Here is a 120607-nt window from a genome sequence, read left to right on the forward strand (position 1 = left end):
GTTGGAAACTAACTGGATAAACGGGGAGAGCGGCGCAGGACAGGAGGAATCGCGCATGACTTCTACCATAGGGGTGACTGGGCGGGTAATTCACTGAAATAAGGAAGTTAGCAGGAGGAACAGGTTTGGACATGCTGATCACTAGAGCTGCCACATCCAGGCGGTAACGAACACCTGGATTTGCAGCTCCAGAGAAGGGCCTGGGTTACATGTCCCTGAAGCCTTAGGGTGACGGAAAGGCAAGAGAGAGTGGGTTGAGATTCCAAGTGCAATCCACTACGGCTCCTCGCTCGCCCTCCAGGTGGCACCACAGCCCTGCGCTTCCGAAATCGGTTTTCTGAGCCAGACACTCCACGCTCTGGGTATCTCGGTTATCTCTTCCCACGCGCCGACCCTAGGTCGCGCACTTCCTGCCTGGCAGAATTTGGCCGAGGATCCAAACCCGGAGCAGCCTCCAGAGAGCGTGTCGTCCACGCGGCCAGCATATGCTCAGAGACCTCAGAGGCTCAGAGACCTTAGGGCTGGTGGTGTGGTCGGTGTGACCATTTGTCCCTCGGATCGGCTCCAGGAACCAACCTGGGGAATGTGTGTAGGGGAAGGACGGGATAGGCAGCGCCCGGGGCAGGGAGGCACTGAAAGACAGGACCAAGCAGCCCGGCCACGAGACCCGCTCTGGGAACGGAATTTTCTGGCCCCCAGGGCCACACTCGCGTGGGAAGCATGTCGCGGACCCTTTAAGGCTCCATCTCCCTGTCTCTCCGCCCCCGCCTGGGACAGGCTGGGACGCCCGGGACCTGACATTTGGAGGCTCCCAATGTGGGAGCTAAAAATAGCCGCCCCGGGTTACTTTGGGGCATTGCTCCTCTCTCAACCCGCAAGCCGGCTCGCGAGCCGTCTCAGGCCGCTGGAGTTTCCCCGGGGCAAGTACACCTGGCCTGTCCTCTCCTCTCCGACCCCGCAGTCCAGACCCGCAGAGTTTAAGAAGCTTCTGCAGCCCGGCATCCTAGCTGGTGGGCGGAGTCCTAACACGTGGGTGGGCGGGGCCTTTTGTTCCGGGGACTCTTCTCAAAACTTCTCAGTCGGATGTTGGCGGGAACCCGAGAGGCGTGACTCTCCAGCCACGCGGAGGGGCGTGGCCTTACTGGCCGGCCCCACCAACTCCAGCCAAACTTTAAACCCCAGGCGGAGGGGGCGTGGCCTTCTGGGGTGTGCGGGCTCCTGGCCAATGGGTGCTGTGAAGGGCGTGGCCCGCGGGGGCAGAAGCGAGGTGGAGGGGGCTCCTCGCGTCTTTTTTCCCAGCCCGGCTCGGTCAGATCCGCGGGAGCCCCACTGCTCTCTGACACCTTGGCTTGTGGCTGTGGGTCCCATTGGGCCCGCCCGCGCTCGTCACTCCGGGACCCCCACGGCCCCCGCAGCTTCTGCGCGCCAGGCCGGGGCCAGAGACTCCCGGATCTGTTCTTTCATCTTCGCCGCCCCTACGCGTCCAGCTCTTCTAAGACGAGATGCCGTCGGGCTTCCAACAGATAGGCTCTGAAGTAGGATTCATCATGAGGGGCGGGGCGGGGGGCAGGGGTAGCGCTTTTCTTGGGCTGGGGGTCGCGGTTGGGGTCAGCTGGGGGTGGTTCATGCGCAGGCGCAGGGGGTGAAGGTGGGGGGCTGGCTATTTATACCCGGCCTGGACAACCCGTGACTGTGAGATTCCAATCCTACCAAGAGGCAGAGTGGGTCTGGAGGGCCTTTCGGGGCACAGGCAGCAAGTGGATTCTGCGAGCCAGGGTTCACCCCCTTGCCTAATAGGCGGCGCGGCGCTCCGGAATTGGGGACACTCTGCCCTCGTTCCGACTCGGGAAAGCAGATCCAGGCGGGTCTTGCCCTCCGGGAGCTGTCCGTCCGTCTCCGCTCGCGGGCAGTGTTTCGAGGACTGGAGGCTCTCCGTGGGCCCCCACCCCCACTCCTGGCCGCCCTCCAAGACGCTGAACTTTCCCTTGGCCCCACGGTTGGTGGAGGGGCAGAGGGGACTGTCAGCCCCCCCTCCCCCAGCTCAGGTTTCTGCTTGGAGACAGTCTGTGCCGCCAGCGAGCGGCCACCACTGCCACCGCCCCTCACACCACCTTCCTGCCCTCCTCCCCTGGGCATGGCTCTCCCAGGCAGAACTCCTGGACGGCCCTCCCTGCACGTAGTTTACAGGGGGAGGGCAGGCTGCGACACAGATAGAGAAGGCCACCCCTAGATGACCGGGATGTCCTTTCTGGAGCAGCACTTCTTGGTCCTATTGGGGTCCTCCTGGAGCTGGCTGACAGAACCCCCAGAGGGGAGGGAAGAGGACAGTGGCTGATGATAATAATGTAAATAATGCACTTGTCAATTTATGAAACCAGCACTGTCACGGATACTGTTAACATGTGATGTTGATTTTCACAACACTCTCACAGATAGGTAGGCAAGGCAGGAAACATCACCCACATCTCACAGAGGACACTCAGGTTCCGGGCAGGGAAGTGACTTGGCCAAGGTCACACAAATCTGAGCTCTTAAGGCCAAGCCTGTCCCAAGGTCACAGAAGAATTTTGAGACAAATTCTCAAACATTTCTCTGCCTTATGGACTCAAACATCCAGTTTCTCCTTTATGCCCAGGTTGAAGTTGAGCTCCTGTTTACATTGAGATCTTTGTGCAATTCCTAATATGGCCCAGTTTCCCTCACCCAACATGTTGGATGGAGCCCAGTATCTTCAGGCTCCAGCTGGGCCCGGGCCGCTAGCGAAGGAAAAAAAATCATGGTTCCATGTGACATGCTGTGTCTTTGTGTCTGCCTGTCCAGGATGGGGAACCCCCGCAGCAGCGAGTGACTGGGACCCTGGTCCTTGCTGTGTTCTCTGCTGTGCTTGGCTCCCTGCAGTTTGGCTACAACATTGGAGTCATCAATGCCCCTCAGAAGGTGAGGGCCTGCTGCTGGCAGGGTGGGGGTACCCAAACGAGGAGGACAGGTGTCTCAGGGGTGGTGGAAAGGTGAGGGTCTGCAGTAAATCTGTCCTCTGCTGTCTCCCAGGTGATTGAACAGAGCTACAATGAGACGTGGCTGGGGAGGCAGGGGCCTGAGGGACCCAGCTCCATCCCGCCAGGCACACTCACCACCCTTTGGGCCCTCTCTGTGGCCATCTTTTCCGTGGGCGGCATGATTTCCTCCTTCCTCATTGGTATCATCTCTCAGTGGCTTGGAAGGTTCGGAGCTGGAGGGCAGGGGTGGGGGAAACAGGAAGGGAGCCACCGCTGGGTGCCCTCACCCTCACAGCCTCACTCTGTCTGCCTGCCAGGAAAAGGGCCATGCTGGTCAACAATGTCCTGGCGGTGCTGGGGGGCAGCCTCATGGGCCTGGCCAATGCTGCTGCCTCCTATGAAATGCTCATCCTTGGACGGTTCCTCATTGGTGCCTACTCAGGTACTCACGGGCACCACAGCCCTGCCTAGCGCCCTGCTGTCTTTCGCCACACCTGTGCTTTCAGATGGGAGTGGACACCTGCCCTCAGCCCTCTCTTCTTCCCTCGCCTAGGGCTGACATCAGGACTGGTGCCCATGTACGTAGGGGAGATTGCTCCCACTCACCTGCGGGGTGCCCTGGGGACGCTCAACCAACTGGCCATCGTCACTGGCATTCTGATCGCCCAGGTAACCGGGACGGGCCTCATGGGCGCCTGGGCAGTGGTTGGGGTGGAGCTGTGGAGAATACGGTGTGCTTCTGAGGTAAGGCGGGAGGGCTGAGTGACCTGCCTTCTTTCCCAACCTTCTCCCACAGGTGCTGGGGTTGGAGTCCCTGCTGGGCACTGCCAGCCTGTGGCCACTGCTCTTGGGCCTCACAGTGCTACCTGCCCTCCTGCAGCTGGTCCTGCTCCCCTTCTGTCCCGAGAGCCCCCGCTACCTCTATATCATCCGGAATCTCGAGGGACCTGCCAGAAAGAGTAAGCTCTCCTGCTGCAGCCTGACCCAGGCCCATGCCTCCACTTTGTCTTGCTAGCACCTGGCTTCCTCTCAGGTCCCTTCAGGCCTGACCCTCCCTCCTCCAGGTCTGAAGCGCCTGACGGGCTGGGCTGATGTTTCTGGAGTGCTGGCTGAGCTAAAGGATGAGAAGCGGAAGCTGGAGCGTGAGCGGCCATTGTCCCTGCTCCAGCTCCTGGGCAGTCATACCCACCGGCAGCCCCTGATCATTGCGGTCGTGCTGCAGCTGAGCCAGCAGCTCTCTGGCATCAATGCTGTATGTGTGGAGCAGCCTCCAGGCAGGGCACAGCCCAGGGAGGGGAGACAGGAGTTGGGAGCAAACCCCCTCCACCAACACTCAGCCTGTCGTGGCTGGAGTAGAGGAAGGGACATCCCTGCCATCACTTCTTCTTCTCCCCCACCTCTAGGTTTTCTATTATTCGACCAGCATCTTCGAGACAGCAGGGGTAGGCCAGCCTGCCTATGCCACCATAGGAGCGGGTGTGGTCAACACAGTCTTCACCTTGGTCTCGGTAACTGCTCACCTCTGGAATGGCCCGAGTCACTGGCTTCACATCCCTGGGTGTCCCGGAGGTCCTGCTCTTGGTTGCCCTCACCCACGCAGCCCCTCCTACGTCCCGTGCCTGAAAGGCTCCGGTCAAGCTCTGACTCTCCCCACAGGTGTTGTTGGTGGAGCGGGCAGGGCGCCGGACACTCCATCTTCTGGGCCTGGCGGGCATGTGTGGCTGTGCCATCCTGATGACTGTGGCTCTGCTCCTGCTGGTAAGGCCTGGAGGCTAGGAGGGGCTAGCAGCCCAGCCCATGGGAATGGTCCTGAGAGTCTCTGTGACCAGCCAGGTCCCCTTCTTAACACACACACTTTCAATCCTGGCACCAGCTCTGGACCAGGACTGTGGGTGACTGGCTCCAGAATCTGCTGGGACTGTGGTCTGCTTCTGCGGGATTTAGGCTGCACTGGGAGGCAGCTGTGGCACAACTCTGGCAGCCAGGAGGGAGAGCCCCTGTCAAGCCTCAGGAACCATCATTCCTAAAGACCCAGCTTTAGAGCCCAGGGAGAGCTGACAGTCATAAGAACTGAGAGGCCGTAACATTTCCTCTGCCTTGAACACACTTGGGATAGCCAGCAGAATGCCAGTGCTCAGAAAGGCTCAAGGGCCTGCTCTAACCCGGGATGGCAGCCCCCCAAGCTGCTGGGGAGGGGGATAGATTTCACTTCTCTGGGTTGAGGGCAAGGGAGGATCCAGAAAGGCCTCAACTGGATTCTCCACCCTCCCTCTCTGGCTCCTAGGAGCGAGTTCCAGCCATGAGCTACGTCTCCATTGTGGCCATCTTTGGCTTTGTGGCATTTTTTGAGATTGGTCCTGGCCCCATTCCTTGGTTCATCGTGGCCGAGCTCTTCAGCCAGGGACCCCGCCCGGCAGCCATGGCTGTGGCTAGTTTCTCCAACTGGACGAGCAACTTCATCATTGGCATGGGTTTCCAGTATGTTGCGGTAGGTCCTTCCACCCCAGCCTCCCACACTGTAGGCCAGAGGTGGGCATCACACAGCTAGCCCACCTGCTTCCCAGTCAGGGACTCCTCTAGCCACAGACCATGGGTCTTTGGGTCACTTTGGTGGACCACCTGCTACACAGAATAAAGCAAGGAAGGGAGCTGACCCAGACTGGATAGCAACTGAGATGTCCGAAACGCACCAGTGACATAACTTACCTTAGTCCAAGAATAAAATGATATGCTTTGCATGAATGCTACAAACAGCTGGGACTCTCCTCTGAGTGCAGTAACTGAGGATGGTGAAGGGGGCGAAAACTAAAAGAGTGTTTGGGGTTCAGAGAATCCTCTTTTCCGTGTAAATTCTTATTCCTGATCATTTTCCTTGTCCCTGGAGGAGGCAGCTGATGTCTGTCGTCTCCCCAGCTCCCTATGAAGGCCTTTAGCTCCTGGTTGCCTGAAACCACCCCTTCCCTCCCCACCTCACTCTGTCAACACCTCTTTCTCCACCTGTCCCAGGAGGCTATGGGGCCCTACGTCTTCCTTCTATTTGCGGTCCTCCTGCTGGGCTTCTTCATCTTCACCTTCTTAAGAGTACCTGAAACTCGAGGCCGGACGTTTGACCAGATCTCAGCTGCCTTCCACCGGACACCCTCTCTTTTAGAGCAGGAGGTGAAACCCAGCACAGAACTTGAGTACTTAGGGCCAGATGAGAACGACTGAGGGGCCAGGCAGGGCGGGGAGAGCCAGCTCTCTCCACCCACCCCAGAGGCCCCTTCCTTTCCTCTGCAGCACTTCAACCCTCTCTTCCCTATTACTTCCCGGTGGAAAAGCAGCCCTGCAGCCTGGGAGAATTGGGAAGCTGGGGGAAGGGTGGTCTGAGCACCCCCTCATTCCCCTCGTGTGACTCTTTTGGATTACTTATGTGTTGTGGTTAGGCCGTGGCCATCAGGGTGGGCCACTCTCCCCTCCCTCTTCTTTCCCCCTTCCCCTTTCCTCCCCACCCCCGCAGGCTCAGCTCCAGAATCCCTTCTTCCCTGCTAGAGAAGGGGGATTGGAGGGAGGACAGGTCTAGACTTTCTCAGTGGGACAAACCAGAGCAGAGAGCAGGACGGGGGACAAGAAATCCAGTTTCCCACCACCTTGGACTCCTCCCATAACCTGGGACTTTCACTGACTTCTTCCCACACAGACTCTGGGCGAAGGGGGTTCTCTCTTGACCCCTCCGGGGAAAAGGACTCGCCTCCCTCACTGCAGGCCCAGCCTTCCAGGGCGAGAGGGAACAGGAGAGTGTGTGCCCATGTGTGGCAGGACGGAAGGACAGCGGGCTCCCGCCTCTAGGCTTGGGGCTCTGCCCCGATTGTTCCCCAAGGCTGCCAAGAAGGAGCCCTAGCTAGCTTTCCTCCTCTCCCTTCCTGGAAGGGTGCTGCACCAACAGGCTTTTGACCAACTAAGGCAAAGAGGGGATTTGAAAAGCTGCCTGGAAACACTGGGCTGGGAGGAGCCTTTGGATATTTTTATATACGTTTGAAAAGGGGGTTGAGAGAAGAAACCAAAGGTCGGTTGTACTAAATGTATATATATAGATACTTCTATAAAGTGACTGCTGAAGACAAGCATCCTGTCGTGGAGGCACTTGAGGACGGGCTGAGACAGGGACCATAACTCTTCACCCCTCTTCCTCCCTCTATCCTGCCTCAGCTCAAGGCCTCAGAATCTTCTGGATGCCATTGCTCATGCCCCTACTCACATTTCTACTCATTGCTTTATTAATAGTAAATGCTCAATAAATTGTAGCTGCCAGTGCCGGGCACTGCTCTTGGCATCTGCAGAATACTCACTCTGTGAGGAGGTGTCAGCCCATGTCACAGGGGCAGTGAATCCCCCTGATGAGGGCACTCTTCACTAGGGGCACAGCTGGAGACACGGGAGCAAGGATGCCAGGCCCTGCCCACGGCCCCACATCCCCTCCTCCCCACCTTCAACAGTGAGTTACTAGCGATTCTCCAAAACAGAAGAAACAGAGACCAAGACCACAGGAAAGCCTGTTTTTGTTTTTACTGGAGGCTCAGGTGGCAAATGACAGGTCATAAAATGGCTTCAGAGGTAGGGGGCCGGGGGAAAACAAAAATAAACTTGGGGGGTGAGGCGGGAAGAAAAATAACCAGGAGGCGGTAAGAGCTGGCTGGTCCCTTCTCAGCCTGAGTTACAGGAGGGAGTTGGTATCTCTGAACAGTAAGGATGGCTCCCTTCCTTCAACCCTTGATAAAGGGAGGGAAGAAAAAAGAAAAAGAAAAAGGCTGTTGCTTTGGCCCTCCTGAGTCTCAAGGAAAAGGTGAAAAGCTGGTGTTTTGATGCCATGAATTATGGGAAAGGGGGAGCAGGGTACTGGGTAGGGTACAGGTCAGTTGGAAAAACTGGCAGATACCTGAGAGAGAAAAGGAAATGGACAGATTGTGAACAACAGCGACTTATTGCCACCCAGTCCTCCGCCTTCCTGGCCACCTGCCCAACTGCACCAGCCACTCACCAGATGGCAGCTCTGGGTGTCCTTTGAGTTGGAATCACTCCAGGATGGTGGTGCTGGGGTCCCCACTGTTGACAGGGGCTGAGGTCTAAAGAACAGCGGTGGCCAATTGAGACTTTTTTTTTTTTTTTTTTTGAGACAGAGTCTCACTCCAGGTTGGATGGAGTGCAGTGGCGCGAGCTTGGCTCACTGCAACCTCCCCCTCCCGGTTCAAGCGATTCTCCTGCCTCAGCCTCCCAAGTAGCTGGGATTACAGGCACGCGCTACCATGCCGGGCTAATTTTTGTATCTTTAGTAGAGCCGGGGTTTCTCCATGTTGGTCAGGCTGGTTTCGAACTTCCGACCTCCAGTGATCGCCTGTCTCTGCCTCCCAAAGTGCTGGGATTACAGGCGTCAGCTATCACGCTGGGCTGAGACTTGTTCTTCAGAGCCCCGAACTTCAACCCTCTTTCACTTTTTCCCCTCCCATTAATACCCTCAATCACACCCCTCAGTTCACATCCACAAGCTGGTGCGATGGCTCCAGGAAGCACTGGGGGCGGGTGGAGGGGGTGGGGGCATGACATGGGCGTGATTGCCTCTGCTGGGGCTTCCTGGTGGGAGGGGACACCTGCCAGGGGTGGACCCAGCAGGCTGCATGGAAGAGGGTGGTGGGAGGGCCAGGGCAGGCGAGGGAAGGAACCAAGGGATGGAGTAGGAAAGAAAAAGAAAAAAGGAGGGGGTGGGGTGGAGCTGGTCTCAGCCTTTTCTTTCATCCCACATCTGAAGTCCTCACCTCAGGGGCTGCGGGCTGCCGGGGGCCAGGGGCCTGCTGCCGTCTCCGCTGGAAGTAGGGGCGGTTTCGTGGGCGCTGGGGCTCAGGCCGGGAACCATCAGTGGGACCTTGGCTGGGCTTGGTCTCACCGTCCCCACCTTCTGTGGTAGGCTGCTGGGGTGGCCTGGGGCGGAAAGGCCTAGGGAAAGGAGCAGGGCTCTGAGGGGACCAGGGAACACCCTGGACAGACCACTGCCTCCCCAGGGCTCACCCAGCTGCCCCACCCCACCTCCAGGAGCCAGGCTTCCAGCCCATGAGCACCGCCTCCCCGCAAGGCACCTCTCACCAGAAGCCCAGGCTCTGCCTAGAGCTTCGCCCTTCCATCCTCCTGTCCCTTTCCCCAAGGAGCCAACACTGGAAGGGGAGGACCAAGCCCTAGCAGGGAAGTCTTACCTTCGGTACCTGGGCCGGAATCTGGGTGGGGGGACCCGCTCATCTCCCTGCTGTTGGTGCCCCTCCAATGGGGCTGTCTCTTTGGGTTCTACCCCGTCAGTGCTCTGGGAACATGCAAAGGCCCCGGTGAGCTGTGGGGACAGCAGCTGCTCCGGAGTCAGGTTATCCATAGCTCTGCCCAACCCTCAGTTCCTCCTCCTTTGGGGACCCATGGTCTCTATCCTAATTCCCACTCTTCTCCTGAACTTGAGGAAGTGGCTCCCATATTCCAGCTTCCCCTCACCTCTATAGGCTGCTGCTGGTTGGGGGGCCGGGGGCCTCGCACAAACCGCCGTCGGTAGAAGAAGGGTGGGGGGCGCCGTCGTCTGGGCCGCTGCCCAGAGTCTTCAGCCCGCTCCCCTTCGCTGCCAGGTCCTGTCCCCCCGGAGGGGATCTCTGCCACCATGGGTGGTGGGACAACTGAGGGAGGCCGGGGGATGAATCGGCGGAACCTACGTCGGTTGGGGGCATAACGGCTGCCCTTCACGGGCACCCCCCCGGGCCCAGTTACATTAGCAGCTTCTGCGCCCTGGGAAGGTGGTGAGGGAATAGTCAGAATCCGCTCCAACAGCCAACGTGCATTTCCCAACTTGCTTCCCCTTCTTCCAGGGGAAGACCCCTCTCCAGCTTTCCTTTAGCTCCTCTAACTTCTTTCTACCCACCCTGGAGTGGCAGTGGAGTGCATCTGCACCCATCTGGGAAGGAGCAACGTGTCCTTTTGAAATAATTGCTACTGCACCCTCCTGAGTATACGACTGGGTGGAGAAAGGCCTGGCAGCCAGCATCCACCTTTTTACTACAGAGGCGGACTTGGAAAGTCTAGAACAGGGCCCCACGTGGAGAACGGACGTCGAAGTGCTTGGTGAACTACAGAGAAGAAACCCAGACACTGCCAACCGGTAACAGGGACATATTTAGGACATCCCTTAGCCTGAGCATTAAGGAAGAGGACATCAGGGTGAGAGAACACAGTCCCATTCCTGCAGAATGGGTCAGAGCTGGCCCCAGGAGAGTCTTAGCCTGCGATGACTTCCAGGCCACCCTCCCATACGCCTAGTCAACTCTATACCCCATAGCAGTCCCCAAACCTTCTCTCCTTCCACGACATCAAATTCCACAGTCTCCCCATCTCCAACGCTGCGCAGAAACTTCCTGGGGTTGTTTCTTTTAATAGCTGTCTGATTGGGGAAAAGGCCATGTGAAAAGTGAGACAGCAAGATAGGAGTCTCTGCCACCCCTGCTGGGGCCACCACCCAATTTCATTCAACATTTGACTTGGGGTCTAGAGCTGGAGGGTGGAGCAAGGAGGTGGTCAAAGTTTAGCAGGGGAAAAGTCCTGAACTCAGGGCCTCAGCAATGACTGTGCAGTTACCACCATCCCCAGGACACACTCTTCCCCCTCCCCCGCCCCCGCTTTACCCCTTGGGATTTCAAAAAGGGAGGCAAGAAATATGAACTCCAAAGCAAAAGGCAGGGACAGTCTTCAGTTGCAAAGTGGGTAAAATGCACTGTGCTTCTTACCTCAGTCCCAATGAGAGCTCTTTCCACCAAGCAGTGGTTCTCAAGCTGTAGCGTGCATCAGAATCACCTGGAGAGCTCGTTAAACCGATTGCGGAGCCCCAGCCCCAGCTCTGATTCACCAGGTCTGGGCTGGGGCCTGAGAATTTGGATGTCAGGTGATGCTGCTGCCGCTGGTGCAGAGGCCACGCTTTGAGAACCACTGCACCCAAGTACCTTCTCCCTCTGAAAATTGCCTCAGTGCTTCCTGGAGTGTTAACAGGTCCCAGGAGGTAGTAAGCGTGCCATGCCCAGGGGCGACATGCTCAATTCTGACAGGCGTTTAGTAACCCAACACAAGTGCGGCTAATGGTGGTTGACACAGGCACCCGAGGCAGATGGGGGGGAGCTATTCCCTGGCAGACGGGCCGTTGTGAAGAAGAGCCGGAGAAACATGGTGGAGCGCACTGCTAAGGATTACGGCAAAGGCCTTCAAACAGGGCCGGTTCTTCCCCTCAGAAAGCCAACCTAGCTCTTACCTGGTGAACAAAGACATCTTCCTTGGTGTCATTCCTGCAGAACAGGATGGGTCGTTAAGGAGGGGACTTTAACAAAGCCCTCAGCTCCTCACTGAGGCCCCCCTAGCTGCCCAGTCTAAGCTCAGTAGGCCTGTCCTCTCCAGCATTCCACAGTTAGGGGTAGACAGGGCCCAGGGAGTAGGAGGGAGAGCCAGCAGGACCTCCAGAAGCTGGTGTAGAGAGAGGTATACTTAAAACCTCAGTGCCAAATCTGGACTTCACAAGGAAAGGGCAGGCTGGGGAGGCAAAGGCACCTTGAGGGACCTGAGATGGCTCTGCCCTTGCCTGGGCTCCACCTTCCACCCCAGGCTAGCCTTACAACCTGCCAGCGCTGGGTGCAACTGTCCCTGGCCAACACCCCTCCCCCAACCCCCATCAGGCTTGGAAAATTCCAGTCTTCTTCCTTCTATAGTCAAGGAGGCAGAAAGTGCAGAGGGGGCCAGAGGTGCAGAACAAGTTTGAGAAGGGAACAACGTGTCAGGAACTTGCTCCAAACAGCCACCAAAATTTATTCTCATCCTCAGCCTGGACGTGAATCCCAGGGTCAGGCCCACTCTCAACAAGCGTGGGTGCAAGGGTGAGAGACAAGAAAACATTCACCCATTCTCTATCACAAGAACCCCAGTGGGTGGGGGGAGGGGAAAGGAAAAGTTTTCCTGGAGGTGCTCTGCCCCCCACCCAGTCTGCCATTTCCAGAATCAGACAGAGACCATTCCCCAGAACAAACGTTTTAGCTTTAAAGCACATGGATCTGCACAAAGGTCAGCATGCTAAGAGTGAACTAGGGCCTCCCAGGAGGGCCAGGCCGGGCAGGATGCCTGGGCTGGGGAAGGGCCCACTGGGGGAGACCCGGCTCTGCTCAGAATCCACCGCCACAGCCTCTCCCAGTGCTGAGGGGTGGGGCTGCCTACTGAAGGAAAGCAGCAGCCTCTGGCTCCTTCCTCCTGCCCCCCACTGTCAGCCTCAGTCCCAACAGGTGGGGGGCTCGAATGAGCCAGAGCTCTTTAAGGGAGATGAGTTGTGAGTGCTGCCATAACAGCAAATCAGTGAGGATTCCCGCCGGGGGCCCTGAGGCACAGAGAACCCTATAATACATTCTGCCCCAAAGGCATGTCAGAGTAAAAGTAATGAAGCAATTCCAGAAGGTGAGATGAGAAGCTGCCAGGGTCAGAGCCAGGTTTGCCAAGTTCCTGAATCATTAATCCTCCGCTGCCCTTGAAGATGTGGAGGAGCCTTCCTCTTGTCACTAAGCACACATTTGTGCTGCGGTTAAAGGCTTTCAACCAGCATCAGCTGGACATTGCAACCACGTGCCTCCGCAGGGGTCGAGATGAGGTTGGGCGGGTGTCCAGTCCCACAGGCCAGTTCGGAAGACACCCATTCCACCCCCGCCCTGGGTTCCTTGGATACCTGTTGATGAATCCGTAACCATTCCGGACGTTGAACCATTTGACAGTGCCCAGGACTCGGATTGCTGCCAGGCAGAGATGCAGTGGGGACAGTGAGACGGGGGGAAGAGATGGAGTTGAACTCAGTTTTGAGACACTCCAAAAAAAAAAAAAAAAAAAAAATCTAGCCTACTGCCTTATAACCTATTAAGCTTGCCTTCAAGCCAATCAGGTTTCACTAGTAGCTTCAAGGTATTCTTACCCTATTCCATCAAATGAAATCACCCACACAGGGGATTCAGGCTTTCAAAAAGCCTTCCAACTCTAAGGCATGTTCCCCACATCCTACAAATCCAGACCCTTCACCTAGAACTGGGTACTCACCTGGTCTGCAAAGTGCCGCCCCCAGGTCATAACTGAGGGTTTTTCTAGCCCTCCCAATGCAAGGGTCCCCAGTGCACCTGCTTGCCGGGCTCAGAGGTTTGCCTAGTTCTAACCCAGTCAACTAGGCACTGTGTCCCGCCCGGGGGCGTGGCCGGACCCTGGGGCTTTATTCTCCACCCCAAGACCTTAGCTGAACCTGCCGGCCCCGCCCTCCCGCCCAGGAAGGCACGGCAGGATTTCCCACCAGGGGAATCCACTTTGTTTGGTGCGCAGCTCCCAGCCCAGTTAGCGCTCTGGGCCTCCGGGCCAGGCCGCCTTTGGTTTTCCGGATCCTGCCGGGCTCCACACTGCCCCTCCCCCAGCCCGCCGACCCCTCAGAGCCTCCCTGTGCGCGCCCCCCCCTCACCCAGCACCGGCTTGTCCGCCTGACTCCGGGCCGGGGGGGCGGGGGTTCCCGAGGCCGCCGTCGCCGGGTTGCCAGGGGTGCGGGGGCCCGGCGCCAAGGGGGTCCCAGCAGCGGGGCCCGAGGCGGCTCCGCCCCCGCCGCCCGCCCCGCCGCCTGCTTTCTGCGGCTCCCCTGCGGGCACCGGTACCACCACCGCTACCACCCCTGCCGCCGTCGCGGGCACCGTCGCCGCGGGGACCGCTGTAGCCACCGCTGCCGCCTCCACCTCGCTCATCCCGCCGGGTCCAGTACCGGCCCCCGCCGCTACCGCCTCCTCCGCCGCCGCCGCCGCCACCGCCCCGGCCCCTCCCCCCGGCTCGCGAACCCGCCGCCCTGCTCGGTCCTCGCGCCCCGAGCCTCGCCCGCACGCCGGCAGCGGGCACAGAGCCGAGGCCAATCGCAGCCCGCTGCCGCCGCTCGCGCAGACCCCGCCTCCCGACCACGGGCCAATCCCAGCCCAGCAGCCCCCAGCCCGCACGCCGACCCCGCCTCCCGGACTTCGCACCGCGGCCCCGGCCCCCGCCGGCTGCCCAGTAAGTACACCTGGGCCCCGCCCCCTGGCCGCCACGTGACCACCCCCGGCCCGACCCATTGGCCGGCGGCCCCTTTCCCCTCCCCCCTCCGCCCCTTTCCACCGGCCGCGGGAAATCAAACGGGCCGGTCGCGCCCCAACTGCCACCTGGCCTCTGCGCGAAGGGCGGGGCCGTGGCCGCGGCGCCAAGGTTGCCCGTGACAACCTGAGCGAGGGGCGGGAGTCTGCAGCCTCGGTTCTGGCAGTGAGTAGCACTGATCGCCTCCACCCTCGAGACCGACCTTGCCCGTATGCTGCCAGGGGCAGACGCCTTCCGGCCACCGCTGCCCTTGGCACCCTCTCCCCACAAGACGGCCCTGCACACCCTGGGGCTGCGGGGTCCGCCGCCGGATAGGCTGGAAAGCGCAGCAGAATGGATTTCCCGGCTCACACTTGCTCCCATAAGCCAGGACCCCCCACTCTTTTCTTTCTTTCTTTTTTTTTTTTTTTTTTTTTTTTTGAGACAGGGTCTCGCTCTGTCGCCCAGACTAGAGTGCAGTGGCGCGATCTCAGCTCTCTACAACCTCCGTCTCCCGGATTCAAGCGATTCTCCTGCCTTGAGCCACCTCAAAGTGGCTCCTGGCCTGCCTCTACCTATGTCTGTATTGGAAACAAAGTTTACAAGTAGTACAATGTGCAACTCTTCGCTGAGTTGGGTGTGTTTCTTTCTTTGTTTTGACACAAAGTCTCCCTCTGTCGCCCAGGCTGGAGCGCAGTGCGTGATCTGGGCTCACTGCAGCCTCCGCCTCCCGGATTCAAGCGATTCTCCCTCCTCAGCCTCCTGAGTACCTGGAATGACAGGAGTGCGCCACCACAGCCCGGCGAATTTTTGTATTTTTAGTAGAGATGGGGTTTCACCATATTGGTCAAGCTGGTCTCGAATTCCTGACCGGTGACCCACCCGCCTCAGCCTCCCAAAGTGTTGGGATGACAGGCGTGAGTCACTGTGCCCAGACTTCCTGAGTTTTGATCAATGTGTCCACCTATGTGGCCCATGCCGACTGCTGCAGCTCTGATGTCTACCGCCCTAGACTGGCTTTGGGGTCTCTCACATCTGCCTGCCGGGGGCTGTGGTCTCCGGTCAGGCGTCAAGCTCCAGCGGACTCGAGGCCTTTTGCACATGCAGTTTCCTCTGCCGAGAACACGCCTTCGTGTCCCAGGGTGGCTCTCTTCAAGTAGCAGCTTACATACGACTCTTCGCGATCGCACCATTCCTTCTTTTTCTGATGGCATTTTTGAAAATATGACACGATCCTGACCATTTGCTTATTTTATTTCCCTGCACACGGTGGGCTGTAAACTCCACAGCAGTAAGAGCCTTGTAGTTAAGCCGGACGCCTGCAGCAGTGCCTGGTACAACGTACACGTTCAATATTTATCGAATACATGAACAGCCCCCATTCCACAGATGAGAGGACTGAGGGGCAGTGAGAGGCTTGTACCAGGTTTCTCGGGAGCCTGGGAAGATTAAGAAAATGGGCCGGGCGCGGTGGCTCACGCCTGTAATCCCAGAAAAACGAGGCTCCAGCAGTATCTCCTCCCTAGGGCCGCCTCCCCCACCAGGGAGGACGCGGATGCGCGATGTATTTTTAGCCAGGGCAGCGCGCCCCGGGGCAGCACACGTGCCCCCAGGCGCTGCTGGGCCAGCCCCAAGTGCGCTTCCCAAGGGCTGGCGTCCTCCGCGTCCCCTTCGGGGCCAGCGGCCCACAGCAGCTGCAGTCGCCTCTCCCGGTCCCGGCGCGCCCTCTGCCGGCCGCTCCCGGAGGCCGCCGGATTCCGCTTCCTCGCTGACCCTCCACTTGCTATGTCGCTTGCTGCACCCCTCCCGCCCTTTCAGAGTTGAAGATTCTGATTTCCGGGGCATCGGGCTCAGTGGACAGAAAAAGAGAAGAGACGAGAAAACAATTAAGTCGCAAGATGAGGCCGTGAAGCATACAAGAATGACCACTGGCCTTAGACTGTTAAGGACCGACTTACCCGTCCCTAGCTCTGAGCTCAAGGAATTGGAGAAGCCTAAGACCAAGGCTGGGGAAGGCAAGCAAGAAACCTCAGTAGTGACCGCTGCAGCAAAAGAATCCCATGGAAGGCACAGATGGAGCTCAGGAGCCGGCCAGTTAGCTATAGGCTGGAGGGTGAGAAGAGAGGACATAGGAAGGGAAGCTGAACTCTTTTTGGAGTAAGATTAAGAAAATGGACAGGGCGCGGTGGTTCACGCCTGTAATCCCAGCACTCTGGAATGAGGAGGCTGGTGTGTCACCTGTGGTCAGGACTTCAAAATAGGCCTGGCCAACATGGTGAAATCCCCATATCTACTAAAAAACCAAAAACTGGCTAGGCGCGGTGGCTCACGCCTGTAATCCCAGCACTTTGGGAGGCTGAAGCGAGTGGATCACAACGTCAGGAGTTCGAGACCAGTCTGGGTAATATGGTGAAACCCCATCTCTACTGAAAAATACAAAAAATTGGCCAGGTGCGGTGGCTCACGCCTGTAATCCCAGCACTTTGGGAGGCCGAGACGGGCGGATCACGAGGTCAGGAGATCGAGACCAGCCTGACTAACACGGTGAAACCCTGTCTTTACTAAAAACAAACAAACAAACAAACAAACAAACAAAAAACCCAAAAAATTAGCCTGGTGTTGTGGCGGGTGACTGTAGTCCCAGCTACTTGGGAGGCTGAGGCAGGAGAATGGCGTGAACCCGGGAGGTGGAGCTTGCAGTGAGCCGAGATCCCGCCACTGCACTCCAGCCTGGGTGACAGAGGGAGACTGTGTCAAAAACAACAACAACAACAACAACAAAAACCCAGCATGGTGGTGTGCGCCTGTAATCCCAGCTACTCGGGAGGCTGAGGCAGGAGAATCTCTTGAGCCCGGGAGGCAAAGGTTGCAGTGATTTCAGTGATCTGAGATCACGCCACTGCACTCCACCAGGCTGGGCGACAGAGTGAGACTCTGTCAAAAAAAAAAAAAAAAAAAGTGGCCGGGCGCGGTGGCTCACGCCTGTAATCCCAGCACTTTCAGAGGCCGAGGTGTGTGACTCACCAGGTCAGGAGGTCGAGGCCATCCTGACTAACATGGTGAATCTCCGTGTCTACTAAAAATACAAAAAATTAGCCAGGCTTAGTGGCAGGTGCCTGGAGTCCCAGCTACTCAGGAGGCTGAGGCAGGAGAATGGCGTGAACCCGGGAGGCGGAGCTTGCAGTGAGCCGAGATCACACCACTGCACTCCAGCCTGAGCAACAAGGTGAGACTCCGTCTGAAAAAAAAAGAAAGAAAGAAAAAGAAAAGAAAAGAAAATGTGAGGATGTGAGAAGACCAGAGGTGGGAGCGTTGCAGGGAAATGTACTCCTGGCTGTAACAACAGCTACACTGGCAACAGCTCAACAGCTGTGTGCTCTCCATCCCCATGAAGGAGAATTCGCAGATACCACGGAGAGATGCAGCTCATTGTCCTCTTCAGTTGAAGGATTTGTGCATGTAATTTTCTTTTTCTTTTCTTTTCTTTTTTTTTTTTTTTTTTTGAGATGGCGTCTCGCCCTGTTGCCCAGGCTGGAATGCAATGGCACGATCTCATCTCACTGCAAGCTCCGACTCCCGAGTTCACGCCATTCTCCTGCCTCAACCTCCCGAGTAGCTGGGACTACAGGCGCCCACTGCCACCATGCCCAGCTAATTTTTTGTATTTTTAGTAGAGACAGGGTTTCACCGTGCTAGACAGGACGGTCTCGATCTCCTGACGTGTGATCTGCCTGCCTCGGCCTCCCAAAGTGCTGGGATTACAGGCGTGAGCCACCGCACCTAGCCTTTTTCTTCTTTGAGACAGGGTCTCACTCTGTCACCCAGGCTGGAGTGCAGTGGCACCATCTCAGTTCATTACAGCCTCCACCTTGAAAGCTCAAGTGATCCTCCCATCTCAACCTCCCCCCTATAGTTAACTGGCCCACTCCTGAGCTGGAACTACAGGCATGTGCCACCACGCCCAGATAATTTTTTTGGACTTTTTTTTTTTTTTTTTTTTTTTTTGAGACGGAGTCTCGCTCTGTCACCCAGGCTGGAGTGCAGTGGCCGGATCTCAGCTCACTGCAAGCTCCGCCTCCTGGGTTTACGCCCTTCTCCGGCCTCAGCCTCCCGAGTAGCTGGGACTACAGGCGCCCGCCACCTCGCCCGGCTAGTTTTTTGTATTTCTTAATAGAGACGGGGTTTCACCGTGTTAGCCAGGATGGTCTCGATCTCCTGACCTCGTGATCCGCCCGTCTCGGCCTCCCAAAGTGCTGGGATTACAGGCTTGAGCCACCGCGCCTGGCCTTTTTTGGACTTTTTATAGAGAGGGGGTTTCACCCTGGGTGAACTCCTGGGCTCAAGCCATTGCCCACCTTGGCCTTCCAAAGTGCTTGGATTGCAGGCGAGAGCCACCAAGCCTGGCCATAATTTTCTGGTTATTTAAATATTTTTAAGTACTATAGATAACAAGGACTCCAGGCATTCTAGTGAAAAGGCTTCCTTCTTTTTCTGTCACTTCCTTTCCATTAGTTGCTGCTCACCTGAAGTGTCCTCTACCTGTTTTATTCATTACTTAAAAACAAAAACAGGCTGGGTGCAGTGGCTCATGTTTTTAATCCCAGCACTTTGGGAGGCCAAGGCAGGAGAGTTGCTTGAGCTCATGAGCTCAAGACCAACCTGGGCAACATAATGAGACCCCGTCTCTACAAAAAATACAAAAATTAACCAAAGTTCATGACACACACCTGTAGCCCCAGCTACCTGGGAGGCTGAGGTGGGAGGATTGCTTGAGCCTAGGAGGTCAGGGCTGCAGTGAGTGGTGACTGTGCCCCTGCAGTTTAGCTGAGTGACAGAGTGAGACCCTATCTCAAAAAGTAAAACAAAATGTAAAACAGGCTGGGCATGGTGGCTCACACCTGTAATCCCAGCATTTTGGGAGGCCAAGGTGGGAGGATCACTTGAGGTCAGGAGTTCAAAACCAGCCTGACCAACATGGTGAAACCCTGTCTCTAATAAAAATACACAAATGTAGCTGGGCATGGTGACACATGCCTGTAATCCCAGCTACTCCAGAGGCTGAGGCAGGAGAATTGCTTGAACCCGGGAGGCAGAGGTTGCAGTGAGCCGAGATCGTGCCATTGCACTAGCCTGGGTAATGAGAGCGAAATTGCGTCTCAAAAAGCAAAACAAAACAAACTCCTGCTTTCTCGACTATTGCCCTGTACATCTCCATTATTTGAACACCAAATTTCCTGAAACCAGTCTTTGCTGTGTTTACTTCAACTTTCTTTCACACCCCACCAACCCAAACCTGGTTTCTGCCCCATCACTGCACTGCAACAGCTTCAGCAGTGACCCGCTGTCCCTTTTCAGTTGAGACATGCAGTGGATGGCTCTGGTTCCCTTTGGACACCGTCAAATGAAGTATTCCTGCCACAGCTTCCACAACCCAACCTTCCCTGTCTCCTCACACCTCTCCTGTTATGCTTGTTTTCTCCTTCTCCAACCCCAGTGTTTCCTAGGCTGTGTTTTCCTGTCATCTCCTTCTTCTTCTTTTTTTTTTTTTTTTTTTTTTTTTTTTTTGAGATGGAGTCTCATTCTGTCACCCAGGCTGGAGTGCAGTAGCATGATCTCAGCCCACTGCAACCTCTGCCTCCCGGGTTCAAGTGAATTTGAGTAGAGTAGAGTAGCTGGGATTTCAGGCACGTCCAACTAGTTTTTGTATTTTTAGTAGAGATAGAGTTTCACTATGATGGCCAGGGTGGTCTCGAACTCCTGACCTCAAGTGATCACTTACTTCGGCCTCCCAAAGTGCTGGGATTACAGACGTGAGCCACTGCGCCCGGACAGCCCTTCTTTAGGTTGTTCTATCCATTTCCCTGGCTTCAGTGACCACTTTCTGATGGCTCTCAAACTTGTGTCTCCACTCCTGAGTCCCTCCCACCTGCTACCAGACCCCCACGTCAGGTAGTCTCTAGCCAACAGCTCCTAAGGCTTCTGGAAACTTGAGTCCAAGTCTAAGCTCCTCTTTTTCCTCCCTGCATTCTCCCACCTCACTGAGTTTAGGTCATCACCACTTATCCACAGTCGTTTTGTGTAGAACAGTCTTCCTGGAGGCCCAGGTTTAGCACAATAAAGGTGAAGATTTGTGTGATCAAATTGAGATAATATTTGAACGATTGAAAAAATGGTGTCAGCTGAGCGTGGTGGCTCATGCCTGTAATCCCAAGACTTTTGGAGGCCCAGGTGGGAGGAATGCGTGAGCCCAGGAGTTTGAGATTAGCCTGGGCAACATAGCAAGACCCTGTCTTTACAAAAACTTAAAAAAAAAAAAATTAGCTGGACATGGTGGTGCACTCTAGCTACTCAGGAGGCTGAGTTAGGAGGATCACTTGAGCCTGGGAAGTCCAAGCTGTGGTGGGCCGTGTTCACACCACTGCACTGTAGTCTGGGCAACAGAGTGAGACCCTGGCTCAAAAAAAAAAGAAAAGAAAAGATGATGTCACCTCTAGCCCCTGGTGCCATCTACTCCCAGAAACTTTTCACTCCAACTTTTTTGTTGCAGCCCAATCAGAGTTTACCTCTTCTCTCTCCTAATAACTGCTCTCTTATTTCCCAACAGCTACAGTGTTTCATACCCACAGTGTCCATCTTATCCTCTCCCATTGACTGATTGAGACAGAGTTTTGCTCTTGTTGCCCAGGCTGCAGTACAGTGGCACATCTTGGCTCACTGCAACCTCTGCCTCCTGGGTTCAAGCAATTCTCTTGCCTCAGCCTCGCAAGTAGCTGGGACTACAGGCGTGAGCCACTGCGCCTGGCCACACGTTTATTCCTTTTTTTTTTTTTTTTTTTTTTTTTTTGAGACGGAGTCTCGCTCTGTCGCCCAGGCTGGAGTGCAGTGGCGCGATCTCGGCTCACTGCAAGCTCCGCCTCCCGGGTTCACGCCATTCTCCTGCCTCAGCCTCCCGAGTAGCTGGGACTACAGGCGCCCACAACCGCGCCCGGCTAATTTTTTGTATTTTTAGTAGAGATGGGGTTTCACCGTGGTCTCGATCTCCTGACCTTGTGATCCGCCCGCCTCGGCCTCCCAAAGTGCTGGGATTACAGGCGTGAGCCACCGCGCCCGGCCCACATGTTTATTCTTTGTTTTGTTTTTTTTTTTTTTTTTTTTTTTTGAGACGGAGTCTTGCTCTGTCACCCAGGCTGGAGTGCAGTGGCCAGATCTCAGCTCACTGCAAGCTCCGCCTCCCGGGTTCACGCCATTCTCCTGCCTCAGCCTTCCGAGTAGCTGGGACTACAGGCGCCCGCCACCTCGCCCGGCTAGTTTTTTGTATTTTTTAGTAGAGACAGGGTTTCACCGTGTTAACCAGGATGGTCTCGATCTCCCGACCTCGTGATCCGCCCGTCTCGGCCTCCCAAAGTGCTGGGATTACAGGCTTGAGCCACCGCGCCCGGCCTACACGTTTATTCTTTAGCTGCTCTTTCCACTGTCATTCTCTCTTTGCAGGCTCAGCTAGCACTCTGTCAAAGCCTTTACATTTTCTCTAGCCTCTACCTCCTTGTCTTATCTGCTGTATCTTTTTGTGTGCATTTTCAGTTTCTCTAAATAACATCTTGCTATAGATTTTGTTCTGATCTTATTTGCAATTAGTACTGTGTTGTTAAAATCCACCCGTGCTCTATGACGATCAAAGCTATTGCTGCACCATGCTCTGCAGTATGAGTTGTGCCACATTTTACCTGCTCACATTTCCACTGAGGAGCACCCATGGCACCTCCAGTTCTCAACCACAACAAATCATATAGCAGTGAACTTTTTTTTTTTTTTCCCCAGACATGGTCTTGCTCTGTCATCCCAGCTGGGGTGCAGTGGCATGACCACAGGTCACTCCAGTCTTGACCTCCTGTACTCAAGTGATCCTCCCACCTCAGCCTCCTGACCTCAAGTGATCCGACTACAGGTGCATGCCACCACGCCTGACTAATTTTTAATTTTTTGTTTGAAATGGAGTCTTGCACTGTTGTTCAGATTGGAGTGAAGTGGCACGATCTTGGCTCACTGCAACCTCCGCCTCCCAGGTTCAAGCAATTCTCATGCCTTAGCCTCCTGAGTAGCTAGGATTGCAGGTGCATGCCACCACGCCTGGCTAATTTTTGTATTTTTAGTAGAGACAGGGTTTCACCATGTCGGCCAGGCTGGTCTCAAACTCCTGACCTCAAGCAATCCACCTGTCTCGGCTTCCCAAAGTGCTGGGATTACAGGCGTAAGCCACTGCACCCGGCTAACTTTTTAATTTTTTTTTTTTTTTTTTTTTTGAGACAGCGTTTCGCTCTGTCACCCAGGCTGGAGTGCAGTGGCGCTATCTCGGCTCACTGCAAGCTCCGCCTCCCGGGTTCATTGAGACAGAGTTTTGCTCTTGTTGCCCAGGCTGGAGTACAGTGGCACATCTTGGCTACTGCAACTTCTGCCTCCTGGGTTCAAGCGATTCTCTTGCCTCAGCCTCCCGAGTAGCTGGGACTACAGGTGTCCACCACCACACCCGGCTAATTTTTTGTGTTTTTAGTAGAGACGGGGTTTCACTGTGTTAGCCAGGATGGTCTCAATCTCCTGACCTCATGATCCGTCCGCCTCACCTTCCCAAAGTGCTGGGATTACAGGTGTGAACCAACGTGGCCAGCCTAATTTTTTAATTTTTTATTTGCAGAGACACGATCTTGCTATGTTGCCCAGGCTGGGCTCAAGTGATCCTCCTATCTCAACCTCCCAAGCAACTGGGATTACAGGCACATGCCACTGAGCCCAGCTATTACTTGATATTTTCTTGTTTGTATTTTCTTGTTTATAATTTGTAAGCTTGGAATCTTATCTGTCTTGTTCACTGCTATATTATCAGCTCCTGAAACAGTACCTGGCACCTAGTAAGTGACCAGTGAATATATGGCTGAATGAATGAAGGCAGAAAGGTTTGTCTAAAATGCATTTCTTTTTCTAGCAATACTTCCTCACGTTAAATATTTACATTCCCTATGATCAGGCAATTCATCCTCTGGGCACGTGACCTGAAGAGATTCTTTTACAGAAGACATACATGAGGCTGGGTGCAGTGGCTCATGCCTGTAATCCCTGTACTTTGGGAGGCCGAGGTGGGCGGATCACCTGAGGTCAGGAGTTCAAGACCAGCATGGCCAACATGGTGAAACCCCGTCTCTACTAAAAATACAAAAAAATTAGCAGGACGTGGTGGCAGGCGCCTATAATCCCGGCTACTGGGGAGGCTGAGGGAGGAGAATCGCTTGAACTCGGAAGGTGGAGGTTGCGGGGAGCCAAGATCATCCCACTGCACTCCAACCTGGGCAATGGAGCGAGACTCTGTCTCAAAAAAAAAAGACCTCCATGAGAATGAAGCTGGGAAGTTAGAGGCGACCTGGGCATCCATCTCTGAGAGTGTGAGGGTGAAATGTGGGTATATACTGTGGAGTGTCATGCAGCAATCAGAAGTACCAGGTTAGGTGTACACATGACACCATGGATGGATTTTTTTTTTTTTTTTTCTTAAGACAGAGTCTTGCTCTTGTTGCCCAGGCTGGAGTGCAATGACGTGATCTCGGCTCACTGCAACCTCCACCTCCCGGGTTCAAGTGATTCTCCTGCCTCAGCCTCCTGAGTAGCTGGGATTACAGGCACCCACCACCACGCCTGGCTAATTTTTTTGTGTGTTTTTAGTAGAGATGGGGTTTCACCGTGTTGGGTAGGCTGGTCTTGAATTCCTGACCTCGTGATCCACCCGCCTTTGCCTCCCAAAATGCTGGGATTACAGGCGTGAGCCAGTGCGCCTAGCCGCCAGGATGCATCCTAAAAACACATTGCTTAGAGAAAAAGGGTGAGAAATAAGATGAAACATATACAACAGGTGGGGGGCGGTGGCTCACGCCTATAATCCCAGCACTTTGAGAGGCTGAGGTGGGATGATTGTTTGCAGCCAGGAGTTTGAGACCAGCCTGGGCCACATAGGGAAACTCCATCTCAACAAATAATTTTAAAAATTAGCCAGGCATGGTGGCACACACCTGCAGTCCCAGCTACTTGGGAGGGGCTAAGGTGGGAAGATTGCTTGGGCCTAGGAGGTAAAGGCTACAGTGAGCTATGATCCTGCCACTGCACTCCAGCCTGGGTGACACAGCGAGACCCTGTCTCAATAAAAAGTAAAAAAAAAAAAAAAAATATATATATATATATATATATATATATATACACACACACACACACACAATGACATGACACACATAAAAAGAATCATTCCCACAAACAACAAACCATGTCTCTCAGAGTATATCAAAAACAAAACGTATGCAACATTGTAATTGCTTGCGGAGGAGCAGGGAAGTAAATGGGGTTGGGGGTGTTATAAAAGAAAAAAAATCAAGCCAATGGAGGAATGAATGAAATGTTCTGTCCTGCTTAAAACTCTCCAGTGACTTCTCATTGAAAACTCATAGGTAGGCCGGGCGCGGTGGCTCAAGCCTGTAATCCCAGCACTTTGGGAGGCCGAGACGGGCGGATCACAAGGTCAGGAGATCGAGACCATCCTGGCTAACACGGCGAAACCCCGTCTCTACTAAAAACACAAAAAATTAGCCGGGCGAGGTGGCGGCGCCTGTGGTCCCAGCTACTCGGGAGGCTGAGGCAGGAGAATGGCGGGAACCCGGGAGGCGGAGCTTGCAGTGAGCTGAGATCCGGCCACTGCACTCCAGCCTGGGCGACAGAGCGAGACTCCATCTCAAAAAAAAAAAAAAAAAAAAGAAAACTCATAGGTAAAGCTCAAGCCCTTTAGCTTAATTCTAAAGGCCCAAGATCTAATCCACTACCACCCTGCCCACCCAGGTCTCAAGCACGGCCTCCTGACCAGTCTTCCTGACATTGCTACAAGTGGCTATTTCAGTTTAACTAAAATAAGACTTAAAATTCAGTTCCTAAGTCTCACCAGCCACATTTCGCAAGCTCAATAGCCATATGAGGCTCATGGATACCGTATTAGCACGGATAGAGAACACGTCCACCCTCAGAGAAAGGCCTAGCAGACAGCACTGCTGTTCAACCAACTCTATTTTTTACTTTTATTTTTTTGAGACAGGGTCTCATTCTGTCGCCCAGGCTGGAGTGCAGTGGCACAATCACGGCTCACTGCAGCCCTGACCTTCCCAGGCTCACACGATCCTCTCGCCTCAGCCTCTGGAGTAGCTGGGACTACAGGTTCACATCACCACCCCCGGTTAATTTTTGTAGTTTTGGTAGAGACAGATTTCGCCATGTTGCCCAGGCTGGTGTCTAGCTCTCGGGCTCAACTGATGCCCTCACCCTTGGCCTCCCAAAATGTTAGGATTATAGGCATGAGCCATCATGCCTGGCTTCAACCATCTCTGTGAATCTCAGTACTCAGGATACTAAATCTTCTGTTCTAAAAGTTTCGGAGATAGTTTCCTATTTGAATTAATTTCACTGAGATTTCTTGAGTGCTTTCCTCTGACCATCTGGACTGGGAGACAAGTGCACCAGTAACTATCATATCTCAGCGCTGGTTAGCAACTCTGTGGGTTACCTTCTAAAAATATTTCACATAGTTTACAATAAAATATGCATATTCCTTTATTTCTTCAACAAACATTTATTGAGCACCTATTGTGTGCCAGGTGCTAAAATGTGTTAAGGTACAGTAGTGAATTAGACATACAAGATCCCTGTGGCAGGCTGGGAGCACTGACTCACGCCTGTAATCCCAGCATTTTGGGAGGCCGAGGCAGGTGGATCATCTGAGGTCAGGAGTTTGAGACCAGCCTAACTAACATGTTGAAACCCTGTCACTACTAAAAATACAAAAATTAGCTGGGCTTGGTGGCATGCACCTGTAAATCCCAGCTACTCAGAAGGCTGAGGCAGGAGAATCATTTGAACCTGGGAGGCGGAGGTTGCAAGTGAGCCGAGATTGCACCACTGCACTCCAGCCTGGGTAACAGAGCAAAAGTCCTGTTGCCAGGCTGGTCTTGAATTTATGGCCTGAAGCAATCCTCCTGCCTCAGCCTCCAGAGTAGCTGAGATTATAGGCATGCGCAACTACACCTGGCAGTTTTCAAGAATATCTGAATTCTAATCATGGTGAGTGGGTGTAACCACAAGGAAGTAGGAAATAAATGTGTATGTCATTAAGACAAGCTAGAACCCAAACAATTGTATTTGAATCTTTTCTTCTTTCCTTCTCTCTTTCTCTTTCTTTCTTTCTTTCTTTCTTTTTTTTGATGGAGTTTCGCTCTTGTTGCCCAGGTTGGAGTGCAATCTTGGCTCACCGCAACTTCCACCTACCAGGTTGATTCTCCTGCCTCAGCCTCCCAAGTAGTTGGGATTACAGGCATGCACCACCATGCCCAGCTAATTTTGTATTTCTAGTAGAGACGGGGTTTCTCCATGTTGGCCAGGCTGGTTTCAAACTTCTGACCTCAGGTGATCCGCCTGCCTCAGCCTCCCAAAGTGCTGGGATTATAGGAGTGAGCCACAGCACCAGGCCATTTCTTTCTTTCTTTCTTTTCTTTTTTTTTTTTTTGTGTGTGTGTGTGTGTGAGACAGAGTTTCTCTCTTGTTACCCAGTCTGGAGTGCAATGGCACAATCTCAGCTTACTGCAACCTCCACCTCCTCGGTTCAAGCAATTCTCCTGCCTCAGCTTCCTGAGTAGCTGGGATTACAGGCATGTGCCACCGTGCCTGGCTAATTTTTGTACTTTTAGTAGAGACGGGGTCTTGCCACGTTGACCAGACTGGTATCAAACTCCTGACCTCAGGTGATCTGCCCACCTCAACCACCCAAAGTGCTAGGATTATAGGGGTTAGCCACCGCGCCCAGCCAAATCATTTCTCTCTCTTTTTTTTTTTTTTTTTTTTTTTTTTTTGAGCCTCCTGAGTAGCTGAGATTACAGGCATGTGCCACCACACCTGGCTAATTTTTTTGGATTTTTATTTTTTTAATTTTTTTAGGAGATGGAGTCTCGCTGTGTCACCTAGGCTGGAGTGCAGTGGCTCAATCTCAGCTCACTGCAACCTCCACCTCCTGGGTTCAAGCCATTCTCCTGCTTCAGCCTCCCGAGTAGCTGGGACTACAGGTGAGCACCACCACACCCAGCTAATTGTTGTATTTTTAGTAGAGATGGGGGTTTCACCATGTTGGCCAGGCTGGTCTCGAACTCCTGACCTCAAGTGATTTGCCCGCCTGGGCCTCCCAAAGTGCTAGGATTACAAGCTTGAGCCACCATGCCCGCTTGTGTATTTTTTTTTTTTTTAAGTAGAGACAGTGTTTCACCATATTGGCCAGGCTGGTCTCGAACTCCTGACCTCGTGATCCACCTGCCTCGGTGTCCCAAAGTGCTGGGATTATAGGTGTGAGCCACCGTGCCTGGCTGAATCATTTCTCAAGGAGGAAACTTTTTTTTTTTTTTTTCTTGAGACAAAGTCTCACTCTGTCGCCCAGGCTGGAGTGCAGTGGTGCGATCTCAGCTCGCTGCAACCTCTGCCTCCTGGGTTCAAGTAATTCTCCTGCCTCAGCCTCCCGAGTAGCTGGAACTACTGGTGCGTGCCACCACACCCGGCTTATTTTTTTGTATTTTTAGTAGAGAGGGGGTTTCACCGTGTTAGCCAGGATGGTCTCGATCTGCTGACCTCTGATCCGCCTGCCTCGGCCTCCCAAAGTGCTGGGATTACAGGCGTGAGCCACCGCACCCGGCTCAAGAAGGAAACTTCTATGTGAACAGAAGACAAATGCTTAATATGTAAATTAGACAGAAGGTCAGGTTGGGCGCAGTGGCTCACACCTATAATCCCAGCACTTTGGGAGGCCGAGACAGGTGCATCATGAGGTCAGGAGTTTAAGACCAGCCTAACCAAGATGATGAAACCCCGTCTCTACTAAAAATACACAAATTAGCCGGGCATGGTGGTGGCACGCACCAGTAGCGAGACTCCATCTCAAACAAAAAAAAAAAAAAGAAAAAAAAGAAGGTCAAAGAGAGGCTCTCCAACAGTTTTCAGAGAAGCCCTGATCCATGGTTATTAATATTCCAGGATTCTTCTTGAAGAGAAGACAGGCCTTTTTTACACTAAAGACAAATGTACTAAGCTCTTAGAGTTGTATGGTACTAGTCCTGAAGGAGGTGCAGCTAATTACCTTGCCTTGATTTCAAGGCTCTTTGAGCTTTGTCTTTTCACTCCCCCTCCTCCGCCCCACGAGATGAATTTTCGCTCTTGTTGCCCAGGCTAGAGGCAATGTCGCAATCTCGGCTCACAGCAACCTCCACCTCCCGGGTTCAAGTGATTCTCCTGCCTCAGCCTCCCGAGTAGCTGGGATTACAGGCATGCGCTACCATATCCGGCTCATTTTCTTTTTCTTTTTTTTTCTTTTTAGTAGAGATGGTGTTTCTCCACATTGGTCAGGCTGGTCTCAAACTCCTGATCTCAGGTGATCTGCCCACCTCAGCCTCCCAAAGTGCTGGGATTACAGGCGTGAGTCACTGCACCTGGTCTCATTTTTTTTTTTTTTTTTTTTTTATAGAGAGAGAATGAACAGATGGACCAACCAATATGGATATTCCATTGTCTTAGGTAATTTCAATTCATTTGTAAATAATCTGATACTGCCATATCTTTGTCAGTCTATTATGAATCTGGTTAGCTTAAGTCAGGTGTATCTTTATTCAACATTAAATTGATATTTATAACATACCAAGTATATGCCAGGCACAATTCTAGGAGCTGAGTACATGGTAGTGAACAAAACAAACAGGTTCCCATCCCTTATACAGATTTATTCTAATGAGGAAAACTAGACATTAATAAAATAATTATATAAATATATGAATATCAACAATAAATGCTATGTTTGCTGTGACAGCATGTAACACAGGAAGCTGACTTAGTATGCTAGGTCAAGAAAGGATTCCCTGAGGAAGTCACTTGAGTTGGCCAAAGAAATGTGGACCTTTCAAAGCTGAAGACTGTACCGCGGACTGTGGTGATTCCATAGACACAACACCACTGGTGGCCTTCCCAGGGCTTATCTTGTCATGCCACAATTCTACATGATATTTTGCCCTTGTTTTTCTCTGTGTATGCCTCAGTCTTCTGTCCAGATTATCTATGCTTCTAGATTGAATGGACGCTCCTGGGGGCTGTGAATACCCAACCCCTTTTTGATATCATGGAGCTTCTGCCTTACCCTTAGCTTGGTCAAGACACTTAGTCAATGTCTCAGAGAAATGAACTGGTTAAGACTGTCAGGCTGAGCGCAGCGGCTAACGCCTGTAATTCCAACACTTTGGGAGGCGGAGGCAGGCAGATCACCTGAGGTCAGGAGTTTGAGAACAGCCTGGCCAACATGGTGAAACCCCATCTCTACTAAAAATACAAAAAAAAAAAAAAAAAAAAAAAAAAAATTAGCCAGGTGTAGTGGCACACACCTGTAGTCCCAGCCACTTGGGAGGCTGAGGCAGGAGAATCGCTTGAACCCAGGAAGCAGAGGTTGCAGTGAGCTGAGATTGTGCTACTAGAGTGAAAACTCTTGTCTAAAAAAAAAAAAAAAAAGCCTGTTGGCCAGGCACCGTGGCTTATGCCTATAATCCCAGCAGTTTGATCACTGGAGCCCAGGAGTTCAAGACCAGCCTGAGCAACATGATGAAACCTCATCTCCACAAAAATTACAAAAATTAGCCGGAGGCAGTGGTGTGCACCTGTAGTTCCAGCTACTCAGGAGGCTGAGGTGGGCGGATCACCGGACTCTGGGAGGCAGAGGCTGCAGTGAGTCATGATGGTGACACTGCACTCCAGTCTGAATGACAGAGTGAGACCCTGTCTCAAAAAGAAAAAAAAAAAAAAGTGGCTGGGTGTGGTGGCTCATGCCTGTAATCCCAACAATTTGGGAGGCGGAGGCAGATGGATCACCTGAGGTCAGGAGTTTGAGACCAGCCTGGTCAACATGGTGAAACCTCGACTCTACTAAAAATACAAAAAATTAGCCGGGCATGGTGGCACGTGCCTGTAATCCCAGCTACTCAGGAGGCTGAGGTGGGAGAATCGCTTGAACCCAGGAGGCGGAGGTTGCAGTGAGCCAAGATCTCACCATTACACTCCAGAGTGAGACTCCATCTCAAAAAATAAATAAATAAAAGTGACCAGGCACCGTGGCTCACACCTGTAAATCCAGCAGTTTGGGAGGCTGAGGCGGGCGAATCACGAGGTCAGGAGTTCAAGACCAGTGTGGCCAACATGGTGAAACTTTGTCTCTACTAAAAGTATAAAAAATTAGCCGGGCGTGGTGGCAGGTGCCTGTAATCCCAGCTACTCAGGAGGCTGAGGCAGGAGAATTGCTTGAACCCGGGAGGCGGAGGTTGCAGTGAGCCGAGATCGCGCCACTGCACTCCAGCTGGAGTGATAGGGCAAGAATCTATCTCAAAAAAAAAAGTAATAATGCTGCTTTGAACATTTATGTACAACATTTCTTTCTCTCTTTTTTTTTTTTTCTGAGACAGGGTTTTACTCTGTTACCCAGGCTGGAGTGCAGTGGTGTGATCACAGCTCACTACAGCCTTGAACTCCTAAGCTCGGGCAATCCTCCCGCTTCAGCCTCCCCAGTAGCTGGGACTACATATACATATGACCACGCCTGGCTAATTTTTAATTTTTTAATTTTTTAATTTTTTTTGTGATGGAGTTTTGCTCTTGTTGCCCAGGCTGGAGTGCAATGGCATGATCTCAGCTCATCGCAACCTCTGCTTCAAGCGATTCTCCTGCCTCGGCCTCCCGATTAGCTGGGATTACAGGCATGCGCCACCACACCAGGTTAATTTTGTATTTGTAGTAGAAATGAGGTTTCTCCATTTTGGTCAGGCTGGTGTCGAACTCCTGACCTCAGGTGATCCACCTGTCTCAGCCTCCCAAAGTGCTGGGATTACAAGCGTGAGCCACCGCGCCCAGCTAGTCTAGATATTTTCTAACAGTGGAATCATAGAATATGCGGCCTTTTGCATCTTGGCTTTTTTCACTTAGCATAATGTTTTCCAATATTCATCCAGTTATATATAGTATGTACTTCATCTCTTTTTAAGGCTAAATAATATTCCACTGTATAGATCTACCACATTTAAAAAACCATTCATCTATTGAAGACATTTGGGTTCTCTCCACCTTTTTTGCTACTGTGAATAACTACTGCTATGAATGCTCACATGCCCAGATTTGCTCTGAGTACCTGTTTTTAATTCATTGGGGAGTATATATACGTTGGAGTGGAACATTGGAGTGGTCACGGGAACAATAAATACTTTGAGAAAAGCAGGTGTTGGACTTTTGAACAATGTACTTACAAAGTTTTATTTTTTCTTTTTTTTTTTTTTACAAAGGAAAGGGCATGAATTTCAGAAAATTGAGGGCAAGTAGCTAGGGGTTAGTGTAACAGGCTACACAAATGTAATAATTCAATCTAGTGTTTGCAGTTCACATGTATCATGTCACAAGACTTTTTTTTTTTTTTTTTAGAAACAAGGCTGCTGCCCAGGCTCAAGTGCAGTGGTGGGGATTACAGCTCACCGAAGCCTCGAACTCCTAGACTCAAGCTATCCCTCTACCTCAGCCTCTCAAGAAAGAAGAGTAGCTAGGTCTACAGGCACCAGCCACTGAGCTGAGCTTTTCTTGTTTTTGTTTTTTTAATTTTTTATTTGTAGAGATGGACCCTTGTTATGTTGCCCAGTCTCATCTGTGACTGCTAGCCTCACGGGAGCCTCCCATCCCCGCCTCGAAAAAAGCTAAGACTACAGGTATGAGCCACTATGCCCAGCCCACGCTGCAGAATTTTTGCAACGTCCTGAAAAATTGGGAAGTTCAGGCATAATTATTCTCATTTTATGGGAAAATAATTAAGGCAGAGCTATCTGAAGTAATTCCTTAAAGACACAAAAGAAGGATGGGTTTCCGTCCTTTTTTTTTTTTTTTTTTTTTTGAGATGGAGTATTGCTCTGTCGCCCAGGCTGGAGTGCATTGGCGAGATCTCGGCTCACTGCAATCTCCGCCTTCTGGGTTCAAGCGATTCTCCTGCCTCAGCCTCCTGAGTAGCTGGGATTACAGGCGCCCGCCACCACGCCCTGCTAATGTTTGTATTTTCAGTGGGGATGGGGTTTCACCATGTTGGTCAGGCTGATCTGGAACTCCTGACCTCAAGTGATCCGCCCGCCTTGGCATCCCAAAGTGCTGGGATTACAGGTGTGAGTCACCGCGCCCGACCACTTGTTTCAGTCTTGTTATCCAACAAGGCAGCCATGAAAGTAGTGCAAGACTGTAGTCCCAGCTACTCGGAGGCTGAGGCAGGAGAATGGCGTGAACCCGGGAGCAGGAGGCGAAGCTTGCAGTGAGCCGAGATCGCGCCACTGCACTCCAGCCTGGGCGACACAGCAAGACTCGGTCTCAAAAAAAAAAAAAAAAAAAAAAAGAAAGTAGTACAAGAAACCCAGGAATTGGAAGAAGACTGCTAAGTGTTGGGAAAAGCGAAATGGGGGGCGGAGTGGGGGAGGGCAAAGAAAATAAAGTTGGGAAAATAGATCGTCTCCAGCCTCACGGTCTCCTATGATTAAGACAATGTCAATGTAATTTAACATACCACTCTCGCTGTGTCGCCCAGGCTGGAGTGCAGTGGGGTGATCTCAGCTCACTACAACCTCCACCTCCTGGGTTCAAGCGATTCTCCTGCCTCTGCCTCCCGAGTAGCTGGGATTACAGGCGCCCGCCACCACGCCTGGCTAATTTTTTTGTATTTTCAGTAGAGACGGGGGTTTCACTACGTTGGCCAGGCTGGTCTTGAACTCCTGAACTTGTGATCTGCCCGCCTGAGCCTCCCAAAGTCCTGAGATTACAGGCCTGAGCCACCGCGCCCGGCCTACCACTATTTTACTTAAGTATTATTTATTTATGTTTTTGAGACTGAGTTTCGCTCTTGTTGCCCAGGTTGGAGTGCAATGGCGCTATCTCGGCTCACGGCAACCTCCACCTCCCGGGTTCAAGCGATTCTCCTGCCCCAGCCTCCCGAGTAGCTGGGATTATAGGTATGCGCCGCCACGCCTGGCTAATTTTGTATTTTTAGTAGAGATAGGGTTTCTCCACGTTGGTCAGGCTGGTCTCGAACTCTCGACCTCAGGTGATCCGCCCGCCTCGGCCTCCCAAAGTGCTGGGATTACAGGTGTCAACCACCGCGCCCAGCCCACCACTCTTTTTTTTATAGACAATTTTTTCTGAAGGCTCTCGTAGACAATTCTTTTGGGAACCGCAGAGCACAGTTGGGGAAAACACAGTAATACCATCTAAGTCTCTTTACTGAGGACCTCAAAGCGGAATGGCCTCTACCGATGCCATAGAGACCAATACGGACTGCGGGTTTAAACAAGATGGTGTCCGCCGCAGCACCGCTCTATCTTCCCGGGTGAACTCTATGGCAGAGCATAGGCGTTCGATTTAGAGAAGTGAAGCCGAGATGGGTGGGAACCCGACCACACTACCGCGCTAGGAAGAGTGGGGCGGAAAGACATCTTCCGCGCATGTGTGGAACTGGGGGGACTGATTCCAAGACAAGGGGCCCACCCCCCAGAGCAAGTTTTCTGAAACGTGTGAGTCGTTTAAGTTCAGTTAAAGCCGAAGTGGGGCGTATCCTGAGACGCATGCGTTCTAGACGAGACAAGTGATCTAGCGGCGTGGTCTTTTCAACGCCCGGCGTACACACGACGTCTGAGGTGGAAGGGGCGTTTAGGATTCCGAACACGCATGCGTTCTGAGACCCAGGCGTTTCCTTTAGAGGGTGTGGAGTGCAGGGCTCCGTATTGCGCAGGCGCAAGGACTGTCCGGTAGGACAAGCGGTCTATCAAGGGGAGGGAAGAGGAGGTTGAAGAGATTAAAAAACCGGGGGCGCCTGCGCGTTGCAGATTAGTTGAAAACGCTCAGGGTTTGTGAGGGGCGGGGTCACGTATGCGCGTCATTGGCCGGGTAGGTGGGAGGGAGGGTGGAGATGGGGAGGGTGTGTGCGCTTGCGCAGTGCGGGGGTGGAGGGCGGAGGAGAGAGAGAGCACGCTTGCGCGGCTGTCATAGGGCTGCTTGGTTGGTCAGTGGGGAGTCGGCGCCTGCGTACTAAGACCCGTGTGCAGCAGCGGCGGCGGCGGTAGAGGCGGCGGCGGCGGCGGCAGCGGGCTCGGAGGCAGCGGTTGGGCTCGCGGCGAGCGGACGGGGTCGAGTCAGTGCGTTCGCGCGAGGTGAGAGCGGGCAGGGCGCGCGTGCGCGGTACCTTGGTTTGGGCCCGGGAGAAGATGGAACGGCGCGGGGGTCGGGGAGGGGGCAGAGGGGAGCGGCGGCCGCCGCCGCACGGGTTCGGCCGGAGAGCGGCGCGAGGTGCGGAGAGGCGCGGGCGCGCGCCCCGGTTGGCGCGCGGGGTGACGGTTGGGGCTGGCCCGGTGACGTTGGAGCGACGCAGGGCGGGGGACGGCGAGCCGCGAGGCAGCCACGCGGGAGAGGCCGCCAGGCGGCCACGCCGGGGCGAGGGCCAGGGGCCAGATCGGCCCACCGGGGCAAGGGTACCTGGGCCGTTGAGGACCCGGCGCAGCGCGGCCACGTGAGGTGGGGGAGGGGGCTATTCGGTGAGAGGGCAGATGGGGGGGGGTTGGCGGACGGCTGGGGGGAGGGGAGGCGGCGTGGCTCCGGCCTGGCGCAGTCTCTGAGGAGGGGACGGCCGCGGCACCGGAAGTGCCCCCCACGGGAGGCTGCCCTCGGGGTCGCAGGCCGCATGGCCGAGCTTGGACCGGGGCCGCATGGCAGCGCGGGGACCCCTCCCCCCCAGGTCCCGGCCACCGGAAGCCCAGAACGGCCACATGGTCTGCAGGAGCCGGCAACCCCTAGCGCGGGGAGAGCTAGCCCTCGCGGGGTGTCCTAGGGGCCCTGGGATTTTGAGAAGTGGGAGAAGCCGGAGGCTCGGGTCCTGATCACCCCGGAGGGCATGCTGCTGGCATATGTTAGCGCTTCCCAACCTCAAGGGCCCCTGGAGCTTTCCTGCAAAACCCTCCTGTGAAGTGTGGCGGCCAGCCAGGTGTAAGTGGCACTCCTTCGAGCTGGGAGGCCGGAGAAATGGGGAAACTGAGGGCGTTTGGACAGGAGCCCATCTCTTCTGTCGGCCCGGGTGGACAGCGCCTTAAAGTCTCCTGCAGATGAGTTTCCCACCGTGATAGGCATTCTTCACCTTGTCACTGTCTTCCCGTTGTAACTGGTTTGGGAGTTCCACGGTTTCGAAGTCCTTAACTCTACTAGCCTAGTATGATTTTCTACTACTCACTACTACCAACCTTTTGCTTTCATTTTATTGTCATTCACCACCCCCCACCTCTCCCACTTTCTACTGACTGTACTGGCCCGGCCTGAAAAGCCGACAGGACAGATGCATCCTGGGAAAAGTGGGAGGGCCTTCCAGGAGAGGCTGGGTTCCTGGGTTCTCTTTGGGAACCAAGATCGAGGTGTTTGGCAGGGGGATCATTTCGGAAACAACTTTGCTTTCTCCCCCTTGGCTTGTTGCAAGTGCATGTTGGCGAGGCGGGAATCCCCCAAAGAGGCCTTGTGGTTTCCTGTAGCAGTGACTGGTTTGTGTGTGGATGGAGGGGGGCGGTGTAACAGATGGGTGGGGCCTTGTCCTCCGGTCTCCACCCTCCCCCCCCACATTAGCCCTGCCCTTTTGCTGGATCATAGCTGCTCACCTAATTATAGCCCTGGCTGTGTGTGGGGAAGAGGGGTGGTTGGTTTCAGTGGCAAGTAACACCTGAGTCCTCCCCCCTCCCAGGAAGTAGGCCTTTTCTCATCTCTGAGATTTGACATTCCAGCTCCCTAGAGCCTTCCTTTCCCAAGCCACCACTCTAACTTTGATTTATGCGGGAGAAACCAGCTATTCCACCCTCCCATACACACACCAGTTCTTGAGTATATTTGAGCCCAGTCAGTATTTTAAGTTCAGGAACTTTGACTTTATTTTAGGTGGGTAATGGAATAAAGAGTTGGGAAAATGTTTCTAGAGAGAAATGGGATAGATTGGAGGTCCTGTTAACCTCCATGCTTATTCACTTCAGTTCTCTTCTTGGCTCTAGTTGGAATCGAAGCCTCTTAAAATGGCAGATGATTTGGACTTCGAGACAGGAGATGCAGGGGCCTCAGCCACCTTCCCAATGCAGTGCTCAGCATTACGTAAGAATGGCTTTGTGGTGCTCAAAGGCCGGCCATGTAAGATCGTCGAGATGTCTACTTCGAAGACTGGCAAGCACGGCCACGCCAAGGTTAGAATTTCACCTCCACATCTTGCCTTCCCCGTGCCTCCAGTATCCTTGGCGCTCCCAGCAGCAAGCTGCCAACAGTGCTGACTTTCCTTTAACTCTGCTTTTACTGTCTGATTCTTTTTGTTTAGCACTCAGCCTTCATACCCATTCAGACAACTACACCTGCTCCCCAGTCTTCAGCCTCTTCTGTGGTTACCCTTCTGTCCCCCCATCATTATCTGGTAGTCCCTCCGTTTCTCCAGCTTTGTGCCAGTCTCTTAACTTCAATTCATAGGCCTTTATGCTCTAGCTATTCAGTTGCTCCTTCCTTATTCTTGGTTTTCACTTTTTCTTCCCTTGAGCCATTGTAGCTGGTTGTTTCCATCACGTTGCCCAGGGTTTCTCCAATTCTACCAGAATGTGACCTTCCCCTGGAGGGACTCCTGCGTTAATTCTGAGCTTTCAGATCACCTTGCTGCTTCGTTCCCCAGTTCTAGCTTTCCCTTTGGAACTCTGATGCAGAATCAAACTGCCCCTACCTGCCCCATCCCACTCTCCTTGGGTTCCTTGAGCCTCCATGCTGTCATGGGTTTTAACATTCTTGCTAGCACTTCCCTCATCACCTCAGATTTTTCCTGTCTCTTTAGAACTTCAACTTGGTTCGTTCTTGTTGAGTTTCTTGTGGTGTTTTTCCTTAATCAGTTTTTCCATCTTTTGACTTGACACTGATCTTGGGTTATTCCCTAGTGTCTAGATCCTTCTCTGTGCTCTTCTGGCTTCCTTATTTTCTAGCTACATAGTTATTTCTGATCTCCCTGCAAGTCCTTTTTTCTCTTCAGCTCTTTCACATTTCTTATTTTCTTATCTTTCCCCTTCTACCTTATTTCCCAACTTCTCAGCTCCTTCTCCTGGTGTCCAGAAAACTCTTCCAAACTTTTACCCAGACTCCTCCCACTACCCTAGACTCCTAGCATCTTATCTTTTATCAAGGTAACCGTCTTCCCTAAGCCTGCCATGCAGTTTTCTCTTGTGCTGTCAACCCCAATCTCAACGGTGGTTTTTTTAGCCTCTGTTGTTTTGTTTTCTTTAAGAGGCTTTACTGTTTCTTGAGTTGACTGGTTCAATTCCAATACTCCAGTCTTTGCCCCAACAATGTAGTCTGACTTTCCTCATCAGGCAAGGTCACTTGGCGCCTTTGTTTCCTCCGTCTTACGAGTTCGGTTGGGTTTCTCTTTGTGATGCTCACATACAGGTCCACCTGGTTGGCATTGACATCTTCACTGGGAAAAAATATGAAGATATCTGCCCGTCAACTCATAACATGGATGTCCCCAACATCAAAAGGAATGACTTCCAGGTATGTAGATGGTTTGGATGAGGATGGGTTAGCCGTTCATGGTGGAGGGAGAAGTTGGGGGATAGGGACTGACCAGGAGAGCTTGTGCTGGGAGAGGAAGGAAATGGCAGGAGAGGGTATTTGGTATTAGTTTGCTATCACTCCAGTTTGTCTATCAGAGCCTTTACTCTCAGCCTCCCTGGGCCTACTACCTTCAGCTTCCTTCCCTATCTGCCCCCAGCTGATTGGCATCCAGGATGGGTACCTATCACTGCTCCAGGACAGTGGGGAGGTACGAGAGGACCTTCGTCTCCCTGAGGGAGACCTTGGCAAGGAGATTGAGCAGAAGTACGACTGTGGAGAAGAGATCCTGGTATGGTGCCTCCCTGCTTTTTCTTTTCTTTTTTTTTTTGGAGATGGAGTCTTGTTCTGTTGCCCAGGCTAGAGTGCAGTGGCGCGATCTCGACTCACTGCAAGCTCTGCCTCCCGGGTTCTCGCCGTTCTCCTGCCTCAGCCTTCTGAGTAGCTGGGACTACAGGAGCCCGCCACCACACCCGGCTAATTTTTTGTATTTTTAGTAGAGACAGGGTTTCACCATGTTAGCCAGGATGGTCTTGATTTTCTGACCTCATGATCTGTCCACCTTGGCCTCCCAAAGTGCTGGGATTACAGGCGTGAGCCACCACGCCCGGCCCCCTCCCTGCTTTTGTGCTCAGCTTTGTTCTGTACGTTTCTTCCTGAGCTCAGACATCTCCTGGCTCTCTCTCTTGCTCCTCCAGATCACGGTGCTGTCTGCCATGACAGAGGAGGCAGCTGTTGCAATCAAGGCCATGGCAAAATAACTGGCTCCCAGGTGAGTGTGACAAATCCCTCACTGTCCCCTTCACATTTTGTTGTCCTCAGCAGATCTGCTCTAGTCTTAATTGTTCCAGGCTTACTTTGTGCCCCTAGCCTGGCCCTGTCCTCCCTATCCTTCCTGTTGAAGGTATTATCCTATCTTACTAATTTCTCTCTCCTACCTAGGGTGGCGGTGGTGGCAGCAGTGATCCTCTGAACCTGCAGAGGCCCCCTCCCCCAGCCTGGCCCGGCTCTGGCCTGGTCGTAGGCTGGACTCCTCCTACACAAATTTATTTGACGTTTTATTTTGGTTTTCCCCACCCCTTCAATCTGTCGGGGAGCCCCTCCCCTTCACCTAGCTCCCTTGGCCAGGAGCAAGCGAAGCCGTGGCCTTGGTGAAGCTGCCCTCCTCTTCTCCCCTCACACTACAGCCCTGGTGGGGGAGAAGGGGGTGGGTGCTGCTTGTGGTTTAGTCTTTTTTTTTTTTTTTTTTTTTTTTTTTTTTTTTTTTTTTTTAATTCAATCTGGAATCAGAAAGTGGTGGATTCTGGCAAATGGTCCTTGTGCCCTCCCCACTCAGCCCTGGTCTGGTCCCCTGTTGCCCATAGCCCTTTACCCTGAGCACCACCCCAACAGACTGGGGACCAGCCCCCTCCCCTGCCTGTGTCTCTCCCCAAACCCCTTTAGATGGGGAGGGAAGAGGAGGAGAGGGGAGGGGACCTGCCCCCTCCTCAGGCATCTGGGAGGGCCCTGCCCCCGTGGGCTTTACCCTTCCCTGCGGGCTCTCTCCCCGACACATTTGTTAAAATCAAACCTGAATAAAACTACAAGTTTAATATGAAGCCCCCAACTCAGCTGCTTATTTGAATTAAATGGGTATATTTGGAAGCTACAAAAAGACTGAACTCTGCCACTGAGTTCATTGGAACCCGCTGTCTATCACTGACTTGCTGTGGACCTGCCAGTCATCCCCCCACCCCCCAAGCAGCCTTGACCTATTCCAGACAGTTGGGTGGGAGGCAACACAAACAGCAGCAGCCAGGGTCAGTGGCAGGTAGATTTTATTGGCCTGGGACACACGGGGGGTATCCTCACCCACAGTGGGGCAGGGGGCATGATGTTGAAGATATAATCTGATCGTCACTTGTGGTAGAATCGCGGGTTCTGGCTGTGTTGGATGAAGGGGAGCCGAGGGCCAGGTTGGCTGGTAGCTGCAAAGCCCGACTGGCGGTGGTGATGAAAAGAGGGCTTTGTCACTGGGCGTACTCTCCCACTTAATGCCCTACTGGTAACCACCCCCAGAGAGGAAGAAAAACCAGGTGATGTGGGCCACCGGTCCTACCTAATCCTGCTTTTCTGGATCCCTAGTGTAAGGATTCTGACAGGTAAATTTTATTATCATTCTTACCTTTCCTGCTGGTTGCATCTGCACAGGGAGCTGTGGGGAAGCAAGGAGTCCAGGGGCTGGATGCAGAGCCTGGGGGTGCATGGGGCGCAGAGAGGACTGCAGAGAACAGAGTCAGGGCCTGAGGCATACTGAAGCTCCCCTTAACATATCCCTAACCCTGACCTCCCAAGGTGCCATACTCACTGAGTCGGAGAAGCCAGTCTGCTGGTTAGCATGTTCCATCTGCTTTTGCAAGGACAGGGCACCACCAGGCTGGAGGAAACCTACGTGGGGAAGAGGGGCATGTGAGATGAGAATGAAACAGGGAGGGGAGGACCCAGAGAGCTAGAGCTCCTGCATGGGATGTTATCACCTGTCTGAGTGGGCTGAAAGTGGCCGTGCACGGCATAGGGCTGTGGCTGTGGCTGAGATAGGTACTGCACTGCAGGGAATGCTGAAGGAGCTGAGAAAGGAAAAGACAGAGCCATTAAAACCTTTTACTCAATGGCATTCCTCCTTTGACGTTGAGGAAGGCCAAGCCCCATCCCTCCTATTACTCACCTCTGAGCTGCTGACTAGGACTATAAGCTGGCTGTGTGGGCCCATAGTGAGGTGGGGGCTGAGCAGTCCCATAGGCACCACCAGGACTGCCTTGGAATTGTCCATGCTCTGGCGTCCCCGCAAAAGCAGCTGCTGAGCCCACATAGTGCCGGGTCTAAGGAGGGAGAATGAGAATTCGCCTATAAACTTGAAAGCTGAAACCCAGTGACTTGTGTATATCTGTATGCCCCATTTCCCCCTAAACTTAAGTGCTTGATATGTTTGTGACTTGAATACTGGTGGCAAGGATGCATGGATGGAAGCAGTAGGGGCTGGGCATCCAATCCTACTCTCACCGTAAGCACTTGGGGTCCAAACATTTGTTTGGCTCTGTCAGCTGCCATGAGGGTGCCTGGGCGATTGTGTCCTCCAGGGCTCCCTAGAAAGGGAGAAGGGCTTCATGATGCTGAAATGGGAGGCTGCAACCTGTAAGAAGGCCGGTTCCATCAGGTGGTCTCTTTAGTCCTCACCCTGCATGCTGAGGAGATGAGTTCCTGTGTGGACAGTCAGGCTCTGCTGGTATGCAGCTGATGTCAGGGTGGTCAGGTCACTGGAGTGAGAGGAAGGCAGGTCAAAGCTAAGGACAGATGCCTTCTCTTTCGCCATTAAACACTAGTTCTTTTATTACTTGATCCCAGTTCCACTTGGTCCCCATTTCAGTTTTTAGCACTCTGATCCCACCTCTGTTCCTTTCGCCTCCGTTTTTCTTCCTCATGTAAAACTTTCTTGAGCTGCAGGAAAAGCTGATGCTTCTCTTCCTGTAGGGCCAAAAGCTTCTCCTCCAACTTCAGAATCTGGGAGGGAGTGGGAAGAGAAGATGAAGGCAGGGAGAGTCAAGGGAAGAAATCAAAGCTGGGAGAGTTCAAGGGACTGCTTACTTGTTCCTTGGTCTCCTCTAGTGACATTCTCTCTTCCATCTCCTTTTTCTTCCTTCTCTCCTGTTCTTCCTTCATCTTCTGTTCCATCATCTTATCCACCTCTTCTTCCTCTGGAGAATCAGGCAGAATGAAGAAGAGGCAGGGTAGTGAAAACAGTTCCAACGTTAGATTGAAGACCAGCAAAACCCAGTCATCCCAACACGCCTGTGCGCTCTTTGCCTCGAGGGGACAAGCTCCCCCATCGCTGCAATAGGGAACGGAGAGGCTTTATCAGGTGCTCTCCAAGGTCCTTCCCGTCTCAAGGGTTCTGGAGCGTGGACCAGGACGCTTAAATCCCACCACAACGGGGCTATTCCTTCCCTCCTCTGCGCTCGGCAGCGGGCTCACTGGTTGGCCGCTGGGTTGAGGCCAACCCTGAGGTACAGGAGCCATTCTGGGCCGTGTGTCCCCCCGCTATGGCCCCGGCTCACCCTGCCGCTTGCGCTCCCGCTCCATCATAATGTGCCGGTGCAGCGCCCTGGCCATGGCGTTGGAAAGCTTGGGGCGCTCCAGGAGTGCGGGCATGGTGCTGCCGTGGGCGCTCGGGCCGTGGGCGCCCGGCTCTGTCTCTGACTGCCAGACCTCAGACGGCGCCTGCGGGGAGGCGGGCGCTCAGAGGGGACCGCGCCCGGCCCAGGCGGAAGCCCGTCCGCCCGACCCGCTAGCCGCCCCGGTCACGTGCCCCAGGAGCCCGCCACCCGGCCGGGCCCGCAGCCCCCGCTCCACCGCGCGCACGGGCGGCGCCGGGATCCCCGACTCGGTGCTGCCGCTCCCTGCCCAACCAGCCCGGACCCCAGCCCTCCCTACCCGCCTTCTCTGCGCTTTCTCAGCAGCTCCGGCGCGCCCTGGCCCGTACGTCACATCCGGCGGCCCGGCCAAGTCCTTCCGGAGTCACGGCTGCGGCCGACCTCACGGGTTGGGTGAGAGAAAGCGGAAGCGCGCTGCGACGGGTGCCCGCGGCGTCCAAACCCCGTAGCCGGGAACGCGGGCGACGAGGGCTGTAAACTGGTCTTGGCATCCTCAGCTCTCTTTAATTTCGCGGGCCCACCTGGTGGCACCCCAGGGGACGCGGGCTCCGGGGAGGGGCGCGCGAGAGAGAGGCCGAGGCGGAGGCTCTGAGATGGTGTTTATTGGCTCCTTAGAAATCAGAGTCAGTAACAACTGTACAGAGGCCCCCGTCTTCCGTGCGCCCACCCTTCCCCACTCCCGCCCGGCGGCCCCGGAAAAAGCAGCTTCATGTGGGCACAGGGAGAGACTCCTCTGGGATTCACAGTAACCAGAAACAAAAACGGAAATAAATTAAGTGATGTGGGGAAGGGGAGTAAAAGGGAGTCATGTTCCCCAAATCAGTGCATGAAGAGGGGTACCAGGGCCTGGAGCTGGGCTCCCACGGCTCCTCCCATCAGACGGAGTGCTGGGCCTCCAGACATGGAGCTGTGCCACTTGCCACCTACATCTGAGAGCCTGCCTACATGCTCCTGCGCGGCTGCCAAGCTCCAGCACCTGCGCATGCCACGAGTCACGGGAATGAGGTGGAGGCAGTCGCCAGAGTCCATGGGCCCGAGGCCCGACTGTGCTTGTAGTATTTGTGTCTCACCCCTCATTCCACCCGTACCAGCAGGGCATAGAGGAGTGTGGCCCCCTTCTCCTTAGTGACCCACTCAAGTTCGGCTGGACTGAAGTGAGGGTCAGGAGGTTCTCCAAGGGCAGCGGAAGGGGGTCCCGGGGTGTAGGAGCCAGGGCGCACACACACCTGGAACGCCACCTGAGCCTGGTGCGTCCGCTGGGATTTGGGGTCCCGGAATCTGTCAAACAGGAAAAAATAAGGGAGTGAAGCTTCTCTCCCCATCACCTCCCCCTTGCAAAGTCTGTTCCAACCACACAAGCCTTGCTGTACCTAGGAAATACTCCCGCCTTATAGGAGCTTCACTCTAGCTGTTCTTTCTACCTGAAATGTTCTTCCTCCCAAAGCCTGCTCAGCTACACCCTTCACTTCCTTCTTCAAGCCTCTGCTCGAATCTCTCCCACCTTCTTACGATGCCCACACCAGCCACACTGCTGTCTCCTTCGCCCCCCTCTTTCCTACGATGCCCACACCAACCACACTGCTGTCTCCTTCGCCCCACTCTTTCCTACGATGCCCACACCAGCCACACTGCTGTCTCCTTCGCCCCACTCTTTCTTACAATGCCCACACCAGCCACACTGCTGTCTCCTTCGCCCCACTCTTTCTTACAATGCCCACACCAGCCACACTGCTGTCTCCTTCGCCCCACTCTTTGTTTGTTTCCATAGTCCTTACTTATTACCTTTAAAAATACTAAATACTGGCCGGGCACGGTGGCTCACGCCTGTAATCCCAGCGCTTTGGGAGGCCGAGGCGGGTGGCTCACGAGGTCAGGAGATCGAGACCAGCCTGGCCAACATGGCAAAACCTTATCTCTACTAGAAAAATTAGCCGGGCTTGGTGGCACACGCCTGTAGTCCCAGCTACTCAGGAGGCTGAGGCAGGAGAATCGCTTGAACCCGGGAGGTGGAGGTTGCAATGAGCCGAGATCATGCCACTGCACTCCAGCCTGGATGACAGAGCAGGACTCCGTCTCAAAAATAAATAAATAAATAATAAATACTTATTATGTATGAACATTATAGAGAGAAAAGGCAGAGGTTCCACAAGAGCAAGGTTCCTTTTCTTGCCCACTAGAAGAGTATATAAGTGGTATTTGTTCAATGAATGAAAAAAGGGCTGAGTTGGAGACTGGCAGCTAGCAAGAGGAGGTGAGAAAAGGGGAGGGCAAATCATGAAGACCCCAGTGGCTGCGCTCAGGCCCTCTTCATCCGAGCCCCTGGAGATCTCTCCCCACCCCTCCCAGTACTCACTGCACTTTGGAGGCCAGGGTCTCGGCCCCAGCATATTGAAGGGAGGGGGAAAGCAGCACAGGAGGGGGCTGCTCCTCCCGAGGAGGTGCACAGTTCTCGCCAGGCTCCTCGAACCCTACCCCAGGCTCTCCCTTCAAAGGACGGCAGCTCAGGATGGAAGCAGTACCTGGGAGGAGAACTGGGTCAAGATAGCCCTTTTTATTCCTCCACAGCCCCCCAGGCTCAGCCCACCTTGCATGGGCCTGCTCCCCAGTACCTGCTCCCAGCTCCCCTCGGTCCAGCACTCTCCGTACAGCTGCAACATTGCTCCCATGATAGGCCATGTGCCACTTCTTGGTTAGTGTCCCAGCCTCCAGGCGGGGATTCACTCTATGAGGTGGACAAGCGGGGCAGATAGAACGAAGGACACTGACTCCCCAGTGGAGGAGCTTCACGAGGCTCTTCCTTAGGCAGGAAGTTCTATCACTTCTTCCATGCACCTTCTTGGGATCTCCATTTCTCCAGGGGGAAAACAATAGGGGAAAGGCATGACCCTGCCCGTATGTACCTGAGGTTGAACCTGCACCAGCCAAAGGGCAGTGCGTATTCCCGGGGAGGCTCCCCTCTGCGCCTGTGGGCCTCATCTCCTCGCAGCTTCCGGCAAGACTCACAGTAGCACAGGCTTCGCTTTGGCGGAGGCATGAAATAATCTTCTGCGGGACAGTAAGTAGCAGGCTTGGTGCTGTGGCTCCCACCCTTGATCTCAGCCACACTGGCACCCTTCAGCTGCTCTCCACAGCTCTGGGCCTGGCCCTGGGGATGAAGTCGGTTCTGGGGACCGGGACTCACCAGGAAGCAGCAGGAGTTCTCGGAAGCGAGAGCAAAGGGCATGGTACTCGCAGCTCTTTAGAGGACTAGCGGCGGGTGGTGGGCCCCAGCACACACTCTCTTTGATACCTGAGGGAGCAGAGGGGCACAGGTCACAGGAGTTAGGCTAGAAGGGTAGGGGCAGGGGAGTAGGGGCAGGAGCGGGGTCCCTTTGGGCTGGCACACCGTCCACCATGTCTGCTTTCTCCATGTCCCCTTGGGTTCCAGCACTTTTCCCACTGGCAGCCCCTGGCTCAGGGTTCACGATTGTCACCTGCAGGGGACAGGGTAGTCAGACAGCTTGGTCAGACCCCAGGGCCTGATGATTCTGGAACAGAGACTTCCCCGTCCTGGACGGCCCAGACTCTTAGGCACCCCTCCTCCCTGCCCCCACTGCCACTAACCTGCTCACACTGCCCATAGAGGTCCACAAGCGCGTGGCAGGGCTGGGGCACATCTGGTACAGCTACCCCCTGGTCCACCCCATTAACGTGGAGATGCAGCCCCCCAGAGCTGTCCAGCCGCAGTCCCAGAATGGTGCCTTCAGGGCACGTGTCCAGATTCGGCCCAAACTTCTCACAGATCTGGGAGGAGAGACCGGCTGTCTTCCAGAGGTCACACTCCACCACGGCAGCTGTCCTGCCCTTTGCTCTGCTTCCTGCTGCCAGCGCCTTGGCTTTGCCTCCACGCTTGCCTGCTGCCGAGACTCTCCTCCCGCTGCAGTTACCTAGAGCCCCTCCTCTTCCCCAAAACTGGCACATTCTCAACGGCAGGGACACCGCAGGAAGCAGCAGGCCTAAAACTGACCAGGCAACGCCACTCACCCTTGCCTGCCCATTACTGTCCCCCTTTTACACCTGTGGTCCTACCTCCAAGGCTAGGGGCCCACTTCTCCCTTCTGGCCAGCCCTTCCCTACACACAAGCCTGGTCCCGCCCCTTCTCTATGGCTCCTACTCACCTTGAGACCGTTGTGGAAGACCCCACGGCCCCGCAGCAGCCAGGCTGCCCGTTTGAGGGCACAGGCAGAAGCAGGGAAGTTGAGCCTCTCAGGCGCGCAGGTGATGACTCCCAGGACAAGGGAAGATGTCCACTGTCGGTTTAGGAAATCTATCCGCACCTGGGGAAGAAGGAACTACTCCATAATCACAGCCTCCTGGGAAGAACCAGGCTCGCTCCCCAACCCCCCCACCCCCCCCCACCCCCGCCAGGGAGGGAATACTGCACCTCCCAGAATGTGGCCTGGGATGCTGCCTTTTCTTATGCATGGAAGGACCAGAAAATGCAAATTTAGTTGTTTCTTTCCCTTTTTTTTTTTTTAAATAATAATAAAAAAAAGAACCATCAGCCGGCATGGTGGCCCACACCTGTAATCCCAGCACTTTGGGAGGCTGAGGCGGGTGGATCACCTGAGGTCAGGAGTTTGAGACCAGCCTGAGCAACATGGCGAAACCCTGTCTCTACTAAAAATACAAAATTAGCCAGGTGTCGTGGCACATGCCTGTAATCGCAGCTACTCGGGAGGCTGAGGCAGGAGAATCGCTTGAACCCGGAAGGTGGAGGTTGCAGTGAGACGAGGTCGTGCCACTGCATTCTAGCCTGGGCAACAAGAGCACAACTCCATCTCAAAAACAAAACAAAACAAAACCCTGTTTGAGCCGTGACCTTGCTGTTGCCTCTGTAACGATCTGTCAGGATTCTTATTCGTAGGACTTCCTTCATCTAGCTAGCTTTTTTTTTTTTTTTCTTTTTTTTTAGAGACAAGATCTTGCTCTGTCTCCCAGGCTAGAGTGCGGTGGCGTGATCTCGGCTCACTGTAACCTCTGCCTCCCAGGTTCAAGTGATCTTCCCACCTCAGCCTCCTGAGTAGCTGGGATTATAGGCTCGTGCCACCATGCCTGGCGAATTTTTGTATTTTTTTGCAGAGACAGAGTTTCGCTATATTGCCCAGGCTGGTCGCAAACTCGTGAACTCAAGCGATCCGCCTGCTTTGGCCTCCAAAAGTTCTGGGATTACAGGTATGAGCCACTGTACCTGGGCTCATCTGGCTAACTTTGATATATCTTTCAGTTTGTAGCAAAAAGGCACCTTCTTCTGGAAAGCCCTCTCTGCTCCCACATATAGGATCAGGCATTTCCCTTGGACTCCTCCAGCCTGTCCCTACTGCTTCCCTCACCGATCGCCAGGTAGGGACTTCGTGGTAACTGACTGACAAACCCCATTACAGGCTATGAATAAAAGCCCAGAAAGCTCATCCAAGTGGCTTGCTTTCTTTTTCTCCACCCAAAAAGGCCTTTCTTCAGGAGGGTTGGCCAAGGGTCACTGTGGAGCGAGAGGAGCTGGGGACAGGGAGGGAGAGCCCACCTGGACCAGCAGCTGGGGCACCAGAGGCTGGTTGATGACAACGATGCCCTGATTGTAGCTGGCCACCCGTGTGGCTGTACGGTTCCCATTAGACAAGAGGATATTCTTCCCGTGGTTCTCCAGGAACTCGAGGGTGGTGGGTATAATACCCACTTCATTCTGGCCCTGGTGTGGAGGAAGAGACTAAGCTGCATGGGTTGCCAATGCCAGGACCGACCCACCCCACTGGAGTTTGCAGACCCTGAGTGTGAGCCTCCACCCAACGATCAGAGAACCCAAAAAAGGCCTGGCATCCAACGGCCCAGCAACTGCCCATCCACGTGCACAGCAGGCCATGCTGCAGCCTCTTACTCCCAGGCCATGCTCCTCGCCCTCGTCATCCTCCTCGCCCTCACTGCCGGTGTCTGAACTGGGGGAAGGAGGCTGGGTGCCTTCTGACTCCTCCAGCCTTGTGGAACTGACAATCGACACACTGCGGACTGGCCCGTAGAGATCCAACACAGCCCACACGTTCTGGGAGGCACACAAGACCCAGAAAAATCAGAGATCAGCGGAAGACCTCAACCATCCTCCCAAAACCCAAGGAAGCATTCAGGTCTACCTTGGCAATGCCAGTGGCTGCAGGCCCCATATCCTCTCCATCCACCAGGATGTGCATCGTGTCATCTGCCCCCCGACGAACACCCACACGGCTCCCCACCTAGGACCAAGGCAGGACAAGGACAGATGATGCTCAGCCCACCCCTCCCTGCCACCGCCACTCCCAACCCCTCCCCTGTCCCTGGAGCCAGCCACTTCACCCCCAGCCTCTCTAGGTTCCGGCCATAGTTCATCCTCTGGAGCTGCCCATCACGCCTCACTTCACAGCTGGATACCATCCAAGTGGTCTTCGTCCGGAGCTCTGGCAGGGAAGGAGGCAGCCCTGGGCCACTGCCACCTGCTCCGGGTCCCATCTCCCCCGGGGCTAGTGTGGTCAGTCCCAGCCGCAGGGAACCTGCCCACTTCTCATCTAGCTCTTCCACTTTCACCTATGAGACAGAGACAAGATGAGCTGGCCCTGTGGCGATGGGCCTGGCAGCCCCTCTGTCACATCGCTACGGCCTACCTCAAAGACTTCCTCAGCCCTCAGCTCCTTGGTACTGAAGACAAGGCCATGAGCATAGCCAACGGCACGCACCGCCCTCGTGCCATCCTCCTCTAGAGTGACATTCTTGCCGCAAGTACTGTGGAATCGGTGAGCCACACCAGCCACTGTGAAAAGATGGCACCAGAGGAAGGGGTAGGACTGGGGCAGCAAGCTTCAGATGGAACAGAGCAAAGCTTTCAGATGAAACGAGATGGGGACACCAACGCCCCATCTGCCATCTGCCATTACTCCTCAGGGCCTCCTGACACCTTTTTATTGTATTTTTTTTTTTTTTTTTTTTTGAGGCACGGTCTCGCTCTGTCACTCAGGCTGGAGTGCAGTGGCACAATCACGGCTCAGTGCAGCCTCAACTTCCTGGGATTCAGCGATCCTCCCACCTCAGCCTCCCAAGTAGCTGGGACCACAGGTGCACGCCACCACAACTGCCTAAATTTTGTATTTTTGGTACAGACGGGGTTTCGCCGTGTTTCCCAGGCTGGTTTCAAACTCTTGTGCTGGAGCGATCCACCCGCCTTGATCTCCCAAAGTGCTGGGATTACAGGCATCAGCTACTGCGCCCAGCCCTGATACCTCTTTTCACCACAGCAAGACTCATTTCCAAACCTGGCATGCTCAGTTTATGGTGTCCTTGCCCCTTGGTGGCAGGGAAGTGTCCAGGCTCTAAGTACCAGGTGTGACCTCCCCCTTACTGGCTGCTTGCCACCGTGGGCTGTCCCTTCCCTTGAGCCGGCAGCTACCCCAGCCAACCGTCTTTGCACAGCTGCTGTAACCTGGAAGCCCTACTCCTCAGGCGCACAGCAGGCAAGCAGAGCCCATCCAGCCCCCGCCCGGCTGCCGCACCTGGGGAGTGCAGAGGGAAGGACTTCTCGGTGGCAGTGTTGCTGGTCGCCAGGCTGTTGTCCATGGGGCCGGTGGCATTGGTGATGGACACTTGGACACACTGGCCATAGAGATCGACTACTGCATACACCTCTGGGGAGGAGAGGGAAGGTCAGAAGCCTGACAGCCAGGTGGTCTGGGCTGAGGGTGGCAGGCTGAAAGCCACATAGTCACCTTTACCCGGAGGCAGGCCCGAGCAGGCAGCGCCTTGGTCCTGGCCATTGATGAAGTAGTGCAGATCGCCCTTGGCAGTTCGCATCATGCCAATGCGTGCACCTGTGCCCAGGGCATCCAGGTCACACCCGTAATTGTTGCGCATCGTGTTACCATCTTGCATGATGGCGGTACCACTGGGGGGATGGCAGAAGGGGTGAGTCAGCCTGCCAGCTTCAACTTCACATTGGCCCCCGCCCACTCCCTGCCTGTCAGAACCTTCCAATGCCTTGGGCTGGGGTCTTGATCTGGGTGTAAGGCCCAGTCCTATCTCGTTTGTCCCTGGGATCCCCTCAGGGAAAAGCAAGAACTACCTAAGATGAAGGAGGACTGAGCCCCTGTGGGCCTGAGCAGGGCTTCCCAGAATCCAAGAGAGGGGACAGGCAGATCCCCTAGGTCTGTCACTGCCCACAGCCACCATAGGCCGAAACCTTGCTTCCCTGATGCCAGCCAGCTCCACTCAGCCCCAAGCTGGCCCCCAAAGCAGGAAGCCCAACCTCAGCATCCATGTGTCATAGTCAATGTCTGTCATGGTGTTGGGGAATTCCAGGTCTTCAGGCCGAATAGCAGTCACTCCTGGTAGGAGGCAGAGGTAAGTCAAGGCCAATCCCCCAAGGCACAGACATCCAACGGCCCCCAACACACACAGACGCCCCTCACCAGCCTCAATGGAGCCTGACCAGCGGTCCACCATCTTCTGAATGACAATTTCAAACAGCTCTCCATCCCGCAGGGCCCTGCCAGGGAGACTGGTGATCAGAGAGGCTCCACTTGGGTGGCTGAGGCTGGGCAGGAGGAAGGTGGGGACATGAAAGTTGAGAGACTGACCGGTTGGAGATGACGATGGCGTCATTAAACTCGCTGCGACAGTTGTGGCGGAGGGCAGTGCGGCCCCCATTGGTGATGACTGCGTTACTGCCGTGCAGCTGGTGGAAACGCAGGTCAGAGCCCCCTGCCCCTGAGGATGGAGAGCTTGGAGACACCTGGTTATTCCCCTCAGGAAGTGATTCAGGAACTGGAGACACCTCTGTAAAAGTGGACATCATCACCCATTAGATCTCTAAGTGTCTCTCAGACCTCCCAAGGCCACCCTAACCCCCGGACCCAGCCTAGCCCGGCCCTCACCCACGTCGTCCACAATGGTGGCCTGGGCCGCCTGGCCATAGAGATCGACGACAGCATAGACGCCCGGGGGCACGTTCCAGGCAGCAGGGCCCTGAGTCATCCCATTGACAAAGAAGTGGAGAGTCCCGTCCTCCCGCCGTACCACGCCCACCGTGTCCCCTGCCTTGGAAGAAGGGGGTGCTGGAGTGAGGAGTCAGGCAGAGTTCCTGCCGGGGCTGGTCCTGCATCAGCCCTGTGGTGTTTGTGATGCCCGCTGCGGCCGCCAGGCAGCACACCCACTTTCCCACCTTGAGGCGGTCCAGGTTGTGCCCGTATTCATCCAGGATGGTCGTCCCATTGTGCATCACCCCATTCCCAGTCATCATCCAGGTCCCTGGGAGGACAAGGAGCAGTAGAGGACATGAAGGGAAAGGAAGGGCTCCTCTCCTTTCCATAGCAGCCCCCACAGAACTCCTGAGCCCACAGCCCATCTTGCCTTTTCTTTGACGACTAGCTTTCTTCCCTGAGCAGGACAAGAAAACTCTGCAGCTTCCAAGACAGCCACAGCCCTGCCCACGGGGCACTCTCTAGCCACTGAATGAGTGGTCACAAGAGTGACAAGTGAAAAAGAAGCTGGAGAACAAGTGCCAGGGCTTTGGGGACAGCTTCCCCCCAAAACCCTGTCCTGGCCCTGCCCTTCCTGGGAGCTCACCAGAGCGCAAGTTGGTCATGGTGGAGGGCAACTGGAGGTAGGCAGGGTTGTGGGTGGTGACACCAATTTCAATGGAGCCAGCCCATTTGTCCACCATCTTGTCGATGCGCACCTGGAACACCTCTCCATCCCGCAGGGCTCTGCTGCTCAGCACCACGCCATGATTGAAGTCATCGGTGGCACTGAGGGAACAGAAAGTGGAGAGTCAGATCCCCAACACACGCTCTCAACGTGCCAAGGCTTAGCCCAGCAATGCCTGCCAACATTCACGGCCCCAAGCCAAAGAACTCAACCTCAACCTCCACCCCGCCAGGCTGCCCCCGCCAGGCTCCCTCTGCCTTCTACTTCCGTGCCCTGCCCCCCTCCCATTAGAACCCCTTCTTCAGGCTTCTCCCCACCCCATGGGCCATACTGGGGCCTCAGGGCAGTGCGTCCCTCGTGGGTGATGGCTGCCTTCTGCCCACAGTTGGGGTGGAAGAGCAGGCGCTCAGGTTCTGCCTGAGCGGCAGGGGCAGCACGGCGGAGAGCGCCCTCGGGGGACAGCGCCCGCAGGATGGCGTTGTTGCGGCGGAGACGGTCACTGTGGTTGTTATTGTGGACGATGGTCACCTTCACAGCCATCCCGTACAAGTCCACCACGCCATACACCACTGGGGGCGTCAAGGGGGTTGCCACTCCTGTTGCAGGAAGGTTCGGGGGTGTGGGAGTGGGCAGGGAGAATGAGGGGAGAAAGTCAAACACGGAGACCAAGCACCAAAGAGAAGCAGGAGGGTGAAGTACAGCCCCCAGTTCCAGCCTCACCGAAAGCCCCAGCCCAGAGGCCCTCTCTGAGCGACCCTTACCCTGATCGATACCATTAATGAAGAAGTGCAGGGCAGAGTTGGACTTCCTTGTGAGGCCAATGTGGTCACCCTCCTACTCAAAGAAGACGAATAGTTCAGAGGAGTCCCGAGGCCTGCCGAGCACCCCACTCCACACAGGAACAACTCCAGAAGGCATTCGCCAGTCTCAGACCATCCTGGAGGACGGGTCCTGGGTCCTTGTTTTCCAGACATGACAGTTTCTACATTTTCTCAATGCTCCACGTGAGTCAGGCACTGAGTTAAACCACCTCACAGACATCAGCTTCTACAAGTCTCAGCCTATGGAATGAGTACTACTTGTAGGCTCATTTTAGAGATTGCAGGGGCTGGGGGAGCAATGAAAGAGGATAAGCTTCTTGCCTCGGTTCGCCACTACAAATGGGAAAACAGTAAGAGGAATTCAACCATCTGACTCCAAAATCTGAGTGCTGAACTCTTGGGCAACTCTGCCTTCTCGGAAGGAACCTTTAGGTAGAAGATACAGGGACTGGCTCTAGGTCACACAGGAGACCCTGCTTGGTGCCCTGGCAGGGTCACAGAGTACCTGTGGCTCTGCTGGAAAGTGGTCCAAGGATCTGTGTGCCACCCTCACCTGCAGCTCATCCAGACTGAATTCGCAGTACTCCCGGCGGGTGCCCTTGCCATTGGTCAGGATCCCACAGCCGCTCATCATGATGGTGCCTGGGTGATGGTGGACACGCGGGTTCAAGTACGGGGCTTCCTTCCCCTCAGCAACACCAGGCCTGCACCCCCGCCCCTGCCCAGGGCTGGTACCTGACTGGAGGTTGGTCATGGTGGCTGGGTACTCCAAACTGTTGGGGTTGTGGGTGGTGACCCCAATCTCAATGGAGCCTGACCACTTATCAACAAGCTTATCGATACGGATCTGGCATTGAGGGACAGAAGGGAGAAGCAGGGAATGTAAATGCAGAAAGAGACCTTCAGCCCTTGGTTCTTCCCTAGGACCCACCCTCCTAGCGCCAATGGTCGAGCCCCATCTTTAGCTCCCAGGGGTAAGGCCCCAACCAGACCACAGGACTTTGCACACCTCAAACATCTCATTGTCCCGAAGTGGGCGGTTGGTCATGACAACCCCATTGTTGAATTCGTCCAGGGGCCGCCGGCGCTCAGCCGTCTTATTATTGTTGCTGAGTTTGATGAGGGTTCCGCACTTTTCATGAAAGAGCAGGGCGTCGTTGGAAGTGAGAATGGGCGAGGTGGCAGCACCGCTAGACCCCAGGCCTTCCCCTGCTGGCGGGGAGCTCAGGTTCACATTCAGAAGCCCTCCATTGTAGGTAGACAGGATGGTGTTGCTCACCACCTCAGACAGCTCCATGCTGGCAAAGTCTACAGCAGCAGGATGGAAGAAGAAAGCTGGGAAGCTGGGATGAGGCTCTATACCCCCAGACCAGGTGCCTCTCTCCCTGCCCCTTCTCCTGAGGGCCCTCCCTTGTCCACCTCACTTCCCACTCCCCTTCCCAGGGCCTCCCCAAAGCCCTCACCATTATGCGACTCAAGGCTGTTAGGAAACGTCTCCGGCCGGGCCTGCGCTGGGGACACCATGAAGGCTGGGGACCAGGTGGGATGGGAGGGGAATAAGGGTTCAGTCCCTGCTTCAGGGCCCATAGCCAGGAGACCCTCCCATCCTCTAGCTCCTGCTTTCCCATTCAACAGACTTGGGGATCAGGGTGGCCCTGCCCACACCCAGCCTGTCTTGTCACTGTATTTCCCCCATTCTGTCCCCACCCCACCACCACTGCCCTAGCCGTGTTCTCACCTTCATCAGCAGAGGTACCCTGTTCAGCCAAGGCAGAGTCTTCAGTGGGGGCCAAGGGCTCAAGGGGAGGTGTGGGGATGGGAGTAGGGGGGCTGAAACCTGGCTCAGGGGGTAGCACGGTGATCTGGGTGCACTTGCCATAAAGGTCCACAACGGCCCAGACACGAGGGGGCAGGCCTGTGGCGGCCACACCGCAATCCCGCCCATTCACCCAGAGCCGAAGCTCCCCAGCAACTGTGCGCTCCACACCCACGCGGTCCCCTTCGCCAAGCTGGTCCAGGTCCTGACCATACTCCTCCAACACAGAGCGTCCATCTCTCAGCACAGAGCAGCCCGACACTACCCACGAGCCCCCCTTCAGCCCCGTGGCACTGCTTGGAAAGTCCAGCACACTGGGGTCCAGCGCTGTCACCCCAATCTCAATGGAGCCACTCCAGGAGTTGACCTGGGATAGGGGTATTGGACAGAGACTTAGAATGGGCCACCCTCCATTCCACAGGCCACCATATCATCCCACCTCTCAAGACAGCTAGCTGGCTTTTTGTCTCTTGGAACACTAATCCATACACTAATCCACACACTAATCCACACACTAATCCACACACCAATCCACACACCAATCCACACACCAATCCACACACTAATCCACACACCAATCCACACACCAATCCACACACCAATCCACACACTAATCCACAGATGCAGACAGTGATTTTCTGGACTCTGTCTCGGAAATTATTTGGGCTTTCCTTTAGCAACTCTGCTCTCTACTCAGTGTTTACTACAACACTCCTTTCCAAGCCAAGCACGAATTCCTTGGTTCCAGTCTCCTGCCTCCTCTAACTTCCCTAGTCTCTATGGCTCTCCAACCATCCAAATTCACCTACTTCCTATACCCACACCTCTTGCTCTTTTTTTTTTTTTTTTTTTGAGACGGAGTCTCGCTCTGTCGCCCAGGCTGGAGTGCAGTGGCCGGATCTCCGCTCACTGCAAGCTCCGCCTCCCGGGTTCACGCCATTCTCCTGCCTCAGCCTCCCCAGTAGCTGGGACTACAGGCGCCCGCCACCTCGCCCGACTAGTTTTTTTTGCATTTTTTAGTAGAGACGGGGTTTCACCATGTTAGCCAGGATGGTCTCGATCTCCTGACCTCGTGATCCACCCGTCTCGGCCTCCCAAAGTGCCGGGATTACAGGCGTGAGCCACCGCGCCCGGCCTCCCTCTTGCTCTTGTGTATCATTCATTCCCTTCCCCTGGCCTAATTCTCTCCAAGGATCAGGCTCTACCCAGATTTAACCTCCTCCCAAGTTCTTTTTCTGTGAGCCTGACCTCTTCACTGAATCACACACACCTCTCTCACCCTGGATTACTTCTCCTCACCTATCTTTCTGGCACAGCCTGTGAGTGTGTCATTCAGTGGTTTGTTCTTTTTTTTTTTTAGACAGTCTCACTCACTCTGTTGCCCAGGCTGGAGTGCGGTGGCATGATCTCAGCTCACTGCAACCTCTGCCCCTCGGGTTCAAGCCATTCTCCTGCCTCAGACTCCTGAGTAGCTGGGATTACAGGCGCGCGCCACCATGCCTGGCTAATTTTTGTATTTTTAGTAAAGACGGGGTTTCACCACGTTCGCCAGGCTGGTCTCGAACCCCTGACTCTAGTGATCCGCCCGCCTCGGACTCCCAAAGAGCTGGGATTAGGTTTGTTCGTTCCTTGGTATCTTTCTTCACTTGTCATCACATCTCTGACATCTCTCCATCCTCCATGCCCAAGAAATTGTACCAGGAGGTCTGTTCCCAGCCATTCTAGTGGGTTAGCCCTCGTGTCCCTTCCCTGGTTCTGGATCTTGAAAACACTCAAGCTCTTAATGTCTTCTTCAAACTGAATGTTTCTGCTTCACGCTGTCTTCCTGTCCGACCCCTGGTGCTCTGTGTTCTTTCTGTTCCCTCTCGGTGCCCGGCGATGTGGGCTACCCTGGCTGTCCTACCCCGTCTCCCTCTAGTCCCCTCCCACCACCCTCCACATCTCGGTTCCGCGGTACCAGCGCTGCACCTTGCGGTCGATGCGGACGGTGAAGATGCGTCCATCGCGCAAGGGTTCTCGGCTCAACACCAGCCCGTGGTTAAACTCCTGGCCCGGCTGCTGCCGCCGCGCTGTACGCCCACAGGCCGACAGGCTCACCAAGCGCCCAGTGCGCGGGTGCAGCTCCCCGCCGCTGCCCAGACCCCCGTTGGACCCCGGTACTGAGCCGCTCCCGCTGGGTCCCCCACCCCCGCCCGGCCCCGGTCCGGGGCCTCCCCCAGAGCCCCCACTCCCACCCGACCCCGCCGCCATCTCCGCTGACACCGGGGCAGCGCGACAGCCGCGCTTGGCGGCACCGTGGCAACCGCGGCGGGCAGACACTCTGAGGGATACGACCACGGGCTGAGGCCAGGTATGCTTTACGGCACTGCCGGGCAATGAAGCAGCCCGTGCTAGGAGCTGGGGACGACCACGGTGAGAAGGACGACGGGGTCGGGAGCCTCGCTTTACGGCATAGCGAGGTGATGGACTGGCTCCGAGGGGTACGAAGACTTGGGCAGGGAGCTTTTGCGACAGTGGGAGGAAGACACGCCCACCGCAGGCATCTTTACGACGGTGGGGTACAGGAGCCCAAACACTTTCTGCTTTGCGACAGCGGCACCGACCACCCTGCCCTCGCTAGGGGGAGGTGGCACCTTGAAGCACTCATTTTACGGCAAGAGGGGGGGTTATCTCCCCTCGGGATGCACGCTCCAAAGCAGCGTGAGCCGAGTCTGGAGGACCCAGAGAAGCGGTAGTGAAAGTCTAAGTGAAAGTCTCTGCCCGCCACCCCACTGAGACCGAAGTGTCTTGTGACAGCGCCGCAATCACACCTCTCCTGATTGGCTGAGCGAGCCGACTGGCGGGGATGGGGGAAGCTCGTTGATGATTAAGTCAAGCCAAGCCTTAACTCCAACTCAACCAAACTATTCCATGTTAAGGCCACAAAGAGTCTAGAGAAGCCCCGACAGGCAGTTTCAAGCGACAGCGCTGACGACCCCAAAAGATCTCCCCTAGAGCTAGTCACAAGCCCCCAGCCCACCTCCCCGACGCTCACGCTCAGGCTTGAGGACCGTGACGTCACAATCGAGGCTTCTTGCCCCCTGGCCTGGTCCCCTGACTGGGATTGGCTGGTTTGGATGAGGGTGGTGATGGAGAAGGGCGGGAACAAATTGCCCAGACAAAGAAAGTCTTTGGGTGGGACACAAAAGAAAGGGGCGAGCGGAGGGACCCCCAGCCCGAGTCTCTATATAGCCTTGATTCCGCTCGCCGCAGCTCGGGAGCAGGGGAGAGGTGGACCCGGGACTGAGCCCCAGCATCCCCCGCTGGCAGCGGTGGGGGCGGGGCCAGGGGCGGGGCTACGTGGAGCCGGTAGGCGGGGCAGGATCGCTGAGAGCGGCCCCCAGGTGGGGCTATGGAGAAACTGGAGTCCCTAGGGGCGGGTGGCGGTCTCAACCGGGATTGCCCCTGGAGGGGTAGCCACAGGAGTTCCCGCATTGGTCACAGGAGCCGAGGCAGGCGCTGGGCAGCCCTCCGGAGTAGTCCTGTTTCACGGTTCTGGGCCCCGCGTGCACTCCAGGGTCTCCGTATCTCGCGGTACTGGTTCAAGCTGGCCCTCCGGGGGGATACTGGTCCTTGGTTCCAGGCCCAGTCAGCACCTAGGGGAGGTTGCGAGCCACAGCCTTGGGTCCTGGTGGATTCAACATCCCCGAGCCTCGAACCAGTGTATCCAGGGCTTCCAGCCCTGGGCCTGGGGGGCCTATAGGGCAAGAGGTAAACAGCCCCGGGTGCAGTCCGCCCTCTGGATCAACTTGCTTGAACCCCCAAAACTCCCAACAGGACCGGCCCCGGAGCATCCTACGAAAGAACAGCTCCAACTTGATGCAAAAATCCCCCAATGTGGAGAAGTAAGGAGCCCAGCTCTGTGGGCAGGCAGCCCAGAGTCGGAAGGGTTCAGGACACTGGAGGATCAGAGCCAGAAGGAAAGGGGCAGAGCCTTAAGAACGAAGAGTTAGAGTAGGTGAGGGCAATTGAGTCGGAAGTCCGAGGTTCCAGGCCTTTGGGAGAAGAGCAGGTGCCCCATAAACCCTGGCTGCACAGGACTGTGATTATCATTAAGTCTGACCCCATCCCCAGCCTCAACAAGAGGGTATAAGAAAACTGTTTTGAGGCCCGGTGTGGTGACTCACGCCTGTAATCCTAGCACTTTGGGAGACCAAGGCGGGCAGATCATCTGAGGTCAGGAGTTTGAGACCAGCCTGGCCAACGTGGTGAAACCCCATCCCTACTAAAAATACAAAAATTAGCCGGGCGTGGTGGCAGGCGCCTGTAATCCCAGCTACCTGGAAGGCTAAAGCAGGAGAATGGGTTGAACCGGGGAGGCGGAGGTTGCAATGAGCTGAGATCACACCATTGCACTCCAGCCTGGGAGACAGAGCAAGACTCCATCTCAAAAAGCAAACAACAACAAAAACTCTTTTGAAGGCCACGCACGGTAGCTCACGCTTGTAATCCCAGCACTTTGGGAGGCCGAGGCAGGCAGATCACAAGCTCAGGAGTTCGAGACCAGCCTGACCAAATAGTGAAACCCCATTTCTACTAAAAATACAAAAATTAGCCAGGCGTGGTGGTGTGTGCCTGTAATCCCAGCTACTCAGGAGGCTGAGACAGGAGAATCACTTGAACCCACAAGGCCGAGGTTGTAGTGAGCAGTGATTGTGCCACTGCACTCCAGCCTGGTCAACAGAGTGAGACTCCGTCTCAAAAACAAAAAACAAACAACTGTTTTGAATGACTGGGAAAATGAGGGAGGCCTATAAGGAGGGGGGTCACTAGAAGGTCCAGCCCCAGAAGGAAGCCTCAGCATTGGGATTAGATGAATATCCTGGCCACCTACCTCCCTGCTGACAAGGACTATGGATTTATGACAGTGGATGAGCCCAACAGTCCTTACCACAGGGGCTAAGCCCTCAGCCCCAACCCTTCAGTCCAGAGATTCTTCTCTGTTTAAAGGAGGGGACAGGTGGAGGAGGCAGAGAGAGCTTTAGGGACTGGATACTGCCTGACCCCCCGCCTCCCAGCGCTGCTTCCCCCTCCTCTGCAGGCTGCAGGACAGTTTTGAGGACCTCTCTGCTGGTTCCTCCTGCTCAGTGAATCCTGGAGTGCTGGCAGAGAGGTGAGAGTCCTGCCAGAGAGCAGCCGGGGTGTGGGGCCTCTTTCCTCCCTTCAGCCCTGAATTCAGGTCTGCAGCTGGTCTGCTTTTTGACACCCACAATGGGAGTTGCTACAATTTCCATCAGGCCTGGATGGGGGCGGGGGTCCGCCAATTTGGCCTCATTTACCACCTGTCCCCATTGCTATTTTCTTCTCTCGATGCCCCCACTAGTCTCCTACCCCTTCAGGATTGCCATGACGGACAGTATCTGCCCCAGGTTCCGCCAGGACTGTGCTGACAGGAGCTCGGGGCCTGTAGACAACTTTTCCAAGACACATGATGTAGGGTCCAGCCCTACGGAGCTTAGCAAGTGTTCTCCCTGTGCGAAGACGAGAGATTGTAATAAATTAAGACACAAGACAAAGAGATAAAGAGAAAGCAGCTGGACCTGGGGGACCACTACCATCAAGACGCAGAGACCAACAGTGGCCCCGAATGGCTGGGCGCGCTGATATTTATTACAGGCAGGGTAAGGAGGGTGAATCTTCTAAGTGATTGACAAGGTGAAGCAAGTCACGTGATCACAGGACGGGGTCCCTTCCTTTTAGGTAGCCGAAGTAGAGACAGAGAAGGCAACATACGTCAGCGTTTTCTTCTATGCACTTATAAGATCAAAGACTTTAAGACTTCCACTATTTCTTCTACCACTATCTACTACAAACTTCAAAGAGGAACCACGAGTACGGGAGGAACATGAAAGTGAACAAGGAGCGGTGACCATTGAAGCACAGCACCACAGGGAGGGGTTTAGGCTTCCGGATGACTGCGGGTGGGCCTGGATAATATCCAGCCTTCCACAAGAAGCTGGTGGAGCAGAGTGTTCTCTGACTCCTGCAAGGAAAGGACACTCCCTTTCGCAGTCTGCTAAGTAATGGGTGTCTTCCCAGACACTGGCATTACCGCTTGACCAAGGAGCCCTCAAGCGGCCCTTATGTGGGCGTGACAGAAGGCTCACCTCTTGCCTTCTAGGTCATTTCTCAGAATGTCCCTTTAGCACCTGACCCTACACCCGCCAGTTATTCCTAGGTTATATTAGTAATGCAACAGAGAGTAATATTAAAAGCTAATGATTAATAATGTTTATAATAATGACTGATAATTGTCCATGATCATCTCTATATCTAATTTGTGTTATGACTATTCTTATTCTAACTATTTTCTTTATTATACTGAAACAGTTTGTGCCTTCAGCCTCTTGCCTCGGCACCTAGGTAATCCTTCTCCCACAACATGAGATGAAGGGTTGGGGATTGAATGGAAAGGGGGAGGTGGAGCAAGTCTTTAGCAAGAGTGCGGTGGGAAAGCCAGGCTCTCACCACGGTCACAGACTCCAATGACTTTGACAAGTGCCACAAGGCACACTGTGACAAAGGGAAGTTTCTCAAGGCTGACAAAAACTGGCCCTTGGAGGATGAAGAGGACAGCAATGGTGGTATCAGTATCAGCGGTGGCAGTCAAGGTGTGATGCTGGACCCAGAGCCCAGGCCTGTGCAGAGAGGCTGGGCAGGAGAACCAGCCAGAGGAGCCAAAGATGAGCCAGGCCTGGTCACCCAGAAGCACATCCTTGAAGCCCAGGGTTAGCGACGGGAGGGCTCCAGGGACTAGAGGGGGTTGTATTCCAGAGCCCGTTCCTCACTTCTCTACCACAGTCTGTCTTCCTCAGCGGCCATCAGCCCAAGACTCTGCTGCCTGACAGGGAGGTAATGCTGGGAAGTGACCCCAGGGAAGAAAGACGGCAGCTGGAGAAAGGACCCCATTCAGGATAGCCCCCCGAGATTATTGGCTGTTGAGGAACAGAAAGTCTGACTGGGGGCTGGTTTGTTGGCCAGGCCAGGTGGTTCGCTTCCATAATCCCAGCACTTTGGGAGGATTGCTTGAGGCCAGCAATTCAAAAACCAGCCTGGGCAACATAGGGAGACCTCATCTCTACAAAAAAAAAAAAAAAAAAATTGTTTTTAACTAGCCAGGCGTGGTGGCGTGCACCTGTAGTCCAGACTACCGGGGAGGCTAAGGTGGGAGAATATAGTCTGAGCCCAGGAGTTTGAGGCTGCCATGAGCGATGGTGGCACTACCACCCTCCAGCCTGAGTAACATAGCAAGATCTTGTCTCAAAAAATAAATAAAAAATAAACAAAAGTCCGAGACAACCATGGGGGGAGGTGGAGCGGTCACTGAAGTTTTTCTCAAATGGGAAGGGTAAGAGAAGTCAGTGAGACGAGGATGTGGGGCCTGAGCTTCTCCCCCTCTGGTGAGGGCCCATGACAGACACCTGTGAGGCACGGATATACCAGATGGCCGGAAGACTTGGATTCATTTGGTTGATTCCTCAGATTCCTCCACCTACAGAAATCAGTGCCTCGGCCGGGCACGGTGGCTCAAGCCTGTAATCCCAGCACTTTGGGAGGCCGAGATGGGCGGATCACGAGGTCAGGAGATCGAGACCATCCTGGGTAACACAGTGAAACCCCGTCTCTACTAAAAATACAAAAACTTAGCCGGGCAAGGTGGCAGGCGCCTGTAGTCCCAGCTACTCGGGAGGCTGAGGCAGGAGAATGGCGTGAACCCGGGAGGCGGAGCTTGCAGTGAGCTGAGATCCGGCCACTGCACTCCAGCCTGGGTGACAGAGCGAGACTCCGTCTCAAAAAAAAAAAAAAAAAGAAATCAGTGCCTCCCCCCACCAGCTGTGGCCACCATTATATCGGGGCAGGAGATTGCTCTGCAGCACAAGGAGTACTATGGCAAAGGACTATACCTGAGGTCCTGCTCCCACCCAGAGCTTGTGGAGGACATGGAAGATGAGCATCAGGATGGTGAGAGCCTGGGCAGGCCAGCCTAGGGGGCAGGAGGGCTGGGAACCCACAGCCTGATAGGTACCCCGGCCCTGATCCCTGATTCTAGGCTCCACAAGCTTGACCTAGGTGATTGAGAAGGCTGTAAGCACTGAGGTCCACCTACTGGACCACATGGGAGGCCCCTTTAGGGATCACAAGGCCACAGAGAGCTCCCTGATGGTGACAGTGACACCATTGCAGCCTGTTGAGGGCACCAGGCCGTTATCTCTGTGGGACTGTCTCTTGGCCAGCTCCCATCTCCCAGCCCTCCAATTATTTCAGGCCAGTACATTGGCAACAGGTGGAAGGAGAGGCCCTGAACAGCCTCGAGTCCAAGGTCCACATTGGACAGGAGAGGAACCAGGGAGACTCAGAAGGGGTTGAGACCCCCTCCAGCTTGGCACCACCCACTGGCTCCACGCCTCCTCCTTAACTCCTCTCTGCCACGCCACCCCACTCCAAGTATTTCTCTGTCCTTCCAAGACAGTGAGTCTCAAATGGTATCCAGCTGGTGGCTAGGGGGCTGAGCTGGCAAAGCCCAGGGAGTTCAGAAAGGGAGAGTGGAGCAACCCCAACCCCTCAAGCCAGAACAAGCACAGCCTGACAGACTAAGCCTGGGCAGAGGCAAGGGGATGCTCGCACTGGCCAGGGAGGTAGAGGAGCTGAGTGGGGAGGTTCTAAGGGATTCAGGGTCACATGAACAAGATCCCATGCCTGCTGCAAGAAAGCCATGAACTCAAACTCTTCTCTCCAGATGAAACCCTGGGACTTCGATGGACTCAAGAAAAGGAAAGCAAACAATGGAAACGGGCTGGTTGGGGGCAGAGTGGGGGCAACCTTCCCTTCCTGGCCACCCTATGAGTGGACGATCAAGAGCAGAAGAGCAAGGGTCTGGGAGCTGTGAATCGGGTGCTCAGGCTGGGCCTGCTCAGTCGTTGAGGAGAGGGGAGGAGGAAGGGGAGTTCACACACAGGAGCTATGAATATGAGGGCAGAGCAAAGAAAGCTGGGAGCAGTCCGGGGCACTGGACTCCACAGGAGCCTAGCATCACGAGAAGGCCCAAGCTGCTGCAGGATGACAATGAGTGATGCAATTAATTTAGTGAACCAGCGGATTACAGTGGCTCGCGCCAGTAAACCCAGCACTTTGGGAGGCCGAGGTGGGTGGATCACCTGAGGTCAGGAGTTCAAGACCAGTCTGACCAACGAGGTGAAACCCCGTCTCTACTAAAAATATGAAAAATTAGTGGGGCGCCGTGGCAGGCACCTGTAGTCCCAGCTCCTCGGGAGGCTGAGACAGGAGAATTGCTTGAACCCAGGAGGTGGAGGTTGCAGTGAGCCAAGATCGCGCCACTGCACTCCAGCCTGGGTGACGGAGGGAGACTCCGTCTCAATAATTAATTAATTAATCAATCAATCAATCTAGTGAAGCATGAATTTTTTTTTTTTTTTTTTGAGACGGAGTCTGGCTCTGTCGCCCAGGCTGGAGTGCAGTGGCCAGATCTCGGCTCACTACAAGCTCTGCCTCCCGGGTTCCCGCCATTCTCCTGGCTCAGCCTCCCGAGTAGCTGGGACTACAGGCGCCCGCCACCTCGCCCGGCTAGTTTTTTGTATTTTTTAGTAGAGACGGGGTTTCACCGTGTTAGCCAGGATGGTCTCGATCTCCTGACCTCGTGATCCGCCCGTCTCGGCCTCCCAAAGTGCTGGGATTACAGGCTTGAGCCACTGCGCCCAGCCAGCATGAATTTACTGCTATCACTTTCCTCACTTCATACAGCCCTGGAGGAAGGGGCTATCATTCCCATCTTCCAGATGAGAAAACTGAGGAATCGGAGAGCTCGTCCAGGGGCACACAACCTCTAAGTGACAGAGCCAGGATTTGAACCTAGATCTGCCAGGCCCCCAAGACTCAACCAAGAAGAGAGAAAGAAACAGAGGCTAGGGCTCCAAGAGGAAGGAGCTGGCAGATCGCCTCTGAGGGCGGGGCTGTGGCTTCTCTGATCTCAGGCCCCCATCCTCCGCCCAGGCCCCACCCCTGCCCCTCCCAGCACTGCCTGGAAGTGTGGGGCGAGAGCTCCTCCTAGGACACCCCTTTCCCCTTGGGGAAAGAATTGTGCCCCCCAGGCCCTTCCCCGTGGAGGTCCCTCTTCTCCTTCCCCATCATCTCCACCTCCTGGGACAGAAAGTGCCTCCACCTGCATCCCCAGGCGTCCGGCCTCCAGGGCCCACTGGCCCCACAGCAGGCAAGCTGAGATGACGGTCAAGCTGGATTTCGAGGAGTGTCTCAAGGACTCACCCCGTTTCCGGTAAGTGTGAACTGGTCTGGGGGCTAAGGAGGGAAAAGTCTAACACCCCCAGCACACACACACCTTTCCCCAGGCCAGATCTCCTTCCAGGGAGCAGGCCTCCAAGAGGCAGGAGCGAGCCTGTGGGCCAAAGTGGTACCCCAGCTATCAAAGCAGGGTACTCCAATGCTCTCCGGCCCTGCATGCTCCTTCTGGCTTCTGCAGTTTCCCTCAGCCCTAGAGCTGGCATTCCCTCTGGCCTCTCAGTGGGACCCCTGCCCTTCCCCCAGCACCTGCTCTGGGGCGGTTAGCAACTTCCTGCCCTGGCCACATCCACCCTCCTTCTACCCTTCCTGCTCTGGCCTGGGCTGTGGTAGCTCCCAGTCTGCAGAGCGGGCAGAGCACAAGTGGGCGGGTGGGGGGCGAGCCTCTCAACTCTGCAGCTTTCTCCTCCATACCCACCGCCCTGCGGCTCCATCCCGCCTGATGAGGCAGACAGACCAGACCGACCCAAGCTCTGTTCCCATGACCCCCTCTTTCCCAGAGCCTCTATTGAAATGGTGGAAGCCGACGTGTCAGAATTGGAGACCCGTCTGGAAAAGGTGACCCTGACATGGAGAGGTGACCCTGGAGTGGATTAGGTTGAGAGGGGTAGGGCCAGGGAGAAAGCTGGAGACAGAGAATGCGTTCCAGGGATTATTGAATACTGTGTAGGGGAAATATTTTGGAGACTCCAGAGAAGCAAAAAAGGTGGTTCTGTACCCTCAAGAAGCTCAGGATCTTGGAAAACAAGACTTACTTCTGGGCCGGGCGTGGTAGCTCATGCCTGTAATCCCAGCACTTTGGGAGGCCAAGGCGAATGGATCGCCTGAGGTCAGGAGTTCAAGACCAGCCTGGCCAACATGGTGAAGCCCCATCTCTACTAAAAATGCAAAAATCAGCCAGGCGTGGTGGCGCCCATCTGTAGTTCCAGCTACTCAGGAGGCTGAGGCAGAGGAATCGCTTGAACCTGGGAGGCGGAGGTTGCAGTGAGCCAAGATCGCACCACTGCACTTCAGGCTAGGCGACAGAGCGAGACTCTGTCTTAAAAAAAAAAGACTTACTTTTGGACTTCCTTGTTCAGCTTTTGAGCTCCTCCTGCATTGTGCCAGGCCCTGGGCATTCAGGGAGGGCAAGATCATTTCTGCTCCCATGGAGCCCAAAGGCTGACTGGAAGACAAACCAGTGAAATATTTCAATTCAAGACAGTAAGGTGTCCCCTGAGCACTCTATCAAATAGCATGTTCACACAGATACACACACAAATGCTCTCTCATTCCCCTTACTTCGCTTTACTTTTCTCTGCAACATTTACCTCTGACACATTATGTATTTGCATGCTATGTGTTAGTTCGCTATTGCTGTGTACCAAATTGTCACAAATTTGGTGGGCAACATTGTTTTATGGACAACATGGTGAAACCTCATCTCTACAAATAATAATTTTATTTTTATTTATTTGAGACGGAGTCTTGCTCTGTTGCCCAGGCTGGAGTGCAGTGGTGCCATCTCAGCTCACTGGAACCTCCGCCTTCCAGGTTCAAGCGATTCTCCCACCTCAGCCTCCCAAGCAGCCGGGATTACAGGCATGCACCACCACACCCTGCTAATTTTTTTTTTTTTTTTTTAATTTTTAGTAGAGATGGGGTCTCACCATGTTGGCTAAGCTGGTCTTGAACTCCTGACCTCAAATGATCTACCTGTCTCAGCCTCCCAAAGTGCTGGGATTACAGGCGTGAGCCACCACACCCGGTCTACAAATAATGATATTAAACAACGGACTGGATGGGGTGGCCACAGCTGTAGTCCCAGATGCTTGAACTCCTGGGCTCAAGTGATCCTCCCTCCTCAACCTCCCCAGTAGCTGTGCTACAAGCACATGCCACCATGCCTGGCTTTTTTTAAATTTTATTTTTTTGTAGAGATGGTGTCTCCCTTTGTTACCTAGGCTGGTCTGGAACTCCTGGACTCAAGTAATCCTCCCACCTCAGCCTCCCAAAGTGCTAGAATTACACGTGTGAGCCACCACACCTGGCCTGAATTTTTTATTGTGAGTAAATCATCGACTCAGGAGACTAGTAAGGAGAGGTCTCATGTACTCATCACCCAGTTTCCCCAGTGGTGACATCTTTAGTACATTATTAAAACCAGGAAATTAATATTGTCACATTACAATTAACAATAAACTCTGCCAGGCGCGGTGGCTCATGCCTGTAATCCCAGCACTTTGGGAGGCTGAGGCAGGCGGATCACGAGGACAGGAGATCGAGACTATCCTGGCTAACGCCGCGAAATCCCGTCTCTACTATAAATACAAAAAATAATCCAGGTGTGGTAGTAGGCGCCTGTAGTCCCAGCTACTCGGGAGGCTGAAGTGGGAGAATGGCATGTACCTGGGAGGCGGAGCTTGCAGTGAGCTGAGATCGTACACTCCAACCCGGGCTACAGAGTGAGACTACGTCTCAAAAAACAAAAACAAACAAAAAAGCCCAGTAAACTCTAGCCAAGCGCAGTGGCTCACGCCTGTAATCCCAGCACTTTGGGAGGCTGAAGCAGGAGGATCACGAGGTCAGGAGTTCCAGACCAGCCTGACCAACATGGTGAAATCCCATCTCTACTAAAAATACAAAAATTAGCCGGGTGTGGTGGCACGCACTTGTAATCCCAGCAATTTAGGAGGCTGAGGCAGGAGAATTGCTTGAACCCAGGAGGTGGAGGTTGCCGTGAGCCGAGATCGCGCCACTGCACTCCAGCCTGGGCGATAGAGCGAGACTCTATCTCTAAATAAATAAATAAACTCTATAGATCCTACTTCGATTTTACATTTTGCATATGCTCTTTTTTTGCGTTTTTGTGTATAATTCTATGGCACTTTATCACGTGTATGGATTCCTTTAACCATCACCACATACAAATGGACACAAAGAATTCCTTTACAGTGATACCCGATACCCTTCCCACACTGCTTTAATCTGTAGCAACCACTGATTTGTTCTCCATCTCTCTACTTTTGTAATTTCCAGAATGTTCCATAAATAGAATCATACAGTATGTGACCCTTTGAGATTTGGCTTTTTTCCCCCACTCAGAATAATGCTCCTGCCGGGTGTGGTGGCTCATGCCTGTCATCCCAACTACTCAGGAGGTCAAGGTAGGAGGGTTGTTTGAGGCCAGAAGCTTGAGACCAGCCTGGGCAACATAGCAAGATCCTTGTCTCTAAAAAATGCTTTGTTTTGTTTTTAAATTAGCCAGGTGTGGTGGTGTGTGCCTGTAGTCTCAGCTACTCAGGAAGCTAAGGTTGGAGGATCCCTTGAACCCAGGAGTTCAAGGCTGCAGTGAGCTGTGATCCCACCACTGTACTCCAGCCTGGGCGACAGAGATCCCAACTCTAAAAATAATACAAAATTTTTAAAAGATTAATGCTCTTGAAGTTTATCCAAGTTGTTGCACGTATCAACAGTTCATTCCTTTTTATTGCTGAGTACTGTTCTATTGTACAGATGTCCCAGTTTGTCACTAGTCCAGTCTTATGAAACTTTCCTACTCATCTAAGGAGGAGGGGCTGAGACGGTAAGGAAAAAACTAGACAGAGTCCTCAGATTCACACAGTGATTTGCGAACATCCTTGTCCCTTGTCACAGACAACCCATGGTGATATATGGTAAGATTTGATCTTGGTCAGTCCAGGTACGGTGACTCACACCTGTAATCCCAGCACTTTGGGAGGCCAAGGCAGGTGGATCACCTGAAGTCAGGAGTTGGAGACCAGCCTGGTCAACATGGTGAAACCACATCTCTACTAAAAATACAAAAAATTAGCCGGGTGTGGTGGCAGGCGCCTGTAATCCCAGCTACTCGGGAGGCCGAGGCAGGAGAATTGCTTGAACCCAGGAGGCAGAGGTTGTGGTGAGCTGAGATCGTGCCACTGCACTCCAGCTTGGGCAACAAGAGTGAAACTCCGTCTCAAAAATAGAAAAATAAAAAGAGATGGGGTTCACTATGTTGGTCAGGCTGATGTCCAACTCCTGACCTCAGGTAATCCACCCACCTCAACCTTCCAAAGTGTTGGGATTACAGGTCTGAGCCACCTCACCTGGACTATCAAGTCTCTTTATCAGTCAAAGGGACCAGACAGGATGGGCCCCAGGAGTACCCCAGCATTTCCTCTTGGTCCTGACCTGTGGTCTGGATGACGGATTAATATTTATGAGGGAACGTGCAGTGAGCACAGAATGGGACAACTCCTAGCAGTAAATACTATAGATTTTATTTATTTATTTATTTATTTATTTAGAGACAGAGTCTTGCTCTGTCACCCAGGCTGGAGTGCAGTGGTGCCATCTCGGCTCACTGCAGCCTTGACCTCCCAGATTCAGGCAGTCCTCCTGCCTCAGCTCCCCAGGTAACTGGGATGACAGGCACGTGGTGCCATCTCGGTTCACTACAGCCTCAGCTTCCTGGGTTCAAGCAGTTCTCCTGCCTTAGCCTCCCAAGTAGCTGGGATTACAGGCACGTGGGATTACAGGCACATGCCACCAGGGCTGGCTAATTTTTGTATTTTTAGTAGAGATGGGGTTTCACCATGTTCCCCAGGCTGGTCTTGAATTCCTGAGCTCAAGCGACTGGCCTGCCGTGGCCCCACAAAGGGCTGGGATTACAAGTGTGAGCCACCATGCCCGGCCAATACTGTAGAATTTAATAGCAACCACTTAGAGCATCCAGACCATGCAGGAGGCTGGAATCTCCAGGGAGCTCTGGATCTAAGCAGGTAGGCAGGGCAGGAAGAGATGTGTGCGAGGGGACAGGGAAAGATGTTTTGGAGGTAAGGCTGACAGATGTGTTGGCGACAGGCTGAGAGGAATGGGCAGGAATTTGGTTTCAGGCCCAAGGCAGTGGGAGCAGAGGCAGCGATGAGAACACAGCAGGTGTGTGTTAGATACAGGGAGAGCTGGATGAGCCTGGAGGACGGTGAGGCCAGACAGGAATGGGGGAGCGCCACTCTGGGCAAGGGAAGAGGAATTGGGGCAGGTGTGGGGGCGTCACCTGGTGTGGGGATGACTGCACAGCTCCCTGTTACTCTCCTTCTTTCCCAGCTCCTGAAACTGGGCACTGGTCTCCTGGAAAGTGGACGCCATTACCTTGCTGCCAGCCGTGCCTTCATTGTCGGCATTTGTGACCTGGCCCACCTGGGTCCACCAGAACCCATGATGGCGGTATACGGAGGGTCTGCATCTGGGTGGGAAGGGGTCTGGGGTGAGGAGGTGATGCCGTGGAAGAGGAGGGCTGGCCTGGGGTCTGCAGGTTCCAGGCTAGAGCGGGGCTGGGCTGTCATCCTAGATAGCCATAGCAGGCTGGGTCTCGAGTCGGGAGGGCGCTGCCACCCCACGCCTGGTACTCTTTCTATGCCTCTGCTTGCCTAGGAGTGTCTGGAAAAATTCACCGTGAGCCTGAACCACAAGCTGGACAGCCATGCGGTAAGTAGGGGAAGGTAGGGATTGCGGGGGTGGTGGCCAGGTCGCCTGTGGTCCTGGCCCCAACCTACCAACTTCTCCTTCCCTCAGGAGCTTCTAGATGCCACCCAACACACACTGCAGCAGCAGATCCAGACCCTGGTCAAAGAGTGAGATGGGGCCGGGCGCAGTGGCTCACGCCTGTAATCCCAACACTTTGGGAGGATTGCTTGAGCCCAGGAGTTCGACACCAACCTAGCCAACATGGTGACACTCTGTCTCCACAATAAATACAAAAATTAGGCTGGGCGCGGTGGCTCCACCCCAGTGGTGGAGTTGTGAGATTGGGGGTTTCTGGTGTCCTGACTTCCATCCCAGGGATCTCCTTGGGTTTCCCACATGCAGAGACTAACTGAAAGGACATGAGGGCTTTACCCTGGGAATGCTCTGCTGGGGCAGGTGGGTGTTAGCTGCGATTCTGTGTCATCTTCCCATCCTCAGAGGTCTTCGGGGTTTCCGAGAGGCTCGCCGGGATTTCTGGCGGGGGGCTGAGAGCCTGGAGGCTGCCCTGACCCACAACGCGGAGGTTCCCAGGCGCCGGGCCCAGGAGGCAGAAGAGGCAGGAGCTGCTTTGAGGACGGCGCGAGCTGGCTACCGGGGACGGGCACTGGATTATGCCCTGCAGGTGCCTGCCCCAACCTGTCTTCCTGGGGTACCAGAGCCTCAGGTGTCACCTTGAGGCTGGGGGGTCCCCACTGTGCAGTGGGAAGGGGTGCTGTGTTTTCAAGACTAACCTGGGGTCTTTTTATGTCCTCAGATCAATGTGATTGAGGACAAGAGGAAGTTTGACATCATGGAGTTTGTGAGTTGTGGCGGGGGTGAGGGCAGGGTGGAGAGGAGCCTGCTGCCAGCACAAGGGAAAGGGGAGAGGGGTTCTTCCTCAGCCCACCCACTGCCCACCTTGTCCCCCAGGTGCTGCGTTTGGTGGAAGCCCAGGCTACCCATTTCCAGCAGGGCCACGAGGAGCTGAGCCGGCTGTCCCAGTATCGAAAGGAGCTGGGCGCCCAGGTGGGGCCCCCAGGGCACAGCAGGTGGTGGAGGGAGCTTAGGGACTCCTAACTGGGGGGCCTTGGGCATCTGAGATGCCCTTCCTGTGCCCAGTTGCACCAGCTGGTCTTGAATTCCGCACGAGAGAAGAGGGACATGGAGCAGAGACACGTGCTGCTGAAACAGAAGGTGAGGGGGCCAGGTGCGGTGGCCCACGACCGTCATCCCAACATGTTGGGAGGCTGAGGTGGGAGGATCGCTTGAGGCCTGGAGTTCAAGATTAGCCTAGGCATCATAGTGAAACTCCATCTCTACAGAAAAATTTAAAATTAGCTGGTGTGGTGGCATGCACCTGTAGTCCTAGCTACTCAGGAGGCTGAGGCGGGAGGATCACTTGAGCCCAAGAGTTCAAGACTGCAGTAGCTATGATCACACGACTGCACTTAAGCCTGGGTGAAAGAACAAGACCCTGTCTCTAAAAATAAATTTTAAAAAATATTTCAACAAGCAAAAAGTGAGGGCTAGGGCTGTGGGCAGGAGGCAGATGCCTATGGCCTTGGTCTCTGCCCATCTCAGTTGCCCTTCGATCCTCTTGTGCCTCCAGGAGCTGGGTGGGGAGGAGCCAGAACCAAGCTTAAGAGAGGGGCCCGGTGGCCTGGTGATGGAAGGACATCTCTTCAAACGGGCCAGCAACGCATTTAAGACCTGGAGCAGGTGAGGAGAGGACACCCCAATCAGCCTACCCCACCCAATTATGTATTTTTGAGTGGTAATAGCACGCTAAGCACTGCAAGGAAAAAACAGACGAACCCCCCTGCCTTAGTAGAGTTTACATTCCATCAGCAAAGGCAGACGATAAACCTAGTCAGTAAATCACGGGCTATGTTAGAAAGTGATAGTGCTATAGGAGAAAGATAATAAAGCAAGGAATGTGGGGAGCTGGGTAGGGGTTGCAGTTCTAAATAGCTGGGCAGTGTGGGCTTCATGAGAAGGTAACTTTTGAACAAAGACTTGAAGGATATCTGGGGGAAGAAAGTTCTAGACAGAAGGAAGAGCCAGTGCCAAGGCCCTGAGACAGCTGGGGAGTTGGAAGAGCAGGGTGGTGGCCCTGGGTCTGGACAGAGTGAGGGAGGAGGATGTGTAGGAGATGAAACTGGAGCTAATGGGGGCACGAGTCATTATAGGGCCATGTAGATTTTTGTAGGGATTTGGGGTCTACTCTGAGGGCAATTGGGAGCCGCTATAGGGTTTGGAACAGGATGGCAGCATGCTGTGACTTGACTCCTTCCCCTTCGAGGGCCACTGCTAGCCCATATGGGATCTCTGTGCAAATAAGAGAATGGAGCCGCTTCCCCAAGATACTTTTTTTTTTTTTCTGTTTTTTGAGATGGGGTGTCGCTCTGTTGCCCAGGCTGGAGTGCAGTGGTGCAGTCTTGGCTCACTGCAACCTCCGCCCCCTGAGTTCAAGTGATCCTCCCTCCTCAGCATCCTAAATAGCTGGGACCACAGGTGTGCGCCACCATGCCTGGCTAATTTTTGTATTTTTGATAGAGACAGGGTTTCAGCATGTTGCCCAGCTGGTCACAAACTCCTGACATCAAGCAATGCGCCCGCCTTGGCCTCCCAAATTGCTGGGATTACAGGCGTGAGCCACTGTACCTGGCCCCCAAGATTCTTTCTTTTCTCTTTTCTTTTTGACAGAGCCTCGCTCTGTTGCCCAGCCTGGAGTGCAGTGGTGCGATCTCAGCTCACTGCAACCTACGCTTCCTGGGTTCAAGCAATTCTCCTGCCTCAGCCTCCCAAGTAGGTGGGATTACAGGCGCCTGCCACCATGCCCGGCTAATTTTTGTATTTTTAGTAGAGACGGAGTTCCACCATATTGGTCAGGGTGGTCTCAAACTCCTGACCTTGGGTGATCCACCGCCCTCATCGGCCTCCCAAAGTGCTAGGACTACAGGTGTGAGCCCAGCCTAAATAGTATTTTTTAAATTGTAGCAATAGACATTTTATTAGAAAAATAATTTTACTGCCATCTGCTGGAAAGTTGTCTTCATAACTATATGAAATCTAGATTGTCCAAGATATGACTAAATAGCATCCTTTAGATGTTCTAGGCTGCACAACTGTCCACCCTTCTCTGGAATGTCTCGTGGAACAGTCAGCCTAGGTGTCTCTCCTCTCAGTAAGATCCTCATGGGCAAAGAGCACAGCCTCTTTTCCGTCCCTCATCCTAAAGCTGCCCATATCTATAATGATTTCCTTCTCTTACAGACGCTGGTTCACCATTCAGAGCAACCAACTGGTTTACCAGAAGAAGTACAAGGTGAGTGGGCCTGGGTCCTGGATGCCTGGGCCCCAGGGAGACTCAGCCCTTGCCTACAGCTGGACATCTGCCCCCTTATCACCTTATCCTGCCAGGACCCTGTGACTGTGGTGGTGGATGACCTTCGTCTTTGCACAGTGAAACTCTGTCCTGACTCAGAAAGGCGGTTCTGCTTTGAAGTGGTGTCCACCAGCAAGTGAGTGCAATCCCCAGGGGTGATACTCTAATATATCTAAACAGTTGCCAATCTGAAAGGCAGGGCCCACGACAATGGAGGCCCCCCCATGCAGCTCCAGACCTTAATTTAATCCTTTGGTGGCTGTACTGGGGGGCCATTGTGGAGGAGGGTACAGGGTGATGGGGGATATTCAGGAGACTATTACCAACTGGTACAGAAGTCTTTCAATGCAACTGGAACTGGTTGAACACTGGCTGAATCCTGCTCATCCTGCCACTTTGCTTCCCAGGCCTCAGACCCCTCTGCCATCTCCCTCACCCTCCTACCTAGGTCCTGCCTCCTCCAGGCTGACTCAGAGCGCCTCCTGCAGCTGTGGGTCAGTGCTGTGCAGAGCAGCATCGCTTCTGCCTTCAGTCAGGCTCGCCTTGATGACAGCCCCCGGGGTCCAGGCCAGGTAAATTAACCTGGGGGTGCGAAGCCAGGCTGCCCATGGAGATGGGGCACCCCTTACCCTAGGCCACCCTTTCTTCTCTTCTCTTCTCCAGGGCTCGGGACACCTGGCCATAGGCTCTGCTGCCACCTTGGGCTGCGGTGGAATGGCCAGGGGAAGGGAGCCTGGGGGAGCTGGGCACGTGGTGGCACAGGTCCAGAGTGTGGATGGCAATGCCCAGTGCTGCGACTGCCGGGAGCCAGCCCCGGAGTGGGCCAGCATCAACCTTGGTGTCACCCTCTGCATTCAGTGTTCCGGCATCCACAGGTTACTCCATGAGGCCCAGGCGGGAGCCCCACTCCTTCGGGCCGCAGTGCGGCTCCAATAGAGAGCTCATCACACTGGCCCCTCTTCCTTCCCTGTCCTGGCTTCCTCTCTTAGCTTCTGGCTTTGTCACTGGGTACCAGGCCTGGGCCCAAGCCTGTGGGGTGCCAGTTGGACCCAGGTGGGCCTGGCCCCTCTGTGTCCTAGTCTGGCCAGAATTGGGGGATACCCAGAATTTGTTGGCTTGGTTGGAAGAAGTGTGGGGTCAAGGCTGCTGAGGGTGGGGGAGCCAATGAAGACTAGGCAGAGAAACAGTCATGAGGCCTTAGCAAGTGTCTAAGGCCCTTGCCCCCGCCTCAGTGTGGTAGAAGAGAGGTGACATGGGAGAGGTTGTCCAGGCCAAAGTGTCACTAGAGAAGGGAGGTGGCTGAAGCCTTGAAATGAAACCTAAGGAAGAAGGAATCAGTGACGAGGCAGGGTCCTGCCAGGGCCAGGTCAAGGCTACATGGCCGCAGCTGCCCTGCTTCCTGGGCCAGCACCTCCGCATGGGCCCCTATGCCAGCCTTGCCTCCCAGTGTCTTCAGGAGCAGCAGCAGCTGCCCAGGCCACTGCCCCGCACAGGGCCTGACCCTCCCCTCTGGCCCTCCAGGAGCCTTGGTGTTCACTTCTCCAAAGTCCGGTCTCTGACCCTTGACTCATGGGAGCCAGAACTAGTGAAGGTAACTTGGGGTATTGTGAAGATTGGGGGCAAGAACTTGGGGCAGGGCAAGGACATGGGGGTGCAGGGGCGTGACCCCTGAAGAATCACTCACCCCCACCTTACCTGTCTCTGCCTCTGCCTGGGCCTCCGGAAGCTCATGTGTGAGCTGGGAAATGTCGTCATCAACCAGATCTATGAGGCCCGCGTGGAGGCCATGGCAGTGAAGAAACCAGGGCCCAGCTGCTCCCGGTAATCTTGGGGTTTAGCCTCCCAGGGGAATGGGGGATACCTGGAGCAAGAGGAGGGAAGACTGCGTGCTTCTCCCCTCCCACAGGCAGGAGAAGGAGGCCTGGATTCATGCTAAATATGTGGAGAAGAAGTTCCTGACCAAGCTGCCTGAGATTCGAGGGCGAAGAGGTGGCCGGGGGCCCCCAAGGGGCCAGCCTCCTGTGCCCCCAAAGCCTTCCAACAGGCCCCGGCCAGGGAGCTTGAGAACCAAGCCAGGTATAGGGTTGGTTGGGCGTTCATTGAGCACCTGCTGTGTACTTGGCACCGTGCTGGGTCCCGCAGGGAGGCACAGTGTGTGAAGCCCAGGCCCTCCCCTGGAGAATGTCGGAGGGACCGGACTGCCGTCTTCAGGGATTACAGTGGAGTGTGACATGAAGAATGGGAAGGAATGTGGGGCTGGGTGTGGGCAAGTAGGGTAAGGGGTGCCAGCAGCATGAGAAAAGGGGGGGTGGGTTAGGCTGGAGCGGCAGGGGTTGAGAGCTGAGGCCGAGTGTCAGGCAGTCAGCTCACCTGTGTCATCCCAGCAGTTGGGGTGGTTGGACTGGATGAGGTGGTGATGCCGTCTCTCCCCAACACCCTAGGGACTCGTACACATGCATACTCACACTTACACATAGCCACGCCTGCACACTCTATTCCCTCCACAGTCCCAAGCTCCCCACCATTTAGAAGAGACATGTCCCGTTACAGCATCCGGGCACTGTGCTGAGGGTTTTCTTCCCAGACTCAGAGCCGCTTCCCCCTAAAAGAACCAAATCCCCCGAACAGAGCCCCCCTCTGAGGACCTGGGAAGCCTGCACCCCGGGGCCTTGCTGTTTCGAGCGTCTGGGCATCCTCCATCTCTTCCCACCATGGCCGATGCCCTTGCCCACGGAGCTGATGTCAACTGGGTCAATGGGGGCCAAGAGAATGCCACGCCGCTGATCCAGGCCACAGCTGCTGTGAGAGCCCTGCCGACCTCCCCACCCCACCCTAGGGCTCTGACACGTACTCCTGACTCTAGGCCCTGCCCTTACCTCCTCTTCCCACCACCTGTTCCCTAGGGCCTCCACCCATAGAGAGACACCAGCAACAGAGACTGGCTGCTAAGAGTGTGTGATTTGGAGGCAGAGAACCTGAGTTTGAACCCAGGCTCTCACTCCTTACAGGAGACTTTTAACAATCTCAGTCTCATCTGTAAAATAGTAACATGCCTCATAAGCTTGTACTACAGATTTATATGTGAATACATGCAAAGAGCTAGAGTCAAGCCTGAGTTAGCTATAACCCCTTCTACACTCCTGATTAACACACCCCACCCTCCCATTCTCTGAACTGGCGCCATCCTAAGACATCTTGAAATCCACCACTAGGGATGCCACCCTCAACCCCCCCTCTCGATTTCTCCATGCAGAATTCTCTTCTGGCCTGTGAGTTTCTCCTCCAGAACGGGGCGAATGTGAACCAAGCAGACAGTACGGGCCGGGGCCCGCTGCACCATGCAACCATTCTTGGCCACACAGGGTAGGGATGACAGCCATGGGGAGGAAGGCTGGGAGGAGTTGGGTGGCCGGCTGACCCTGGCTCTTCTCTCCAGGCTCGCCTGCCTGTTCCTGAAACGGGGGGCTGATCTGGGGGCTCGAGACTCTGAAGGCAGGGACCCTCTGACCATCGCCATGGAAACAGCCAACGCTGACATCGTCACCCTGTGAGAATGCCTGAAGGGGAGGGGCTGCCTGGCGCTGGAGCCCCACCGCCCCCCGCCCACTTTCGGGCGGGCGGGCTGATGCAGAAACAGGAGCCTGCCCGGTGGGGCCTGGGGAAGGGCTGGGCCAGCGCCTGGGCCAGGCTCAAGAAAGGCTGCGCCAAGTGTGCATTGGGGCGTGGAGTAGAAGGCAGGCGGGAGGGCGGGCAGGGTGCGAGGACGCTTGGCCCACCCTGAGAGGCGTCATTCGCCCATCAACATTGCCGTCAGGCATCTTTTTAGCACTAGACATGACCCCGGGTGGGCAGATGAACGAACGCAACCCAGCTCAAAGAATGGGAAGTTGGCGGGGGAGGTGAGGATAGTGGTTTTTTTTTTTTTTTTTTGAGACGACTTTTTTTTTTGAGACGGAGTCTCACTCTGTCGCCCACTTTAGAGTGCAGTGTTGCGATCTCGGCTCACTGCAACCTCCGCCTCCCGGGTTCAAGCGATTCTCCTGCCTCAGCCTCCCGAGTAGCTGGGACTACAGGCGCCCACCACCACACCCAGCTAATTTTTTGTATTTTTAGTAGAGACAGGGTTTCACCATGTTGGCCAGGACGGTCTCGATCTCCTGACTTCGTGATCCACCTGCCTCGGCCTCCCAAAGTGTTGGGATTACAGGCGTGAGCCACCCCGCCGGGCCAAGGATAGTGTCGTTCATGTCTTAATTCCCTTCCCTTCAGGCTACGACTGGCAAAGATGAGGGAAGCTGAAGCGGCCCAGGGGCAGGCAGGTAAAGAATACACCCACCCCATCCCCCAGGCCCAACACCTGAACTCTGGGCTTCTGGTCCACGGTGACCTCTCTCCCTAGTGCCCAACTGCATTCATTCCGTTATTTAACAAACGCGTATTGGGCGCAAGAGACGTGCCAGGCCCTGGCAAGGCATGGGCGCTGGCGCGGTGCTCGCGGCGCGCACGTTCCCATCCAGGCTCGGAGCGCGAGGTCCCCAGGCGGGCCCCAAACGCGGGACCCTGCCCTTCTGCACTGGGGCCCAGCCGCCTCCCGGCCTTTCCTCCCTCCCCTAGGAGATGAGACGTATCTTGACATCTTCCGCGACTTCTCCCTCATGGCGTCAGACGACCCGGAGAAGCTGAGCCGGCGCAGTCACGACCTCCACACGCTGTGACCCCAGGCCCTAAGGGTCTGCGCCTCCCTCCCCTCCCCGTCACCGGGCCCTCTGCCATTAAAGCTTCCGTGCTTCGCTCTTCCCTTCTGGTTCACTTCTTGGGCGCCACCTTTGGACCCGTAGGGTGTTGGGCGCTGAGGCTCCCGGGGTGCGGGGAGCGGCTGGGGGTTTGCGACCTCGAGTCCAGCAAGGGGCGACTCCAGGGAGCGAGGCGGCAGCTTCGGCCGCGACCCGAGCGCCGGGCGTTGCGGGGCGGGGGCTCTTGGGCTTGGGCGACGTGGCCAGCCCAGTCCTGCCGAGAGGTGGGGCCGGCCCTGGGGCTCTCTGGCCCCGCCGCCGCCGCGGAGAGAGCGCGCCCGGGCCACCCCGGCTGGAAGGCATCCCCGGAATGCGGCGGCTCAGCACCCGCCCCCTCGGGAATTCCCCGGGGGAGCCGCTGGGAGGGACGCTGCTCCCGGGCCGGGCCGGCCGGGCCTCGGGCTCTGAGCGGTGGGGTTAGAGGCTCCAGCCCCGCCGAGTTGCAGACGTGAGGTCGAGCACACCTGTAGGGGCGGCGGGGAGGTCGCGGCCACATCCGGGGCGACGTGCCTGAGTCACCCCGTCCCGCCAGCGTCTGCCAGTCCAGCCAGTCCGCCCAGTCTCTTGCGTCCGAGACTCGCCTCCAGCCTCCCGCCTCCGCCAGAGCAGCGCGAGCCTCGCGGGGGCGGGGGCGGGGGCGGGGGCGGGGCGCCAAGGGGCGGGGCTGTCTCTTAAAGGGCCCCGGGCCGCTGCCCTTAGGCCACTTCCTGGGGGCGGAGAGGGCCTCAGCGGCTGCGGCGACACCCAGGGAAGGCGGCGCGGCCGGGTCCCGAGACTCCTGGCTGTTTCCATCAGAGCCCTCGGACACTCCCAGCCCGGGCTGAGCACACGCATCGTCGCTCCCCGGCGGATATAAGGGGGCTCCGCCATCAGCTCCCGTCAGTTCCCTATCCATCTCCTGGGACCCGCGCCGGCAGCCAGGCCAGGCCTCTGAGTGGCCCCAGAGCCCTGGGGAACTCGTCCACGGCGGCAGCGATCTGCCCGGGGTCTCGGAAACCAGCTCTTCGGAGTCGGCCCTGTGCTCGCCACCGTCATCTGCTGGTTGGATTCCGGAAACCCACTGTCTGAAGATCACAGAGGGGTGTCGCTGACCACCTCAAATCGGATACGTCCAAACCTCAAGCTCCTTTCCCCTCTCTGGCTGCCCTCTGCTCTTTCAATCTCTTCTCTCAACCCTTTGGGGATTTCTGTGTCCTGAGACGAGCTCCCCATCCACCACCAAAGTAGCTGGGGTGAGCCCCAAACCTTACTGCGTGTGCTCCACCTGTGCCTCCAACCCAGCGAATCTGACAGCTTCGACCCAATTCTGCACACACCCAGGAAGTTGTGCCTTTTCTTTTCTTTCGGTGTCTCCTGTGCTTCCCAAAATTTCTCCTCCTCCTGTGCCCTCTTCGCCCCCCTCCTTTGGGGGCCCCGTGACCCTGAATGTGGGGGGCACGCTATATTCCACCACTTTGGAGACCCTGACCCGCTTCCCAGACTCCATGCTGGGGGCCATGTTTAGGGCCGGCACCCCCATGCCTCCTAACCTCAATCCGCAAGGAGGCGGCCACTACTTCATCGACCGGGATGGCAAGGCCTTCCGGCACATCCTCAATTTCCTGAGGCTGGGCCGCCTGGACCTCCCCCGCGGGTACGGAGAGACAGCGCTGCTCAGGGCAGAGGCTGACTTCTACCAGATCCGGCCCCTCCTGGACGCGCTGCGGGAACTGGAGGCCTCTCGGGGGACCCCCGCACCCACAGCTGCCCTGCTCCACGCAGATGTCGATGCCAGCCCCCGCCTGGTGCACTTCTCTGCTCGCCGGGGACCCCATCACTATGAGCTGAGCTCCGCCCAGGTGGACACCTTCCGAGCCAACCTCTTCTGCACCGACCCGGAGTGTCTAGGTGCTTTGCGGGCCCGATTTGGTGTGGCCAGTGGGGACAGGGCAGAGGGGAGTCCACATTTTCATCTGGAGTGGGCCCCCCGCCCCGTGGAACTCCCCGAGGTGGAGTATGGGAGACTGGGGCTGCAGCCGCTGTGGACTGGGGGGCCAGGAGCGCGGCGGGAGGTGGTGGGCACGCCGAGCTTCCTGGAGGAGGTGCTGCGGGTGGCTCTCGAGCACGGCTTCCGCCTAGACTCTGTCTTCCCCGACCCCGAAGACCTGCTCAACTCCCGGTCTCTGCGCTTTGTCCGGCACTGAGGACTCTTCTCAGTTTGATTGTGGGGAGGAGAGAGAATGGGGTACTGGCACCTCTGAAGCCGCTTTCCAGCTCTGCTTCAGGAGCTATGAGAGTCGGGGTCCTCCTGCGCCTGACTGGAGCTCAGATGTGGGCAGGAATTCCCAAACCTGGCCCAGCAAGGACTCACAAACGATCCAGAAGGTCTCGACCTGTGCTGACCCCGGGAGGGTAGGGAAGGTTCTCTTGGCTTGTTCTCACCTAAGGCTGGGGACTTCCAGTCTCTCCTTGATCTGGATCTCAGTGTTTAAGGGCCTGGAAAAGGGGGGAACATCTCTTTACCCAGACCAGACCTGGCAAAACCCTGGAAGGATATTGAGGTCTGGGGAAAAGGGAGGACTTTGCATTTCCCCAGTGCGATCTCTCGGACCATGGCTTTTCCTCCTGAAGCTGGGTGGCCTGGCCTGGCCTGACCAATGAGAGGCCAGAGCACTCTGGAACATGGGAAGAGGAATTCTTTGCTGTGTTCCAAGCCACCTACTGAGGGAGGTGGAAAGGCCACAACCCACCCTAGGTTGATGCACGGGAGCTAGGAGAGTCCCCACGGCAATGGGGCTGGAGCATCCCTCATCTGGAAGAATCCTCTATTGATGGCAGGGCTGGCCAGGGGGAAGAGGGCAGTATTTGTTGGGTCCTGGCCTTCCCTCATGTATGCGTGCATATCAGCCCGTGTGTCTGACTGATGTATAGGTCCATGGCATCCTGGTTCCTATCTGTGTTGCTGCCTACAGTGTCTGTGATGTCTGCATGTCCAGGCCTGTTTGGGGTTGCCTAGTCAACTCTTCTGGCACAGGGTGTGTCTGTGGTATACCTGTGAGGTGGCTGACAATTAGTAGTTTAATCACAGGGTGTGTGTGTGTGTTTATGTGCACGCATGTATATGCATCACCACGTAGCCAGGAGGGGCCTGTTGGGGTTTGAGTCACTGGGATCTTCCCGGTGAGAGGTAAGAGAAGTCACTGGGCTTAGCTGGGCCTCTGAGGCCTGTATGGAACTCTTGGTTGCTGAGGCAACCATGGGCCTGTTGCTAGGAGATAGCTGGGGAAGGCCCAAGGCTGCCCAGGGCAGAGAGAGGAGATGAAGAGTTTGGGACAGTGGGGGAGGAGATGGGAAAGGATGGGATTTCTGGGTCCCAGAGCGGGTGGGATACTCATGCACAGCTTCTTCACTGGGGGGGGGCACGCATTATTTCTCACTGGTCATGATTTACGAGAGAAAAATAAAACTGCTTTTGGAACCACAAACTTGTGAAGGCTGTTGAGGGCCAGGTTGGGGGTGCTGTCCCCTCACAACAGAAGCCCTGTTTTCTCTGCCCATCGCCTGCTGGAGATGTCTTCTGGACCCCAGTTCCTTGAGCCCCAGCTTTACCCTAGCTGAGGATGGGCAGTGCCATTGTTCTGGAACACTCTAGAACCTCCAGGCAAGGGCTGGAGCCAGGGCTGCAGAGCATTCCTCGGCCCAGCTGGGGCAGCCCCGCCCCATCCCCCAGTGGTCCTCATGTGGAGGCTGGCACTAGGCGGGGTTTTCCTGGCAGCTGCCCAGGCTTGTGTCTTCTGCCGCCTCCCAGCCCACGACTTGTCAGGCCGCCTGGCTCGGCTCTGCAGCCGGATGGAGGCCGGGCAGAAGGAATGTGGGGCCTCCCCGGACTTCTCGGCCTTTGCCTTAGGTAGGATCAGACATCCAGGGATGGGTCCGGCAAGCACTCACCCCCATACCCCCAGAGGGTGGCATGTGACCTCCCAGCTGTGCCCTCCATCTGTGGCCCTTTCTGGACATGCTGGCCTCTCTCTCTGAGAGAGCTCCATATCCGGGAAAGTCAGGAGAGACTCCAGAACCTGAGTTGGTGAGGGAGTTGCTGGTCCTTGCCCATCTCCACAGATGAGGTGTCCATGAACAAAGTCACAGAGAAGACTCACAGAGTCCTGAGGGTCATGGGTGAGGTCAAGGGGAAAGAGTGACCTAGGGGCTTGGGAGGACACCAAGGAGAGGGGTGGGTGACAGGGGCTGGGGTGGGAGGGGAAGGGTGGAGGGGCAGAGACAGGAGGGCTGATCAGGGAGGGGGCTGGGTGAAGGGAGGGGGCACTGGCCCCATCGAGGCCCAGGGCAACGGAGCTGCTCTCTGCCTCCCCAGAGATCAAAGAGGCTCTCTCCTCACTCCCTTCATATTGGAGTTGGCTTCGAAAGATCAAGCTCCCCGAGTACACCAGGGAAGGTACCGACGCGGGATGGGCCTCAAGGGGAGCCTAGCGTCTCAGCCAAAGGGATGTGTGGTGAGCAGCTCATCCACGCACACCCTCACCCCTTCCTTGTCTTTCATTTCAGCTCTCTGTCCCCCTGCCTGCCGTGAGTAGGAAAGGAAAGGGGTAGTAAGGACCTGGGGCCTGCAGGGTGTCAGAGGAGGGCCTGGCAGCTGCAGGAAGAAGCTGGGTACCAGGCAGGGTGGAGGCCCGGCCTCCCCTCCCCAGCGTTGCCTCTGCTGTCTCCTGCAGGGGGCAGCACCACGCTGTACAACTGCTCCACCTGCAAGGGGATGGAGGTGTCCTGCTGGCCCCGAAAGCGCTGCTTCCCAGGTCCTCACGCCCACCCTGGCCCCGCCCCACCTTGCCCAGATCCCTGAGCCCTTGGGCTCCCCCGTCGGTGAGTGTGCGTTCCACAATCATTCACTGCCTCCTGGGTTCCCTGCAGGAAGTCAGGATCTTTGGGAAGCCAAGATTCTGCTCCTCTCCGTCTTTGGAGCTGTCCTGCTTCTGGGTGTTCTGAGTCTCCTGGTGGAGTGAGTTTTGGGATAAGGACAGGAATCCTACCCTACCCAGTGCCTTCCACCGCCCACCCTCCCTCCCTCTGTCCCTCCCAGGCCCCTCCCATAGGCTTCCCATTCTCCGTCTTCCCTCAGGTCCCACCACCTCCAAGCAAAAAGTGGCTTGTGAAGACGCTGAAAGCCTCCCAGCCTCCAGCTCTAAGGAGTATGCACTCACAACTTCTACATCCCTTGGAGGAGAACCAGCCAGCCCCTTAGTCCCAGCTCCAAAAACAGTCTCCGGACCCTAAAACCCAGACATCCCTGCTTCTGGTTGGTGAGATAATGAAAAACAAGAAAATCCCCAAAAACCCAGACCCCCCACAATCCCAGTGTCAGACGGCTTCCCAGGAACCCAGGCACCCACAGCTGGAAAGTTCCTCCCCTCCAGCCCTCAACCAATCACACAGCTGTCAACAATGCCAGGAAAATATCTACAGAAGGAAAGAATCCCCTACGCCACTCCCACCACACCCACACCCCCTTCTGCCTGTTCCGGGAAAGCGGGGGCATCTGCCCCAGAAGCTATTCCAGGCCCTCCTGTGACTGATTAGGAATCCGGGAATGCGTGTTCTGGAAAACTCACCCCGCTAGAGTGAGATCACGTCGGTGGGTTCGCGGGCATGCCCTCCCTCCATCGTGTTAACAGTTTCAAACCCTGACCTCCCTCAGAGGCCTCCGTCCTGCCGCCTAACTAAACTTGCTGTTCGTGGCCTCTGCCTTTGCCTAGCCTCTGTCTGCAACTGGGGAGGGCAGGGGAAGGATGGGAGGCTCTCAGAGTAGCACAGTGGTTCTCAGATGGGGGTGATTTTGCACCCCGGTAGACATTTTGCAACATCTGGAGTCGTTTTGTTTTAACTGGGGAGATGAACTACTGGTCTCTGGTGGGTAGAGACTAGAGATGCTGCTAACCATCCCGCAATGCATAGGAAAGTCCCCACAGCAAAGAATTATCCCGTCCAAAATGTCAGTGTTTACCAGGAAAGGGAGACAGGAAAAAAAAAAAAAAAAAAGAAGAAGAAGAAGAAGAAGAAAGAAAGGAAAGAAAGAAAAGAAAGACACAAAATGTCAGAGCATGGTTGAGAAACCCTGGTGTTTGGTCCCTTTCCTATCAGGAGTTTTTGGTTTGGGAGTGGGACATGGGGCATGGAACATGAGAAGAGAGGTCTGTTGCCAACCACAAGGCACAGTCTGAGTGCCTAGGCCTGGCAGGGATCCCAGCCCAGGGGTTTTCAAACTGGATACCTCGAGGCTCCAGGGTAAGCGTTCTCAGCTAGCTGTGTATCAGAGCCACCTGGGCAGCCTTAAAACTTGCTGTGCTTTGGCCCCATCTCCAGAGATTCTGGAATAAATGGTCCTATATGGGGCCTTGGTTAGTGTAACCCACAGCCAGGGTTAGAATCATTGTTCCGGGGTGCCCAGAAAGGCCCTGACGATAGGAAGAAGAACTCCTACCCCTTCCACAGTAGTACCTCTCCCTCTCTCTTTTTTTTTTTTTTTTTGAGACGGAATTTCGCTCTTGTTGCCCAGGCTGGAATGCAATAGCACGATCTTGGCTCACTGCCACCTCCACCTCCCAGGTTCAAACGATTCTCCTGCCTCAGCCTCACAAGTAGCTGGGATTACAGGTGCCTGCCACCACGCCCGGCTAATTTTTGTATTTTTAGTAGAGACAGGGTTTCACCATGTTGGCCAGGCTGGTGGCAAACTCCTGACCTCAGGTGATCCACCCACCTCGGCCTCCTAAAGTGCTGGGATTAAGGTGTGAGCCGCTGCACCTGGCCGTACCTCTCCCTTTTTTCCAATATTTTTTTTTCACAAATTATTATTATTATTATTATCATTATTTTGAGACAGAGTCTCACTCCGTTGCTCAGGCTGGAGTGCAGTGGTTCGATCTCAGCTCACTGCAACCTCTGCCTCCTGGGTTCAATCGATTCTCCTGCCTCAGCCTCCTGGGATTACAGGCATGCACCACCACGCCCGGCTAACTTTTGTATTTTAGTAGAGATGTGGTTTCGCCATGTTGGCCAGGCTGGTCTCAAACTCCTGACCTCAGGTGATCCTCCTGCCTCGGCCTCCCAAAGTGCTGGGATTACAGGCATGAACCTGGGTAATTTTTTTAGTATTTTTAATGGAGACGGGGTTTTACCGTGTTGGCCAGGCTGGTCAGGAACTCCTGACCTCGAGTGATCCGCCTGCCTTGGCCTCCCAAAGTGCTGGGATTACAGGCATGAGCCACCATGCGTGGTCAGTCCTGCCCAGTTTTCAAGGATCTCTATCCTGTCTGTCCCATCCTTCCATAGCCCCAGCCCACCCAGAACCCTCTCACAGTGGACCCCAGTCTCCCAGAGGCGCCACCAGACTGCCTGCTCCCGTGGAATGCACTTTACCCTCAGCGGCCACGCTGGCCTCCCTGAAAACTTCCACACTGCTCACAACCCCCAGCCCTGCATCAAATGATGATCAAGAATTTGGGCTTTGGAGTTGGGCTACCTGGTTTCAATCAAATCCTGGCTTTGTCTCTTACTGGATCATGGGCAAGTTATTTAACCTCTCTGTGCCTGTTTTCTCATATTTTATCTATATATTTATTTTTTGAGTTGGAGTCTCACTCTGTCGCCCAGTCTGGAGTGCAGTGGCGCGATCTCCACTCACTGCAACCTCTGCCTCCCGGGTTCAAGCGATTCTCCTGCCTCAGCCTCCAGAGTAGCTGGGACTACAGTCCCCCTGGGCTAATTTTTTATGTTTTTAGTAGAGACGGGGTTTTACTATGTTAGCTGGCATGGTCTCGAACTCCTGACCTCAGGTGATCCGCCTGCCTCAGCCTCCCAAAGTGCTGGGATTACAGGTGTGAGCCACCGCACCTGGCCGCCTCATCTTTTAAATGCAGTAAATGTATTTTATTGACTCTATATAACGTTTTAAATCTGTTTACATTTGAACATCTCTGAAGTCAGAATGCATCTTAAACTGAAGGTATGCCATGGCTTAATGGATAGTATTTTTTTCTTAGTATATAAAATAATGGTATATCAGAGGGCACGGTGGCTCACAACTGTAAAACCAGCACTTTGGGAGGCCAAGGCAGGTGGATTACTTGAGGTCAGGAATTCAAGACCAGCTGAAAAACATGATAAACCTCCATCTCTCCTAAAAATACAAAAATTAGCCAGGCGTGGTAGCAGGTGCCTGTAATCCCAGCTACTCAGGAGGCTGAGGCAGAGGAATCGCTTGAACCTGAGAGGCAGAGGTTGCAGTGAGCTGAGATTATGCCACCGTACTCCAGCCTGGGCAATAGAGCGAGATTCCGTCTCAAAAATAAATAAATAAATAAATAAATTTAAATATTAAAAAATTAAATTAAATAATGGTATATATTACAATTGATGATATATTACAATTCATGATAAATTCAATGAAATTCAGTAGTAGTTACTTTATGGGATTGCTGTGAAGTCTAAATAAGCTAATATAAAATGCTTGGGGCCAGGCACAGTGGCTCACACCTGTAATCCCGGCATGTTGGGAAGCCAAGGCAGGAGGATCGCTTGAGCCCAGGGGTTTGAGACCAGCCTAGGCAACATAGTGAGACGCCATCTCTACAAAAGAAATTAAAAATTAGTGGGGTGTGTTGGCTGGGCACGGTGGCTCATGCCTGTAATCCGAGCACTTTGGGAGGCCAAGGTGGGTAGATCATGAAGTCAGGAGTTCAAGACCAGCCTGACCAACATGGTGAAACCCTGTCTCTACTAACAATACAAAAATTAACTGGGCATGGTGGCACATGCCTATAATCCCAGCTACTTGGGAGGCTGAGGCAGGAGAATTGCTTGAACCTGGGAGGCGGAGGTTGCAGTGAGCAGAGATGGCGCCACTGCACTCCAGCCTAGGGGATAGAGCAAGACTCCGTCTCAAAAAAAACAAACAAAAAAATATAGCTGGGCGTGATGGCACATGCCTGTGGTCCCAGCTATTCAGGAGGCTGAGGTGGGAAGATCGCTTGAGCCTAGGAAGTCGAAGCTGAAGTGAGCTGAGATCACACCACTGCACTCCAGGTTAGGACAGAGTGAGACCCTGTCTTAAAAAAAGAAAGAAAGGGCCGGGCGCGGTGGCTCAAGCCTGTAATCCCAGCACTTTGGGAGGCCGAGACGGGCGGATCACGAGGTCAGGAGATCGAGACCAGCCTGGCTAACACAATGAAACCCCGTCTCCACTAAAAATACAAAAAAATTAGCCGGGCGTGGTGGCGGCGCCTGTAGTCCCAGCTACTCGGGAGGCTGAGGCAGGAGAATGGCGGGAACCTGGGAGGCGGAGCTTGCAGTGAGCCGAGATCGCGCCACTGCACTCCAGCCTGGGCGACAGAGCGAGACTCCGCCTCAAAAAAAAAAAAAAAAGAAAGAAAGAAAGAAAGAAACACAAACTCCAACAATCTCTTGTGCCACATGCTTATGAAGAGCTTACTAGGGGAATGTATATCACAAGGGTTCAGAGAAGGGACTGGGGTTGTCAGGGACACAACCTGGAGGCTGCCATGTGCTAAACACTGTGGAAACAAAGATAAACCATTAGGTGGCCAGGCACAGTGGCTCATGCCTGTAATCCCAGACTTTGGGAGGCCAGGGCAGTTGGATCACCTGAGGTCAGGAGTTCGAGATCAGCCTGGCCAACATGGTGAAACCACGTATCTACTAAAAATACAAAAATTAGCCGGGTGTTGGCCGGGCGCGGTGGCTCAAGCCTGTAATCCCAGCACTTTGGGAGGCCGAGACGGGCGGATCACGAGGTCAGGAGATCGAGACCATCCTGGTTAACACGGTGAAACCCCGTCTCTACTAAAAAATACAAAAAACTAGCCGGCCGAGGTGGCGGACGCCTGTAGTCCCAGCTACTCGGGAGGTGGAGGCAGGAGAATGGCGTGAACCCGGGAGGCGGAGCTTGCAGTGAGCTGAGATCCGGCCACTGCACTCCAGCCTGGGTGACAGCGCGAGACTCCGTCTCAAAAAAAAAAAAAAAAAAAAAAAAAAATTAGCCGGGTGTGGTGGCAGGTACCTGTAATCCCAGCTACTCGGGAGGCTGAGGCAGGAGAATCTATTGAACCCAGGAGGAGGGGGTTACAGTGAGCCAAGATTGCGCCACTGCACTCTAGCCTGGGTGATGGAGCGAGACTCGGTCTCGAAAACAAACAAACAAAAAACCTGTTAGCTGGGGGTTTAATAGGGCAGGGCATGGTTCGGAGGGAAGATGGATTGGTAAAGAAACAGCACCACCTTGATGTGACACAGCTGAGGGACATCTAGAGAAGGGATACCCCCAGGGGCTCAGAGAAGGATTCTCAGAAGAGGTTGTGCCTGAGCCAAAGGAGAAAGACACCCCAGGTATAAGGACAAGCCTGGGCAATGAGAGATGAAAAAGCAGGAGGTGTTTGGGCAGCTACAGGTGATTCAGTGTGCCCGTGGGGGATGCGTTGGGTGGGCAGTGCTGAGAGAGAAAGCCACAGGGACGTGTGGGGGCCAGATTCCAGGAAGTATTATACAGGTAGGTCACTTGCTAACCGATGAGAAGCAGGCATGTGGGCATGGCAGGAAGAGAAGGAAGAGAATGGCCAGGATACAGTTGGCACTGCCATGAAGCTCCATAGAGTTCTCAGAGGGGTGACGGGCTCAGGGAGGAAGGTGAGCTTGAACATACAGAATCTGAGATGCCCGGGCAGGGGCATTCAAGTGGAGATTCCAGGTAGGGCTACCTTTGAACAGCTCTGGCCTGAGGAGCAGATAGAACAAGTGGGAGCTACTGATGGAGAGCCCTGAATGTCAGGGTAAATAGAGGCCAGGCCAGGCGCGGTGGCTTACCTCCGTAATCCCAGCACTTTGGGAGGCCGAGGCGGGCGGATCACCAGGTCAAGAGATCAAGACCATCCTGGCTACCACAGTGAAACCCTGTCTCTACTAAAAATACAAAAAATTAGCCAGGCATGGTGGCGCAGGCATGTCTTTAAATAAGAGATAACAGCTAATGCTGAATGAGTGACAGTATACGTGGGGCACAGTCTCAAGCATTTTGTTTATTTATTTATTTATTTTATTATTATTATTTTTTGAGACAGAGTCTCGCTTTGTCGCCCAGGCTGGAGTGCAGTGGCGCGATCTTGGCTCACTGCAAGCTCCACCTCCTGGGTTCACGCCATTCTCCTGCCTCAGCCTCCGGAGTAGCTGGGACTACAGGTGCCCGCCACCACGCCCGGCTAATTTTTTTTGTATTTTTAGTGGAGACAGGGTTTCACCAAGTTAGCCAGGATGGTCTCGATCTCCTGACCTTGTGATCCGCCTGCCTCGGCCTCCCAAAGTGTTGGGATTACAGGCGTAAGCCACTGCGCCCAGCCTATTTATTTATTTATCGAGACAGGGCCTCACTCTGTAGTCCAGGCTGGAGTGTACTGGTGCAGTCACAGCTCACTGCAGCCTTAGCCTCCCTGGCTCAAGCAATCCTCCTACCTCAGCCTCCCAAGTAGCTGGTCTATAGGCACATGTCACCACACCCGGCTATTTTGAAATTTTTGGTAGAGACTATCTCACTATGTTGCTCATTCTGGTCTTGAACTCCTGAGCTCAGGTGATCCGCCCACCTTGGCCTTCCAAAGTGTTGGGATTACAGGCAAGAGCCACAGCACCGGGCCTGTGTTTCTTTCTGTGCACATAAAGCCAGTCTACTGGAGTATGGTCTGCAGGGCTGGTTTTTCTGAACACCTCCCAAACAAGGGAGGCTGCTGTGGGTGCAGAAACGTTTTTAAATGGCCCCCAAATCCTCTCTGACCTGCCTTCCATGGAGAGGCAGGTTCTACGGATCCTTCCCTTGAATCTGGGGTCTGTGTCTGGCTGACCAATAGAATGTGGGAGAAGTGACACTATGCCACTTTCTGGGCCCACCCCTTAAGGAACTGGCAGCTTCCGCTGTCTCTTGGGGTACTCAGTCTGGAACCTAGTCACCATGTCTGAGGAGGCCCAGGTTTCAGGAAGGGTCCCTATGAGGGGTCCCAACCAAACACCAGCATCTCCTGAAACACATACGAGTGATATTGCAGTGCTCAGATGTCCAGTTACCTCCAGACTTTTATTTTCCTACTAAGACCCCAGATATTGTAAAGCAGAGATTAACCATCCGCACAGTGTCCTGCTGGAATTCCTGACTCACAAAGTCCAGGAGAATGATCAAACAGTGATTTTTATGCCACTAGGTATTATTCCTTCAAAACAGATAACTGGTTCAGTGGGACAGAAAAAGGAGCCTAGGACGTGGCACTAAATGTCTTGGGTTTATGACATGGCTGGCCAGGTGCATCCTAGCCATGTGCACGGGGCACATTACTTCAGCAAGCTGAGCCTCAGTCCTACTGCCTGCAAAATGGAGTTAATGATGGCTAATGTGTACGGAGACAGCGTGTCAGACAGTCTAAGCATTTTTTTTTTTTGAGATGGAGTCTCGCTCTGTTGCCCAGGCTGGAGTGCAGTGGCACGATCTTAGCTCACTGCAGCCTCCGTCTCCCGGGTTCAAACAATTCTCCTGCCTCAGCCTCCCAAATAGCTGGGATTACAGGCGTGTGCCACCATGCCCGGCTAACTTTGTATTTTTGTAGAGATGGAGTTTCACCATGTTGGCCAGTCTGGTCTTGAACTCCTAATCTCAGGTGATCCACCCACCTTGGCCTCTCAAAATGTCGGGATTACAGCCGTGAGCCACCATACCTGGCCCATTCTAAGCAGTTTATGCACTGTATTAGTTATCTGTAGCTATGTAACATGTTTTTCTAAAACTCAGGGGCCTAAAGGAATAACTATTTTCTCACAGTGCCTGTGGATTAGAAATTTGGGGCTGAGTGGGGTGGCTCACATCTATAAATCTCAGCACTTTGAGAGGTCAAGGTGGGAGGATTGCTTGAGGCCAGGAGTTCAAGGCAAGTCTGGACAACAGAGCAAGACTGCATCTCTAATATACATATATATATATATTAGCCAGGCATGGTGGTGTGTGCTTATAGTCCCAGCTACCTGGGAGTGAGGCAGAAAGATCGCTTGAGCCTGGGAGGTCGAGGCCTCAGTGAACCATGATTGTGCCATTGCACTTTAGCCTGAGTGACAGAGTAAGACGCCGGGTCTAAAAAAAGAACAAAAAAGGCCGGGCACAGTGACTCATGCCTGTAATCCCAGCACTTTGGGAGGCTGAGGCGGGCAGATCACCTGAAATCAGGAGTTCGAGAACAGCCTGTCTAACATGGTGAAACCCTGTCTCTATTAAAAATACAAAAACAACCGGCCATGGTGGTGGGCGCCTATAATTCCAGCTATTCGGGAGGCTGAGGCAGGAGAATTGCTTGAACCCGGGAGGCAGAAGTGGCAGTCAGCCAAGATCGCACCACTGCACTCTAGCCTAGGCAACAGAGTGAAATTCTGTCTCAAAAAAAAAAAAAAAAAAAAAGAAAGAAAGAAAGAAAGAAAATAAAATAAAAAAGAGCAGGGCGCGGTGGCTCACGCCTGTAATCCCAGCACTTTGGGAGGCCGAGGTGGGCGGATCACGAGGTCAGGAGATCAAGACCATCCTGGCTAACATGGTGAAATCCCATCTCTACCAAAAATACACAAAATTAGCCGGGCGTGGTGGCGGGCACCTGTAGTCCCAGCTACTCGGGAGGCTGAGGCAGGAGAATGGTGTGAACCTGGGAGGCGGAGCTTGCAGTGAGCTGAGATCTCGCCACTGCACTCCAGCCTGGGTGACAGAGCGAGACTCTGTCTCAAAAAAAAAAAAAAAAAAAGAACAGAAAAGAAAAATTTGGGAGCGTGGTTCTGGCTCAGGGTCTCCCATGATGCTGTATCCAAGATGTCAGTCAGGGCTGCAGAAATGTAAGGTTTGACTAGGGCTGGAGGATCAGGTTCCAAGATGGGCACACTTGTATGCCTGGCAAGTTGGTGTTGGCTGTGAGCAGGATGCCTCAGTTCCTTGACACGTGGAGCTCTCCATAGGGCTTCTTGAATCTTCTCCTTTTTTTTTTTTTTTTTTTTTTGAGACGGAGTCTCACGCTGTCGCCCAGGCTGGAGTGCAGTGGCGCGATCTCGGCTCACTGCAAGCTCCGCCTCCTGGGTTCACGCCATTCTCCTGCCTCAGCCTCCTGAGTAGCTGGGACTACAGGCGCCCGCCACCGCGCCCGGCTAATTTTTTGTATTTTTAGTAGAGACGGGGTTTCACTATCTTGGCCAGACTGGTCTCGAACTCCTGACCTCAGGTGATCCACCTGCCTCGGCTTCCCAAAGTGCTGGGATTACAGGCATGAGCCACCGCGCCTGGCCAGGGATAGGTGTTTCCCATTTAGAAAGTGAGACAAGGGTAGGCCAGATTGGGAAGACTTTTCCCAGCAGAGGCTCAGGGGAGAGCGGGCCAAGATGCCCAAGTGCTTTCCCCTGTTGAGAGCCTGGCTTGTGGGAGGTGGAAGGAGGAGAGTTCGGTGATCTCAGGATCAGAGCAGGGAAAGAGAAGCTAAGGAGGTACTAATGTGGTTCCTCACTGGCATGGAGAGGCCTCTGCACAGGAATGGGCCTCCCTCAATCTGTGCCTCTCCCATCTCACCCCCATCTCACCCCCATCCAAGGCGGTGAGGGCCGCCAGGCAGCTGAGTACCCTCTCTGCTTGTTTTCCCCGTGGGGGAAGAATTGGCCCTCCTGCTGTGAATGTGGTCCTCAGTCCCGGATGCAGAGCCTGCAGGGCGGGGTAGAGGTTAGGGAAGGGCAGTCGGAGTGGGCAGTGCCCATCTGGGTCTCCAGGTGTGAGTGTTAATGGGTGCTGCATCCCAGCCTGAAGGAGATGCTCCCTAATGGCGATTAGGATGACCAGGCTGTGCTTCCCCCACATCCCACCCTCTTTATGGGCAAAGGTGGCAACGGGAGAAACTTAAATCCAAAAGTTAAAAAATAGGCCGGCCTTGCGGCCTCAGCGTCGTTTTCTTGGAAACCTCTGCGCCATGAGAGCCAAGTGGAGGAAGAAGCGAATGCGCAGGCTGAAGCGCAAAAGAAGAAAGATGAGGCAGAGGTCCAAGTAAACCGCTAGCTTGTTGCACCGTGGAGGCCACAGGAACAGAAACAGGGAATGCCGGGCGCTGGGGATGCTGGTACAAGCTGTGGGACTCCATGCTACTGTCTAGAGCTTGTCTCAATGGATCTAGAACTTCATCGCCCTCTGATCGCCGATCACCTCTGAGACCCACCTTGCTCATAAACAAAACTGCCCATGTTGGTCCTCTGCCCTGGACTTGTGACATTCTGGACTATATCTGTGTTTATTTGTGGCCGAGTGTAACAACCCTATAATAAATCACCTCTTCCACTCTTTTAGCTGAAGAATTTAAAAAAAAAAAAAAAAAAAAAAATAGGCCGGCGCGGTGGCTCACGCCTGTAATCCCAACACTTTGGGAAGCTGAGGCAGGTAAGGTCAAGAGTTCGAGACCAGCCTGGCCAACATGGTGAAACCCCGTCTCTACTAAAAATACAAAAATTAGTCTGGCGTGGTGGCAGGTGCCTGTAGTCCCAGCTACCTGGGAGGCTAAGGCAGGAGAATCACTTGAACCTGGGAAGTAGAGGTTGCAGTAAGCTGAGATCGTGCCACTGCACTCTAGCCTGGGCGACAGAGTGAGACTCTATCTCAAAAAAAAAAAAAAAAAAAAAAAAAGTAAGAAATAAATAAGGAGAAGGGGAGAAATAAAAACGCTTCTAGGCCAGGTGCAGTGGCTCACGCCTGTAATCCTAGCACTTTGGGAGGCCGAGGTGGGCGGATCACCTGAAGTCAGTAGTTCAAGACCAGCCTGGCCAACATGGTGAAACCCTGTCTCGGCCGGGCGCGGTGGCTCACGCCTGTAATCCCAGCACTTTGGGAGGCCGAGGCGGGCGGATCACAAGGTCAGGAGATCGAGACCACGGTGAAACCCCGTTTCTACTAAAAATACAAAAAAAATTAGCCGGGTGCGGTGGCGGGCGCCTGTAGTCCCAGCTACTCAGGAGGCTGAGGCAGGAGAATGGCGTAAACCCGGGAGGCGGAGCTTGCAGTGAGCCGAGATTGCGCCACTGCACTCCAGCCTGGGCGACAGAGCGAGACTCTGTCTCAAAAAAAAAAAAGAAACCCTGTCTCTACTAAAAATACAAAAAACATTAGCCAGGTATGGTGGTGCAATGCCTGTAATCCCAGCTACTCAAGAGGCTGAGGAAGGAGAATCGCTTGAACCCGGGAGGTAGAGGTTGCAGTGAGCTGAATGTGACAGGAGCGAGACTCTATCTCAAAAAAAAAAAAAAAAAAAAAAAAAGGGTTCTAATTCCCTGGGTTTTTTGTTTTTTTTTTTTCCAAGCCCAAACTTAAAGCAGGCTTGAGTCTCTGCCTCCGGTTCCCCGCTGAGGCAAGATAGGGTGAAGAGGACCTGAGCCTGGAGTCCATCCCACGGTGCCCTGTCTCCTCGGCCTCCCCTCTGTCTGTGATGGAAATATATGGTTAATCTTTACCCTGGTCTCTGGCACGGAGCTCCTGAAACCCTTGGAATTTCCCGAGTGATAGTGGTGCCAGGAGCATCTGCTGTTATTTCTAAGCCCCTTTCAACCACACCTGAGCTGATGCTGATGGAGTGACTCTTGGAGGATGGGGGCTGGTTGCCGGAGGAACCAACCATGTGATTAGAGGGTTGGAACTTTCAACCCCCTCCCCAGCCTCCAGGTAGAGGAGAGGAGCTGACAGTGAGTTCAATTACCAAGGCCAATGATTTAATCAATTATGCTACATAATGGAGCCTCCATAAAAACCCTAAACAATGGAGTTCAGAGAACTTACAGGTTGGAGAAGGCTTGGAGGTGCTGGGAGGATGTCATGCCCAGAGAGGGCATGGAAGCTCCATACCCCTCCCGCAAACCTTGCTGGAAGCATCTCATCCACCTGGTTATTCATCTGTATCCTTTGTGATGTAATTTCCTTCCTTCCTCCCTCCCTCCCTCCCTTCGTTCTTTTTTTTTTTTTTTTTTTTTTTTTTTTTTTTTGAGATGGAGTCTCGCTCTGTCGCCCAGGCTGGAGTGCAGTGGTGGGATCTCAGCTCACTGCAAGCTCCGCCTCCCGGGTTCACGCCATTCTCCTGCCTCAGCCTCCCAAGTAGCTGGGACTACAGGCGCCCACCACCTCACCCGGCTAGTTTTTTGTATTTTTTAGTAGAGACGGGGTTTCACCGTGTTAGCCAGGATGGTCTCGATCTCCTGACCTCGTGATCCGCCCGTCTCGGCCTCCCAAAGTGCTGGGATTACAGGCTTGAGCCACCGCGCCCGGCCCCTCCCTTCGTTCTTGATAGAGTCTCACTCTGTTGCCCAGGCTGGAGTGCAGTGGTGCAATCTTGGCTCACTTCAGCCTCCACCTCCCGGGTTCAAGCAATTCTCCTGCCTCAGCCTCCCAAGTAGCTGGGATTACAGGCACACGCCACCATAGCCAGCTAATTTTTGTATTTTTAGTAGAGACAGGTTTTTACCATGTTGGCCAAGATGATCTCGATCTCTTTACCTCATGATCCGCCCAGTCTCCCAAAATGCTGGGATTATAGGCTTGAGCCACTGTGCCCAGTGTTTTTTTGTTTTTGTTTTTGTTTTTGTTTTGAGACAAAGCCTCACTCTGTTGCCCAGGCTGGAGTGCAGTGGCATGATCTCAGCTTACTGCAACCTCTGCCTCCCAGGTTGGAGCAATTCTCCTGCCCCAGCCTCCCAAGTAGCTGGGATTACAGGTGTCTGCCACCACGCCTGGCTAATTTTTGTATTTTTAATAGAGATGGGGTTTCACCATGTTGGCCAGGCTGGTCTTGCACTCCTGGCCTCAAGTGATCCACCTGCCTCGGCCTCCCAAAGTGCTGGGAATACAGGCGTGAGCCACTATGCCTGGCTAGATCACTGGGTCTTAAAAATCAGAGTAGTAGTTCCCTCTGGGGGATGAAATTGACTAAAAATAGATACAAGGGAACTTTATGGGATGAAAGAAATGTTCTGGATCTTTAGCCACATTAATAGATGTGTACATTTGTTGAAATTCATCATATCGTACAGTTAAATGTGTACATGTTACTGACTATAGATTATAGCTCAGTAAAATAGTGTAATTAAAGTAGAGTAGGGGCCGAGCGCAGTGGCTCATGCCACCTTTTCTCAAAAAAAATGTCTCGCTCTGTCGCCCAGGCTGGAGTGCAGTGGCGCGATCTCAGCTCACTATAATCTCTGCCTCCTGGGTTCACACCATTCTCCTGCCTCAGCCTCCCAAGTAGCTGGGACTACAGGTGCCCGCCACCACGCCCAGCTAATTTTTTTTTTTTTAAGTAGAGACAGGGTTTCACCATGTTAGCCAGGATAGTCTCGATCTCCTGACCTCGTGATCCACCTGCCTCAGCCTCCCAAAGTGTTAGGATTACAGGAGTGAGCCACCACGCCCGGCCAAGTAGAGTAATTTTCATATGCATATAACAATAATCAAAAAATAAAATTAAAAAACCTTCCATGTGAGGATTAAACAGCACATCAGATGTAACCTAAGAGAGAATCAGTGAACTGGGACAGACTGGAAGAGATTACCTGAATGTATCACCAAGACACAAAGAGATGAAAACTACAGAAGACAGGTTAAAAGACACGGAGGACAGAATGAAAAGGTCTAGAACACTCCTAATCAGAGTTGGCAAAGGGGAGAGCACAGAGGATGGAGGAAAAATAATATCTGGATGGTTTCTGAGAACTTTCCAATATGATAAAATATGTGAATTCATACATACAGGAAATACAACATACTGAGCAGAACAAATAGAATAAATAAATATCTAGATACATTGTAATAAAACTGCAAAACACTAATGACATCTTAAAAGCAAGGAGTAAAGAGAGATCATCTACACAACAATGAGGATTAGACTGAGGAGACTTCTTTACAACCAACATGTATCATGCCTATTATATGCCCACACTGTCCTAGGTACTTAGAACACAAGCACGAACAAGCCCCTACCCTGTGGAGCTACAGAACCTCTATCAGGGATCGCAGATGTGCAGGAACAATTATAGTGTGATGAGCGATCCTGGTTGGAGGGCAAAAGAATCAGCAAGAAAACAATACCATAGAACAGCATTATGAAGATTTTCCTATCCCACCTAGGATCCACACAGGGATTGGCCCCAGGCACAGATCCTTGCTGGCAGCCTGAGAGTCACTCGGTTTAACTTGGTTTCAAGGCAACTCCACCAACCTTTATTAAATAAGACTCGGGGTCTCGGGGTGCTGGCTGCCTGCTCGCACTTTCCTTTACAGACATCTGGACCCCTCCCTTACCCCTCATTATAAGCAAGGAAGAAGAAGAGGACCCCAGGCTGGGAAACACGGAGGTGGTAGTTGGGATCAAACATCCTACATGTTTACCAAGACCCGGAGGGCTTTCACTCCAAGGGACCCTTGGGACAGCAGCTGCTATGTTCCCGCATCCTTCCTTGGGACAGGGGGCAGATTAGATGTCCTAAGACTGGCAGCTTCCTCTCTGGGACCCCTGAGAGACGCGGGGACAAATGCTCCTTCTCAGAGCCTTCTTCAAGGTTTGGACTGAGTCCCGGTGGCCACAGGCTAGGTAGAAGTGTACAGGGCCCTGGGTTCTGCAGAGCTTACATGGAGGGCGGGCATTATGCTGGAATGAAGCCCAGGAGTGTCAGTAATGGGGAAGCGTGCCCTGAGGCATGGAATGCTGCCCGTGATCAACAACAGCTTCAACTGTAGACTCTGTCTAGGCCAGGGCCAACTCTCCCTACCAACACCAACAACTCTGCCCTGGCCCCATTCCAGGGTTCATTAAGAAAAGCATGCTAGGAAACTGAACCCCCTGCCATGGGGCAGGAACTGTGTCCTATTTAGCCTTATATTCTCTGTGCATGAACAGGATAGCTCTACCGGGCGCTTATTCAGGTAAGCAGTGGGGTCCTGGCTGAGAGGTGAAGGATTTGGCGAGAGGGCACGGGGAACAGAAACAGAGGAGTGAAGTCTGGGGAGGGCTGGGAAGCTATTCGGAGGAGGCTGGAAAGACGTGAAGGAAGTTGAGCAGAGGAGAAGGGAAAGGTTCTTCTCACAGTCGGGGCGATCTGGTCTAGAGGAGGGAGGGGCTGCCAGCCGCCCTGGCGACCGTCACCTTGTCCCACCAGGGAACTCGGGGTGCGGCTCTCGCCAGCCCCGGGCCAGCCGCCAGGTCCCCGCCCTCCGCGGGATTTACTCCTGTCCCGCCTTCTCGGATTTAGCCCAGGCAGCCTGGGAGGTTCCGCAGTCGCCGCTTCCGCCTTGACCAGGTGAGGGTCCGGACCGAGCAGGGGGCCCGGGCTGGGGCGGGCCGACGGAGCAGCCGTCGCTGGGGGCGCGTCCCGGAGGCGCTGGGCCTGTCCCCTTCTCCTACGTCCTTCCCTCCCGCAGCCGCGCTTCCTCCTCTCCCTTCTCCTGCGCTCCCTACTTCCCACGGAGCGCGCAGGGCCGGGTTCCCCAGGGTCCTGGGCTTTCTCCTTCCCAACCCAACCCCCGCTCGCGCCCGGTTCTGAGCCCACCTGTGCGTTTCCAGCTAGGCCCAGCCTCGATCCTCTTCCTCCTTGCTTATATTGTAGGGGAAAGGACGGGTCCAGGTGTGTATTAGGGAAAGTGTGAGCAGGCTGCCAGTATCCAGAGGCCCAGAGCCTTATTTAACAAAGGTTGGTGGAGTTGCTTTGAAGCCAAGTTAGACCTAGTGACTCAGGCTGCCGGCAGGCATCTGTGCCTGGGGCTGAGTTCAGGTAGGTGTGGGACTGTGTACCTGACAGCCTCCGTGACTCCATAGGCAGCACCTAAGCCTAGCGGCCATCACAAGTGCCTGATTTGATTTCAAATGTTGCTGCCTCCGGTGGAGTAGAGGCAAGGACCCCTGGACCTCTTTTGGCTTGAGGTGGCCCTATGTATGCCCCTATAGCTCAGGTATGCTGTGTGCACACTGTACCTCCAGGTCTCTGTGTTGTGTTCATGTGGACTTTTGTGTCTCAGTCGTGTGGGGCAGTGTATCTAGGTGTTTGGAGGCAGTGAACTGCTGTGCCCCATGGATGTGACATGTATGTACAAGGAACATCTCATGGAAGGGCATGGATGAGCCTGGGCGTTTTGTGGCCACATGCTGGAATGTCTCAGCGTTAAGAGGACATATATTGACCAGGCGCGGTGGCTCACGCCTGTAATCCCAGCACTTTAGGTGGCCGAGGTGGGCGGATCACAAGGTCAGGAGTTCAAGACCAGCCTGGCCAATATGGTGAAACCCTGTCTCTACTAAAAATACAAAAAATAGCTGGGCATGGTGGCATGCGCCTGTAGTCCCAGCTACTCAGGAGACTGAGGCAGAAGAATTGCTTGAACCCGGGAGGCAGAGGTTGCAGTGAGCCGAGAACATGCCACTGCACTCCAGCCTAGATGAGAGAGCGAGACTTGGCTCAAAAAAAAAAAAAAAACAGGACACACTTTGGGAGGCCGAGGCAGGCGGATCACGAGGTCAGGAGATCGAGACTACCCCAGCTCACACAGTGAAACCCCGTCTCTACTAAAAATACAAAAAATTAGCCGTAAGTGATGGCAGGCACCTGTAGTCCCAGCTACATGGGAGGCTGAGGCAGGAGAATGGCATGAACCCAGGAGGCGGAGCTTGCAGTGAGCTGAGATAGCGCCATGGCACTCCAGCCTGGGCGACAGAGCGAGACTCCGTCTCAAAAAAAAAAAAAAAGGAGGACATGTATTTTGGAGCCTCGGCCATGTTTTGCAGTATATCTGTAGGTTTCAGTGTGTGTGGGGCAGTGTGTGGGAGGCAGTGTACCTTCGTGTGTGTGTGTGCTCTACCTACATGCCTGAGGTATGGTGTGGTTGTCATATCTGGGCATCTCTAGTGTGTGTGGTAGGCAAACATGTCTCATGTTGGAGGAAGGGAGATGTCTCAGGTGTGTATGAGTGAGTGTGTGCCACCGTGTAGCTCAGGTCTAAAAGGGCAGTGTTTCTGGGTGTCCGGGTGTATGATGTGCCATGCTATTTCAGAGTCAGGATGGTAACATACCTGGAGTCTGTAGTAGGAGCAGGCAGCATGCTAAAATTGCAGGTGTGAGCAGGGCAGGTTACTCAGAGGTGAAGGGACAGAGTACCCAGATGCCGTGGGCACGGGGAATATTCTACCTGGTATTTGTGTGTGTGAGTGGCAGGGATCCTGGCTGTCTCTGCTGTGTCCCTCCGTCTGTACCTGAGTGTTTCTGATGACGTGCAGGTGGAGCTGGAGACCCGGTCTCTCTAGGGCCTACCCTGGGCCGAACATCTGAAGGAGAGTGCCCTCATCCTTCGGGACTCCTTCTCCGGACATGCTTCCTGAGGCCGGCTCCCTGTGGCTACTGAAGCTGCTCCGGGACATCCAGCTGGCCCAGTTTTACTGGCCCATCCTTCAGGAGCTTAATGTCACTCGGCCAGAGCACTTTGACTTTGTAAAGCCCGAGGACCTGGACGGCATTGGCATGGGCCGGCCTGGTGAGAGACCCCTGCCCCGAGGCCCTGGTGTCTCTGTCCACAGCCTATCAGTTGCCTTCCCCCACCACAACCCTCTTCCAGCCCTTTTCTTCCCTGTAAGTCTCTCCGCACTCTTCCCCACCCCCACCTCCACCCCAGCCCTGATTCTGGCCTCCCACAGCCCAGCGCAGACTGTCGGAAGCTCTGAAAAGGCTACGTTCCGGGCCTAAGTCTAAGAACTGGGTCTACAAGGTGTGTGTTGTGAGTGGGCAGCTTGGGCCTGGGAATGAGGTGGCTTGAGGGGCAGGGAGGGGGGTGCAGGGCTCTGCATACCGGATTTCCCATCCCTGTTTCAGATCCTTGGAGGTTTTGCTCCTGAGCACAAGGAGCCCACCCTGCCCTCCGACAGCCCAGCGCACCTCCCTGAGCCAGAGGGGGGCCTCAAGTGTCTGATCCCAGAGGGTGCTGTTTGCAGAGGGGAGCTGCTGGGTTCGGGCTGCTTCGGTGTGGTGCACCGAGGGCTGTGGACGCTGCCCAATGGCAAGAGTGTGAGTGTCCAGGGAGCCCACTTCATCCAGGCCGGCTGTCCCCTCTGTTCTTCATGCCCACAATGCCTAAAGTTGCTTCCCCCTACCTCCAGGTCCCAGTGGCTGTCAAGTCCCTCCGGGTAGGTCCCGAAGGCCCGATGGGCACAGAACTGGGGGACTTCCTGCGAGAGGTATCGGTCATGATGAACTTGGAGCACCCACACGTGCTGCGTCTGCACGGCCTTGTACTGGGCCAGCCCCTGCAGATGGTGAGCAGATCCAGCCGCTGGTTCCCGGGACAGCCGTGCAGCAGGAGAGTGCGGCAGGAGGGAAGCTGGGACCAGTGGGTCCGGCTCACGCGGCGCGGTGCTCCCTCCTGCAGGTGATGGAGCTGGCGCCACTGGGCTCCCTGCACGCGCGCCTAACGGCCTCGGCCCCGACACCCCCGCTGCCCGTGTCCCTGCTCTGCCTCTTCCTGCGGCAATTGGCGGGAGCCATGGCGTACCTGGGGTCCCGCGGGCTGGTGCACCGAGACCTCGCTACGCGCAACCTGCTGCTGGCGTCGCCCCGCACCATCAAGGTGGCTGACTTCGGGCTGGTGCGGCCTCTGGGCGGCACTCGGGGCCGCTACGTCATGGGCGGGCCCCGCCCCATCCCCTACGCATGGTGAGCGCGGGCCCGGGGGGGCATCGGGCTCTGAGCCCGGCGAATCCGGAGGGCAGCAGCCGAGGGAGATCGGAGGGGGCCGGGCTTCTGAGTGAAGCTGGGACCAGAAGGGTTATCCTCCTAGGAAAAGAGGACTTTTGTGAAAGATGGGAGCACTCGGGGGTGCTCCGTGGAAGGTGAGCCGCCGAGGAGCACGTGTCCGGCCCCCTTTCAGCTCCACTTCCTTCCGCAGGTGTGCCCCAGAGAGCCTGCGCCACGGAGCCTTCTCGTCTGCCTCGGACGTGTGGATGTTTGGGGTGACGTTGTGGGAGATGTTCTCCGGGGGCGAGGAACCCTGGGCCGGGGTCCCACCCTACCTCATCCTGCAGCGGCTGGAGGACAGAGCCAGGCTGCCTAGGCCTCCCGTCTGCTCCAGGGCCCTCTACTCCCTCGCCTTGCGCTGCTGGGCCCCCCACCCGGCTGACCGGCCTAGCTTTTCCCACCTGGAGGGGCTGCTGCAAGAGGTGGGAACCCCCTACCGCACTAGATACACAGTCCCTCTTCCCTCCATTCGCTCTCCCAGGGTTCCATGCAAGGACTAACATATCCAGATGCCTGTGCTGGGCTCTGGGATTCAGCTCTGAGCGAAACAGATGCAGTCCCTACTTGCAGGGAGATCAGGGCCCTAAGGAGGCAACTTGGGGATACACAGACCCCAGACTGAAAGGCTGGGGTCTGTGTCTGGGCCAGAAAAGGGGCATAGAGGAGACAGCACTCAGTTACAGTCATGTTGACAGGCAGAGGAAGAGAAGGACTCAGTGTGGGAGGGAGAAATAGAAGTAATGAAGCCGCAGGCCAGGGCGCAGTGGCTCACCTCTGTAATCCCAGCACTTTGGGAGGCAAAGGTGGGCAGATCACCTGAGGTTGGGAGTTCAAGACCAGCCTGCCCAACATGGAGAAACCCTGTCTCTACTAAAAAATACAAAATCAGCTGGGCGTGGTGGTGCATGCCTATAATCCCAGCTACTTGGGAGGCTGAGGCAGGAGAATTTGCTTGAACCCGGGAGGCAGAGGTTGTGGTGGGCCGAGATCGCGCCGTTGCACTCCAGCCTGGGCAAAAAGAGCGAAACTCCATCTCAAAAAATAATAATAATAATAATAATGAGGCAGCAGAGTGAGCAGGAGCTGTGTCATGGAGGGCTTTGCAAAGCGTGTTAAGCTAACACGTAGAGCACTTAACCTGTGCAGGACACTGCATTGTGAGCTTCACATGGGCGCATATGCAGATTCGCTCATTTAATGCTCTCAACCATTGGATGAGGTAATTATTATTATTATTATTTTCTTTTGAGACAGAGTCTTGCTCTGTCACCCTAGCTGGAGTGCAATGGTGGGATCTTGGCTCACTGCAACCTCCACTTCCCGGGTTCAAGCAATTCTCCTGTTTCAGCTTCCTGGGTAGCTGGAACTACAGTCGCCTGCCACCATGCCTGGCTAATTTTTGTATTTTTAGTAGAGATGAGGTTTCACCATGTTGGCCAGGCTGGTCTCGAACTCCTGACCTCGAATGATCCACCCGCCTCAGCCTCCCAAAATGCTGGGATTACAGGCATGAGCCACCATGCCCGGCCTGGATGAGGTAATTATTATTATCTCCATGTTACTGATGGGCAGTTGAGGCACTGAGAGTTACCTAAAGTCACATGGTAAGTGGAGGAGTTGGGATTTGAGCCAGTCAATTTGACTTCAGAGCTGTTCCCTAAGCTGCTACACTCTACCACTAAAGTTTAGTCTTTACTCTGAAGGCATTTGGGAGCCAGGGAAGCCTACTAAACAGGGGAGGTACAAGCCACTCTGCCCGTGACGGCACTCTGGTGTGGCGCAAGAATGGATTAGAGGGATGATGCTGAGGCTGGGAGACCAGGTAGGCAACAGTGGCTGTGAAGCAGAAGGGAGATGAGGAGGTCTGGGTGAGGGTAGAGGCAGTGGAAATTTCCCAGAGGGGCTTGGGAGGCTGATCTGATGGGCCTGGATGAGGAGTGAAAGCCGTGTACAGGATGACGCTCCTGTTAGTCCCCCTAGGTAGAGTTAGGGCCCTCGCTTGCTCCTTGAGCCCTGACCTGTTTGTCATGAGATCCAGGTCTGCCTCCCTCACTGAATTACAACTGGGGGACAGGGAGAGTCCCACCCTGGGCCCAGCACAGATGACATACAGAACGGGGTTTTTCTTTTTTTTTTTTTTTGAGACGGAGTCTGGCTCTGTCACCCAGGCTGGAGTGCAGTGGCGCGATCTCAGCTCACTGCAAGCTCCGCCTCCCAGGTTTACGCCATTCTCCTGCCTCAGCCTCCCGAGTAGCTGGGACTACAGGCGCCCGCCACCGCGCCCGGCTAGTTTTTTGTATTTTTTAGTAGAGACGGGGTTTCACCGTGTTAGCCAGGATGGTCTCGATCTCCTGACCTCGTGATCCGCCCGTCTCGGCCTCCCAAAGTGCTGGGATTACAGGCTTGAGCCACCGCGCCCGGCCGGGGTTTTTCTTTATTCCTGCTCCCATATTACCTTTCTGACTCAGGCCACAAGCCCAGCCACCCTTTCCTCCTGTCTCCACAGGCCTGGCCTTCGGAAGGATGCTGTGTGAGGGACGTCACAGAGCCAGGTGCCCTGAGGATGGAGACTGGTGACCCCATCACAGTCATCGAGGGCAGGTGACAGTCCTGTACCTCCCAAGCATCCTCAGGAGGAGGATACCCTCCCAACCTAATTCCTGATCCCTTCCTTCTCTGCTTCTCTCCAGCTCCTTAACCCGGATCTTCTGTCTCATCTCCTCTCCCCACTGGGTCCTGAAAGCTCCAGTATGGTCCTGGCCTCCCTGCTGGAGCCACTGCTGGCCCATAGAGCCTTATTGCATTAGGAAAAATGCTTCCCTTCCTCTAGGCAGATGCAGCTCCAAGGCACATAGCCTAGTGAGCTGACTGTAGGCCAGGGCCCAGCCCTAACTCTTGCTCTTATTCCTATCCCATTTACCAGCTCCTCTTTCCACAGCCCTGACTCTACAATCTGGAAGGGCCAGAATGGTCGCACCTTCAAAGTGGGCAGCTTCCCAGCCTCAGCGGTGACGCTGGCAGATGCGGGGGGCTTGCCAGTCACCCGTCCAGTTCACAGAGGCACCCCTGCCCGGGGAGATCAACACCCAGGAAACATAGATGGGTGAGGACCTGAAAGGGTGGGAGACAGGGGTGGGCTGGGAGAACTGATGAAGTCCAGGAGATTCTCTGGAAAGGAAGCTTGGGGACAGGACCAGAATGAAGCTGCAGCCTCCACCCTGGGCGCTGGGTCTCCTAGGTTCCCCCGTGAGTTTTTTTGGGAGGGTGTATTGATCTGTGGGGTGGGGAGGGTTGGTGTGGAGGATGAACTGGATCCCTCTCTGACAGAGACAGAAAGAAGGCAAATGTTTGGGATGTGCCCCCAGCACGGGGCCAGAGGAGAAACGTGCCCCTGGAGAGGATGAAAGGTGAGTGTGGCGGACTCCAGAGTCCCTGAGGAGATCAAGACCAGCCCTTCAATTCCGACCCCCTGCCCTGATCCATGCCCTTGCATCTATTATTGCCTTCCTCTGAATTCTGTCTCCTGGCATCCTAGCTATACTTTGAAATCTTTTTTTGTTTTTGTTTTTTTGAGACAGAGTTTCACTCTTTTTGCCCAGGCTGGAGTGCAATGGCATGATCTTGGCTCACCACAACCTCCACCTCCCGGGTTCAAGTGATTCTCCTGGCTCGGCCTCCCGACTAGCTGGGACTACAGGCATGCGCTACCACGCCCGGCTAATTTTGTATTTTTAGTAGAGATGAGGTTTCACCATGTTGCCCAGGTTGGCCTTGAACTCCCGACCTCAGGTGATCTGCCCACCCTGGCCTCCCAAAGTGCTGGGATTACAGGCGTGAGCCACTGCACCCAGCCCTATACTACGGAATCTTTTTTTTTTTTTTTTGTCTTGAGACGGAGTCTCGCTCTGTTGCCCAGGCTGGAGTGCAGTGGCGTGATCTCGGCTCATTGCAAGCTCTGCCTCCCAAGTTTGTGCCATTCTCCTGCCTCAGCCTCCTGAGTAGCTGGGACTACAGGCGCCTGCCACCACGCTCGGCTAATTTTTTGTATTTTTAGGAGAGACGGGGTTTCACTGGTTTTTCAGGATGGTCTCGATCTCCTGACCTCGTGATCCACCCACCTTGGCCTCCTAAAGTGCTGGGATTACAGGTGTGAGCCACTGCGCCCGGCCTACTGTGGAATCTTAAAAAATAGGAAGCCCTCCTGCCTTCCCTACTGTAGAGCACCTCCACACTCTGGGCCCTGAGCTCTGAGTTCTCTGGGCCCTCTGCCTAGGCCTTGGTGTCCATTTGCACATCTGTCTCATTGTCCCACCTGACACATGAACCACCCAGGGACAGGGCTGGCTAGCTCATCTGCAAATGCTTGCAAAACCATCCAGCTCCGCGCAGACAAAGACAGAGAGTGGGGCCAGGCATGGTGGCTCACGCCTGCAATCCCAGCACTTTGGGAGCCCAAGGTGGGCGGATGGCTTGAGTCCGGGAGTTTGAGACCAGTCTGGGCAATGTGCTGAAACCCCGTCTCTACAAAAATACAAAAATTAGCCAGTCGTAGTGGCATGCACCTGTAGTCACAGCTACTCGGGAGGCTGAGGTGGGAGGATCGCTTGAGCCCAGGAGGTGGAGGCTGCAGCGAGCCGAGATCAAGTTGTTTCTTTCTCAACTGTGCAGGCATTTCCAGGAGTCTGGAGTCAGTTCTGTCCCTGGGTCCTCGCCCCACAGGGGGTGGTTCAAGCCCCCCCGAAATTCGACAAGCCAGAGCTGTGCCCCAGGGACCCCCTGGCCTGCCTCCACGCCCACCTTTATCCTCTAGCTCTCCTCAGCCCAGCCAGCCCCCTAGGGAGAGGCTTCCCTGGCCCAAAAGAAAACCCCCACACAATCACCCCATGGGAGCGCCTGGAGCCAGTAAAGCCGCCGCCCTCTCTGGAGGCCTCTCGCCTGATCCTGAGTTGCAGAGGAAGATTATGGAGGTGAGGTCTCACTGAAACGGCCTGGTGGCCACAAGGGGCTACAGGCAGGGGCAGGGGCCTGAGTGGGGCTTTGTCTGTTACAGGTGGAGCTGAGTGTACATGGGGTCACCCACCAGGAGTGCCAGACAGCACTAGGAGCCACTGGTGGAGATGTGGTTTCTGCCATCCGGAACCTCAAGGTAAAGCCAGTCCCTTCTCTTGGGGTCCCTCCTCTCCTGCCCCTGCAACCTGGCAGTCAGCTGCAGCCCACCCTCCTGCTTCCACAGGTAGACCAGCTCTTCCACCTGAGTAGCCGGTCCAGAGCTGACTGCCGGCGCATCCTGGAGCATTACCAGTGGGACCTCTCAGCTGCCAGCCGCTATGTCCTAGCCAGGCCCTGAGCTCAGCTTCTGCGAGCCTGGACACCAGCATGAAACACCTAGGCCCCTGAGGGCCTGGCCACATGGGACTAAGCAGAACCAGAACAAGGTCTTGACGGGGGTAGACTTTCCACCTGGGGAGATCCTACCTGCTATAGGCACGTGGAGGAGGAGCCCAGGGTTGGGCACTGGCAAATGTCTCCTCCCTCCTATGCTCCTTGGCTTCTGAAGGCTGAAGCTCCTTTGGCTTGGCCAAGAAGGATCTAGTCTGCCCACTACATTCTCAAACAAGAGGACTTGGAGGAAAAGAGCTGCTATACATCATATCCAGAGGAAGCTTCTACTCACTACAGAAGATCAAGGGGTCACACTGGACCATGCGAACAGCCATCCTGAACTGCCATCAGCTACCACACTGGACTCTGTGGGGCAGCCATCCTGGATGATGGAAGCCGCCATATTGACTTGAGGTATAGGCCCAAACTGCCTTCATTTGGTCCAGGGCCATCGTGGGTGATGACGATTGCTCTCTTGCACTCAAGGACATTTGATGCGGGTAGTATGGATTATGAGATGGGCTAGCCCCTGCCCCAGCCCAGCTCTCACATTCCCCTTTGTTTTTTCCCATATCAACTCCTTCTACCCTCCCCTATTACATACATCTTTCAATGTCCAAAAAGTTACAAAGTTTATATGAATGTAACATATAAAGATGCAGCCTTTTTCCTAGGGCAAGGGAAGGAAGGGCGGTTACATAAGGCACAGGAATCGCAGCAAGCACCAGCTGAGGGCAGGGCCCTAGTGGGAGAGGAAGTTGGCACTGGGGTCCCCCTGCAGCTGTTGATGGGGAGGTGGAGACCCCGTTGAAGTGCCATGGTCTGAGGCTGAACTAATTGGCCAAGCAGATGCTGGGGGAGTGGCTATGTCCACCGTCTTTGGTGCAGCTTGCCCTTCCCCACCCCAGCCCTCTTGTAAAACCCCAGAGTCCTGGGTTCCAGAGGCCTCCTTTGGAGCAGAGGCCCTGGAAGGGGGTGGGAGGGGGTGCATGGGGAAAGTGTGAAAGCTGATATGCCTGTGTGCCAAGGGACTGCTGGGACAATGGTGGGAGGTAGCAGGAGAGGGGCTCTCATACATACTCCTCCTTGGGTACCACAGGGGCAGGAGGCCAGGGAGCAGGGTAGGGATGGGGGCCCCCTTCTGTCCCCTGCAGTGTACATGGAGGAAAGGGGCTGCCCGGAGGAGGGGCCAGGGCAGGCGACCATCTGGAGTTCTCGTCGAGGTGATGGTCTCCTCACACCATGGTGGCCTCTAACTGGTGACAGCAGAAGGCCCCGCGCCTCCTCGCTTCTCAAAGAACATGTAGTCCTAAGAGGAGGCCACTGTCAACGGGAGATTCGGCTGGGCCAGCCAGCTCAGCTGTCACAGGCCAGCTCTGGAACCTCAACCCCCACAACACCTATCCCTGACTTTCCCCTAGCAAGAGGCCAGGAAATGCATAAAGCTTCGAATGACAGCAAAGGACAGGCAGGAGGTAGGGGCAGGGGCAGCCAACTCACAATGAGGAACGTGGCTCCCAGCAGCACAGCCTTCACCCTCACATCCAGGTCCAGCGGGAACTGTAGGCCAAAGTCATCTGCATCCGTGAAGGCTTCTCGGACCAGGCCCCCCCACTGCTTGCTGATGCGGCCCACACTGCGGGATTCATCCCGAGTCTTCACCTGTTAGCCGGGAGGGAGGAAGGACCCAACTAAGGAGGAGGCAGCCAGTCTCACCTGCTCCAGTCTCACTCCCACAGTCGCATATATGGATTTGCAGGGTCTCCACTAGTGAATCTTCCCCTCTAGAGGTCACCCAGTGATTGCTTTCCCAACAGGTTCCCATCACAGAGTATGACAGCTGGGGAAACTGAGGCACCCTAGATCACGCTGTGAGTCTGTACCCAAAATTAGGATTCAGACTCAGATCTGCTGCTATCCAAAGGCGATGCATGACATAACTGAACATCAGTGGTGGGAGAAATGGAAGCATGATATCATCCAACCCCCTTAGGGTATGGCTGTTTGCTAGGTTTGCTCTGGTTCCCAATGCCCCTGCCACCCACAACTGGCACAGTTTATGCCCTGCACAAAGTAACCTGGCCAAAAGGGCAAGGAAAGCTACCAGAATCCTGGCTGTACTTCACCAGCCAAGAAGGCTCCTAGAAGGCTGTCTACCCCAAAGAATACCTTTTCTCTAATCTGCAAAGTAGGGGAGGGTCTTGCCCAGCACTGCATGAGAGCCTCATCTAGAGGGGATACACACCTATCTACTGTGGGGAGGGGCAGCAGTCAGTAGCCTTTGAGGACCACAATTTCCACTGGCTTCTCTGAGCCACACAGCAACAGGCCATGCCGATGTGGGTAGTTACTCCCCGTGACTTCCTGGTCCTTTTCCTGTGCTCATTCTCTGGGATTAGAACTGGAGTGATTTCCTTTTGTGTCATTCCCATCCCCTTCCTGCACTGTCCTACAGCTCTGGGGCACTTCCTGCCGTGGTCCTAAGGGTGCAGCCTCAAGTATGGATCATTTATAATTATGTAAAAGGGACACTGGCCCTATGAGAACCCCACAGCCTATACATTCCCATCCGGAGATCACACAGTTATTACATCTTATTCCCAACTGGTTCCCATCACGGAATCTCCCTCTGGCTACCAAGGTGACTCATTTTTGCAAAGTAACCTTAGGTAGGTACCTCATTAGAAGCGTTGGAAAGTCTACTGGATTATACCAGTTGTTTCTCCCTTATATGCACAAGGAATTATCCCTTAAACAACTCAAGGGTCGGCCAGGTGTGGTGGCTCATGCCTGTAATCCCAGCACTTTGGGAGGCTGAGGCGGGTGGATCACCTGAGGTCAGGAGTTTGAGGCCAGCCTGACCAACATGGAGAAACCTCATGTCTACTAAAAATACAAAATTAGCCGGACATGGCGGCACATGCCTGTAACGCCAGCTACTCGGGAGGTTGAGGCAGGAGAATTGCTTGAACCTGGGAGGCGAAGATTGCGGTGAGCCGAGATCATGCCATTGCACTCCCACCTGGGCAACAAGAGCAAGACTCCGTCTCAAAACAAACAAACAAAAAAAAAAAACAAAAAAAAGAACTCAAGGGTCTGTGGAGTGCCTTTGTCTTCTAGAAACCAAGGTGCTTCCCAGGCCTCACCTTTCTCTGAAATTCTCACCACTTGGGATCTCCAGCTTCCAGGTTGGTGACAGAAATGTGAGAAGGATATATTGGATATCAGAATGGCAGGGGCATGTGGATTCTACTGTAGCAGGGCAGGCCACAGGATGTTAACATGTTAAAATTGTGCTTGCTCCAGGGCCTGGGCTCACAAACTCATACACAGCAGCCACATGGGCCCAGCCCACACAGACTTAAGCATCCTTCACCCCAAATCCAGGCTGGCCTTAGATTTTTTTTTTTCTGCCCATCTCAGGGCCACGTGTAATAATCAACATTGCTCCTGAAGATGAAATCCTCGTTGTTACACTTTTATAAGACCACGGGGCCATTCTATTTCCAAATGGAGGAATGCTGCAAATGTGGTCGGAGTCACAGTGGATTTGGATTGATGAGCTCAGGGTCTTGACCTTAGTGTTAACTATCCTGCCTCATGGAAGCATCATCTAGGTTTACGAAGGTCCCAAGAACCTCTAGTATTCCTGATACCTCAAAGTTGGTGTCTGTGCCACAGCCACAGGTCCAGCAGGGCCCCACCACTCGCAGGACTGTCTGGCGATCGGCATCCTGGATGGAGAACTTGGGGAGGAAGGGATGCCAGGTCTGTAGCACGTGGCCGATAGTGGTGCCTGGGGGAGCCTGTACTTCCATCTGGAGTGGGAAGCAGACAGGGTCACTGCGGAGGCAGGGGTCCCAGCTCTATCATGTGTCTACTTGGCCCTCACTAAACCTCCCATTCCCACCTGCCCACTCCCACCTGATCCAGGCCTCATCTCAGGTGGACCTCATCATTGTCCCGCCCCACCAAGGCCCGCCCTCCTGGACCCATTCCTCCTCCCACCTCCTGGAGGCCACAGGGGCAGCAGCTGCAGCCACAGTGCAGCGGGCGGAGCAAACGGAGCACCTCGCGGTCCCCGGGGTCGGCCAGGCGGACACGCAGCGGCCGGCGGGCGCCACAGCACAGACGGGCGCAGCAGTTGCTCTCCTCGGCCGCCTGACCCAGGGGCTGCCCGGCCCCAGAGCGCAGTTCATAGCGGTTACAGGTCTCCCAGCCTAGGAACGCTGCCCGGGGTGACACAAGGAGACTTATAGAGCCTCGCGCGCCCAGGAGCCCACCATCCGGGCCACCATCATGAGGTCCAACCTCCCACTCCTTCTACTCACTTTCCACTCGCTCAGCCTTCTGGTGAATCAAAATCTGATCAATCTGGAAAGAGAGGGGCGGCGCGCACATCAGCTGGCCCATCTGGACGCCCAGGTCCCCTCCCAGTCATCCTCCCTCACTCCTTCCCACTCACCTGCACCAGGAATTCGAGGCCGGAAGGCACCCCAGGCAGTGGCAAGAAGGGGGCAGCAGACCCCGAGGCCACGGGACCGGGCGAGGGGAAGAGGGCGAAGCCGGGAGCTGGGGCAGGTACCTGGGCAGGCACTGGCGCCTGCCCGGGCGCAGGATGTAGCGCCGGCTCCGGGTACCCAGGGGTGACAGGGTAGGGAGGTGGGGGCGAAGGGGCGTAGCCTTTGGGGGGCAAGTAGCCTGTAAAGCGGTGGGGGCAGGATGGATTAGAAAGGGACCCAAGGCCTCATCCCCTTATTCTTCAGCCCATGGGCCGCAAGGCTTCGGGGGAAACGTGGTGGCAAGACGCAGAGAAAGATGGGGCAGGGGAGCAGGGTGGAGGTTCCCCGGAAGGAAGGGAGGGGCCCCACCCAGCCAGTCCGAGCACATTCCGGGAGGATGTGTTCGCACCCGGCTCTCAAGTCCGTGGGGGGATAACGGAGACCCCCGGACTTGCGCGCACACTTACCTGCCATGGGAGAAGGGCTTGAGGTTTCGGGATGATGGTGTCTGGATGGCTTAGTTCTGGAAGCGGAGGCAAACTCGGAGATAGCCAGACAGACACAGAGACAGACACAAAGACGGACAGGCAAATGCGGAGAGGCAGCTGCGCCCGGCGCGGGCCCAGGGTCTCTTGGGCGGCGCCTCTGACTCGGGGAGAAACCAAAGTGTCAGCGGGCGGGGCTGGGTACCTGGGACCCAGGATTCCCTCGGGGGCCCCAGAACCGCCCCCTCCCTTTGTTCTCCCATCCTGCGGAGGAGGTTGTGGGCGGACGGCAGGACAGATGGACCCGCGGTCAGACCGACAGCCCCACCTCGAGGGCGGTCTCCCTGACCCCTCTGTGCCCCCGCTCACCTGGAGCCCTCAGAACAGCCCGGGTGCCTAGCACTCGGCGGCTCACAGGAGCTGGCGGAGGCAGAGGCGGGCCGGAGCTCGGACCCCGGCCCCGCCCCCCGACCCCGGCCCCGCCCCCCCGACCCGCCGGGCCCGCCCCCTCCTGGGCGGTGCGTCTGTGCGGGGAAGAAGGAGGCGGTCAGCTGCCCCGGGAGGCCGAGCGTGTGCGTTGCTCCTCAGCGTCGCCGGCGTTCCCGCCCCTTCCGCTCGGACTGCAGATGCCCGGAGAGTAGGAGCGCCTGGGGGAGGCGGGGGCTGGGCCCGGGCCCCGCGAACCCCGCCAGGTCGGCGGCTTGCGTGCTCAGCGCCCTTGGTGGGAGGCGAGGGCGGCCAGCGCCGCGCTGGCCCCTGGGCTCCTCCTCCCAAGGGCGGTCGGGCCTCGCTGACGCAGCGGAACACCCTTCACACTCACTCATTGGCTTCCAGGACTGGCTCCTGGCTCGCCTTCTGCCTCCCAGGGGCGACCTCGCCGTCTTCTCTCACTGGCGCAGCGGTGACCCACACGGGCACCTCGCAGCAACAGCAGTTTCTGCAGGTGCCCAAGCCACGCAGGTGACAAGCCGCCAAACGGTGTCAGTGAGCGTGCTCAGGCCGCCTAGAGGGCCAGAGGAGGACGCGCGGTCAGAAAAGACCCCCTAGACGAGTCTCTTCGACTGGATCCTAAGCCAGGACCAGTCCTGGCCTTGGGGAGCACTGGCTCAGTGACGCAAGAGATGAGTTTAGAGACGGAGTGCAGTCCACATACACGGCGGGTTGTGCGGAAGCTGGGATTTGGCCCCACGGGCAGCAAGGAGTCCACCGAGACATTTTTAGAACAAAGAAGTTCAAATGTGTGTTTTAGAAAGATCGTGGCGGGGCGCGGTGGCTCACGCCTGTAATCCCAGCACTTTGGGAGGCAGAGGTGGGCGGATCACCTGAGGTCACAAGTTTGAGACCAGGCCTGGCTAACATGGCGAAAACTCATCTCTACTAAAAATGCAAAAATTAGCCGGGCGTGGTGGCAGGCGCCTGTAGTCCCAGCTACGCGGGAGGCTGAGGCAGGAGAATCTCTTGAACCCGGGAGGCAGAGGTTGCAGTGAGCCGAGATCGCGCCATTGCACTTCAGCCTGGGCAACAGAGCGAGACTCCATCTCTAAATAAATAAATAAATAAATAAATAAATAAATAAAGTCAGGCTACGAAGGCATCACCAATCAGGCAATAGTTAGGCCAGGCGCGGTGGCTCACACCTGTAAGCCCAGCACTTTGGGAGGCCGAGGCGGGTGAATCAGAAGGTCAGGAGATGGAGACCATCCTGGCCAACATGGTGAAACCCCGTCTCTACTAAAATACAAAAAAAAAATTAGCCAGGTGTGGTGGCGGGTGCTTGTAGTCCCAGCTACTCCGGAGGCTGAGGCAGGGGAATCGCTTGAACCTGGGAGACGGAGGTTGCAGTGAGCTGAGATCTTGCTACTGCACTCCAGCCTGGGGACAGAGCAAGACTCCGTCTCAAAAAAAAAAAAGAAGGCAATAGTTGACCCAGAACCTAAAGGAGGTGAGGGACTGAGCTGTGCAGATTACTGGGTAAGTGTTTCAGGCAGAGGGAACAGCAAGGGCAAAGGTCCTGAGGCAGAAGACCAGTGAGACTGGAATGGAGTTAACAAGGGGAAGGTCAGAGAGGTCACAGGGGGCCAGATCACACATGGCCTTTTAGTTCACTGAATTATACCCTGAGATGGTAAGTGTTGGAGGGTCTGGAGGGAGAAGAGATGTGAGAGTACTGCAACAGTGGTTCTCCATGTGGAGGTTCCCCCTGGGCCCTAGATGCCACCTGAGATGAAGGATGGAAATGCAGTGAGAGCAGTGGACTGGGAGGAAGGAGCCTGCAGACCCAGCCTTGGCTCTGCCACTGGACCTTTGGGTCACTCTGGTTTTTCTGTTTTTTTGAGAGTCTCGCTCTGTCGCCCAGCCCAGAGTGCAGTGGCACGATCTTGGCTCGCTGCAACCTCCACCTCCCAGGCTCAAGCAATTCTTCTGCCTCAGCCTCCCAAGCAGCCAGGACTACAGCCACTACACCCGGCTAATTTTTGTATTTTTAGTAGAGACAGGGTTTCACCATGTTGGCCAGGCTGGTCTCAAACTCTTGGCCTCAAGTGATCCTTACACCTTGGCCTCCCAAAGTGCTGGGATTACAGGCCTGAGCCACCGTACCCAGCCCCTTTAGGCCACTCTGGAGGTCCCCTCTGAGGGTTTGTTTGTTTATTTATTTATTTGTTTATTGAGACAGCGTCTTGCTCTGTTGCCCAGGCTGGAATGCAGTGGCATGATCTCCACTCATTACAACTTCTGCTTCCCAGGATCAAGGCATCCTCCCACCTCAGCCTCCGGAGTAGCTGGGACTACAGGCGTGTGCCACAATGTCTGTGGGAAAAGAAAGAGATCAGCCTGTTACTGTGTCTATATAGAAAAAAGTAGATGTAAGAGACTCCATTTTGTTCTGTATTTGAGATGCTGTTAATCTGTGACCCTACCCCCAACCTTGTCCTTGCAAGAGACATGTGCTGGGGTGACTCAAGGTTTAATGGATTTTGGGCTGTGCAGGATGTGTCTTTGTTAAACAAGTGCCTGAAGGCAGCTTGCTGGTTAAAAGTCATCACCATTCTCTTAATTTCAACTACCCAGGGACACATACACGGCCAAAGGTCGCAGGGACCTCTGCCTAGGAAAGCTAGGTGTTGTCCAAGGTTTCTCCCCATGTGATAGACTGAAACAATAATGCTAAGAGGTTTATGGAGATGTTTGCATATGCATCTCAAGGCACAGCATTTTCCTTTAAACTTACTCACGTCACAGAGGTTTTTGTTCATATGTCTTACTGCCGATTTCCTCCCTACAATGATCCTATTGTCCTGCCACTCCCTTATCTTTAAGATGGCAAAGATAATTATCAATAAATACTAAGGGAACTCAGAGACCGGTGCCGGCATGGGTCCTCTGTAAGCTGAGCGCCGGTCCCGTGGGCCCCCGCTTTTCTTTCTCTATACTTTGTCTCTGTGTCTTATTTCTTTTCTCAAGTCTCTCGTTCCACCTAACGAGAAACACCCACAGGTGTGGAGGGGCACGCCACCCCTTCAAATGTCCAGCTAATTTTTGTACTTTTTGTAGAGACGGGGTTTTGCCATGTTGCCTAGGCTGGTCTTGAACTCCTGGGCTCCAGCAGTGCACCTGCCTCAGCCTCCCAAATTGCTGAGATTACAGGTGTGGGCCATCACACCCAGCCTATTTATTTATTTATGAGACTGAGGTCTCGCTCTTGTCACCCAGGATAAAGTGTAGTGGCACCATCAGAGATCACTGCAGCCTCAAACTCCTAGGCTCAGACGGGCACAGTGGCTCACACCTCTAATTCCAGCACTTCACATCTCTAATCCCACTCTGCCCAGGCAGGCAGAGCACTGAAGATCAGGAGTTTGAGACCAGCCTGGCCAACACAGTGAAACCCTGTCTCCACTAAAAATACAAAAACATTATCCAGGCGTGATGGCACATTCCTGTAATTCCAGCTACTCAGGAGGCTGAGGCATGAGAATCGCTTGAACCCAAGAGGTGGAGGCTGCAGCAAGCTGAGATCGCATCACCGCATTCCAGCCTGGGCAACAGAGCAAGATTACGTCTCAAACAAAAACAAAGGCCGGGCGCGGTGGCACACACCTGTAATCCCAGCACTTTGGGAGGCCGAGGCGGGCGGATCACAAGGTCAGGAGATTGAGACCATGGTGAAACTCCGTCTCTACTAAAAATACAAAAAATCAGCCGGGCACGGTGGCGGGCAGGAGAATGGCGTGAACCCGGGAGGTGGAGCTTGCAGTGAGCCGAGATTGCGCCACTGCACTCCAGCCTGGGGGACAGAGCAAGACTCCATCTCAAAAAAAAAAAAAAAAAAAAATTATTAGGCTCAAGCTATCCTCATGCCTCAGCCTCTCAAGTACCTGGGACTACAGGCATATACCACCACATTATTATTATATATATATATATATATTTTTTTTTTTTTTTTTTTTTTTTTTTGAGGCCGAGTCTCGCTCTGTCACCCAGGCTGGAGTGCAGTGGCCAGATCTCAGCTCACTGCAAGCTCCGCCTCCTGGGTTCCCACCATTCTCCTGCCTCAGCCTCCCGAGTAGCTGGGACTACAGGCGCCCGCCACCTCGCCCGGCTAGTTTTTTATATTTTGTTAGTAGAGACGGGGTTTCATTGTGTTAGCCAGGATGGTCTCGATCTCCTGACCTCGTGATCCGCCCGTCTCGGCCTCCCAAAGTGCTGGGATTACAGGCTTGAGCCACCGCGCCCGGCCTATATTATTATTATTATTATTATTTTTGATGGAGTTTTGCTCTCGTTCACCAGGCTGGAGTGCAATGGCCTCCCAGGTTTAAGCGATTCTCCTGCCTCAGCCTCCTGAGTAGCTGGGATTACAGGTGCCTGCCACCACACCTGGCTAATTTTTGTATTATTAGTAGAGATGGGGTTTCACCACTTTGGCCAGACTGTTCTTGAACTCCTGACCTCAGGTCATCCACCCGCCTCGGCCTCCCAAAGTGCTGGGATATTTTTTTTTTTTTTAGAGACAGCATCTCACTATGTTGCCCAGGCTGCTCTTGAATGCCGGAACTGTAGCTATTCTCCCACTGTAGCCTTCCAAGTAACTAGGTAGGGGGCTGAAGGAGGAGGATTGCTTGAGCCTAGCAGTTTGAGACTAGCCTAGGCAACCAACATGGTGAGACCCCATCTCATCTCTTTCTTGAACCTCCTGGGTTCAAGCAATTCTCCTGCCTCAGCCTTCCGAGTAGCTGGGACTACAGGGGCACACCACCATGCCTAGATAATTTTTGTATTTTGGCCGGGCGCGGTGGCTCAAGCCTGTAATCCCAGCACTTTGGGAGGCCGAGACGGGCGGATCACGAGGTCAGGAGATCGAGACCATCCTGGCTAACACAGTGAAACCCCGTCTCTACTAAAAATACAAAAACTTAGCCGGGCGAGGTGGCAGGCGCCTGTAGTCCCAGCTACTCGGGAGGCTGAGGCAGGAGAATGGCGTGAATCCGGGAGGCGGAGCTTGCAGTGAGCTGAGATCCGGCCACTGCACTCCAGCCTGGGTGACAGAGCGAGACTCCGTCTCAAAAAGAAAAAATAAAAATAAAAATAAAAAAATAAATAGATAATTTTTGTATTTTTAGTAGAGATGGGGTTTCACCATGCTGGCCAGGCTGGTCTCGAACTTCTGACCTTGTGATCTGCCGGCCTTAGCCTCCCAAAGTGCTGGGATTACAGGCATGAGCCACCGCGCCCGGCGAGACCCCATCTCTACAAAAAAAGTAATAATTAGCCAGGCATGGTAGCGTACACCTGTAGTCCCAGCTACTCGGGAGGCCAAGGTGAGAGAACTGCTTGAGCCTGGGAGATGGAGACTACAGTGACTCCTTATGGCACCACTAAATTACAACTGGATGACAAAGCGAGACCCTGTCTCAAACAAAATGAAAAAGCACAGAGAGGCAGTGGAAGAGCTGGAGGGTGGAGGGTGTGCCCCTTCAGATTTGGAAGGCTTCACCAAGGCAATCCTATTGAAGCTAAACTAAGCATGCACAAAGTGTAGAAGTGTATTCTAGGCACAAAGAATAACTGCAAAACAGGCTGAAAAGAGCAGCTCAAAATCTTGAGGCAGAAGAAAATGTGGTGGGTTGGCAATGTGGATGCCATGTAGTGACAAAGAGTCACAAGGCCCGGATGGTCAGTGCAGGACTTGGAGACAGTGGTATGGCACTCGGAATCTATTTGCAATGCAATAGTAAGTCACTGAAAAGTTTAAGTCACTCTTTTTTTTTTGAGATGGGGTCTTGCTATGTTGCCCAGGCTGGAGTACAGTGGCTATTCACAGGCTTGATCTTAGACTAGTCTCAAACCCCTAACCTCAAGCAATCCTTCTGCCTCAGCCTCCTGAGTAGGTGAGACTACAGGCGCACACCACCACACCCAGGTGTCATCATTTTTAATTTCTATTTTTGTGTATGCTTTATATAGTACAATCTGTATAATATATTGAGGGCATACTTAATTTTTCTGAAGGTATGCATTTTTTTCTTTTTTGAGACAGGGTCTTGCTTTGTTGCCCAGGCTGGAGGGCAGTGACATGATCTTGGCTCACTGCAACCTCCGCCTCCTGGGTTCAAGCAATCTTCATGCCTCAGGCACCCAAGTAGTTGGGATTACAAGCACCACGCACCACCACACCAGTTAATTTTTGTATTTTTAGTAGAGACAGTGTTTCACCATGTTGGGCAGGCTCGTCTCAAACTCCTGAACTCATGTTATCTGCCTGTCTCAGCCTCCCAGGATTATAGGTGCTGAGACTACAGGCGTGAGCTGCTGCGACTGGCCTGAAGGTATGCCTTTTTTTTTTTTTTTTTTTTTTTTTTGAGACAGAGTCTCACTCTGTCATCTGGGCTGGAGTGCAATGGTGTGATCTCGGCTCACTGCAACCTCCGCCTCCCGGATTCAAGCGATTCTCCTGCCTCAGCCTCCCGAGTAGCTAGGATTACAGACACCCACCACTATGCCCAGCTAATTTTTTATATATATATATATATATATATATATATATATATTTTTTTTTTTTTTTTTTTTTTTTTTTTTTTGAGACAGAGTCTCGCTCTGCCGCCCAGGCTGGAGTGCAGTGGCATGATCTCAGCTCACTGCAAGCTCCGCCTCCCGGGTTCACGCCATTCTCCTGCCTCAGCCTCCCGAGTAGCTGGGACTACAGGCGCCTGCCACCTCGCCCGGCTAGTTTTTTTTGTATTTTTTAGTAGAGACGGGGTTTCACTGTGTCAGCCAGGATGGTCTCGATCTCCTGACCTCGTGATCCGCCCGTCTCGGCCTCCCAAAGTGCTGGGATTACAGGCTTGAGCCACCGCGCCCGGCCAATTTTTTATATTTTTAGTAGAGATAGGGTTTCACCATGTTGTCCAGGCTGGTCTCAAACTCCTGTTGTCTTGATTTGCCCGCCTCAGCCTCCCAAAGTGCTGGGATTACAGGTGTGAGCCATTGCACCAGGCATGCCAGTATGCATTTTTAAAAGTGTGCAGATTCTTTCTCTAATGAGAAGATTTTAGGTAATTCCATCTCATTCTGTGTCTCTAGTTATAATCTGCATACTTTTAATTCCAGAATTTCTATCACCAACACTAGTCTCTACTGAGCTCCCAACTCCTGTAACAGCAGTTTTCAAGGCTTCCCTGAAGCAAGACAGTGTGTTAGAGACCTGAAGGAATTCCTAGGGGCTGGCCTGAGGATTGCGAGAAGGTCAGCAAAGAGATAAGGATGACAGGGCCAAATGGTGAAGGGCCTTGTGCTGAGATGTTGGACTGTCTTCTGAGGGCAATGGGGAGCCACTGAATCATGTATATCCAGGGAGGTGGCATAACTTGAGGTACACTCATAGATCACAATATTTCTTCATTTTAAAGATGAGTCAGAGGCCGGGCACAGCAGCTCAGGCCTGTAATCCCAGCATTTTGGG

At 54.6% G+C, this 120607-nt stretch overlaps 10 protein-coding genes and 1 long non-coding RNA gene across 34 annotated transcripts; 7 read left to right on the forward strand and 4 right to left on the reverse strand.

Annotated features, from left to right (window-relative positions):
* The first annotated feature begins 1286 nt into the window (after nucleotides 1–1286).
* Nucleotides 1287–7308, forward strand: LOC105473329 (solute carrier family 2 member 4). Its single transcript, XM_011727108.2, has 11 exons — nucleotides 1287–1535; nucleotides 2821–2937; nucleotides 3049–3221; nucleotides 3314–3438; nucleotides 3550–3665; nucleotides 3793–3955; nucleotides 4061–4248; nucleotides 4400–4504; nucleotides 4653–4754; nucleotides 5281–5484; nucleotides 6003–7308. Exons 1-11 carry the CDS (start codon nucleotides 1503–1505, stop codon nucleotides 6204–6206), a joined length of 1530 nt encoding a protein of 509 aa, XP_011725410.1. The 5' UTR covers nucleotides 1287–1502; the 3' UTR covers nucleotides 6207–7308.
* Nucleotides 7309–7526: 218 nt separating this feature from the next.
* On the reverse strand, nucleotides 7527–13858 carry LOC105473337 (Y-box binding protein 2). 4 transcript variants are annotated; one of them, XM_071082276.1, is made up of 9 exons: nucleotides 13510–13858; nucleotides 12742–12805; nucleotides 11293–11326; nucleotides 10345–10434; nucleotides 9501–9785; nucleotides 9218–9348; nucleotides 8786–8963; nucleotides 8014–8098; nucleotides 7527–7744 (listed from the first exon to the last, which is right to left on the reverse strand). In XM_071082276.1, exons 1-8 carry the CDS (start codon nucleotides 13781–13783, stop codon nucleotides 8048–8050), a joined length of 1107 nt encoding a protein of 368 aa, XP_070938377.1. In that variant the 5' UTR covers nucleotides 13784–13858; the 3' UTR covers nucleotides 7527–7744; nucleotides 8014–8047. The 4 variants fall into 4 exon arrangements, with proteins under 4 accessions (XP_070938377.1, XP_070938376.1, XP_011725444.1 ...); XM_071082275.1 differs by having other exon boundaries at nucleotides 7527–7911; XM_011727142.3 differs by having other exon boundaries at nucleotides 9218–9321; nucleotides 13510–13857.
* A 237-nt stretch (nucleotides 13859–14095) lies between these two features.
* On the forward strand, nucleotides 14096–33244 carry LOC139359437 (uncharacterized). The gene is made up of 4 exons (XR_011615355.1): nucleotides 14096–14324; nucleotides 28711–28760; nucleotides 31689–31966; nucleotides 33147–33244. It is a non-coding gene; the product is annotated as an uncharacterized lncRNA (long non-coding RNA).
* Nucleotides 33245–33683: 439 nt separating this feature from the next.
* On the forward strand, nucleotides 33684–39487 carry LOC105473365 (eukaryotic translation initiation factor 5A). Of its 4 annotated transcripts, none has more exons than XM_011727156.2 (6): nucleotides 33684–33802; nucleotides 36308–36493; nucleotides 37725–37829; nucleotides 38050–38181; nucleotides 38588–38661; nucleotides 38832–39487. In XM_011727156.2, exons 1-5 carry the CDS (start codon nucleotides 33734–33736, stop codon nucleotides 38648–38650), a joined length of 555 nt encoding a protein of 184 aa, XP_011725458.1. In that variant the 5' UTR covers nucleotides 33684–33733; the 3' UTR covers nucleotides 38651–38661; nucleotides 38832–39487. The 4 variants fall into 4 exon arrangements, with proteins under 4 accessions (XP_011725458.1, XP_011725464.1, XP_011725470.1 ...); XM_011727162.2 differs by lacking the exon at nucleotides 33684–33802 and adding an exon at nucleotides 34277–34438; XM_011727168.3 differs by lacking the exon at nucleotides 33684–33802 and adding an exon at nucleotides 34649–34799.
* Nucleotides 39114–42491, reverse strand: LOC105473354 (G protein pathway suppressor 2). 2 transcript variants are annotated; one of them, XM_011727147.3, is made up of 11 exons: nucleotides 42357–42491; nucleotides 41981–42143; nucleotides 41511–41620; nucleotides 41314–41426; nucleotides 41103–41182; nucleotides 40929–41011; nucleotides 40594–40747; nucleotides 40406–40495; nucleotides 40237–40316; nucleotides 40054–40149; nucleotides 39114–39869 (listed from the first exon to the last, which is right to left on the reverse strand). In XM_011727147.3, exons 2-11 carry the CDS (start codon nucleotides 42072–42074, stop codon nucleotides 39786–39788), a joined length of 984 nt encoding a protein of 327 aa, XP_011725449.1. In that variant the 5' UTR covers nucleotides 42075–42143; nucleotides 42357–42491; the 3' UTR covers nucleotides 39114–39785. The 2 variants fall into 2 exon arrangements, with proteins under 2 accessions (XP_011725449.1, XP_070938379.1); XM_071082278.1 differs by having other exon boundaries at nucleotides 42361–42378.
* A 171-nt stretch (nucleotides 42492–42662) lies between these two features.
* Nucleotides 42663–56684, reverse strand: LOC105473389 (neuralized E3 ubiquitin protein ligase 4). Of its 4 annotated transcripts, none has more exons than XM_011727189.3 (29): nucleotides 56379–56684; nucleotides 54333–54777; nucleotides 54058–54123; nucleotides 53604–53902; nucleotides 53330–53441; nucleotides 53148–53236; nucleotides 52535–52607; nucleotides 52105–52369; nucleotides 51693–51874; nucleotides 51289–51374; nucleotides 51002–51164; nucleotides 50705–50903; nucleotides 50537–50613; nucleotides 50374–50452; nucleotides 49844–50013; nucleotides 49625–49756; nucleotides 48743–48888; nucleotides 48438–48665; nucleotides 48239–48337; nucleotides 47989–48150; nucleotides 47638–47802; nucleotides 46235–46393; nucleotides 45680–45859; nucleotides 45462–45549; nucleotides 45258–45365; nucleotides 44977–45121; nucleotides 44686–44798; nucleotides 44430–44595; nucleotides 42663–43354 (listed from the first exon to the last, which is right to left on the reverse strand). In XM_011727189.3, the coding sequence occupies exons 1-29, from the start codon at nucleotides 56658–56660 to the stop codon at nucleotides 43150–43152; spliced, it is 4683 nt and encodes a 1560-aa protein (XP_011725491.2). In that variant the 5' UTR covers nucleotides 56661–56684; the 3' UTR covers nucleotides 42663–43149. The 4 variants fall into 4 exon arrangements, with proteins under 4 accessions (XP_011725491.2, XP_011725513.2, XP_011725506.2 ...); XM_011727211.3 differs by having other exon boundaries at nucleotides 49838–50013; XM_011727204.3 differs by lacking the exon at nucleotides 54058–54123 and having other exon boundaries at nucleotides 56379–56675.
* Nucleotides 56685–64465: 7781 nt separating this feature from the next.
* LOC105473417 (ArfGAP with coiled-coil, ankyrin repeat and PH domains 1) lies at nucleotides 64466–78432 on the forward strand. Of its 2 annotated transcripts, XM_011727233.2 has the most exons (22): nucleotides 64466–64737; nucleotides 65261–65318; nucleotides 69849–69968; nucleotides 70176–70229; nucleotides 70317–70375; nucleotides 70707–70890; nucleotides 71023–71067; nucleotides 71178–71273; nucleotides 71367–71441; nucleotides 71857–71966; nucleotides 73524–73575; nucleotides 73671–73771; nucleotides 74084–74207; nucleotides 74299–74510; nucleotides 75157–75226; nucleotides 75362–75456; nucleotides 75542–75711; nucleotides 76264–76436; nucleotides 76889–76998; nucleotides 77072–77182; nucleotides 77905–77954; nucleotides 78250–78432. In XM_011727233.2, the coding sequence occupies exons 1-22, from the start codon at nucleotides 64685–64687 to the stop codon at nucleotides 78348–78350; spliced, it is 2223 nt and encodes a 740-aa protein (XP_011725535.1). In that variant the 5' UTR covers nucleotides 64466–64684; the 3' UTR covers nucleotides 78351–78432. The 2 variants fall into 2 exon arrangements, with proteins under 2 accessions (XP_011725535.1, XP_070938381.1); XM_071082280.1 differs by lacking the exon at nucleotides 65261–65318.
* Nucleotides 78433–79119: 687 nt separating this feature from the next.
* LOC105473438 (potassium channel tetramerization domain containing 11) lies at nucleotides 79120–80611 on the forward strand. Its single transcript, XM_011727264.3, has one exon. It carries the CDS (start codon nucleotides 79913–79915, stop codon nucleotides 80609–80611), a length of 699 nt encoding a protein of 232 aa, XP_011725566.1. The 5' UTR covers nucleotides 79120–79912.
* Nucleotides 80612–82050: 1439 nt separating this feature from the next.
* LOC105473425 (transmembrane protein 95) lies at nucleotides 82051–84164 on the forward strand. Of its 8 annotated transcripts, none has more exons than XM_071082286.1 (7): nucleotides 82051–82314; nucleotides 82527–82583; nucleotides 82780–82860; nucleotides 82971–82991; nucleotides 83138–83218; nucleotides 83342–83421; nucleotides 83542–84164. In XM_071082286.1, the coding sequence occupies exons 1-7, from the start codon at nucleotides 82146–82148 to the stop codon at nucleotides 83662–83664; spliced, it is 612 nt and encodes a 203-aa protein (XP_070938387.1). In that variant the 5' UTR covers nucleotides 82051–82145; the 3' UTR covers nucleotides 83665–84164. The 8 variants fall into 8 exon arrangements, with proteins under 8 accessions (XP_070938387.1, XP_070938382.1, XP_011725541.2 ...); XM_071082281.1 differs by having other exon boundaries at nucleotides 82123–82314; nucleotides 83114–83218; nucleotides 83334–83421; XM_011727239.3 differs by having other exon boundaries at nucleotides 82123–82314; nucleotides 83334–83421.
* Nucleotides 84165–98711: 14547 nt separating this feature from the next.
* On the forward strand, nucleotides 98712–108315 carry LOC105473466 (tyrosine kinase non receptor 1). Of its 2 annotated transcripts, XM_071082287.1 has the most exons (13): nucleotides 98712–98804; nucleotides 100772–101025; nucleotides 101186–101256; nucleotides 101361–101552; nucleotides 101645–101800; nucleotides 101914–102197; nucleotides 102430–102700; nucleotides 104785–104879; nucleotides 105217–105381; nucleotides 105606–105685; nucleotides 106947–107245; nucleotides 107329–107424; nucleotides 107512–108315. In XM_071082287.1, exons 2-13 carry the CDS (start codon nucleotides 100863–100865, stop codon nucleotides 107623–107625), a joined length of 1986 nt encoding a protein of 661 aa, XP_070938388.1. In that variant the 5' UTR covers nucleotides 98712–98804; nucleotides 100772–100862; the 3' UTR covers nucleotides 107626–108315. The 2 variants fall into 2 exon arrangements, with proteins under 2 accessions (XP_070938388.1, XP_011725594.2); XM_011727292.3 differs by lacking the exon at nucleotides 98712–98804 and having other exon boundaries at nucleotides 100244–101025.
* Nucleotides 108276–113138, reverse strand: LOC105473446 (phospholipid scramblase 3). Of its 5 annotated transcripts, none has more exons than XM_011727287.3 (8): nucleotides 113017–113066; nucleotides 112630–112685; nucleotides 112126–112361; nucleotides 111992–112034; nucleotides 111669–111889; nucleotides 111317–111478; nucleotides 109161–109322; nucleotides 108276–108969 (listed from the first exon to the last, which is right to left on the reverse strand). In XM_011727287.3, the coding sequence occupies exons 2-8, from the start codon at nucleotides 112634–112636 to the stop codon at nucleotides 108913–108915; spliced, it is 888 nt and encodes a 295-aa protein (XP_011725589.1). In that variant the 5' UTR covers nucleotides 112637–112685; nucleotides 113017–113066; the 3' UTR covers nucleotides 108276–108912. The 5 variants fall into 5 exon arrangements, with proteins under 5 accessions (XP_011725589.1, XP_011725582.1, XP_011725576.1 ...); XM_011727280.3 differs by having other exon boundaries at nucleotides 112630–112811; XM_011727274.3 differs by having other exon boundaries at nucleotides 112630–112807; nucleotides 113017–113065.
* Between the last annotated feature and the right edge of the window lie 7469 nt (nucleotides 113139–120607).

Source organism: Macaca nemestrina, chromosome 17 (genome assembly GCF_043159975.1).
Source record: "Macaca nemestrina isolate mMacNem1 chromosome 17, mMacNem.hap1, whole genome shotgun sequence".
In the NCBI taxonomy this organism is placed as follows: domain Eukaryota; kingdom Metazoa; phylum Chordata; class Mammalia; order Primates; family Cercopithecidae; genus Macaca; species Macaca nemestrina.

Bases quoted from the DNA above. Each gene is read 5' to 3' on its own strand.
- LOC105473417 (XM_011727233.2), top strand. From the start codon at position 64,685: ATGACGGTCAAGCTGGATTTCGAGGAGTGTCTCAAGGACTCACCCCGT. The intron at 69,969-70,175 runs GTATACGGAGGG...CTGCTTGCCTAG, and splicing joins CACCAGAACCCATGATGGCG to GAGTGTCTGGAAAAATTCAC. The intron at 74,511-75,156 runs GTTACTCCATGA...CTGGCCCTCCAG, and splicing joins CAGTGTTCCGGCATCCACAG to GAGCCTTGGTGTTCACTTCT.
- LOC105473354 (XM_011727147.3), bottom strand. From the start codon at position 42,074: ATGCCCGCACTCCTGGAGCGCCCCAAGCTTTCCAACGCCATGGCCAGG. The intron at 41,621-41,980 runs GTGAGCCGGGGC...CTGATTCTCCAG, and splicing joins GCGGGAGCGCAAGCGGCAGG to AGGAAGAAGAGGTGGATAAG. The intron at 41,427-41,510 runs GTAAGCAGTCCC...ACTCCCTCCCAG, and splicing joins TAGAGGAGACCAAGGAACAA to ATTCTGAAGTTGGAGGAGAA.
- LOC105473466 (XM_071082287.1), top strand. From the start codon at position 100,863: ATGCTTCCTGAGGCCGGCTCCCTGTGGCTACTGAAGCTGCTCCGGGAC. The intron at 101,026-101,185 runs GTGAGAGACCCC...GGCCTCCCACAG, and splicing joins CATTGGCATGGGCCGGCCTG to CCCAGCGCAGACTGTCGGAA. The intron at 107,425-107,511 runs GTAAAGCCAGTC...CTGCTTCCACAG, and splicing joins CTGCCATCCGGAACCTCAAG to GTAGACCAGCTCTTCCACCT.
- LOC105473365 (XM_011727156.2), top strand. From the start codon at position 33,734: ATGTGTGGAACTGGGGGGACTGATTCCAAGACAAGGGGCCCACCCCCC. The intron at 37,830-38,049 runs GTATGTAGATGG...ATCTGCCCCCAG, and splicing joins TCAAAAGGAATGACTTCCAG to CTGATTGGCATCCAGGATGG. The intron at 38,182-38,587 runs GTATGGTGCCTC...TTGCTCCTCCAG, and splicing joins ACTGTGGAGAAGAGATCCTG to ATCACGGTGCTGTCTGCCAT.
- LOC105473446 (XM_011727287.3), bottom strand. The intron at 112,035-112,125 runs GTGAGTGGGAAG...CTCTCTTTCCAG, and splicing joins GCCTCGAATTCCTGGTGCAG to ATTGATCAGATTTTGATTCA. The intron at 108,970-109,160 runs GTGAGTTGGCTG...GCCTCCTCTTAG, and splicing joins TGGGAGCCACGTTCCTCATT to GACTACATGTTCTTTGAGAA.
- LOC105473438 (XM_011727264.3), top strand. From the start codon at position 79,913: ATGCTGGGGGCCATGTTTAGGGCCGGCACCCCCATGCCTCCTAACCTC.
- LOC105473389 (XM_011727211.3), bottom strand. From the start codon at position 56,660: ATGGCGGCGGGGTCGGGTGGGAGTGGGGGCTCTGGGGGAGGCCCCGGA. The intron at 54,124-54,332 runs GTGAGAACACGG...CCTGGTCCCCAG, and splicing joins GGGTACCTCTGCTGATGAAG to CCTTCATGGTGTCCCCAGCG. The intron at 44,596-44,685 runs GTACTGGGGAGC...TTCTCCTCCCAG, and splicing joins CCGAGGGGAGCTGGGAGCAG to GTACTGCTTCCATCCTGAGC.
- LOC105473425 (XM_071082286.1), top strand. From the start codon at position 82,146: ATGTGGAGGCTGGCACTAGGCGGGGTTTTCCTGGCAGCTGCCCAGGCT. The intron at 82,584-82,779 runs GTGAGGTCAAGG...CTGCCTCCCCAG, and splicing joins CAGAGTCCTGAGGGTCATGG to AGATCAAAGAGGCTCTCTCC. The intron at 83,219-83,341 runs GTCCTCACGCCC...GCAGGAAGTCAG, and splicing joins CCGAAAGCGCTGCTTCCCAG to GATCTTTGGGAAGCCAAGAT.
- LOC105473337 (XM_071082276.1), bottom strand. From the start codon at position 13,783: ATGAGCGAGGTGGAGGCGGCAGCGGTGGCTACAGCGGTCCCCGCGGCG. The intron at 9,349-9,500 runs GTGAGGGGAAGC...CTGTCCCCACAG, and splicing joins ACCAGCAGCAGCCTATAGAG to CTCACCGGGGCCTTTGCATG. The intron at 8,964-9,217 runs GTAAGACTTCCC...TCCTTTCCCTAG, and splicing joins TTCCGGCCCAGGTACCGAAG to GCCTTTCCGCCCCAGGCCAC.
- LOC105473329 (XM_011727108.2), top strand. From the start codon at position 1,503: ATGCCGTCGGGCTTCCAACAGATAGGCTCTGAA. The intron at 1,536-2,820 runs GTAGGATTCATC...CTGCCTGTCCAG, and splicing joins TCCAACAGATAGGCTCTGAA to GATGGGGAACCCCCGCAGCA. The intron at 5,485-6,002 runs GTAGGTCCTTCC...CACCTGTCCCAG, and splicing joins TGGGTTTCCAGTATGTTGCG to GAGGCTATGGGGCCCTACGT.